Raw genomic sequence first — 131,216 nt, forward strand, 5'->3', positions numbered from 1 at the left:
GAAGCTTATTGTCGAGTGGTGCTGGCTTTTGTACTCATGTCCACCTGTTATAATGTAATATAGACTGCTAAATGCCTATGTAAAGGTGACCTTTATATATTACTTTTGCTGTAATAGTTACAAGGAAGTTATGTTAGTGAATGGAAGGAGAAAAGGCTCATTTAATTACAAGTGAATAGATTCATGTAATGACAGAGCTTTGAAAATCCTTTTTAGACCCTGTGTGGCTACTCATTGATTTTATTTACATTGGAAATAACTGTGTACATACCCAACTCTCTGTCTATGCAGGACCTTGTATAGATTTACTGTTATGCTCTTTGACTGGTCAAGTGGTGTTGATCTTCAACACCAAGCATGACCCTCACCAGCAGAACAATGGCACAAATCACACCGACCCTTCAGTTCATCTCACTTGGGCTAAAGTCATTAACAAAAATTACTGACATTCTGCTGACAGTATCAAGGTGCATGGATTCACTTCTATTTTTTAACCATCCAGATCTTTCTGTGATCTGTAGAAGAGTGTTTACTAGGAAGGCTGCAAACAGTGCCACTTGCAGTGTCCTCTTGTATGACACAGCAAGTAATCAAAGTACAAATTCAAAACCTAGTTGAGCATTTTTTCCTTCCGTAGTTATAAAAAGTAAGAACAGAATGAGGTGCTGGAGGAAAGCCCCAGGAAAGAAGAGTACTTCACATCAGAAACATGGATTTATTTATTTATTTATTTATTTATTTATTTATTTATATATTTATATATTTATTGATTTATTTTGGCTAGCGTGCTTGTGGATGGTTCAAAGATGGCTTGACTACAAAGACTGAGACCAAACTGCAACATGGAAAACACTTTGAGATCATTTGTTTTATTTCTGTTTTTCTCTGTCAGGTAGTCACCTTTGAGACCAAGACCTGGAAAGTTTCAGGTAGGGAAATGGTGCCAATTCCACATCTGGAATCTCATTTCTGCTGCACACACTGTTCCCCCTGTTCGGAGTTTAGGGGCTTGCTTGGGCTTCCCTACAGCTAAATGCTAGCCAGGAAAGTTGGGATCCAGATACCCGTTTGGATTACATTACACCATCACTATACAGCATGCAGGGATGCTGAGATTCCCCACTTGCATGGTGCGTGGTGGAAGCCATGCTGTCCTTGTCAGGACCTTTGTGCCGAGGTGTGTAAGGATTCCCTGTGGACACTAAATGCTTCGCTGGGAACTGAAGCTGGTCAAAATCATTGAATCTTCCTCTCTCCTTCTCTTTCAAACATTTAAAGTATTTATTAGCTTTGCTTACTAACCAAATTTCTTTATTCTATACCATTTATTTGGAAATTATTCCATGTAGAAGATCAGATGGACATTTGTCTGCTATGTAGAACACCTCAGAGGAAGTAAATTATACAACTATTTTAGAGTCCCTGGTGGTAGGAGACAATCAGCCTCTTCCCCCTGCCCCAGTCTCCAGCTATTCCTGCAATCACTTCATTGCAAGAAAATGAATCAGTTAGATCCATATGAAGCAATTCTCAAACCACACTCGGCTGAAAGATACGTTTTAGCCTTTTGAAAATATTTTCAACTTTCAAGATAACTATTCCTTTGAGGGGCTCAAACGATAAATCCCAAAGTGCCCGCAAGCAGTTGGGTAGCAGCCAAAAATGCCAAGTCAGAGGAAAATAATTGTTTTCAAATGGTGACAAACGTGCAAGGTCGGCAGAGAACAGAGGACCTGTGTTGCTGAATGAAGATAGCCATGTAACTCAGGGCTATGAGTTCTGTACACTAAACAGAGCCTAACATCTCCACAGGGTGTTCAGAGGCTGCAAAAGCAGAAGGGAACTGGTCGGCACTGGTCTAACTCACAGGGAAGAAATGATATTGAAAGAGAACCTGAAGACATTGGGTTTAGACAGAGTGCACGCTGCCGGTGCTTTGGGTCGCTCTGTGTTTGTTCCTCGGAGGTGAGGAAATGATACGTTTTTGTGTTTTTAAAGTCATTGCAAGGAAAATAATTTGACAGCTTGGTCTGGAGATTTCTGTGCCATTATGAAATGTTGCTTGAAATTGTCCAAGGCAATACAGTAATTACAGAGTTAACCATGTCTAAGGATGAGGGATACTTCAAGTGGAGGCTGGGAGTTTGCCACAGGTGCTGCTCTGGACTCCTTTGTACCGCAGGCAGATGCCTACCCAGAGGGAATGTGCTGCGCGGGGTGCCGAAGCTTCGGGAACAGCACTGCGTCAAAACTGCAGTTGCAAGTCATGTGGAATCAGCTTGAGGGAGCCTGGTGATTACTTTCTAAGGCTATCTACAAATAAAAGTCTGCCTGGTGGTATAAATCAGCACAGTTCTGCTGACTGCTGTGTAGCTGCATCCATCTACTCCAGCTGAGGATCTGGACGAAAGCATTTAGGTAAAACAGAGGGCTGAAAACTACCAGAACACCTTTAAAGCTAATGTGCCAGCAAGCAAGAGAGGCATTCGGTTATGTGGAGTAGACTTCTTTCATCTGTGGTATTTAAAGCAGAAAAGTGAACTTTAGATTCTCACCATTTTACTGCATCTGTTAAAGCAGTATTGGCTTTCAACAATGAAATGAGTATTCAGGCCAAGTGTCTCTGCAGAATTTCGGGCACTCCACGAACGGATAAAATTTCAATTGCAGAAACAAGAGAAAGTACCAGACACAAATGCACCACATATTACATTTAAGGAAAGACGGTGAAGTGGGCAGGTTATACCGTGGGAATAGGCAGCAGCTGGTGGCTGACCCCAGTGTTACGGCAAAGTCACTGACGAGGCCACAAAAAATTAAGAAAATTAGTAAGTAAAGTCTTTAAGAAACCCAGCCTTGAAGAAATCCATCAGGGCTGCTCTGTGGGCTAGCAGCAGGGAACCGCTAAGCTCTGGGCTCGGGCTCCAGGCCGGGTCCCTTGTTCCCAGGCAGACAGAGTTGGCAACAGCCCGTATTGCTCTCTGGTGGCCCCTCGGGCCAGAAAGAGGAGGTATATTGGCAGCCCAGCAGGGGAGCGGCAGCCAGCTCCCCTTGCCAGAAGTCAGGTTGCTACATCGGCGCTGAGAAAAAGGCTAAAGCAGGGCCCCTTCGATGCGGCAGGCAGCAGGCCCGCGAGGAGAAGCACGGAACAGACCTGCGGCTGTGCCACCGGGGTGGAGAAGCCCGGGCCAGGCGGGACTCACCGGTCGGAGGCTGCCCGTCCTGCGGCGAGCGGTCAGGGGCCGTCGTTGCGGGGCCGTCGTTGCGGGTTGGCGTGTGGCTGGGTGCTGGCACAGCCCCACGGCCTCACCCCGCAGCCACACGTGGATGTAGCTCACGCTCTCACCTGGCCGCAGCTCTTTGGGGCGCCCCGTGGAGGGTTCCTGAAGACGTCTGCGCCTCGGCAGCTCCGGGGTCTGGAGCAGGCTGCAGCTCTGGTTTCGCCACGCACCGGGCTCCCTGCATTTGACTTTTCTCTTTCCACTGCTGTTCTGGACAGGCCTCCCGTTCATCCTTTCGCTTCATTAAAAGGGCTTCAGCCCCTCCTCCGGCATCTTAAAAGACAGTGCTGGGAAAGGCAGCAATGACGGGAGTGACAGACAGACCTGGAGAAACCACTGCACCCTTTTTCTTAAAGCCCCTGCAATTACCTTCTTTCTAGTTGGGAATCTCTCTCAGTGATTATCTGGCTCTTCTGATTTTCATCAGCTGGAGAGCTGCATCTCTGGGATTATCCTCTCAGCATCCTTGCCTGCCCCTTAATGTCACAGGCTTTGGCCAGTTAGTCCAGTTATAGCTTCTCTCAATTCCAGCCTCATCCTCCTGCAAGAGTAACTCACAAATAAAGCAGAGTGGGAGTTTCCATGTTAGTGTGCTTTTCTCGAGCCCTCGGGAAAGGTCCTGAACATGATTTCTTCCGCTTGGATGGAAAGAGGTATTCCTGTTAGAGCCTCCATGAAATCACAGTCTTTTTTTTTTTTTTTTATGAAATGTAAAACAAAGTAAATATTACCTTAGAGTCTCTTATTCGTGTTGCAATAAAACGAGAGACTTCCTTGGAAATAAGTTTTAAGACACAAGTCTTGTAATGTTCACATTTATTGGAGTGGAGTTCACAGCTGACCCGAGGTCTGGAAGGTTTGGAAGCAATAGCCTGTGTGAACTTCCAATTCTTCCTCCTCCGGCACAAGGTGCAAAACTGGACAGTTATTCAGAGACTTCCCCACCCTCTGTAAGCTTGTGTGCTCATATATCTCTCATGGTACATAAAGAATGACATATTGCAGTGAATCTGCTGAGAATAGCTTGTAAAATACATCATTATATGAATCAGCCTCATTAGAAGTCTCCCTTTCTCATGATTTAAAACAGACGCAGTACTTGCAGGAGTGGAAACCAGTGCTTTTTTTTTTCTTCTTTTTTTTTTTTTCTTTTTCTTTTTTCTCTGTTGCTGGCGTGTTGTGTTCAACCAAATGTTGAAACAGAAAAAAATAGTTCTCTGAACTTAGGGCCAGAATTAGAAAGCAAATAGCGCATTACCCTGATGCCTCTCTGGCATAATTAAGGTCTCGGGTGTTTCCCTGGGTATATGACTTTCCAGCTTTGTTAATAAAATATTATTTTGCTCCTCTAAACAGCACAAAGCTGCATTCTTTGCATACTCCAAATCCCCCTGACTCTGGACCCTCTAACACCTCACATTCAGCATCCTCAGCCATTCCAGGCTTCTCTCCCCCAGCTGCTGCTGTGTTTATGAAGGGGATTATCCGACATGGTGCCTGTGATAGCAGGAGACAAGGCTCGGTGACCCAGGGGGCCTCTCTCAGTCCGATTTTATATAAGGACTGGCGTACCAGGTGCCTCCCAACCGCATGACTCAGACCCTGTTCAGACTGCCCGTATGCTGGTGCAAGCACTTGGAAATGAGCTCAGTGGTGTCAGTGTTTTACCTTAGACAAGGCTACAGCAGATGCACGCCAAGTGACGCGCCACAAATCGCAGCAGCCCTGGGCTGGTGGCCATATCATGCAGGACTCATGGCAGAAAAGGGATGTGTCTTTGCTCCAAGGCAATGAAACAGCCTCCTCCAGTCCCCTTTGCCCTCTGCGCTTAGTAGAGCACGCTGAAAAACTGCAGGTACAGCAACTTTTTACTGTTTCTCTCTTGTCACTTCAACATCAGGGAATGTATTGCTATTATTTCTTTCAAGCCCCAGCAATACACACTCTCTACAGCATGTTTTGCCTTATAAACCTCTGGCTGCACTCTTCTGAATAAAATGGATTTTTAATCAAGTGCGATAAGTGCAATTACTCAGCTATCCTCAGTTCTGGCCTCCTGGTGCTCCCAACCCTGTAGTTCACGATCCCTGCTGGGATGTTCTGCCTTGTGGGCTTGTCACCAAAGAGCCTCATGTGCTGAACACCGTGGTACATTTTTGTCTCCCACCCAAGATATTGGGCCATGAACACCACCAAGGGTCTTGTCACGCTCAAGGCTAGGACATCACAACTTTGCAGGCAAGTTGTATTTATCTTGAGCATACTTTTTTCCCAGACTCTGCTCTGATTTTTGCAAAAGTAGGTCCGGACTTGCAGCCTGGAGGAGTTTTACTCGCAGAGGTGATAAGCAGCTTCTCCTGCTCTACCCACGTAAGCTTCCATGGAAAGCACCACTTGCTCTGCTCTGCTGGTACCCACAGGCTTTAGACATTGACTTTTATCCTGCAGGACCCTCAGACTGCTCTTGAACCTGGAGTGCCTTCAGGGTTGAGAGCACAACCACGTCAGGCCCCATGGGGGTGTCTGAAGGCTGGCCATCAGTATCCAAGTTAGGACATAAAGGACCTGCTGGGATGGTCAGAAGCTGAACTACCAGGGAGTGAGACAGGGCTGGGAGCCCGACAGCTGGGAGGAAAGGAAGGACATCCATCTCCTGTGCTCTGAACATCTGCTTGCTTCTTTTTTTTTTTAATTTATTTCCAGTAGAAAATAAATCCCTGATTTTCCTAGGACCTTAGTTTGGCTGTACTAGCTAACAACCAATGGCTGGTGCTAAGGATTCAGCATAGTCCAAAGATAAAGAAGTCTGTGCAAAACCCCACGTATCCTGTTCTACCCCAGCTCAGTCAGGTGGTGGCATTTCAGGGCACAGAACAAACGCATTTCCACTCTATTTCTAGCCTCGATCTTCTGTTCCCAAACATTTTCCTTATTTGTCCTGACTTGAAGGATTTCTTTTTAATAGCAATTCACATAACCTTCGTGTCACCGCTGGTTCTGCCCTGACAGAAGCGGGTTTACTTCTCCTTATCACTCACTTCGTCTACCAAATGCCCTTTGCGTAAGACCTGTTGTGCTTTAGCTGTGGTTTTTGCCTTGAGGACTAGGCAGCCCTTTCAATGCCAGTCTTGCCTCCTTCCTCTTGGATTTGCTGGGGAGGATCTGGTTGCCAAAGCTGGGATTTCACAGCTGTGGTCTGACGGGCTTCCTATCAGTGCATACAAAAGAAGGGAGCGCACAGCAACAGCTCAATGCCCCCTTCAAGGCTTCTCAGCTGGAACAACTGCTGCGGTTTGAAGTTGTTTTGTTAACTTCTTTGGCTAATTGATAACATCTGCATCTCACCACCCTTTCTTGCGTCTCAGGCTACTTCCAAACAGATCAGATAGATAATGCTGCGGCAGATCTCGGTTTCTGTATTAGTGATATATTGTTACACTTTCCGAAAATGGTATTAAAACCTGGGGGATGTCTTCAGATAATGCTTCCTTTATAAAGGTTTCTTTCACACAGTCACAGAAACAAGCCCAGAGACACTAATAAAACTTCAGGTTATTCATTTGGCATCTCCCCTGTGATCATGGTCAGATAAAAAAAAACTTTTGAAATATTTCACACTATTTTCCTCTCTTTTTCCCTACTATACTACCTAAGTTTAACAATTACATTTAGGCTTTAAAATATTCGAATTAGCTTTTATTTTTCATTATTTTTCATTATCCTCGTATTACAATAGAAGAATCAGGAACTGCTACGTGTGATATTTTAGTAAATAAAGTCTTTGTATTCAAGATCGCTCTTGAAGTCTGGTAATACACAGTGACACCATATAGGTCCCAAGGAGACATTATGGTTGTAATGGAAATATCGTATATCTCATATCTCAGGTCTGATATATCAGCTCGGCCATAAAAAGAAACAGGATATTTGCAACTATATTTTAACAGGGATTTTGCTGTTACCATGAGAACATGGATTACTTAGAAATTTTGGTGAGAAAACTCTTAAATGGTTTCATCAGTGTCTAGTCCCAGGAGTGTTCAGTTCTTTCGCTGATATCGAAATAGCCATTAATGCAGTGAAAATCAGAAACTTATGAGTGTTTCATGGGTGTCTGACTGTACATCTCAGACTTAAGTCTCAGTACAGGTCAGATGGTCCCTTCTATCATATTTCAGGATTCCCAAGATCAAATCTGGGCTGTGCCTAGAGACAAATGTCCGCTATGAGTTCTCTATAGCTCAACGTTTTTCCATTTCTGGCTGGGCAGAGGTTCCCTCCTCCATCTCTCTGTTTCTAGCGGTGTTGCTGAGCAGGGCCCGGAGATGTCTGCAGGCCCTGTGATGTGCAAAGAGCTGATGTAAGCCAAGGCTCAAAGACTCGAAGTTGCTCAGCCAGCCAGAAGAGCCTCATGAAATTTCTTGTAAAAGGAATTTCTCAGGATTCAGAGAGACTAGTGTTACATAATCCTTCAGAAACAACATTTGACACAGGATAGGGCTATCCCCTTTATGAAGTCCCCAGAAGAACCTGAAAGATGCCATGAGAACTGTTATTACTGCAATTCTTTTATTTTGTGCCATTTCAGCATCGGTAACATCTACAAAAGAAACATAGATAAAATCCCAAACACAAATCTCTCATGACTTCACCTAATGCAAGCTCAACACATTTGGTCTTAATCTGAGTATCTGGGCTGGGATGAGTTCTGCAGAGCTGTAATAAAATAAATATTTTCCTGCACTGAGAATGGCTCAGCAAAAGGTTCAAAGTCAGGTCAGTGCAGAGTTCTTTACCCATGTTTTGCTAGACATAGAAATTTATCCTCACCTAAGGAGCTGTGAAAGCTCCACACTGGCTGGTGGAAGGGAAGGGACTTAAATCAAGTATCTCTTGCTCATTTTAAACATCAGATTCCATCAGAATTTGAGGAAGGCAACAGGTACAGCCCCAGATTCTGGAAACAAAAACATTTCCACTGGAAAAGTTAAAAATAAATGAATGGGGGAATTTCCATAGAGCTCCCTTTCCTGCTCTGCCCTATTCAAATTGGATTGCTTACAGAAACAAAGGGAACAAGCAGCCTCGTTACAGCAGACTTGTCCCAGGTGAGTAAGTGTGAGCTACTCAACAATTAGCAATACAGTGAGAGCTCTTTTAATTGTGTTTTTCAAACAAACAGGAACCACCTGTTCTGCCATTTTCATGCAGGAACAAAAGGAAGCATGATTCACAGGTACATCATAAAAAGGAAGGCAGAGAGGGTTGGAAGGATGTTTGTCATTTTGCTGCAGCACATGGTAGAGCTTGAAAACTTAATGACCAAGTATTTTATGTCATCGTGTGATTGAGGCACAAATAATATGAACAAATGAAGAATTCACTAAGGTTAGTGGTTTTCTGTTTTCTTGCAATTGCAACGTCTGTTAGCATGCTATAGATGAGAAGAAGTGCCCATCTTTTTGTGAGGTCATTCCAAAGCTGTCCCTGAAGAGAATATCATAGTACAAAAGCTATCATTAGCTAGGTGACTCTTGTCACCTTCTGTACAGCCAGGTGCTGCTGCAACTATATTGACATAATTCCCTTTTAAAATAGTGGGAATTGATTGTGAATTCCCAATATAAAATTCCACTTTTAAGTGGTGGTTCCTTGAAAGAATGTGAGCTAACGTGTAACTTTTCTAAAGGTTGATGTTTTCCTAGCATGAGAAGTGATCTATCCTCTACCTAACTGTACATTTGGTTACTGTTGGCTCTGTTTTGCTGGATAGAAATTCTGTGTTTCTTGTTTCCAGGCCCATACTAGTCTATAAAAAGAACTCAAGAGTTTGACCAAACTTCTGAAGAGGACTGTAGGCTGAGCTAGACATGGATGCAGGAGTTCTAGTTCCAGGTCTTACATCTCTGACTAATTATTAATTGTTGTGAATCAGCCCTTGGAAAGGTCAGCCATAAGCACCCCAGATTATCTCAGCTCAAAGCAACGATATCAGGTGCACCCTTGCAGGCCCAGGTTAGCAAGAAAACCACCATGTGCTCATAGTGGAAGTGGATGACACTCTACACCTTGACCCAGAAACTTTACCACCCATTTAAATTCATCAAGTACAGTGAAAGTAATCTTATCCCTCTAGGTAGGCTCCAGCTCTCCTTGTCCCATGGCATGATAGTTTACTGAGTTACTGCAGAGGCTGCTCCAGGAGGAGATGTCTCTCTTGGTTGAACTTACCACAAACATCATCAGCTGTGATGTCTTTTCAGAAGAGGACTTTTAAGGAAAGATTGAGGCAAGTATGTATTGTTTGTTCCCTGGCTGCCAGTAGAGAGGCTGATGTGTCCTGTCCTTGCAGAAGCAGTGGCTGGTTAAGTGAAAGTATTTCTTTATGGCCATTGCCATTTATCCTTTCATTTTGAAGCAGCACTAATCTCTCTCCTTTTAGGGTGTGTCGGTACATTTACAGACTATGATAAGTTGCCCTGAATTGAAGGGTTTACAACCATATGTATATTTTTTGATTTTGGGACACATATAGATCATGTTAAAAACCAGAAGTCCATTGTTCAATCAATCAAGTTAATCCTGGTGCTCCTTGATAACTATAGCTATCGCATTTCAGAGTGATTTTACTGGATATTACTGGGATTACTTGTAGTAGCCACTCAGTCTAGACAGGGGTTTCTATTACAGTGAACACAGACAAAAGGGTAAGAAATATTAATGCCCAACATCCATTAACCATGCACAAACTGCATATCAGAGAGTGGATCCTGTTCACTTGGCTGTGGTTTCCCCTCCCTTTTGTGTATCTCTCAGGAGGGCACTGGCTTTTTTAATTAAAAAAACAGGTTGTCCCTTTAATTTTAAAGGAAAAGAGCTGCTTGGAAATCTTGCCATTTAGAGATAAGGGGAGTTAGAGATCTCTTGTTGGACTGTACTGATATGGAAAGGTCCATGTATTTTGGCTTGAGAGTTGTCTTCAGGATGGCCTGTCTCTTATGGCCTCTCCTCCAAGTTGCGAGTAGAGTCATGGTCATTCTGCTGATATGGACAGCTTAGAAACTCGGAGGACCTCTGAGAAACATATCATTGTGAGAGTATGGTGAAATCCATCCCAAGACTGTCATCAGGGCCAGATAAAATTATACTACCCGTTGTTTCTGAAACAAAGCCACTTAGAATGAGAAGCACTCCAGGAATGCTGGTCCTTGAATAAATGTAATGTGGCAGTGACATGTAGTTCCCACCATCCCTAGAAGATAATTCAGCTGCAACTAAATTAAGACAGTTGGCTGATTAAAATTAGACCTAGTTAACAGGGCACTGAGTGAGGTAATAAAGTTAAACTTTAAAGCATTTCAAACTCTCATTATGTTATTCCACATGTTCGGGCTCATAACGTATGGGCAAACATTGTATTTGCTGCTTAGACTGCTTGTTGTGTCCCAGATGTTATTTTGGGTATGCCATATTTCAAATTGTTGTCAAGTTGCCTGTGATAGCTGAACTTCCAGCAGGTCTTCCCAAGTACATTACGAGTTAGAGTAACAGTAGAAACACTTAAACACTTCACTTACATGTTACCTGCTGTACTGTACTCACTTGCCCAAAGATGATGATATTTTCTTTTTTTGGTGTCCTTTTAAGACTTTGGGAATTAAAAGCTAACTACCTTGCTGTTTGAAGGGTCTACAGTTCCTGTGGAATCAAAATTTTCTAAATCTTTTTCTCTTTCAAACAGCACAAATCAGTATTTCCAGTTATATAGGAAGCTTGCAATTATTGCAAGATTACCTTAATCCCTGGGTGATGAGGTCAATTTGGTGCTATTTGGGTACATAAATCAAGATTTTCCTGCAAAACTTTGGGTATGGGCCTAGGGAACATGCCCTGCATGGCCACTGCTCTGAAACCACTTCTGTATCTGAGAGCTGACTTCAAAATGTTTGACTGCGGTGGGCACCGGGCACAGCCTGCACTGCTGTACCTGTCAGTGTCTTTCACTGTTCACCTCAAATCTTCCACAGTAAATATGCCCATGACATGAAGCCTTGTCTGCTGCTTGGCGAAGCTCAGCAGTGCCTTTGGTGGCTCCCAGGTCTTCTGTCCAGTCAGAGGAAATAAGTAGTGGAAGTGTCTTGATTAGTTAGTCCCTGTTGCTGTAACTCATTCTAATCTGATGCTTTACAATCCTAAACATTTTTTATACTGTGAGACGAGGGTTGTGTTTATATCCATGTCTTACAACACGGAAAAGGTGCCACCAAGAAGTTAAAGGTCCAGGTTTGTGTAAGTACCCAGTTCTCCGGGTCACTTTCCTCAGCAGTCGGTCTCTTAATACAGTTATGGACACGTTGTGTTGGAGCAGGGCGATGCAGCTGGGCTCTCCTAAATTTTAGGCTTACAAATGAACATATTTGTCTTGTTGTGTACATGTCTATTGGGATCCAGCAGCTGAAGGCCTGCTTGCCTTGCTACACCTCCTCGCTTGAACTTTCATTTCATTTTTGGCTAATTCCTGCTGACGTTCACACCTGGTTGGTGGACAGGGTCGCTGTTTTCAGACTTGCTGAGGAAGTTGGAAATGCAGGAGGCTTCTTATGCATGGTCCTCTGTGATCCCTTCTCTCTTGCCTGCTGCTCGCTCCAGGAAGCTTGGCTCTGTGGGGTCAGAGGATGACCAGAACCACTGGGAACCACTTGTGGTGGTGTGGGATGAACTGTTGGGCAGGATGATGAAAGTCCTGAGATTCTCTGTGCGTTTCCTGACCAATATATGCTTCTTGATAAATCCATTGCTTGTCTGTACTGTTGCCTCCTTCAGTCCCTGCTTCCTGGCTGCACAGCTCAGCACTGGATTCAAGAAGCAAAATCTTTCTCAGACCTAGAGACAGTCCAGGGATGCATTGATTTACATGGCCTAAGATAATGGCCTCAGACTGTCCTTTGAGGTTTTCTGTATTTCTTTCATTGCTTCCCAAATGCCACTCAGATTCCTGCAACCTGAGCAATCAGCGGTACCGTACTGGGGTTGTTAACTTCAGATTAAACCTCTGTTAAACTTTGGTGGTGGTGTGGACATCTTGGAAGTTACAAAGTATGAAGGAGATAATCTGTGGGAAAGGCTGATGGCATTTCATTAGCCATCTGGCTGGGAGATCCTGATCAACTTTACTTCAACAGCGTTTCGCAAACTGTAGAAGTTTAAATGATAATTAATAACAACATTCATCTCAGCTATTCTCTTGGTGAAGCTCTTGCTCTAACGTTGGCTTTCAATGAAGATATGCCATTGTAAGCTTTCATTTTATACAGAGAAAAATGCTTTTAAAGTTCCAGATTTAGAAGCTTTTACAGAGCTTAATAAAAATTCCCTTTTTGGGCAAAGTGCAGTTGACAGCTGTACTGGTACTGATGGTTTCTATTTAAAAACATGTTCCTTTCATTTGCTGCATCTTGCAGCTGCTGAGAATCTTCTGTTTTGCTTCCTCTAAGTTCCTCTCTCTTACCATCTCGCAGGCATTGGAGTGAGGGGCCAAGTGCCTGGAACAACAGCAGTGGAGAGAAGCTGCTTTTAATTTCTCCCTCCCTTGACTCAGCTCTCTGTATTGATGTGGGAAAGATCTGGACAAGTACCAGGTATTTGCATTATAGACTTGTTGGGACAGAGGCTACTCATCATCTTGAAGTTGTGCATTTCCTTGAACAGCAAGGCCCTATACCATCAATACCATCAGTAACAGTGGTGCTATGGGACTCTGCTAAAGGGGTGTGCATGTGACCATCCAAAGAGAGCTTGTTTTCTAACATCCACCACAAAGTCTTCATGTTCTGTATGTAGCAACTATAAATGCTGTTAATTTAGACTGGCCTTGAAAAGACTGATAGGCAACTATAACCAGAGTTAAGATGTACTAGTCTGGCAAAAAGCCACATGAATTTACTGGGTAAAACCTCTGTCTGGGGAGTCCAGGACCTGGCTCATCCTCCTGTTGGTTTTCTGGATGCCCCTTGCTTCTAGGAGGCAGTTAGCAATGTGAAGAAAAGGCAATCATGTTAATCTCCTGCCTAACTAGTAGCTGGATCTCTTTACCAGCTTAGCACTTCTGGGCCATATATCCATGTAGGAACCCCAGTTGTACTTCTTTTTATGTGTATTGACTTAGTGGAGTGCAAACATGTTAAAAAGTTCACTTTCTCCTTTATACGAGTCTATAAAAAAGCTCTTAAAATGGAGTCATAGGGTTTCAATGAGACAAATGAATGATCAGCCGAGAGCTAGCAGTCCTTTCCGATGGATTAGGTGCTTTACTGTGAGGAATGGCAAGATGCTAATCAGCCTGGAGAGTTTTCATGCCTCCAGCACTATGTAATGACACGAAATATTACGATGCCTCCAAGTTATAATGGAATAGGCTGGTAGGATGCAGTAATAGGTATCACTCATGATATTTGATTCCAGTTAAAACTACGTTTTCGAGTCTCTAGGCAGCAGAGATTTCTTATGCATTTATGGGAATTTGAGTAAAACTAAACATACACACACTAGCTTGGAAATTTTTCTAACAGTTATTTGGGCACAGTGACGTGCAGAAATAATTGTAAACACATGCACAAGTAGATCAGTGTGTGTTTTCAGTGACTACTTTTAGGAGAAATAACACATTAACATATTTTCTGAATTTTGCAAATGCACTGCAAGATTGCAGCTCAATAAACCTAACTTTATATGTTCTTTTAAACTGATGACACGGTATTATATCAAGATGTTTTCCAGTTGGGATTTGGGAAGCCGTAAGACATGACAGAAGTGTTCGTAATCAGACATTTCAGCACAATTTTTGACTCACACGGAGCTGATCAAAAATCAGCTCTCCGGCAAGGAACGGATCTGTTTACAAGACTTACTGTGGAAGGGATCGGTCCCACTGCCAGGGCAGTAAAACACATCCACTGCAATCGCACAGGAGCAGGTCACAGCTTACCAGAAGGAATCACTTACTGTACAGAACTGTTACACTTCAGTTCTGCACACTGAGAAATCTTGGGTTATGTCCTGGAACTTATATTTGCAGGGACGTTTATGTTCCGTGTTGGTCACTGAGATCACAAACGTGGTCAATCAGTGAGAAAAGAAAGAAAATGGAATATTTCACCTGCTTCCCCCCAAACACCCAGGAGCGGTGGTGTTATTCTGGGGAGAGCGAGAAACACGGAAGTGTTTGGATACAGTCCCCAGATAGCTCTATTTCTAGAGGCTTTCTACAAACAAACATGGTGAAAACAGGAAAATTTCACTACAAGCACCACAAAGATGCTTTTTTTCCCCTCTGCTGGGAGCTCCTGGAGGTTTTCACTTTGAGTACTGCCTGCTGAGCTCTGAAAGGATGCACTGAGCTAGTGCTGAGGTTTGCTAATGATGAGGCTGGAAATGGTTAACTAATGCTGCTCATGGGGCTAGAAGATCAACATTCATCCCTGGCACAACTCTTTAGGAATTGTGCCAGGAACCAGTAGCTGAACTTCTCCCTAAGAGCAGAGGACAGCACTACTAAATGCCTGGAGTCTTAAATGGTTGCTCGTTTGTCAAGGTGACACTTGTGGTCTTGCTGAAGCACGAGCTGAGAGACATCTCTGTTACCCAAAGAAATGTGTAACCAATGGAGCTTGAGCACTTACGTTGTTGTTACAATAGCAAACGTTATCTACATAATTACAAAGTTATGTTCTGATAGGGATTCTTATTTAAGCCTGTTACATGCTCCAGCAAAGCAGAAAATCCCTTACTGAGTACCGTTAATAATGGAGCATTAAGAATACACTGTTTTCTTTCCTTGCTTTATATACACCTATTTATTTTTCAAATGACTGTATTTTGGTACTTTCTAGGATTTCTCTCCTGGGTGCTGGAAAGGTCTTTCCCCTGGACCTGACGACAAGAGGCAATGTCACTGCGAATGTTTCTGGTAAGGTTCCCTTTGCCTTTCGGGGACTGGCTCTCTCCCTCCCACCAGGCTCTGTGAGGGTCTGGGATTGGGATTTAGCTGGGAGACGAAGTGTGGGGAGTTTGTCAACCCTGGAGGACGTGCGTGGCCTAGAAGAGCCCGATAAATTTCAGAGAGGTTTTTCTGTAAGGATTAAACTGAGCTTTCTTGTGCAGAAATTCGTGTTATGGTGCCAGAAGACTAAGACGCCCCTGACTTGTGTAAAGTTTTAATTCTTAGGTAGTGCTGTGTGGAGCCAGGAGCTGGAATCGGTGATCTTTGTGGGTCCCTTCCAACCCGATACACTGTGATTCTGTTCTGTGATTCCTCTAGCGATCGAATTAGTAGAGTCCAGTGAGGTTAGCAGAGTCATGGATGTCCCAAGCATGGACCCCACCCAGGCAGCGCTCCGGTGGTGGTGGTGGGGATCTCCTGGGAGTCGTCCTCGGGCTGAGCGGCTTTGTCAGGCAGGCAGATGAGCGGGGTCCTTGCAGCTGCTGGTGAGCCTCCCCCAGCAGCATCTGGCCTCCTGAGCATGGGCAGCCAGCCTGGCCCTCCCCAAACAGGCAGAGTAAAGGTGCAGCATCCTAGCGTGCTGGCCTGTGATCAGCTTGGGAAATATGAAATATGCTGCTCATGGGCAGCAGAGGCATTGGCAGAACATACAGCCAATAATAAAAATAAGCCTTAATCAGGCTTTGCGTGCTGAGCCAGTGGGAGTTTGTACCCAGCAAGGCTGAGGAACTGCTCCTCCACATAGAGCTGTGTGTAGCTGTGGGCAGGTGTGTTGGAGGAAGCCACCCGAGGGACCCACTTTCCTCCAGGGATCCCCATGCTGCAGAGCCCTGTACTTGAGGATGGTTCAGCAGGCTGTGCTGTACCTACCCTGCCTCAGGTAAGTTCCTGCTAGGATGCATCTTACCTGTGCTGTGGGAAACGAGCTTGTCTCGCCAGTTTTAAGGCACAGCAGTAACTTAAGCAATGGAAAAAGGACCCAGAGTCAACCCCTTTCCTGGGCTGGGCACTCGCGGAGCTGGTAAGTGTAACACTAACATTACGTGGCTTTATTATGAACATGTGCAAGCTCGGATTTAAAGGCCAGTGGCTAGACAGAGGAAGCATTTAGTGTGAGTGGGAGGAGGGAAGCATCTATTGTGCCAATACAAAGGATGAGTAATTACTCCAGGAACAGCTGCGGTGCCCCTGAAACTGCAGAAGACCAGCTGATTCCTGCCATGCCTCCCCAGCCAAGAGGCAGCACCTGAGGCCTGCCAGGTAAAAGCTGGGCTCTGTGCTTTGTCCAAGTCCTTACAACCCCACTTGGAGGGAAGTGAGCAGGGAACAGGCTTTGCTTCACTGCTTAAAGAGTTACTCAAAAAGAGGGGGGGGGGGGGGGGGGAATACCTGGGAGAAATAGTTCAGTCCAAAGTAATATTTACTTGGGTGCTTAAAACTTTGTAAAATGCCCCGGAGGTCACGAGCCATTCATCCTGCTGTGTATTTCCCTTTAAGAAGGTGCTTGTAAGTAGTACTGGAACACATGTGTGATGAGGGGTTGCCATGGCAAACAGGTTTTGGCACTGTTTAAGACAGAGTTTTATTACACAGCAGAATAAATAAGCATGTTAAAGCCGCATACAGTAACTTGTTGGCACATACATTAATGCTCCCAAGGGTTGCAATAACTTAAGCACCCTCCCTTTAAACATTTTTCAGTGTTTTTTCTTTTTTTATTGACTACATGCATTTAGTATTAGGGCTAGGAATGTCCCATTTCCACCCCCTTTTGAAGTGAGTAATTGAGGCAAAAAAGGAGGACTGTCTAATAAATCATAAAGGCCCATTGTACCCAGACAAGAGGGACGATTTTTCCTTTCCTAACCTGCGTGAGGATAAGCCAGCAGGAGACCAGACTGCGTGCGAAATCCCAACCTGCTCCCTCTAGACGTAGGAGTAGATTGTGTTTATACTTCTGATAGAGCCGAAATGATCAGAAATAGTTTCACGCCGATTTCTGCAGTTTCTTCCTTGCTGGTTTGTGCCAAGCCAGCCTCCCACCACATCACAGCAGCGAGGTAGTTACTTCAGCTTCGGCACTTCTTGAGCTACACGTTTGGTTCCATTTGGCTCCCAGTTTACACCAGTGAGTCCCCAGCAGGTCTGGAAATCCTCCCAGCTCCAGGGAAGTGCTACAGGGAGGCGAAAGGCAAATCTGGGCCTGTAAGAAGGCTCAGGCTTGTGGTGCTCTTAAAGGTGAACATAAATTACTCTTTATAATGAAAGCTCTGGTTTAAGAAGAGTTATTAGTGTATTAGGCTGGGCTTTATTAGCTCAGAGCTTTCAGAGCCATGTGGGAGGTGTGACACTGGCTCCCTCTTCTGTGGGAAGCAGTAACCTTTCTGCGTGGAGAACTTTAAAGCTGCCAGAAGCAGGCAAAGCCCACAGAATCTCCCCCATCTCCTCCCACCTCGGTTACACTGGCATAAAAGCACATTAGTGCAGACGTGATCAGATAATGCCTGGTTGTAAGGCCAGTGGCACAGCCCTGCCTCCTCTCCTGGGGAGTGAAGGATGGCAGAAGCCTTCAGCAGAGCTGGTGGTAACCGTTTCCTTTGTGGGGAATTGGCAAGAGCGATGGGCCCAATTCTTTGTTTTATTGGTGAGCTGGGCAGTTTCTGGTGAAGGGTGACAAAGTAGAGATGCTCACCTGAAAAAGAGATTGCGGTCAGTACTGGCTGCTTTTATACACAAGTCAAATGCTTTGCATGCTCCCTGTGTTTTTAGGATGAGGACTGTAATGTGTCTTACTCTTAGGGCCCTCTTTGCCTCTCACCATCTTACCAAAATGAGCCCGCAGCCATCAACGTGACCATCAGAGCCGCTCAGCTCTCCTAAACTTTTTCAGTACGCTCAGCCATTGCTGAACCACTCCCGAGCTTCACAAAACGGGAGGGGGAAAAGAAAAGTTGATTATTTTAAATGAAACATACACATCTGTAACACTGCAGGCTGATAGGCTCATTATGAGAAATAATAAGAGAAACCATAAGGGAGGGATATTGTGTGGAGAAAAAAAAAAAAGGGAGGTGATTTTTTTTAGGAGGTTTTTAGGCCTAGAAAGGTGTCTCCTGGGCATAAGCGGAGTTGAAGAGCTACTGCTTCCTTCTGGTTGTTTGGATTTGCTTGCAATTAAAGCCTAGTGGAGCTGTCAGGGGCTGTTGACAAATATATTATAGCCAACTTAGGTTAAGTGAGAATTACTTAAAATTAATCCATCTCTGCACAATATTCCTGTTTCACTTCAGAAGAATGCGCCAGGAGGAGTAAGTACAATCCTGACAATATTCGGGGAACCTCCTCAAGGTGGAAATTTGCAAATAGGGCTACTGTAGTATGTAATGAGAAGCTGCAGGGCTTTCAATTATCCCACATAGTCTGTCTCTTTGCAACTTGACTGACAGCTAATTATGCTGGTGCCATTTTTTTGGCAGTGGAATTTAATCTCCCAGATGGAAAGCAAATCAATCTGCCCATCGCTGCAGCTGAGGCATACTTTGGCTCAACTTTAATTTATTCTCCTAAGCCTAAGAAGGCTAGTCATTTCAAGGTGCAGAAATATCAAATTTCTTCTGTTAGCCAGGCTGGTGAGAAAGCGGGGAAGAGCTGGGATTTCGTAGGCTACGCTGTGAAGCGTTGTCGCTCCTTGCTTTGTATTAGGGAACGGCGGTATCATCTCCCCTTGATTCCTGTCCGTGGTGTCTGACAAGGAGGAAGCGTTTATGAGCTGGCTGCTAGTGATAATGGTTAAACATGAGTTGTGGAGGCATTAAGTAGGATTCGATGGAGGAATGAACTAAATCTCTGAAGAACTCAATACAGAAAGGAATTGGTGGCAATTTTCAAGCGCTTTAGCCAGTGTGCAATAGCCTGGTTCCCATTGGGTTTCACGCCGGGGATATAAATACAATCCTTCTACTTACCTGCACTCTTCAGGCCTATCAATTATGCTGCTCCCTCTGGGTTGCCACTGCAGCTTTAGGTATTACTGTCCTCCGTAAAACCACCACGGAGCACAGTATGTCACTAGTTACCACGGGCTACAGACCTGATCTTCGAGTGCCCGGGCACCTGCAGCTCCTGTCAATGCTGTTATTCAGGCTAGAAAACCCAATTTTAGCTAGGATCAAGGGGAAGAGAGCTCACAAAAACTTGGTGTTAACACAGGGAAATTGGAGCCTTGTTTTTCTGCAAACTTCTGCTTGTTTGGCTAACAAGGAGTCTTCTCGCTGTTTCAGCCTGTGCACCCCTGTTCCGTGCTTTATCTTACCTTTTGGTGTACTCTCTCTGAATTCTTAGCTTCTCAGATTCATCAGATGTCTGGAGAGAAACAAAGTTCCTGCCTCCTTTTTATTGAGGAAAAGTATTTCTCAAAGTGCTCTGCTCAGGCCTGGTGCATCGGATTCCAGCCTTCCTCGCGCTTGCACAAATACTTCGCCGACTTCACCATGGTATGTCTGAATGCTGAAGGATCAGAAGCTCTCCCTTCTAGCTATTAATATCTTCACATTTTCATATAGTGCTTATAATCATGCTGATGCTGCTCCTAATGAGTCATAGAATGACGTTTTGTAATTATGATAAGCTTGTACATAAGCAGCATTTGTTCTCGGCAAAAAAGCCCCAATACATTTCTGTGCTTCCCATCGCCCACCTTTATTGGGATCAGCCTTTGCTTGGCCACCTTGCTTTTACTGATGCCCTCTCTCTGTTGCGGGGCAGGATGAGCTGAAGCAGCCTGGGTCATACCCAATGTCCAGGGCATGTCTAAGAGCAGTGGGGAGATCTCAGTCGGGGTTGTGGGCTGGATGCGAGTGCTAGGAGCCTGCTTGTACCTCTGACTCTGCCAAAATGCTACATCCAAATTCTGAAAAGTTGAGAGAGGAGCTGAAGCAAATGCAGCAAGTTTTGTTAATGAATCTTAAACTAATCATGAAGTAGGGAGGGCTGATTCGAGTGGAATGTAACATGAGACCCAAAGTCTAACCTGTCCGTCACTGCACTAATCATCCAGAAGACACATCTGTGCTGCTGTTCCTAAATAATCTGCCCTCCTCAAACTCTTTTAGAAAACTAGAGGTTACACAAATGTTGTTCATTGCTTCCATTTTGGGGTGGGGTGGGACGTGGGGGCTGGACTTCAGGAAGCAAGGACCCAAAGAGGCAGAAGAGCTGCAGCATGAATGCGGGCTGTTCCTCTGCAGAGGGGGGGCAGGGGAAAGACTCCAGATTTACATTTTTGCTTACTTCCTCTCTAGGGCAAAGTAACACTTCTGTCAGCAGCTAATTGCTTCTAAAACCCAGCCTGGCAACCTGACTGTGAATGTGGTAGGGTAATTATACCTGCTTAACTAATCACACAGGCTGTCAGCTTAGGATGAGAAAAGCTTTGGGAGGATGATAGCCTGCAAAATCAGAGCAAACTGCTGAAGTTACATGACTTTTGATGCACTCAAAATTCATTTTAATACCGTTCTTTCTCTTCCACAGTGGAAAAAGTCTGGACTAAAAGCAGAATAGTAGTGGAGAGCAAGATTTGAAGCAGTTGATTGAAATTGCTACTGGTGACAAAAAGCTTTTAACCTTTTAAAGTACCTGAATTGCTAAAGAGAGGACAGTGATTTTAACTGTTCTTTTCAGATAAGATCCCTAAAGGTCTTACCAAGAGAAGAACAAGCTGTAAAGGTACTTTGAGACTTTCTGTATGTGGCTCTCCTGAAGTGTGATTATTTTTTGCATGGAGCTTGCACACTTAACTATAACAAAATGCTAGGAAGATTCCCAAAGTGGTATCGTCTTGGTCGCAGTACATGTTAGCAGGAATTTCCTCTGTTTTCCTTGTTATGCATGTAACCAGATATGTTGCTTTTTAGGTTCTTGACCATATGCCATAATCTACTCGGGCTGCACCATGTGGCTGAGTTCAAGCTTGCTTCAGGATCTTTGGCTTCTGCTTTCCTGACAAAGCCTGCTGGATTTCAGGACCTCAGAGCAGCATTCTTCAGGCTGTGGGAAACATGGGTGAGTGCTGACTGGGAAGGCAAGGCTGTGTCAGAGACCACCAACTCCTCCTCTAGGCAAACTTCCCCTGCTCCAAGTGCAGTAGGGACCAGCTGGGCAGCAGTTCAAGGTCACTTTCAGAGCAGGCTGGGTCAAAGCAATGGAATCACAGTATTTACTGCAAACACCAAGGCTTTATGAGCTTTTAAGTGAATGCTAGGAAGGAGGAGGAAGCTCTGGTATTTGCACAAAAGGAGAATACAGCGATGCTGCCTATGAAACTACCTTCAAAATTGCCAGCAATTTTAAACAGGAGCAAAAGATGTTTCAGTTATGAGTTATAATGAGAACAGACTTCCTGAAAGCTCTCAGGCTGGGGCCCTGCCCACTGTGAGCATGGCATTGTCCTTCTTATTCAAGGCACTGTAAGAAGCACTGATAAGTGTTTCTGTTCACTGTGGGATGTGATGCTGAGAGCTCAGATCCTCACCAGGTGGGAGCTGCTCATGGGTCTTTATTGGCAAAAGGACCTGGATTCAAACAAGGCAAATTGCGTGTCACAAGCAATCTAATGGAGCAGTGGAGCTATTCGTGGTGCCAGTGGCTGAATAAGCAGAGAAGATTTGAAGCCAGGAGAAACAAGTCCATGTAATCTGAATTGCATTACAGTTTGCTTCAGGATTTTCATACTTGAAAGACAGAAGTTGCCATCCCTTCATTTTGTGTAACAGTGTAAAAGTCAGATTTAAATACCATGGGGTGTTGTACTTTTAACTACTTTGAAAATACACCTGATCAAACACTTTTCATGTTACTGACATCTAAATTTTGGGACTTAAAAAGACTTTACACATTACAGTAAATTCTACAGTGCAAAGAGGCCAAGAAGCTGTAATTTGTTGGGTACACAGTTGGTTTGATGTGTACACTCCTCCTGTATTAAAAATGCCCTTCTGAGCTTAACTCAGGGCCCTTTTCATATTATGTTTCCTTGTGACCCTCATCCATGCTTCTGTCTACTCTTCAATCCTTTTAGTGACACCTAGTGAAATTTGTGGAAAGTGCAGTGTGCCTTTCACAAATTCTAAAGTACTGCATCTTATTTATTGCCACTTAACCTGTTGCCATTAAAGACTGACACTTTGGCCATTTAAAAATTAAGTTTGCATTCTTAGTATGGTCAAACACCTTACATGTTTGATGCACAGAGTTAACTTACTCTCTGCTCCTCTTAACTTTGTGTACATGTTTAGAGCAGCACTGTTATCTTAAATTGTCTTCTAGTATTGTCACTGTTGTTCCTCTGGAGCACTCCACTTGAAACTGCAAGTATTCCAAATTCTGTGCAAAAAAACAAACTCTTGCAGGAGCTTAAACTATGTGTTTTTAATATTTGATATCCAGGATACATATACTGAGTCCTGAGCTTACTTTTAACAGTCAGTCAAATTTTGTCCACTCAGTGCTCTGGATCAACCCAGGATGGATGGGAAGCACTCTTTCATCAGCAAATGAAATTTTCTGTAGAAATCGAAAACGTATGCCTACTATATAGAAAGTAGGCTGAAGACTTCAAAGGAAGAGCTTCCTTTTCAGAGAGAGCATTCATATGCAATAGCTTTTGAACATGTAACCTCTTCTTTCTCAGAGTACAAAAACAAGTGGCTTCCGTAAGGTTTATGTTGGTATGGATTTCAGCTGTGCAAACTATATGGCAACCAGTACAAACTGGGCTCATAAAGATTTGGAAAAAAAAATAGAAAAAGGCTTCAAACAAGCCAATATTCAATGATTGGAACTAGTTCAAAAAAAAAACCCTAGGCCTTACTTGATATAAAAGGCTTGGACCTCTCAAAATAAACAGCCAATTAAGTCAGATTCTGAACAGGAGGATCTGAAGCACCAACAGGAAAGTCTGAGTGCTCACTGCAGAAAGTTCAGTTGTGTCACCGAGCATGTAGTCATCCAGCCAGTACATGTAAGATGCCTACCATCTCCAAACAAGCTTCCAGGCTGCTAGCTCAGATCTGGTGTTTCATCATCCTTCTCCCATCTACCTTTTCAGAATTCATAAAATAAAGACTTAAGAGAAAAATTAATTAAAGTACACTGACAGCAACAGTTCAAACATTTTACTAAATCAATTCACACAATTTCAAAATTGTAAATATAATTAAGAACAACAGGGTTTCTGTATCTTTTCTTCCAGATTTATCATTAAGACAATAAACAAACACAAATTAGGTTTATAGCATCTGTTCTTTTAAAAAATGAAAGGAACGCCACTCAATGTATTGATAAAGCACCACAACACAGTTACAAAATAGGGTCGGCCTGTTTCTTTCACAAGTAAAAGACTACATATTCCTAACAGCTTTCTGCTTCAACCATACTTCATTAAAATAAAACTATAAAATCTCCTAGATTACACTAAGTTCAGACGATGCCTGGTATACAGTGCATTAACAGCAGTAATGCCAACTATCAGTGCCAACATAAAACATTTTAGAAAGTAAAAAAAAAACTAAAACAAATCCAAAAAAAACACCTTTATTTCCCTAGATGAGCAAAATTTAAAATAAGGGATGTTCTGCTTCACAATGAGTTAAGGATTTGGGGGAAGAAGATGGGTAGAAGGGAGCTGGTACTGTGTAGGTTCCTATGCTTAGTTGGCATCTAGTTTGGCCATTTCCTGCACGTATATCCCTATACTCTCACTGTCAAAGAGCACGAAGTACACCGTCTTGATTGAAGAGGACATTGTTGACACAAAATAGCTGGAGATGGCTTTCAGGATCAGCTGGGCAGCCGTTTGCTTTGGGAAACCATTTCTAGTAAAAGAAACAGAAAAAAAAAGAAAGGAGATCAAGACCTGCTGAACAAGCTTTTGATGGCATAACCTTGCAGGGAAGGCTCAGCCTTTTCTCTAATGCAGCACAGTAAATAAAGCTACAAAGCTAGTGTTTACAGTCTGAATTAGAAGCTACAAAGTTGTTTGTTTAAGCAAGACTTAAAATGTTCAAACAGAAGAAAGCATTCCCAATACACGAACACAGTCCACACACATTAATGTGTTGAACCTTTCACCATCCAAAGGCTCAATTATTCTCATTTAACAGACGAGGAATCCAATGGCCAGCCAGCCTGAAGTGTTCAGGAAAACTGCATATACCTTAGAGTTGCAGAGTCAAACCCATCGTGAAAGTAAACCAACCCCTGAAGAAAAATAAAAAGGGACCTGGAACTTGGCATAACAGCAGCATGAGAGGCGAAAACAAAAACCTTGCTGCTTTCTCAGATGACTAAACTGTGCGTGGCCAAATTTCAAAGCTGAGTACGTAGCCTAGGAACTCTGCTTACAGTTTTCTTTCCTCATTTATCTCTTGTAGCTCTTGTCTGAAAGTTTCATCTAATGTTAGAACAGGCCAAGCACAAGTAGAGCAGTCTGAACAAAGCCACGACCTCAACTGTGAAAAAAGTTTTACAGGTCATGGCAAAAGCCCCAAATTACACCTGGTACTGGAATGTGGTCTAAGCTTTGCTGCCGTATTACTCAGGAAGTGCTTCTGCCCACCAGTGGGTGGTTTTGCCCTCGTCAAAGTCTGAGCAATCCCCAAGCCGCAGTAAAGTACACGGAAATAATCAGTCTGAAGGTGATGGGATGTCACCCTTCTGTTAAGAGCAGGACCCAACAGAATTTGAAGAGGCTGTTGAACGTCATTTGGTTGACTGACATGCACTTACAGATGCACGACAGTCAACACTCCAAGTAATAACGTGTGCATTTATGCAAATCTTTCTTAGACACAGGGTGATAAGGAGATACTAAAACCACTTTCATGTGTATTTTCAATACAGAGTGGCAGAGATGGATAGTGACTTAACAGTTCTAAGTTTGACAAGTTTCCATCTTTTTTTATCCAAAAAGATTGGTAACGTTTAATATATTCTTCCATTTAAGCCAACAGAAGTGTGTTACACTGTCCTATAATATTGGGAAATATTATTAATAATTTAAAAATTACACAGGTGAGTTTCTGAGTTTCCTCAGCAATTCGAAGAAGCTGGACTAAATTCACCTCTGGTGTTAACAGGTGCACCATGACAGCATTTGCTCAGTGAAGCACCAACCTCTGCTAATAAAACACTGTTGTACTCTCCCTCTCATTACACGCTGCAAGACACAAAATGAGAAAGGCAATTGCCTGTGTCACGGACCGCTTACTGCACATTACCTGACCATAAAATATACTGTGAGAGCAATTCGGGGGTAGTGCTGCCTGTAACGGGGTATTACACCCGCTGCCTGAGGACAGTGCTTGTGATATTTCAGAAGTGATGACATGGAATAGCACATCATGCTGTTTCTTTCTTTTCTGAAAATGCCTATTTTGTTCTCTCACTGAAGGAGAGAAAAAAAGGAAAAAGCACTGTGAAAACACTTGTTCTCTTCCAAAGACAACTGAGCTGCTCAGGCAGAACCAGCTGCGTGATAAGGTAATCGACTGACAGCACAGTTCTGACACCGGAGCTAATTCCTGCTGTTGGCTTACGCAGAGAAAGGGGCCTGGAGTCAGTGCGCCTCCGCATCTGATCCCTTGCCGGTTACGTAGCAATGCTGCGTCCTGGCACATAGCGAGCAGATATCTGAGGAACTTTGCTCCTGAACAGGCCAGCATCAAAATCAGGGTACACGCTGTTTCTGCAGTGCTGACAAGGACTCTGAAGCCATGCAAACTCCACTTCAGCTGCATCCCTGCAAAGTGGTCGTGGCAGGGCTAACGAAAGAAGAGCAGCCTGATCAAAGGGAGGCACGCACACAGGGAAGCTGATGAAAATGAGCTGTTTAGGACCACTCTCTAAAGAAGGAAAAGAGACAAAGTGGAAAAATCGGAAGTAGGATGCTGACCAATGGCCGTGTGTGCGCTGCAAGAAGAAACAGGAGCCTCTTGCATCGATCTACTGGTCTGAGTTAAATTCTCGTGAAATGTGGCTTGAGGCTTTAGCCAAGCTAGTGTCAATTCAGATCAAAGTTGGAGCCTCAGAACGAAATCCCTACTTTGAGGATGATTTTATTTTCAATCCCAAACTCTTCTTTCCCTGTTCTCCTGCTGGCCCTACCAGAGTGAACTCCAGGCTACCTTTGTACAGCACCCAATTTGTGCTTTCCACAAGTTGGCTGTAGCTGAGCATCTGGCCCACCGAACACTACAAGTATGCTATTTTATTTTCCCCCATGATTTATTTGAACTGCCCTCATGTAATCCCATTCCTCAACTATAAAAGAGAATGAAATTGTTTATGTGGGTTTATTGGGTGATGTCTGCTTGACAGATGTCTGTACTAGAACAGCTGCATACATGTGGTGTCTTTGGCATTTGCTTTCTTTAAAAGCTTTACTTCTTTTAGCACTTCTGACTTTATAAAAACAAGTAAAGAGTATTGTCAGAATATATTCTGTTTTCTCCAAAATTCATTTATGCTTGAACTACTCTAATTAAAGAGGAGAGGGAAAATATACAACCTCATACATTTCTCAATGCCTGTTGATTCCTCTCCATCTTTTCAAAGCACCACTTCAACTGGCTTGAGTAAGAGCAACATGCATATGCCAAGCTGAGAACATAGCCACAGATCTTGCCTGTCAGTAACCAGATTTCATAACAGAACGTGGATCTCATGATTATTCAGGGTTTCATCATCTTCCAACACCACTCAACTACTTTGCAGCAACGGTTTGGAAAGGTTCTTCACTGGGAGCTCTCCAGAAAAAAAAAGGGCTCCATGGAAAGTATTTTTTGTAGCCTTGCTTTATCCGACAGCTAATTCACCAGGTCAGTATAAATCTTCCACTATATTGCTCTACCATTCCGTAAAGTTTGCTCAAGTTACCTCCTTAAAATGCCACCCATACAAAACCACCTTATTTGGAGCTGCGTCTGACACAAGTCACTTAAATTTATTATCCTAATAAAATTTCTATTTCTTCACTGTCATTCACCCAAAAGCTCAAATAGTGCTTTCTGCCCTACAAAGAATATGCAATATTAACCTAATGTTGCAACATGGCACAATGGGAAGAAGATTCTTGGTGAAGATCAGCCAAATTCTTTCATTGCAATTTCAAAAGTGGCAGCTGTTCAGAGTTAAATACACCACTGTGTGATTCAGCATAGATTTGGTCTTCGTTCTGAGCCACCAAGGGCCAAGTGCTCCAAACCTCCCTATCCTTTCCAAACACAAGAGCCTTAAATTAAAATGCTAGTCCATATTTAGATTCTTAAAAACATTATCCAGCATTCAAAGGCACTGAGAATCCTGTACAAATCTAGAGGACCTTAACTTTATACTCTGGCTTTCAAAAATCTTGACAAAGACTTTTTAAAACTTTTTTTTTTTTCTGGGAGAGTCCCACGATATAAAACTGCGTGGAGTTCAGCTTATGGAGTTTGGGTGAAAGCTTGCAGTGATTTTGGAAATCCAGAGAATCAAGGCACTTCAGGTCTACTGCTTAAACAAATACTGAGACATGTAAAGGACTCTTTATCAGGGAGTGTAGTGATAGGACAAGGAGTAAGGGCTTTAAACTAAAAGAGGGTAGATTTAGATTAGATATAAGTAACAAATTCTTTACTATTAGGGTGGTGAGGCACTGGAACAGGTTGCCCGGAGAAGCTGTGGTTGCTCCATCCCTGGAGGTGTTCAAGGCCAGGCTGGACGGGGCTTGGAGCAACCTGGGCTGGTGGGAGGTGTCCCTGACCTGGGCAGGGGGTTGGAACTGGATGATATCTAAGGTCCCTGCCAACCCAAACCTTTCTATGATTCTACGTCTTCTGGCCATTCTACGACATGCAGTAAAACTAGGTAAAAGAGACCACTTTTCTTTGTGCTCTCCTCCATATCCCCAGTTTATATGAACAAATAATAGTCTGAAAAAATACTTTTAATATACTCTTAAAAAGTTATTTTTATGCTCTTCAATCTATTTGTATGCTTCAAAGGCCTGCAGGGATCACTGCTAGACACGCTGAAGTTTAACTGCTCCTCAGAACACTACAGGCTCCATGTGCAGCTTGAAGGAACCCAGAAGAAACATTGCATTCAGGGAACTGATCCAAACGAGCAAGAATGAAGTTAGCATTGTAGGAATGAGTTTTGTACCTGAGAAGGGACAGGTACATATGAGATGGCACTTAGGAAACGTAGCCTGTATCAACTATCATGTTTATGTAACAGCCTTACCTGCCACTGCCAATTGAAGGAAACGCAATTGATTTCAGCTTCTTTTCATCAGCCAGAGCCAAGCAGTTCTTCACTGTCTTTTCCAGCAGCTCCTCGCATTTGTCTGAGCCCCAGCCTGGGCTATTACAGTGGATCACAAATTTTGCAGGCAATCCGTGGCCAGCACTGACAACAGCTAGTAAGAAATGAAAGTGAAACATAATTGCTTTCCTCTCATTAGGATTAAAAGAATGCATATGTGATTAAAATAGCAAACAATTGACAGACATTCCTTTAGCCCCTGTGAATGTTTTAGATTACAAATCACACAGCCTTAAAATATAACAACATGATTACAGAGACTTTTCCACTTCCAGCTGTACTTTGCTGTGGTAATTTATAAATCACAGTTATAATAGAGCTTATTTTAGAGAGAGCAAGAATTCATGACTGACATCAAAGGCAACACATTCCTACTGGGGACTGTGCAAACTCGTGTAATGTCGGAGGAGAAAGGCAGTAATATGCTAGGACATAAACCTGTTCAAGAGATGATCACGCTTCGGTTCGGAGTTTATTGCAGAGCTACGGTAAATCCCAGGACGCTGCACTGTCGGTGTTACGACTTGTGTGACCTTCAGCTACTCCTGCTAAACACACAGCTTGTTTAGCCAACTTCTGATCACACCGAACCACAAATTGGGTTATTTCAGAGCTGTTAGTGTTCTGCAAACTGATAAGGAAGGCTGGAAAAGAGTTGAATTCAAGTATCTGCTTTATTTCCATCTTTGTCTCTGAGTAACTATAAAGAATATTTTTTGTGATTTCAAAACGTTGGGCCTAGTTTTATTCAAGCTTTTATGTGCATGGGTCATCCAAGACTTCTTAAACAATGCCTCTCTTAGTTAACGTTTGTCACATTTTTGACAAACCGTTGGCCAGGTTGCATTTATAGATTTACAAAGTTCGATTCACGCTGTTTATATGCCAACAGGTGAGGCCTTGGATGTATGAAGAAATGGAGAAATTTTACCATACTAATCATATTATCACCAGGATACTATCAGGGACACGTGGGGATCACCAAGACACAAGAGGGCCTGCCTACAGACTGCGTACACCCAGTCTCCAGAGCAGTCCCTGTCTCGGTAACAGAACGCATCCTGGGTTCACCGCTTCCCATCGCAGGGCAGCAAACCGCGCTCTGCCTGCCGGAAAGCTGGGCGAGAGATCCCTGCCATTTCTGACCTCACAGCTCTGTGGCTGCAGATAAGAACTTGTAAATTTTGGTTGTTTAAAAATAGAGATGAAACTAGAACATCTTATTCACAAGCTCATGGAAGGAATAAATCTAGTCGGTCTCACAAGGACACGCACCAAACCTTCACAAAGAATCAGCCCGATAACAGGCTTTGGGACATAATCATACAAGGCCACAGAAGCACAGGAATAAAATGGGAGTTTATTCTAAAAAAAAAAAACCAACAATAAGAAAAATACCTTTTTTGTTTGTTTGTTTAAATTTTAAAAAATCAGTTTTGCAAAGGTGCTTAGAGGCTCTACTCCACTCTGGAATGTTTACGAGGCATTTTGTAATTTAAATATAGTAGAAATAACTCTTGGAGCACTATCATCACATATGGATACTATCCTGCAGCTGCTGAAGAAGACAGAAAATAGTCTTTGTCATGTGGCATTCTGACAGGAGGTTAATCAGGAGAGTACACTTTAAAGGACAATGGAAGCACAAGGATTTATGTCTTTATAGGTTTGTAAATTCTCAACATGTTGAATAACCTCAGTGTTAGGCAACTTTAAATTTGTCCTTATATGCAACTAAAATGTTGGCAGATCCAGACTACATCGTAAATCCAAGAAAAATCTAATAAAAGCAGCTGACATATCTCTAGTCAGATGTGAAATGCTGATAATATCTTCACACTGAACGAATAAAATACTGTATCGATACGCATCACCAACTATAATGCTTCTCAGACAGAGAGTGTATTCTAGGGCAGCCGTTAATTGACTCATAAGGATTTTGTTGAAGACAGCCGTTAATTACCCAAAGTGGCCATCCCTTACTTCAAATGCAAATGCTCTGAAAGGGGAAGTTTTACTTTTGGTATAGAAACGAACAGAAAGAATCATGGCCACATTCTGTGCTATTTACAGTTATATTTCAGGTAAAGATTGTGGTTATTATATTAAGAGGGATACCCATGCAGTTGGGAAATGTGAAAACTGGATATCCATATAACTGAGAAATTGATTTATGTCAATTCTTCTCCAGCAGTCCAGTTTCTGCTGGGGTAGCAGAGAGCTCCCTACAGGGTCAGGCTGCCAAGCAGCACTCAGATCTGAGGGACGCATTGATGTTTGAGAAGAAAATTTCTCTCTCCAAATTGCCATCTATTTGTTAGCACAGTTTGATCAACTCGTTAATAGGTTGATAAGGAATGGCGTACATAAGCAACTGAAAAAAATAAGAGTAATTGATTCTACATATTTTAGTAGAACAATTCCAAGAAAAACTTATTAAAAATTTTAAAAAGCAAGGGAAAAATTTGTATTAAGCACCAGAAGTAAACAGTCATATTTTTTCCTGCCATAGCTCAAGTTTTACATCTCCCCCTCAGCTTTAGTCAAAATGCGTTTACAAAACTGCATGCACTCTATTTATTTTTATAGCATAAACACAGATGGCAGAACCAGCATTCTATATGAACAACATGTATCAGCAATATCACAGATGGTGTCAAATTGTCATTACCAAACGTTAGTACTCCTATAGTAGATTTTTCTCAGATATTACATAAATTTTGATAACTAGGCATCAAAAAATCATAACCTTCTACAGTGATGATTTTGGCACTGTTTAGACCAATTACCCAACAGCTGCTTAACTTTAGGCACGTGCTTAAATTCAGTGAAAGTCAGTGGCTTTTTAGCAAAGCAGATGTTTAACAGAGTTGGACTCAACTGTTCTGAAAAATAAGCATCCAATTAATGGCTTTTATGACCTGTGCCCTTAATAATCAAAATTCTTTGTGTATGTGTGTATCCTTGAACAGCCTGTTTTTACTTGTAATGTTACATCACCACACCATTTGCTGCTTGCTTTGGTAATGGTTACTTAAGATGCACTGTGTGTATTTTAACTCTGGAGAGTACAAGTACCGTGTAACCCAGCAGAGTTGCCTGCGGACACCATGAACCCAAGAGGTGTGCTAGAATGAGCTTGGCCAGCTGACTGCGACGAGGACCGCCGCAGACGTTGAATCTCGTGACCCCAATGTTTTTTTTCCCTGCAGGTTTCCGAAGCGCAGAGCCTCACCTCCAGCTATGTCCAAGGGCCCGTTCTTTTTCCGAAGCTCAATGACAGCTTCCACAAACTCCTTGCCGCCTTTCTTTTCCAAAGTGCTCCCTGAACAGAGAATTGTTATTTTACTCCTCTGATCCCAGGTTTCCACGGCAGACACATGACTCATCATTATTTGCAATTACATCAGTCTAGATTTTTCTGCCCAAACGTTTTTTGGGGACTGCAAAGTAAGATCTAAACCTTTTGGGACTTCAGAATTAGCTACTCATTAAAAACAACAACAACAACAACAAAAATGAAAAACCAAAAAAGACAACCCTAAGAACCCAAAAACCTCACGTCTGAATCCCTTGCTAACATTCTCAGACCGTGATTTTCATGTCAAAACATCTGACATGACGTCCCTATCTCCTTCCTTATCAGAAGCATCTGTCAGTGTGAAACGTTGCAAAAGAACGTGCTAGCTCAAGAGTGGTGAAGGTTCATAATTCCTGCCGTCAAGGTTCATTTCCCCTCTCTCTTATAAATGGTTTTAAAGAGCCATTTGCCACAATAAGAATTTGAGACTCACCTGATCTTGGTCCCTGACCCCAACAGGTGGCACCAGGAATGAAACAGTCTCGTGAGTGCAGCGGGCTGCTTTACTTGGTAACTGCCCAGCTTGTTGAGCCACCTTTAACCAAGAGGAAGAGCCTCAGAAATAAGGAGAATCTCTAAGGAACATATTCCTCCAATGAACTTCTCTAACTACAGCTAAGGAGCTGGACAAAGTCATTTTGGGAGGAGAAGAGCTGTGCAGCATTATCAGGGCAACCAAACGGTATGCCATTTACAAAGGCAGTCCATCACTAAATGGTTTAGATCTTATTTTGCAGCTCTAGTTTTAGGTATTAATATAATAAAAACAGCCCAAGAAAGCATTTTCCTAACTACATAAGCATCCCAAATAATTTTGTACTGTATACTGCATATTAAATATACAGGTAAATAAGTAAAAAGCAGTGGTATCATAAAGGCTCTTATTTGAGACATTACTTTGAAAACTGATTTCCAAAAATTCAGAAAAGGATCTCTAAAGATCTAGACATTCATTTGGTGAAACCCCTTACTTTCACTGATGAAGAAAGAAAAAACCGCATTTTCTGATGGAAGTGCACATATTGTATGCTCAAGGAAGCAGAGCCCCTCCTCCAAGATTCAGTTTAACGTACAGAGCTATGGCTCTAACAACTAAGAGGACTGCCAGAAGCTTTTGTTTTGACACCGTTGCTGAATTTCTTCCAACGTGAATATTAGAAGTTTCTTGTTTCTTGAAAACAAGGCATTTGTTCGTTCAAAAACTGACCGTGTGACCCTACCTCTATTTTGCGATTGGCGGTTTATTGCTTTTGGGGTACAAAAGCTGAGGATAATGAAAAAACATATCTCATATTCTGCTTTCTTCATAACCAATTCACAATTGGTGTTTGCCAGAAGTCGGACTGCAAGGTCAGACTGCGTATATCAGAGTACACCTTGCTCCATGTACTCGTTTAAGCTTATTTGTGTAAATACTTTAGTCTAAGGTTATTTAGACAAATTCCTCACTGAGATTTTTTTCTGAAACTGAGAGCTACCTGTACAACAGAGGGGGAGGCACCGCCCAGCAAATCTCTTAGGCAAGACAGTAATGGCTTTATCGATAGCAGCAAGGTGGCCTAAGAGAGCGTGCTCTGAACAGAGATCCCCCCGGGACGGAGGGGCTTCGAAGGGCACTGCCTTTCGCAGACAGCAGCACGACACACAGGGCCCTTTGCTCAACTTATTTACCTGGTGTGGCTGACACCAGGGACTTGTGAAATCACTCTGTCAGGGAGGGAAAGAAGCACTTCTCCATCCTAGTTATATTCTTGTTTGTGTATTTCCATATCATCCCTGTTCACTCGTGTATATAATTCCAGTTATATTCCCCGTGAATCCATGAACTCAATCAGTTCTAAACCCCATGACGCTCATAATCCTTAATTTCTCTTGTTTCAAGGCAAAACGTAATTAAGCCTTGTATAGAACTTTGGAACAGAAAAGATCTATTAACTAGGTCATCTCTTTGCCATTGCAAAGCTGTTGTACGTTTAATGGAATTGAGCCTAGTTTTGTTTAATTCAATCCAGGAAGACCACTTTTTCCCTTCTACTGGGAATTAATTTATAATTAACAGCAATGAACAACCTTGTCAGTTTATTTCATGGAGCACTCTTCTCACAGATATGGTGCAAAGAAGAGCAAGAGTAGTATGGGGTATGAATCAGTGATGGTTTCTGCATTCTCTCCTAAATACGTCCTTCTTCTGCTTAATAGTAATGGTCTATATTGAAATTATATTTCAGAACTATGTCATAAATTAGCTCATCTTGGAAAGGACATACTGTATTTAATCATTTTCCACTACATTAGCAAGTTTCTTGATGGAAGTCTTGCTTCACAGCTTCAAGGTTAGCAGCTTATTTGCTCACAGGCATAAATATGTGCCACTCCCATGAGAATAAGGTCATTATCTCATGCTTTCCAAGCAGGCATTGGTATCAGTGTCGAAAACAGCGTTAGCAGAAATTTAGGCTCTAAAATTCTCAGGATAAGCCCCCAGTACATTTACATTGTTAGGGAAAAAAACAACAAAAAATTAAAAAAAATTTAGATGGGTAAAAGTTAATCACTGGAAGCTAGGCATTTGTGCACTTCTATTCTTTCTTACAGCAGTCAGAGGCAACAGGAACCTACGCTAAGGTATGAGCAGTGCGGCTTTGAGAGACAATTTTCTTTGTAGGGTAGCTTCTTAAGCAGTTCTTTGTCAAAGGACAGGAGACGAGCACATTAGCTAAATGAGTCTGACAGACTTTAGAAGCACATTCTTTAGATACAGGGTATTATGACACTTTTATTTTAATGTCTCTGCGTAATGTTTAGCCAGCCAAGTCACAGCTGTTCCCGCTCCGACAGGCTACACAGAACTACATTTTTCTGCACATTACTCAGAAAGTAGCTCCTTCAGAAACAGCAGCTGTGTAAGGCTTGCCCGCCTCGTAGCAGGACAAGTGCCCTTCAAGCCAGCACTGAAGCAGGGCCTCCGGCACAAAGGGTAACTAACCCTTTGCACGGTGGTGATGAGTTAAGATGAGATGTAAAACAGAGGCTGGGATAATGTGACTTTTTTTTTTTCTTTAAAAAAGCACGGTGTGTCATCACCCTTATCAGCAACTTCCATATTCAGCCCAAATTCTGATTTGCCTTCTCACATTACTACAGCAGTTCAGTTAAAGTGTTGCTGCCTGTTTATGAAATCCTTCAAAATACTGTACTTAGAGAAGGGCATTACCAAGATAGGAGTTACCCTGAGCAAACCAGAGATATAATTTAAGACGTCTGTCATGCTGTATTACGATGCCTTCTCTCATCAGTGCAGCTTAGATGACCGACCATATGAAAAACGTGTGTTGCATCTCTAGCCATGTGCTTGTAAGGACCATTGAGCAGGGCTACAAAGGCAATTGGTCTAAAAGTTAAAGCATGAAAAAAGCTAATCAATCTTAAAAGAGTTCAGAAAATACACGTGGGCTAGATCCAGCATGTCAGATGTGAACATCTGAAACTTGGCATGGAGAGAACGTACTGGAAGTGGCCAGAAATCTAAAGATCGAGACTCAAACTGTATTGAAAACAGGCATTTAACATGCCAAACAAGCAATGTGGTAATTCATTTTCCTTGCTCACATGCCTGCATTGCACATATACTGTTCTTGCACTTCAGATTTTGATAGTGCGTTCTATCGTTACTTCTGAAAATCTGATTTGGTGATACAAATCAGAAATGCCTACTGAGTTTGCAATAATTAATTTCTTTTTACTATCCGTCAGGACTGCTGGAAGTGAGAAATAAATGCAAATCTGCATAGCTACAACAAGCTTGTGGCTGCTGATTGACCATGCACACACATACAAACTCCGCAGCACTGAACTTTCCATTACCTACTTCACCACCGGTGTAGAAGTCAGAGTTTGTCGGGTGAACGACAGCATCACTGTCGATCGTGGCAATGTCAGCCTGTACAACTTGCAACTACAACAGGTAAACAGATGTATATCAACCACGTTGGACAGAGACCCAGCACAGGCTCTACATTTACACATGTACCAACGTCCATATTTCCTACCTTTACATCTCCAAACCTTGCGCCAAAGGAGTATGCTGAGTTGTGTGTGCAGGTGTGTGTAGAGAAAGGGGTGTAGGGAACAGGAGGAGGAATATTGAGTACGACATGATCAAATCAATGTTAAAATGACAAGTCAGAGCAATCAAATGAGATCATTTTCAAAGCTTTAAGATCAGCTTATTCCCCATTTCACTTTGCAGAAACCTAGAACAACTAGTTCCCCACAAAGCATGACACTAAAATACGGAATCTGTTTAAAAAAAGAAATTCAGGATCATCAAGCCAAACAAAATAACTAGTTTCTCCATTTTGTCAGCATCAATAAGCTGACAAGCGCTAATCTTCATATGAATAGCAAGTTATCATTTTGTTTCTAAAAATGGCAGTCTCCTTCATATGGAAGAAACCACGTATTTGCAGGGTTTTACTGAATATGATTTAAAACATGTAAGTGATTGACCTTATATTTTAAAGGCAAGGCATATTCTCTAATTATGTGTTGTAAAGGCCGAGACACGTAAAAATATACATATCTCAGAGAAAGACTGACTTAAAAATTAGCTTTCTTAGGTCTTTTTCTTATTAAATCACATAAGAACATTCCCATAGGAAATGCAGTAGTAGGAGAATTATGGGTTGCATTCCATTAAGGAAGTTTAAAAAAAAGACAGCAGCAGCTCTAATCAAGTAACAGGGGAAGGCAGTACATAATGCAGGGGAGTTAATTTTTCTTTGACATTTGCTGAAGAAGAGACAGTTGAAGCAGGATTTGGTTTTCAATTTGTAACAAGATAGATGTTTAAAAGTGATACCCCATCGATGATAATATCTGCAAGTTCAGTGTTGGTGTAATATCAGCTTCTGTTTTCAGCTGAATGAGAATGTGACAGGGAGTAATTTAAACACAATGGAAACATAATTTGACTGAATCAAACATGAAATCAAGACAGAAAAAAAATGAGGATAGTTAATTATTTAATCATTCCTTTTTAAATAATGTTATGCCTACTCTGATTATAAAAAAAACCACAAAACCAAAAAACACAGAGATTGCAGTTAGAATGGAGAAACTGCTTATTTTGAAAACAACCTGACAAAAAAAAAGTATTTTAGTCCTCAAAGAAGCCACATAAGAAACCCCCCAAAATAGCTAACAGTCACATATGATCATTATGGAAAAGAATTTAATTTGTTTAAACTGAATTCAGCTTGAAGATTAGCAATAGCCGCAAGTTTTCAGATTTGGTAAAAATGTCTTGTGTATATAGTTCTTCAACAAAAGAGAACTTGGAAGATTTGAATTTGGCTCTTATTCAACGTATGAAGTCCTACAGAGTAAATTCTGGGTTCCATAATTTCCATGTGACCATTAGTTGTGTCAACCCATGCCCCATTTACCTAGGTCATCTTTAAGGTCAATGTCAGCATTGGTAGGATTGATAATGGCCTCCACCTCGAAGCCGGCTAAATTACTGATTTCACTGTGAATAAGGTTCAGCTGAAAAGAAAAGCATGAGGTGGGAAATAACAGGACAGCTGGGAAATCACAGAGAAGCTGCAGAAAAGTGAGCTTTGCAACACAGATGGAGATAGCATCACTGCAAACAAATACGCAAAATAAAAGGCAGGTCATAAGGAAGGTTGTTATCCAAAAAAAATAATATTCAAACACAAGACTCAAACATTGTTCACACCAGGAGGAAGTAAATGTACCTACTAACAAGGCTCTGTCTCAGCTTTAGGCTGTCTTCTATCTGGAATTCTTATTTTAGCATTATAAAGGGCTATTTGTTTTTCCTGAAAGGATAGATGAAAGACACCCTAATAATTTCACATGCATTAATTGCATTAGTCACATGCATGTGCTGTGACTGTTCAGCACTGAAGCTGGAAGAAAGATACCGCTTTTCCTTATTTAAGCTAGCAAACTGGAGCATGTCTTCAGGAAAGCAGGCTCTTGGCTCCAGAGCTCACTCCACCCTAGCAAGGGGCCACACTTCTTTTACTTTGCAAAACCTTTACATTTCACATGCCCAGTTCTGCTGGCTTTGTGACCAGTAACATACTGCAAACAGGCACACTCATGTGCTTCCCACTTCTAGTTATTATTTTATTTGCCTTACTTCCTCATGTTATTTATGAAAATAGAAATTTTAACCCCAGCCATTAATGCCCATTAACTCCAAGTAACACCCCTGCATTTTAAACACGCCTCTCAATTGCTATTTGTTACGACATCAGAAGGATTTCTTACTGGCTTACGGTGAGGAAGTTAGCATAGATATCTACAGAGTAAGCTCACATCCACACCACGTGTTCTCAGAAGAATTAATGAAATGTGAGAGATTTCAACTTCTACCATCACTTCCTGAGCAAGATTTACAAACAGGTAAGAAGCCAATGGAATACACAGACCATAAGCGGTAACTGACTGGTGCTGAGGTGTAAAGCAATGGCACGATTTCCTTGCTGCTGACGGTTCGAGTGTCTCCTGTGACCCACGTCACAGCAACAACTCCATAATTTGAGACAATTTGATGTCCAAAGCCCACTGGATTCAACATATGAAGCTTAACATATACATTCAGGCATGGCAATTAATCTCATTAATAACTGAATTTCATCTCGTGGATTGTAATCCACATTCTGTAAACTTAACTTTTTATATCTTCTCCATGTGTGAGTTTATTAGTGGCAATACAAACCAATTCATGAAACCAATACAAATGAATAGTCATTTAAGGAGGCCAATATACATTTATTTAAGTTTTATGGATAAAACTATTTCCGTTTCATTCATCTGATTACATGAATTGACCTTGCTTTTCTGCAATATCATATATTTTGCATATGTTACGTGAAAAAACGATGTTCCTTTAATATAGGGTGATTTTGGCTAAAAACGAGTGTAATTCAGCCCTGTTTTAAGTATAAGTCTGTACGGGAGTCTGTAACAAATCTAAGAAAGCTTACTTTCCAAATAGCTTAGAATCCTTTAATACTTCACACTTGGTGAGTTATTCATACTTGAGTTTGAGTCTTGAGTTTGACTACAAGCAACTGCTGTTTAAAAAAAAAAGTCAAATCAAGTCAAACCAAAATGTTAAAGAAACTATGAATTTTGAAATAAAAAAAACAATCAACAAAATACATGCACACACCAAAAGACTGTTTTGTGGAAATTTTAGTATGTTCCTAAGCACATTTCATTCATTTTATAAGTGACTTTCTGATCCCTAATGCCCTATATTCTAAAAGTTTTTGCCCCAGATTTATTGGCTGACTACCATCTTGCTTTCAGACTTTTAAACTCTCTCTGCACCTACTCATATACGGGATTTGCAAAGCAACCAGTTGGCAATTAAAGCTTCAACTCAACAGGAATAAGAAAATGCTTAAAAAGCTGCTCATAACTGATGATGTGTTGGCAGCTAAGCATTATTTTGCTGAGTTTTGCATTTACTGTTCAATGTACTGTTAGCCGATTGTCAAGTAGTACAGTAAAACCCAAAAGTTTTCCTATAGGTTTAAATACTCCATTGAGTAATTGCTCAATTTTACTACTCAATAGTATGAAGCATTTATTTTAGACAGAAGAAATGAATCCCTAAAGGGCCACTCTAAAAAAAACACAACATACAACAACTTGCTCATCCATGTGCAATAAAGAATGGACATATCTTTAGGTAACATTTACATTAAATGCTAGATAAAATGCAGATGGCACTTGGCACATACATGGGTACTTTCTACTGAGCTAAGCCTTGCATTTCTTAGTTCAGACAGAATTACCTTTAAATTCTTGGAACTTTTTCCGATTTGAGCTTCATACAGAAAACCAGAAGTGCCTTTTGCAGACCAACAAGCTGAGATCTTTCTGAATGTCCAAACCCTGATGCTTAGGCTTGAGGTCTTACAAGTCTGCCTCTGCTCCATAACTGTCTCAGGAAAATTAAACTAGCTAACGCGCAGAATATCACATTTCCACTGGGATGTCATTTGTAGGATGTGCAATCATTTAAATATTAACTGGATTTTAATATTGTATAGTGTAGAACTAACACATTTCTGCAAGTATAACTGAAGGGTTCTTAGCCATTTCCTGATCTCCAGGAACTTCTAGCTGAATGTCAGCTGTTGTCTTAAGATTTAAAGCAATAACAGTAAAAAACTGAACAATACTCAGGTTAGCAATATTTTCCATTGTGTTTTTCATTAATTAAATCTGGGGATATTAGACGTATGAAGAGCCATTCTTGTGAGTAAAACCTTTCCTTTCCCCTTCTGCAAATGTGAGGACAAGAAAAAAGATATTTGCTTTAAGCTCTGAATTATGTGCTGCTAAGACCAAGATTATTTTCTTCCTTCTCCACATCTAGCAAATTATTTGCTGTTCTAGCAGACAGCGGTTCTGCAGACCAAAGAGACATGCTGTAAAGGTGTTCAAGGATATCAAGTTCAAAAGACACTTTTTTTTTTTTTTGGTTTTAGGTGTCTGTGTTTGCACTGTAGTTTACATTTCTATTAGAGAATGCAGAACATTAAAGTACACTGAAAATCTGTATGTACAAATTCAAGACAAATTAAATAGCCGTGATCAATACGATCATTTTTGCGTTCCAGCTGAACAGCTCAAAACGTTTTAACGTATTAAGCTTTCCTGCCATCCATGTGAAGAGTGTAGCTGTGTCTCCATTTCACAAATGAGGAAGACAACAGAGAAAGATGAGGTGATTCACAGCATCTCAGAATCAGCCAGCTCCAGAAGCCAGGAGTCGTATTTCCAGGCCTCCATGTGAACCACCTGAATGTGCTTTTCTCCCTGCCCAACAGACTAGAAGGTTTTCCTTCCTTCAAAATGCTCTTTAAAAGTGAAGCTATCTTAAATGGAAGAAAGGTCCTCCTCCAAACAGGCAATCAATCACCTTTTGTCTTCATGTCCTTTGAAAATACACGGCATGCACAAGCCTAAGGAATTGAACCACAACGCTTGTCTAGGACAGCTGTTGAAGAAAATTCTTTTATCATCGTGTTTATGAAAATCATGTGGCACTAATTTAAGACAGGTACAACTAAACAGATTTTTTTCTGTTAAGCATCAGAATTAACAGATTTGATAAACGTTTTAAATATCACTATTATCCTTTTAAACAGCAATTGCATGTAGCTAAGTAGAAGCACTTAGTTGATTCAAAGTCACTACAGTTTTTAAAGATGTTGTTACGTTTCATTGGTAAATTTCCAAAATAGAAACCCAATTACCTGAGATTACCATGTGTCACAAATAATTATCGACCACCACCAGTGAGCTCCCAGTCTGCTAACCCTGCACTCAGCAGCAGACTCCCTGGCTCAGCCAGAAACCTCCTGGCCCATCAGAAGTGTAGGAGACAGGCAGCACTGAGGTCCCACTGGATCCATGACTGAAAGTTTTAATTCTGCCTTTTTTAACAGAAGAAAATCAATATTTTGATTTGGAAAATGCACGTTTGGAAAATAATTTCTGTAGAATACTTTAAAAACATTTCTAGGAATGAGCCAGCATAACAGGGGTGCCTTTTTGTTTTTATGCTACATGAAATGTTTTTGATCACTGCAGTGTGAAGTTTTTTTTGCATTGTAGGATTTCCCATTTTCAGTCTTAACATGGATGCTTGAAAGAATTCAGGTTGGTCTAAACATGCTGTTTTGGGAGTAAGTCAACACAAACAAGAATTTCATTTTAAACTCCCACATAACAAGATACAGAAAATTTGTATATTTGTTAGACATAGCCTACTTTTTATGTAGATGTTTATACTAATCATTTACTGCTTCTAAAGAGGGTTTCTCTCATGGAGTCAAAAGCAAAATATAATCTGTGCTTGAAATATCTCAACAACATCTGTACATTTTCCACCCCTGAGAAAATCATCCATTTCATTTGGACTATTCCCTCACAGGAGCCAAACTGGTTTTCATTTTTCTCTTATTTACATGTACTGTGTTAGAAATACAGCCTAACACCTGGCTCTCTCACGTCAGTGGAAAAAATGCAGGGCTAACAGACAAAGAACCAGTATGAGGATGGGCACATAGCACCCCATGTCCTTACAGGGGGCTGCACTCCAAGGGAACGAGAAAGCCAGAAAGTCCATTTCCCAGTACAAGGTACTCACTGGAAAGCTCTCCGACAGACACTGGCTGTGCTCACCACTGCTTAAAGCAGTCCTGGAGTTCACGATTTTCTTCCTCTGAGCCCAACAGCAAAGCCCCATTGATTTGTAGGCCAGCCTCGTTAGAACACATTAGTTCTGATTACAGGTTTCCTATGGTAACTAACTACAAGGAGCTCAAAGTCAGGTATAAAACTCTTTCTTACCTGCCTTCTTGAACCAGTAACTTGGTTTATAAGTTTTGGGTTCCAATTTAGTCATCAAAATGTTTTTAAAAATATGTTCTAAGCCACCCCCCGTAGAAGTACTCAAACAGCAAAAAGCCTACCAAAACATAAAAACCTACCAAACCAACAATCTGGCTCTAGTTGCAAATTTAACTGGGGAAAACGAAGTCTTGCAAGACATAATGTTACTTTCATGCATCTTAAACTTAGTAAGCAAGTTGTGGAAAGGTAAATGGAGAACAACCTCAACATGAAATAAAAACGAGTCAGAGGATACATTCCACAATGGACAAAAATGGTTCATCTTTTATGGCTTACAACACAATGATCTGATTACCGAATGATAGAAGAAAGATGCAGTTTTACTTAATAAAATTTTGTATGGCAAACTACAGGCAGATTTCAAGATAAAAGACCAAATTAATTTATTGAATTGTCTCTTTAAATGAGTTGTCTCTTTAAACACAAGTATTTGTATTAAACCACCCCATGTCCCAAAGCATATTCACAGGGAAAAAAGGATCATTGACTTATAGCTTTTCATAAAAGCATCATTCATTATTACACAGCATTAACTTTTGTAAAAAAAAAAAAAAAAAACCAAAGAACAAAACACAAAACTACTATAATCAAATGTCTAAAGTAGGTTTTGATTAAAAAATGTAAATCCTTCACAACAGGAATGAAGAGGGATGCCCTTCAGAAGAGCCATTTCGTTCTTAAAATAATTTCACCTTTGGCAAAAGATTAGCAGTTCCAATTATGCCGTCTGTGAATAAGGTGAGATAGATTACAAGCACACAGGCTTTCCTTCTATTTGAATATTTAATTACGTAGGCACATAAAGACTCATTCATGTATTTTTAAAGTGTTCTAGAAGTTGTTTCAGAGAATTTCTTTCTTCAAAAACTAATATCACACACCCCCACGTGTGCTCAACAGGGAAATACCAATTGTGCCTAGACATTTTTGGGGAAAAGGGGGTGGTGGGAGGGGCTATTCCCTAAGCAGCACTGAAAATAGGTATTCATTTATAAAAATGTATAAGCATACCTTCTGGCCAAGAAACAGACTTTTTGTGGACAGGACTGTGAAACCATCTGCAGGAGTTCCCTCTGTTGTACTGTCAGCACTGGCTGATTTGCTCACTTCTCCCTGCTTCTTCTTCCAAAAATATAGTTAATTAGTTAACTCAAGACTAAGAGAAAAACACTGTTTAATAACACTAAGATATATGACATGCCATAAATGCTTACCAGGCAATAAAATGCCAGTACAGAAACTGGCATTTGGATTTTATCCTTAAGTCTAAAGTAACTGCTAACAGCTGAAGGAATCAATAACAAAACTGACCTCAAAGTCTGCATATCTATATATGTGCTTTTCTTGCCTATGATAGTACACTATTTATGGGACAGTTGTCTTAAGTGTTGAAGGAAAAATATCAACAACCACAAATTTTTAACAGCTTTCTAATGACTTTTGTGCAAAAAAAACCAACCAAACAAAACCCCCTACATATCTATGTGTGGGCAGACGCTCATTCTAAGGTTAAAACTGGCTTGTCAGAGTGCAAATTTTGTCCCTCTGTGAAGGGAGGCGATTACAGGTTTCCCAAACATTTTTAGAAATACGGTTTTGAAATCTGTCTGACCTTAGAGCCAGTGTCAGAAGAATACTTCTACTTTCTACCTGCCTAACAATAAGAAAGAGTGAACAATTTTGTCTCGTTTAACCTGATCACTTTCCTTTATAGCCAGTAAAACTGTAGAGGGGGAGTCCCCTCAATCATCATTATTATTTTATTTATTTTCTAACTGAAGTAAAATGATAGGCTTCAGGAATGCATTGATTTACTGAATAAAAATAAAAACATTTTGAAAAAGATGCATCATGAAGATAGTGAATTGACTGTTGCAGTTATCAACTCAAGTGATGCCAAAAATAATTTTTGATAAAACTGCTACTTGTGATTTCATACAAATATTTGTTACCTCACCGATATCTATGCTGAAGCTAAAAGCACACCTGAATCACTAAGCAAGCCAATGTTATCCTACTGGTTCCTTTCCAAAGTATATAAACTAAATCTGTGGCAGACCAGCTAAGATGACTGATGCAAAGGTATGTTGGTGCTTTTAAGAGCTGAAGCCATGCTTTACTCTACATAATTGTTTTCAAAATTAGATTTTCAGGGGTCCTATTTCAGTTCCCCTGGAATTTACTGTTAGCTGAATACCAATATATTAAGCAGACAATACAGTTTATTGTATTGTATGGAAGAAAAACAGAACCCCACAACAGACTTCCTGCTTTTGTAATCAAGCAGGAAAAAAAATAATAATCCAGATTTAGGAAAATTATTAGTGCTTGGTTATTAGAAACACTGAACTTGAGATGTCAGCTACTAGGTGTTCTAAAAGGGAAAATTAAATTCAACAGTTCAAAAAACCAAGTGAAACAATCAGAAGTCTCCAAGTAAACAATAACAGAGACATACAGGATGAATATAGAAGTTTTGTTTGAAGGCAACATTTTCAAATGCACCGTCAATTTCAGGTAAAATATATGTACTTTTCTTCCTACTTTCATAACCTATTGCTTTACAATAGTTTTGCAGAAGGAATTATCCTTCACTACACATGCACAAATTAGAAAGATTCTCTACTCCTACAAACTGAAACTAAAAATGGAAAAAAGGCAGTTACATGTTCTTCCTAGCTTTCTAGCATAAGAAAAATCACATTTTGGTCCTCTTGTTCTCTCACCTCCACACTTCCTTTTGAATTAGTTTAATTTCTTCCGCAGAGTTAAAAACACCAAGTCTAAACACTGAGGAGTCTTGCCTGGCTTGCCTGCCTGTCCTGGAGACCTGTGCTACTTCTTCCACCTACCCTAGGGACTGGGCAGCACTCCTCCTTCGGCATTTGCTTTTGCTGCTACTGAAATCCCTGAACTACCCCACATGATGCTCTCTACAGCTACTATAACCAAGTTTGTGTTTCAAATAAACTGATTACTCTACCTTTGATTTCCTTGCCCCTTTCTTGCCGCCTGTTTTCTTTGATACAGTTTTTTTCTGTGACGGAGACTTTGCCTTCTTTGCTGGAGGTGGAGTGATGATGGCTTCCAGTTTTCCTTTTGACCCCCGCTTCTTTGCCAACAGCTCTGGGTGAATATTGGGTAACACTCCACCACTGGCTATGGTGACCCCTTTCAATAGCTAATAAAAAATAAAAGTTGTAGATGACAAATTCCAGCATTTACTCACCAATAAACAGAAAACGGCATTTACTGCAAATTTTGTAGATTGCCTTGAGTTTTAATCAATTATTGTACGTTTCTCAACGTACGTCTTTGAAGAGAGACATGAAACATGAAATATCAATAAAAGTTGATAATAAGGTAAGGTAATGTAATAAGGTGTAACTGTAAAGGGAATATATATTCCTCTTGCACATATGCTTCTTACTGTGAATGTCACTTGGGCTCACACAAGAGCTGTTTCTTCATTAAGCTGTGAAGCCATGCAATGAAGGCTTACCCAGCTACTAGAAAACAGGCTGCCCTGCATTGCCCTCATGTCTGTGGCTGGGGCTGCCCTGTTTTTTGAGTGACGGGGCCCCGAAGTCCATGGTACAGGACTGCAATATGTACCATGCTGTGGGCAACACAGTATTACGTCTCTGTTGCTGAATTTTCTTGAGTGGGCACTTTTTTAAAACAGAAATTAGTTCTTAGAAAAAGAAACTTCAAATGGAGGGTAACATTTATACAAATCTCTATACCTGTAAGTCTTTCTTCAAAAAAATCTTTATGTAGTTGAAGAAAAGCAGATCAATACTCAAAAGTGTGCAGTTCATTCAAGCCTTTAAAAGCAGAGGTGAAATAAATCATGTTCTGCATTTAAAACCACTTTAATCCATTTTTTTAAACATCTAATTGGGACTAATTCAGTATTAGGAAGGATACAAACGGTGATATCAAAGTCCCTCAGGTATTCCCACCTTCCGATTCACGTTTACTGCTCCCTGCTCCCCAACCACAACCCACTGAGGCTCTGAGCTTACAAGAGAACGATGAATGGAAAGTATTAGCAATTTTCAGACAGAAGGAGGATGGTTTGGGGATTTTTTTTTCCTGCTCCATCATGATGCACAGGGTTGGAAAAAGTGTCTTTTTAGGTGTATTTTTCCAGCACCTCACACAAAGAGACATTAAACCTGGCCAGTGCCTCTGGCTGCCACCACAACACTGTAATAATAATGCCTGAATTATTTTTTGGCTAACTTAGACATCTTGAAATTTGTAAAGGACACAGTCTTGCAAGAGTTCCAGAGCTTTTAATTCTGTGGTTGTCATGACAGACTTCAGTAGGAATGGGATAGGTCCCACTGAGTCCTAAACTGGTTAAGGAGCAGACAAAAACCAACCAAAGAAGTATGCACAAGATTTCCACCACTTCTCTACAGAGCTTATAACAAAGTTCCAGTCTTTAACAGAAGTGGCTGTAATTGTGCAAGCAAATGTCACACTAGAGCTCTCTTGCATTTTCACACATCTTAAGTGTCCTGAAATACATAATTAAACTGACTGCTCTAGTTAGCTACATAGCGAGTGTGCTAGTGAGTGAATGAGCTGTTTCCTGGTGGGCTGTTCAATAAGCAGAGGTCTTGAATTACAATTCAGCTATATGGAAAGACAATTTTAAAAGCCCTGAAGGAAATCCTGGCCCTCACACAGTGGGGTTTTTTCTTACCTGATTTAATTCTTCATCGTTTGCTACAGCCAACAGGATGTGTCTAGGAGTGACTCGACCCTTCTTGTTGTCCCTTGCTGCATTTCCAGCCAATTCCAGAATTTCCGCTGTGAAAAAAAAAAAAAGAGTAAGCCCCTTTTAATTACATTGTGATCATTAAGAAAAATCAGTATGTGTTATTTAGCATCCAAGCAAAAAAGTTATCTGAATCGTATGTTACTCTTGACTGCCACAAAATACCCTCAATGAGGCATCTAACCCTAAAATTTTCATTTGCTTTTCTATGTATAATTGCTGAAGGCAGAATGGACACCTGAAGACCTATGGTCTAAACTATATATAACGTTTATATAATATATATATTTGTCCTTTTAAAGCCTTTCCTCTAGATTCTTGACTTCTCAGTGTTCTCAAGGTTACTGCGTGTTTATTTCCTGCAATCCCCCTTCTACAAGGGGAAAGAGTACTAGATGTACAAAAGCTACAGTTTTTTCCTCAAACCTGTCACAAATGTGACTTCTGGCTTGCATTGCTTCTACTTTTTTGTTACTGGAGAAGCTCCTGTTCTCAGTTCCTTCTTTGTAACATTATAGAAGCAACGTCCAAGTTAGGGTACTAAAAATACAAACTCCGTTGCTACACTGACTTAATGATTTTCTGTCTCTGAGAAGATGTTTTTGTCCAGAAAAGGTAATTGATAAGTCATGCTTGTTTGCTCCTAGTAAATCATCCTTTTAGAAAAAAATTCCACTCCTGACAAATTATGTTTAACAGGTGTGCATATGATGACTGTTATTGAATTAGAAAAGATTAACTTGCTCTCCTGTAAGGATCCGTGAAGTGCAAGGCTGGAGCTTTACCTGCTAACTTATCTGTCTTCAATTCAACAAGCCTTAGGCAAAGACCAAAATTAATTACAAGAAAGTCTGGGGAACAATAAAAAAGATGGCATATGTTTATCTGACTTTGCAATTACATGCTATTGGTGTCTCCATTATACAAAACCTTTTCATCCTCTGCACAAGCCTGTGTTTCACTATTGCTTCTGGTATACTACCTTCTGTAAACCTGTAAACTTTTGGAGAAAAAGAGAAAAAAAGAAATGAAAATGTCCCCTTTTATATATATATATAGGACATGAAAATGTTAAAATTTAACATCAGAACTAGTGTATGAAATTGTTTTCACATTTAACAACTGACTACACCATGAAAGCCCTACCACAAGCTTGCTTTAGAGGCAAATAGAGTAAATTAAGACAGTAATCTTGAAATGAAAGCCTAGAACCAAAGGCCACATTGCCACGTGCCTTTACTGCAACACACAGTAAATCTTCAGCTGTACTAGCACAGACTACGGCTTCTCGTTAGACTGAATTTAACATGATTCACCAATTATTTTTCACTGTAAGTCCTACAATAAGCTAGTTATGACACCTACTGTAAAACTTCCAGCTGCTTCCGGATACTCTGCAGTTGAGTTTCATGGTAGGCCTTCAATATTTTTTGTTTTTAAAGCGCACTATTTACTGTATTACAAGGCAAGGCAGAATACAAAACTAAGCCCCCAGAAGTAACTCTTATAACGTTTCATGCTGACAAGAATTACTTTAATTTATTTTTCAAGCGGGATTAACAGGGTAAGGTCAACCTGACTACGCTTTCCACACCTCCAAAGAACAGAATTAAGCTGGCATAATCCTTTCCACGTACTTCTTAGAAGCCGCAGCTCAGACATTTGAGGTCTAGCTTGCATTTGGCCGAGCACACAGCTGCCTGTAGTGACAGAAGACATTCGGAAGACCTGTGCCACATTCAGAAGGACAAGCTGTGCTCTGGGGTACACCCCGCACATCCCCACTGACCTCAGGAAGCTTCTGTGTCACCGCAATAACATCTCCACCTCTCCAGCGCAGGACTTGCTCTGTTTGCATCTCAGACTTTATTGCTGGCCGCGAAGCAGGGGAAGGCTTTGCCACAAACAGCAGCCCACTTTGCAGTTTGCCCCTGCTTCCCCCACCTCCGCTTCTTTACTGCGTCAGGCAGGGCTGAACAGTCGGGCCGTGTTATTCTCTGCAACCGATCAGCATAACTATGCAGACAGGTCATTTCGTAACTAAAGGGCCTAAGAAAGTGTTACGCCTGTAAAGCACAGAGGAATGTTTTATTTGTTCCTCATAAAACTAAAATGTCTGCCCTGTACAGTGGAGAACTGTTCTTCTAAGTGCTAAGCCCTCTTCCTTGGACAGGAAACTCATTTTGAAATTACAGTTTTCTAATGGTCCTTTAGGGAAGTTGAGGTACCCCACTTCCTCTGCAGGAACAGAACGCTTTGCACTGGTGTCGAGGACCACAAAAGAGGAGCTTTGGGAGAGGAGGAGGGCACGGAGGGGGGAATTTTTCCTCTGGCCTTCTCCTCACAGCTCTCCAACAATAACCGAGCACTGCTGGGGCGTGCAGAGAGCAGCAAAACTACGCCAGGTGAACAAATCTGGCCAAAGGGGGACCCTCAAAGGGGCTGACACCAATACAGGCAGCAACGTTTTGATTTATCACTGACAGAGACAAAACTGACCCAAACCCAGCAGATCGGAGCTCTTATAAATGTTGGAAATGAAGACTTTCTGGATCCGGATGGGATCCGAACTACTCGGCTGGAGAGGACGTGCGGCCAACTTTCCTTTCACATCTGTTTTACGCTACTTCAGCTCGAAGGGTTTAAATGGTGTTTCAGCCATGTCTGAAACCAATCTTAAATTAGATGAAAATCTAGCTTGCTCTGTAAGGGAGAATCAACTTTTCAGAATAATCTCTCTGGATTTAGGCGTGTAGCTGAAAGAGGAGAAGGTGGAAAAAGGTATTTAAAATTGAGTTTGGACCTGAATTCTCTGGTCAGACCCTTCTTTGGGGCAGCTTTGGAAGTTCCCTTCTACCAGGTTCAAAGCTTTGAGTCAAGAAAGAGTTGTTTCCTTAAAGGTCATCTTCCAACACTGGGACAAAGTGTGCAGCATCCCTGGACAGAGAGCATCGTTAGACTGGGACACAGGCAGTCAAATGGAGGGCCTAATGCATTGATTTTTTTTCCCCTCTCTCTCTATATATATTTAATACTGTAGCAAGTTTAATAATTTAATTACATCTAAGTTTGCGATTTATAAACACAAACCAATTTAAGTCTGTCTGAATATGTAAACAAGAAAATATCAATTTAAGAGAATTCACAACAAATTGATATTCAAAACTCAACTCATGCAACTGAACAAAGTTGAGATAGAAAGCTTTGCTTTTGTCAAAGTAAAAAAGTCTTAAGAGCTTCCATGATGTGAGGATTCACTTGGCACGTACGCATCCAGCCAGAAGACCAAAACAATATAATTTTTAAAAAATGAGGGCTCACAAAAAGGATGCAAGTAAGTTGTATAATGTCTATTCCACTCCTTCCATATATTTACTCCACACTAGGGAATAATTATACCACCACCACTCAAGCAAGAGGCAGCTATGAGACACTTTACAGAAGATTCTTTTTAACGTGTTTTTTATATTTGAAGAAAATAAAAACATATTTCAATATTATAAGCTTTTGTAAGTACATTTCTTTGGTTTTTACTTATTGAAATCTCAGGTTAACTAGAAGAGATACTCTTCATGTTTGACTTATAAATGACTTCTTCTGTGCTATTAAGTATATTTCAAAAAGCAGAACAATACGTATTGCTTTAACTGCAACTATAAGAAAAAGTTGAGTAAAAAGCTGTGGAAAGCATATAATTAGGAAAGAAATAAGTAGGAATGTAATGTCAGCATGTGATAGATTCACATATGAATTACTTCTACGTTGCAAGTATAAACACACTAGTTTGATTCAAAATACACAATTATAGTTAATGTTTTTCTTTTCCATCTTTAAAAGAAATGGTTAAAGTGGGAAGAAAATCTTATGTTAGGAAATTGTCTCTTAAAAATTAATGTATACAAAATTGTCATTTATATCAAATGAAAAAATCCTTTGCAACATTTGGAACTAGGCAAATGGATATTGGTAACCAAAACTGGTCTAAGCCTGTTCTCAGCACTTGAACAAAAGCATTTTTTTTTTCTCCTGAGCTGTTTAAAATTCAGTTAAACATTTTAAAAGGAGAAAAGAAAACAGGTTGTGTATCTCTGTAATGAAGCCTGAGATAAGACCACAGGAAAAGCTCTTCAAGGCATTCCTACTCAAACACAAGCAAGAAGTGTTAGAAGTCTCCATAGTTACCTCATCCTAAAGCAAATTTCCAGAACAGGTTCCTCATCCTTTACTTGGAGACTTCTCTCCTCTGATCATCTCTTGGACATCCCACAAAGTTCCCAGTTCCACTATCTGTATTTGCCTATTTCACAGTGGTACTGCTGTGCCTTGAGTACCATTACTTTGGTGTTTCACAACACTTGCAGATTTTGGGACAAGAACTCAACAATGAGGTTAAAATAAAGCAAATTACTATTAGACATAAATAAAGCAGGCACAGTACGAACTGCAGACCTATATGGAAACAAAAGTAAATGCATTCTTCTCCCACTCATACAGAATACACCAGTTCGTTCATCCTAATTTTCAAAGTATTACTGGTCATTACTGACTAAAAAGCTTAAATGACAAAGCCTTCAGCTTAGCATGCATTCTAGGCTGTAGTACTTCCTAAATGTAAATGCTCAATTCAATCTGGTCTGAGTTCATCCCAAAATTATTATTTTTTTTTTTTTTTGGTTTACGTCTCGAGCTAAAACACCGCTGTTTGCATCGAATCCCTTTGTCCACCTTTTCTTCTGGGAGATGAAATCATAGCTTTGAAAATTAAGCTCTTAACAACTAACAGGTGACGTGTTGACACAAAGCCAATTTCTAAACACAAAAGTTCCAACAAGGAACAAGTCCGGGGTTTCTAAAAAATTTTGAAGCCTCTCCTCAAAATAAAATTGAGAACAATATCCAGAAATGAAAACAAAATGAATGTTGATACAATTCCATTGAGAAAACGTGCATTTACTACAAAGCCAGCTACATGACAAGGAGTCTGTTTATTGTACTTTAAATTAATCATCCTTCCATCAGCGTTTTATTGACTTCAGAATCATTTTACATGATTCCGGAAGGTTTTAACCCAATCAACCCCAATCAACCAAGATTGTTAAGAGTTTCCTGCATTCTTCTTTCTGTGTATTCCACCCAATCCCCCTGGAATCTGCAGTCCTAACAGTGAAGGCAGAATCATTTAATAACACTTTCCCTCGTATGCATTCCAATAAAACAGTTCTCAGCCTCGGTTCAAAGTCATGGAAATTTGATGCAGTGAAAATCAATTCAAGAAATTTTACTGCTTTGAACAAGCCTTGATGAAACCTCAACTCTCAACAGAGCAATCATTCTCTTAGGATGCGATAAAAAAAATCACTTCAGTTTTTAGTCTCTGAGCTGTATCAAAACTAGGCCCCTCGAAGGAGAAACTGTTAACTTTGCCAAGTTATTGTAAGTTTTGCTTTTCTGTGAGGCAGATGACAGACTGCTGTTTACATAAAATCCAAGTTCAGGCCACAAAAGCCACTTCCACTTAGAGCCTTCTGATCTGACTCACACTTCTTTTGAGCTCTTTTCTCATTTCCACACTTTAATACAATCCGTTACTTTTTTTTTTTTTTTGGTAGGAGATCTAAAGCTATTTAACTTCCTAATTTTTTTAAAAAAAATTCTTGGTTAAATATTGATCTGTAAAATGTATGAGTTCACTTTTTGATGAAACCTGAAAATGAACCTAAATCTCAAATGAACTTAAATCTCAAATGTTATTTATTATAACAGTCACACTGAGTACTAATTTAAAAAGTGACAGCCTATTTCTTCTCCACTGACTTAAAGAATCCTATCCAACTCAAATTAACCCTTTTGTTTCTGTGGAGTTTCCTCTACCCAGCATTTTACACTTTGCTGTTACTCCTAAGAGTTTACATATGTTTTAGAAATACACTCAAACATGATTAATTTAACTGCTGCCAGACGTCACTTGATCAAATGCAGCATGTATGCTCTGGTCTGGCTGTTACAGAGTGCAGGAGACTACTGATGTCTTCAGACTCAGTCCTCGCTTAGTCTCTGACCTTTGCAGGCACATGTTAGGAATCTGCATATCCGAACATTAAAGAAGTGGCAGCTGACAATCATCTACTGACACTCGGTGAACATTAATAAGGTTATTCAGCAAAGAAAAGGAGGAGAGGACTTCATATTGAAATTTTGGATTTTACTCGAGTGACTCCAAACCCTGGGCAGAGGAGAGGAATGGTTCCGTATAGCAAGGGTGTGTGCAGCCATGCCCACGTAAAGAGGAGAAAAGCATCCAAGTCACTGTCAAGGGCTCTACAAAACAACGACCTGACGTAATCCATATATGCTGTGCTCTCGTTTTTGCAGTGTAGTCATTTCAACAAGATCTGGCAGATGGTGATAATGGTTGTATTAGACGCCGCCTCTGACAGCAGAGGAAGTAGGTTTCCAAATTTATTATCGAAAATACTACGCCTCATTAAATCGTTGTCACTAAGTCCTTCCGCCACTCCAAGTCTTTGTTTTTTGTACCAAGATGGCAATGGAAGTCACAATAAATACATGTATCTGCACACAAATACAACTGTTATTATTTAGAAGAAAAATAGTTACAAATATTTTTGTAGAGGAGAGACTATACAGAATATTCAACTTTTTTTTTTTTTTAAATCTATGCCTGGAGAATATATCATGTAAAATGTTCTATTACTTTGAGTGTTCAAGGGTAGTCTAATCTAGCTATAATTTCATCAGAGCAAAAAAATGCACAAACCTGATAACCTGTCCCCTGCCAGTGCCCAACTGCAGATTCTCCAGAGGATTAAAGGAAAAGGCAAACTTAAAATGCTGTTTTTCAAGAACACTGCCAGACATCTGCAGCTTAGGGGCTTCTGAAGCTAGAAATGCTATCTTCATGTGTATCCCCCAATGGGATTTATTTCGATGGATGTGTCTAATTGTTTTCTGCAACCATTCAAATTTCTGGAATCCATAACATCTTGCAATAACGAGCCTCACTACATCACAGACATTTTTGTAATTTGGAGGAAAAGTACCTCCTGTTTATTTAAAAAATACTCTCTTTCACTGCAGAACCCCTAAATGTATTTCTTCCCCGAGGAAGTTTATGTCAAGGACAGAGCATTTCGTCTGACTGCACCTAACAATCTATATGGAATTTCATCCCTGAAAGAAAATTAGAGATAAATACAGTGTGGAAAAGAAGACTGAAGACCCAAGGCAAACACATAATGTGACCAGAGTTCAGGCACTCTTATATAATCCCTACAGAAAAAAATATTTAAAAAAAAAAAGCATTCTTACAATACTTGATGAAAGAACCTCTAAACTTTGAAAAAAGCTGAGGAAAAAAACTAGCTCTTACCTGTGATGTCACAAAACAAACCAGCTCTGACATATTCAAGTGAAAATTAATATTACTCTTTTAAACTCTCCATCAAAGTTTATAAAAGTCTGCCGCTATACATTGCTGAAAACCTGTTTCACAGCCCTGAGCCAGGATCCCTTCAAATTGTGCGCTCCCATATAAATTCCAACCCTGCAGATTAGCTGCTTGCAACTGAACCGCTGTTATATGCCACGGACATTCAAGAACACAAAATAATAGCACTCGTTCTGAGGACAGAATAAAAAAACATATCATGAACTAATGAAAGCATTTACATGCATGGCTGTAATGTCTAAAAGGTTAGAAACACCATGTGTATTTTATTTCAGTCTGCTATTACTGCTAATTTCTCGCAGCAATATCCTGTATTACTTCATGTGTTCTACAAGGTGGGGTTAACAAGGATTTCATGTCAGAGAAGGAAGGCCTGAAGGAATGACCAACGATGCTATCAGCTCTCTTGTCTAACGGGACAGTGGCAGTTAACTCCAGTTCTTTCCACTGAAATTGTAATACACATTTCTTAGAAGACAAATCCAACATGCATTTTAAAATTGCCTGCAACAGAAGGAATTTATCAATGGTAAAGCACAGCTTTTAAATTACTTATTTCATTTCTTATCTAGTATGAGGCCCATTTCAACCCTCACACGGAATTTCTGTTGGGGTGTTCTTCAGCCTAGCAGGAATTTTCTGCAACACCCTTTCCCCTTATACATTTTTGAATGATGACTGCACCACTATTAAATTGAACAGTAACTTATAGTTGTAACTTAGGCAAATAAAGAGATGTAATATTACTAGAGTAAAGAGAAAACATATAACTCTATATCTTAGAATATTAAAATATAACTTGAATTTAACAGTTATCAATGGGATAAAGTTATTCATGATCAAGATGTAAAAACAAAAAAGCCCCAACAACCCTAACCTACCACTGTGTACATTATCTCAATATGACACATCAAAATGCAAATTTTGATATTTACCCTTCTGAAATAAATATCTATACTGGCTAATCAGTATGCATTGTGAGGACTTTTGTTATGTGAAAATGCTTTCAGTTATCGTTTTTCATCAAACCTGATCTGTGTGGCTTGGAGAATACAGTGGGACCCTGACCCGGCAAGTCATTTTGTGTAAACTCAGCTTCTGTAACTAGAAGAGCCAGTGAAATTTATGAGACTACAAGTTAAGACAGGCACATGCTTAAGTGTTTACAGGGCTGGAGCCAAGGGAAGTCTTATCAGTGAAAGAAAACTCCTCATTTACATACATCTGAAGCAGACTAACTCATGCCTTTATTAGTTCAGAAAGAAAGTTAGCCACTCAAATGATAACAGTGCAAAGTTTTAAATCTAAAGTGGCATTTCTTAAAAGCATAGCTGTGAATCCCACCTCTGTTAAGAAAATGACTCAAGCCTTACGTAAAAGAGGAATTTTACAAAGGAGCTTTCTATAAAGGTATTTTTCAAAGGTCTCTGCGACCTTGCTGTATTTTAGGCCCAGTATTAATCCATGTTAAAAACACCCTGCATCTGAAGAGGTAGTTTCATGCTTGCTTAAATAGAGCATGGGTCCTACAAGCCCCTTAATTTATTTTAAACCTCTTCTGGGACACAGTTTGTGGCACAACACTGTAATAGGGATTAGCGTTTCTAAAGCTGCCTGTTTAAATAGAAGAAATGTATCCTGGTAGTGAATACGTTTCAACTGTATCAAATAGATACTGTCAATTAATTCCCTTCTTAAATTTCATTACTCCCTAAAGACCGCTATTATGTTGTCTCAAAATGCCTGGAACTTCAATCTGCTTTTAACCTAATGTCTTGTTTTTTAGTGTGGCCCTCTGAGCTACCCCTCTGCCTGAAAGCAGTTCAGCTTTACTTCTGCTTTGACAAACAGGGCAAATCATTGTTTTCCTCTGTGACCCTGTAAAAATGTTCAGCAGCGAGCAGAACACGAGAGGTGAACAGCAGTTCAAGCTGATTAGCTTGCATGTTGGAAAGTGAGCATCTGAAGCGAGCAGTTAAACTTACTGCATTCGGGAAGGACTTTCATTTTGCAGCCAATCAGCAGCTGGCCTAAGAAAGTTTTCCACATCGAAAATTAATCAAGATGAAAATGCAACGAACTGAGCTCCAGCACATGAACCTCCATTAAGGGATTCTGGTGACATCAGAAAGCCTGAAAACAAAAACTCGGGTAAGCACCAGAATGCCTCAGACGCAATTCTAACCCTGGGACCGAAAAGGTGCTTAGTTTACATTTTGACAAAATACATGATCAACAATACACAATGGGCAATAAAATCCCACTGGAAAAAAAGTCTAATGGAGAAAACAGACATTTTTCTCCTACCTTACTTCAGTAAGTACAGAACAAGTATAAATCAAAGTCTTATTTCTTCTGTATTTCTGTTCTCCTGCTGTTTTATAAACTTCTCCTTCTCCTTATTTGCTATGACATTTTGGCAAATGAAAATTATTTACAGCACAGAGAAAGCGACTGGGGGCAGGGGGAGCAGAAATCGCTTGCAGGCCCGGTTCTTGCTACCTCTAAATATACTCAAGAGAATTTTTTTTTTTTCCAAGGGCAAACAAGTGTCTTTTAGTGAGTAAGAGAGTTTGGACTATGCTGTAACCTCTGCAAGCTATAGGTCTGAAGGAAAGATAACTGTTTACTTGTAGGGCTGGATCAGTTCTGCCAAATAAAAACCATACGTCATCAGAGCGGCTGCAATGCCCCAAACGAAGTCTGACCTCTTGACTGACTCAGTATTTTATTTGATATTAACTGATATGCACTACTTTGCAGAGAAAATAAGGAGTGGATGTAGTTTTCCAAACTACACCTATGGGGAGATATACAAGCAATGAACAATTGTAAGGGAAATACCACAATTAGGAAAGACAACAGAAGGAACTAGTAACATTGAACTTCTTGCCAGTTTAAACTAGTTAATAATGCTTGACTAGTTCTATAGCATAAGCAGAAACTAGTCAGTTATTCTATGTCATCTCTCTACAAGATAGGCAGCACTGTATGAACTGTTACTGCCAAGAAGAAATAAGAACCATACATTTTAGTTCATCACGAACACTATTCCTCTGGAGCAAAGAAAGGAAGTACGTCCACTTGCTTCAATGCTGGTACAACACAAATATGCGTGGCACAGCAAACATGAAAAGTTTTTAGTTCACAGCAACTGAAACAGCCAAAGTAATTTGCGTGCTAAAACAGTACACATTCCTTCTCTTGGAGGTATACAGTACACAAACGTGCTAACAAAAGCACAAGGAGAACACAAATGTAGTTTGAAAAGCACTTTGTTGAGCAGAGGCTGAAGAAGGGCTTAAAGTCCAAACAGACACATACACTACAAGAAGTTACCGAGTGTGCATTTTCACTTTTTGATGAATAGCAGTGTATATATGGTAACAAGAAGTTACCTTCAAAGTAAAAAGCAGATAAAGTCATACCCACAGATGGATCCGGAACAGAACTGTAAGTCTGAACAGCTGGAAGCGTTATAAAAGTTCAAATCCCAAGCTGAATCAAAAAAAAATCCCAGATCTGAGCACATTATGGCCTAATTTCAGATTTACATTCAGAGTTAAACTTTTGCACAGGCCAGCAAAATTTAGCACCTCATCTTCTACAGGATTAAAGCCAGTGCCATATTCTGTACACACATGAACTAGTTTTCAAACCTTAGTAGGTTTCTTCCTATTAGGTCACGTTTCTGTCATTTCCCTTCCCAGTCTTTTCTAAAGATCTTCTTTCCTGCAACTGCTTTTGATATTTTATGTTTCTCCTCTCCTTCCTGAATGCACAGGATTGCTTTTTTGATTTAGCCAGTTTATTATAGCACTTTGCATGGTCTCATTTCTATTAGGTCACATTCCTCCTTTTATTTTGAAAAGGTTCAAACGCTTTCATTTAGCCTCAGATCAGGTGCTGACATGAGCATCTTTGAAAACTCTCCCATAAAGAAGTCAAGATTTCTCTGGTTTCCTGAAATAATAATCACCAAGAAGTTAAAAAATAAAATAACACCACACAGAAGAAAAATCTCTAAGCATCCCATTTCCAGGAAGTATTTCTGAATCACACTGAAAATGATGAGTTACTTGAAGTTCAGAAAATATACTCATTATTAAAGGTTAATAGATTATGCTATATAGAGTGTAAAAGACTTAAAGAACGGTGGAAAAAAGTCACCAGACTGAAACAGTCATAAAACAAAACTATTACTAACTTGATAAGGAAAAAGAGTGTTTATGTTTTTGAGATGCATCTATGTATAAGAATGAAAGAAAATCCTAATCCTAATACAGGATCCTAGGACTATCTACCTAACCTTTTTTTTTTTTGGGGGGGGGGGAGGGGGGACAGCAATACGAAACGCTTGAAAGTGTTCTGAAGGAGAAGAAAGGAGGTACTTTCCCCCCATAGCTTTCCTCCCTCTTCCCCCCCACCCCTTTTTCTATTTCCTGACAGTGATGGGTATGAATTTATTTTAAATCTCAACCAGTTTCCAAGGATGCATGGCAGTTAAAGGAACACCTCTATTTCCCCAGCCTATTCTCTGCTGCCTAAACTATCACTGCTTGAGAAAACCTTTAAATCAAAGAGTTAACCAATAACATGTGCTGCTCATTAGCAGTGCCTTGAGCTCACCTGCACTGTTCTGTTTCTTTAAAAGGGCAGCATTCAAAGCCCCATTCACCCTAAGAAGCATTTTATTTGAGTTGTTATTGCTCTAAGCAGGAACCTAGCTGAAGGAAATGTTAATTTTTAAGGCCATCTATGAAGTTTAAAAGCATTCTTTTAAAGAAAAGGCTCAAATAAATAAAACCGTGAGCACGAACAAGTGAAAAAAAAAGTCTGATGGCTTAGAAAATTCAATAATGTAATATAAATACCTTACAGAAATCAAGAACTCTTAATTTTTCTCTGATGTTACCAATCTTCATCTTTAGGGTTGGAAGCTTTATAGAAAACAAGCCTATTTCTGTCCTTCATTGTCAATATATATGATGAGATGTATCTAAAATTGCCTTAAATGTGTATGATCATAGCTGTCAGACTCAGGTCATGTGTTATATATACTACATGCCTTGCTCAAATCAAAGTAAAAAAAAAAAACACAACTGATTACAGCTTAAAGACCACTATCCCCTGAAACACTTGGATCTGTTGCAACCAGAACACTGAAATAAGCACATGCACTGTACACAGAACTTCTTTATGAGACATGAGATCCAATACAAGCTTTTTTTTGTAGTCATGCTGATAGAACCTGTCTCCCAACACTCACCCCTTTAGCACTTGTGCATTTTGCTAAATCCCTAGCTTACAGGTACATGCTTGCAAGTCAGCCTGGCCACGTGAATGCAACCTGAATTGATCCTTCATTCTTGTCCATTTTATTCCGGAAAAAAAATGGTACTGCAAAAAGTCCATATGTTGATGCTATTGCAGTTGGGGTTCATTTTCCTTCAGAAGACTACTTTATATGCTGTTTTGTGGGGTAAATTTGCAATGTCATAAGTCTTGTATGAGCAAAGAATTGCTATGTAATGCTCTTTACTTGCATATCTTGTTGAGGATGTCTTTGGACAAAGCACTTTCTTCCATTGAAGTTTCTTTCTAAACAGAGGACAAAATACTTTCAGCCTCCAAGAGGGCATTGTTAAGATGGGATAAACATTTAAGGTGTTCTCATTCTGTTGTGATGAGAGAAACAGAAAAATGACTACAACCAAAAGCAATTAAGCTATGCTGATCTGTGGCAGAGGAACAGTGTGCATTTACACACATAACCCATCAAACTGCAAAGGGCCTGCATAGTCTCAAAAATAATCTGTAAATTGAGGAAAAATGCTTAAACACCACTGTAAGCAACCTGAGCCCTGTGTAAACACTGAGAAGCTCTCTATTTAAAAGGAACGTATTCCCTTATCAACAATTATAACCCAAACGAAGCCACGAGGCACAAAATCAGAGCAGGAAGGGGACTGCAACACTAAAGGCCTAGTCCATACTTCATGTCAGTAAGAATCCTTCTGACTGCCTATGTGGAAAAGTGTGTTTACAACAGGTCAAAGCAAATCAAATACTGCAATGCACAAAAGCCATCAAAATTCTGACGTAGGGGTAGCTGTACCTTGGTTTTGACTAAGATGCAAGAACAACATGGCACTTAAGTCAGCGGTAACTTTTTATTTAGTCTAAAAATCAAAGGATCCGTTAATGCTTTTCCATTAGCATAGTGTGCAAATTCACTTTATATTATTTCTTTAACTTTTGCTATTTCACATTGTTCTTCAAAACCTACCAGTCAGATATTCCAGTACAGCAGCCATGTACACTGGAGCACCTACACCAATTCTGTACTTCGGGTGGCCTTTCTTAATATAACGCAGCATTCTTCCAACAGGGAATATGACCCCAGCCTTTGCAGAGCGCGAAGTCTTGGTTGACTTCTTCTTCCCACCCCTGCTGGACATTTTGGCTGTATTGGGTCTGGAACAACGCTCTACATATTAAGGAAAAAAAAGATAAAATGTTATCAATAGGGAATACAGTATTTAAATGATTTCAAGCTGTAATCAGAGAAGCAACTTCATATAAATTGGCTTTGGAATTACTTTTCTGAAATTTCTAACGTGTTAAAACTGGCACCATTAGTGGAACGAAGTGTGATAACCACCTAAGATGTAAAATTGAGCTTCAGCATGAAAGCAGAGGATGCTTTCTGCAGGGAGAACTGTCATGAATCTCTGCTCTCCTGGAAAAACCGTTGATTTGGCATTTGAACAACCACGGTAGGACTGTTATACTCATGAATAACTATGATCCCAACTAGGAAACCATATCCACACTAAGGCTCTTGTACATTTAATTTATGTTCCCTAGAAGCACGGATTTTCAAGACTGTGCGGATTTACAGAACACAGACATGGTAAACTACATCTCCTGTACACTAAATGGGTTTTTTAGAAAGACCTGAAATGAACCCCTTGAGCTTTGAACCTACCAGCATCCAGCTACCTCCACACTGAAGTTAATCAGATTCCTAGATGGCATGTTGCTGCGGTACAACCTTCTGTCTGCTATCTTTCCCTAATATAACAGTAGTCTAAACACCCAGCAGCTATCTGACAACTGCATCTCAGTTTATCTCTGTGAAGAAACCTGCTGCTGATACAGCTGTCAAATATTTTTTTCTCTCTTTGATTTCTGCTCAGGCTGTAAAATAGAAGCTGGCAAACCCAAAGAGGTGGAGAGTTTGCAGATTCTCAAAGTGTCTTTGAAGGTTTAGGCAATGCACTGGGGTTTGAAATTAACTCAGTGGGAAGGAGACTGTTCTCCCCCTCCCCCCCTCCCTCCAGCATGTCTGAACTCTAGGAAAACCAGTGGTATACATCAGTGATACATCCCGGCTCTTTCCTGGATGCCCAAATTTTACCTGATATGAATGCAAAGTTGTTGCTGTGTTTATGTACTCAGCAGAAACTCTCCAAGCCTGCTTTCCCATCACAGCAGTTAGTTCTTTGCTTCCCTTTCTATTTTTTTCCTCATGTTTACGCTGAATTCTCTCCTTCTCCATATGAACTTAACTGTATTTGCCAACCATCTGAATCCATGATTGCGTGAACTCAGAATTAGGCAAAACAGGTTCACCAACTCTAATTTTGCAACTACTGATCTGTACTGACATGTCCTGGAGTCTTTTAAACCTCAGTGAGTCACTGAGATACAGACTACGTAAGTATCAAATCAAGACCACTCAGGATAAAAGAAATTTACGACTTAAACATTTATTTTCCTTTCCACCTCCACACTTTACTCATCAAGGACTCTGTAACTGCATAGCACATTAAGTAAAATAAATGCAACAAGTTTATGGCTTGTTAAAGGTAAACAGAACAATCCCACCTTTTTAGCTCAGACAAAAGTCAGGCTACGTTTATGAAAGTGATGTCAAAATCCAGACAGGAAACTGGAAGTAGGAAGCCATCAAAAGCCCTGCTTCCCCTTTCCTTCGCTGCAAACTCAGCTCTGTAACAGCTCACGCTCTGTGAAGAGGACATTTTCTTCCCTAGAGAAACCTCCTAAACTGGAGCCCACAGCTGGTTTACAAACCTTTCAATTTAGCTGCATTTTGTCATCTTGTTAGCTCTGCCATTGTTCCGAGAATGGCTGGGTGGGGCTTTCACTTGGCTACGGGCTTTCTGCCTGCAAATTCTTATGGTCCATACTCCATTTTCATCAGCGCTACAGATGTTTAATCTCACAAATGTTAAGAAGTTCACTGAATTTAAGCAAGAGAGAAAATGGGCATGAGAAACAGCTGTGCTTCTAGCTTCACCTGTAATTCCTTTGTTTTGTAACTGATAGGCGAATGACAAAAATCAGATTTTTTCCAAGGAAAACCTGCAAGCTTTAAATGGTAAATTTATATTAACCATTTGTAATTGAATTTTAGCTGTCACAATAAAGTACATTTTGTAACACATAACACTTCTAAAAACAGGTCATTAATTCCTTGTGAAAATCCATTTGATTTCCACAGCTATAGCAAGGATCCTGATGTGCAGAACAGGTTAGCTTGGGGAAGGAAAAGCTGAAACTGAACGCCCTGTGTTCATTACAGATCTGACCTCCTAACTGGTATGAGTCTGAGAATTGGGATGGGAACAATTGAATAATCTACTCGCACTTCTACTGAGGGGAAAATAAAGGAAGAAACAATTCAATTCAGCAGAGATGTTGAAAAAGGAACATATTTGTTCTGGACTGCCTATTTTCCCAAAAATCAGGATACAGAACTTGCACAGTCCATGTAGAAGGAAGATGGGAAAGGAGTAGAAAAAGGAAGCAAATAATGGAGAAGTTCTGGGGCTTCTTGTCTCCCCTGAGCTGAGCATTTGGATCAGGTCTTTGAGAGTGACACAGATGTGAGCTCTCACAAAGCCTCTCCTCAGACGGCTGTGGTCTTGATCTATGGAATCCAGCTCACTGAGTTTACGGGATGGTCAGACTAGCTGGAAGACAATATGGAAGTCCTTATTTCCTGATGTCATTTTTTTTTTGTTTTTCCCTTGGGAGAATGTCATCCACCCGTGAGCTGCTACAACATTTGGATCAAAGCATGAGTAAAATACGGGGTGATATAGACTTATTGCCAAAGTAGCTTTGAAGGAGCTGCAGTAAATACAGCTCACCCAACCTAAAAATCCAAATGGAAGACATACATGGATGGCCACGCTGTAACTGGCAACAGAAGGAGATGAAAGAGCACTGCCCTTTCATTTTCAGTTCCAAGACAATGATTATTCATAAAGTAAGGGAAGCAGTTCCTTCATATGTAGAAACACAGTTACTGTGAATCACTGTCCCTGGATAAATATCATCTACTCAAAGTGATGCTAAGTTTGTTGTTAACATACTGCCAATTGTCTTTGGTCGTGCTCAACCAGTCTCCCTTATCGGGCTGGAGCAATACACTTTGCTTTTAGTTTCCATCATATTTGGAGATCAGGAAGTGTTCTCCCCTTTAATGTACTATTTTCTACTTAATACCTTCAAGTTTCCTAGCACCTGCAACTATCTAACGCCTATCCATATATAAAAGCGTATTTTTTTTCTTGCATAAAAAGATTATTTTACCTCTTCCGCAAAATCTAGAGGTTCATTTCCCCTTTTATTTTGTACTGCTGGTCACATTTCTCTCAATACTTAGGATGACCCTGGAAATATCCTGACAACCCGATCCTCTCATACTGTATGTTAAAGAGCTATCTACTTGTAAGCGCATTTACAAAGAAAAACTCTGCCCAAACCAGAAAGCTGTGGGCTTGCCTACTGAACAAAGCAAGCACTTTTGAAACTTTTAATATTAAATGTAAAATGTGATAAAGTGAGTTTCAGAGCCTCCTGTCTCAAGGATCCCATCCTTACCAGACGTAATGAATTACTGTCTTTACATACTGGGAGTGAAGGGAGGGAAATTCCAGTTCAGTTCTAAGCACCACGTTTCATTTTGCCAACCACTTGATTTGGAAGGGGAAAAGAGAGCGTGGAATGGAAGAGCTTTTTTGGGGCTTAATCATGGATTTGGGATCATTACAGAACTTGCTTGTCCTGCCTTTGAGCAGAGCGTTGGGTGGCCCAGTGAGCTCTCAGAGACTTTTCTCCAGTTCTGGTTTTCTATGGCAAAAGAGAAGGGAAAGAAAAGAGATTTCACTTGCAACAGCCACAAAGAAATTTATTGAAGTTAAACGTAAAGAGCAGGGCAACAGATCAAAAACCAAAGAAAACTATGTGCCTTACATGTTTTCGAATGGTTTATCTTTGTAGCACCAGAAACTCTGGATCACAGCCAACATTAATGAACCAGAGCTGCTTGCTGAGTCACTGCTAGCCAGCAGATGAGGGAGGCAGTGCTTGCCAAAGGGAACTTTATCACATGTACCATAGCTCAGACAAGATTTGGGCAGGTGGAAAGAAAAAAAAAAAATCACAGTCACTGGACCAGTCTTTTCCTTTCTTACTCTTCTCTTGCCTTTGCAATGTAATTACTGAGAAATTTTGTCAAATGCTTAGCGTCTTCAAAGGCTTGACAATAAAATGATATAGTTTCAAGGCGACAGTTCACAGAATTATCACTGTGATAATCATGGGATATCACTGAGGGGTCAACTTCGATAAGCTCACCTTTGACTCTGACTAAAATTTAATGCTGTGTTCTCCAGTGGCTCTGCTGTGCTTGGACACAGATTGCCCCAGCTGCAGAATGCAGCACCTGACTCACAGCCTTCTGAAAGCCTCTTAAAGACTGTAGCAAGATTCATGCCACTTTCTAATGTTTCAAAATTTACAGAAACAGGAATGTGAGGGTATTATATTAGCTCACAGCAAAGATCCAAACAACAAGGCTCTGCTGACAAGTCTTTGCAAGCCAGAAATAAATATCCTAAGAAACAAAATAAAATTCGGGTTTAGCAAAGAAATTGGCATAATTAATATTTTTCTGCTTGAAGCTGGCTGTTGGCCATAGCTTTCTGTACGAAGGCTGATACTCCACTATAACACACTTTTAAATGCCATCTACATTAAATGTCCACAGGCATGCGTTTTTCTGAAAGTTTAACATCAGATAGTTCTGGAGGCACAGACTGCACGTCCCAGCCAAGTGATGCCTGATTTCTGATAGCTCAGATACCACTACTTCATTAACTCAGTCACTCTGACCCTTTCATCCACCAGCAGCAATAAAAGACCACTCACTATTAATAGTTTTCAGGTACTGCTTTTTAATGACTTCAAAAATTACTGTGAGTTCCACTGCTGTCAGACAGGGATTGTTCTCATCGTGGGCTTACCTTGGTGTATTAACTGCACTCAGCAACCAGATGATTATATTTAGAGCTACAGGATCACATCTGTAAGTATAGGGGAATGCAGGAGACCATTACTACAACAGGACAAATACTAGGATTTAGTAATTATTTTTCTCCTCTTTCCCATACAAAGACTAAGCTGAAAAGTCCACTTTTGTATCGCAAGGGCTTAACTGCAATGCTATTTTCTTTCCATTATTTCAAAAGATTAACAAGTAAGTGCTGCCACTCCATCTTAAATCTATTTATGTACTATAATAGATGCTCACTGAACTCGTTCTGAAAAGGTACACTTGAATTTGCTTTGACAACTAATTTGCTGTGTTCTTGGCTAATCAGAAGCTAGTCTGACATATTTATAAAATGCACTGCTTACAGAGTCGGTAAAAAAAATGGTCTCTAATAATGCTTGCCTAGCACAACAGTGTCTCAGGCTGTGACCGTGGTTTCTAGGTACTACAGTCATAAAAGAAGAGCTAATAACTCAGTAACTGTTTGGTCTGACGTGATTTCAAATTTCAGCTTAAGTGCTTTATCAAAGAAGCAATTCTTTGTGGTCTGGAAGAGAGGAGTGAAACTGGTTGCACAACAGCTGTTCCAGCACTACAGTAATTTCTTATCTGCAAAGGTAGCAGTATACATTTATTTTCACATGAAAACCTGAAAGAATATTCCTCATCTACCAGTGCCCTATGGATGTACTCTTTTTTTTTTTGCTGAAGGTTAGTAAGACTCAAACTCCCATCATGAGAATGTAGAGCAGGACTAAAAGAGAAATAACATTTTCACCAAATCTGCGTGCAAAACAGAATACTATTGCACAATTTTATTCAACTGGCAGAAGTCCCTTCCTTCCACAATGGGTCTGAAACCTTGAAACAAATATCCTCTTAATGTGCAAATGCCCACTCTGAACAGTGCTGGGAGTGTGACATGAGTTTTAGCTGGGCATCCTGCCACCAATAGTCAGGAAAATGTAAATACAATTGTATTCGCTGACTGCTGTTGGGAGTGCTAGCAGGAAAACAAGTCCAGTTGTGTGTTGTAGCTATTTGTATAGTAGGTAGGAAGTGTCAAATTTGGTACAGGACCTTAAATCACTGGACTGTTTATGAATTCAGTGTTCAGGAAAAACTGTTTCAAAGAACATTTTGAAAACTTGTTTGCCACTTGACATTTTGGACACCAGTGAAAACACAGTAAAGAATTCACATGGATGCTTCCAAGGGAAAATCCAAAAATTTAATGAAGATGTTGTACTGCTGAGGGGAGGGAGTGCAAGAACTCAGCCCACAGATGAGGCCGTGAGTGATGTGCTTCTAGCATCACCGTTTTTGGAGCAAGGGCCACAAGCTGAATCCTGTCCATCTGTTCTTCAGGGTGGGTCTGGGTAAGGCACTACAACCTCTCTGTGCACAGAGAGGCTCTTGTTTATATCCCTCCCTGACAAGTGAGCAAGCACTGCACCTAGAACACTTCTTTTCCAAATCCACCTCTCAGAAGCACCGCGCTGACAAAGCCTAATGCTCACTGACCTGCCCCTGGATCAATACTCTTCCTCCCAAGGGAGGCTCTCTCTGGAGGCTCTTTTTTCCTCTTGTGGCATCAGTTAACGCTTCCTGCTCTGTTATCCCTTCTTTGCAAGTTTGCAGTAGCAGGTTTTTCTTTCTGCTAATGCTGATCTATAAAATAAGCAATGCTTAAGTACTCTTCCTATATCACCATCATTAGGCCAAATTATAGCCTTAACTATGAATTCTTAGATCAGTTACGGCTTAATTTGCACTATCAACATTTAGTTTTACTGGCAAACAGTACTCTCTGCCTCATACATAACAAAACAAAGTTACTCTTTAGAAACCCAAGGGGCCTAAAACATTTCAGTGTGCAAGGTTACAATATATAATACAGCAAAGTAACCTGCAACCACTACCTGGAAAACACAACCGCCACCACAATGTAGCAACGCAGCAAAATAACCTGGGAAAAAAAAGCAACGTAACTCCTTTCTTTCAGACCACTTTTAGAAATACACTCAGGAGTTGGCTAGGGACTGCTTGATACAAAATATATCATGTTCAATTGCTAAAATGTGTTTGTCGAAGCAACTGTAATTGTCTCGTTCATGCCTGAACCTTTCAACTCAGTGATGTGCCCAAGAACCCAGGTTCGGTTTCCAGTAGCTGCTCACTTGCTGCTTAGCTCATTTACTTCGACCGACTCTCAGGAACGGGGGAGGCAGCGGATCTGCAAAGTTCCCCACAGACCTGTTGCTAAGTGACAGCCTCACATAGTCCTGGGGAAAAAACGGTCCTCCACTTCCACGGTCGAGAGAGAAATAACAAGCCTCATCCAAACCCCATCGCAACAGCCGTTTTCTTTCCATCAGCACAAACGAAGCAACCTGGCTTACACCACTGGGCTTCCAAACACGCTGGCTCCAAACGCCCGCTCCAGATGCGAGCGCCCCGGCCTTCTGCAACTTACTTTGAGAGATTAGATGGAAACCAAAGGATTACAGGAGATGCGAGTTACGGAAGCAGTCGTTCCCCTCGCCGCCTGCTACGTGCGCGAACACGTCGGTCCCCTGCCTAGGTCTGGGTGCTCTGTAAGATGCCCCGTGCCCTAAGCCCCCGCACCCACCTTTCCTCGCAGCCCCTACCAGGGACAGCCCGTGCGGCTGCCGGGCTCCCGCAGGCAGACATATTGCAGCCTACACGGGAGGTGACAGCTCAGAAATCACAAGGGGCCCCATTTCCAGCCGAACGCTGATTTTCTCCCCTCCTGGATGCCTGTGACGGGTCTACGAAAGCCATTCGGCTCGGTTTTTTTTTTTGTTTTTTTTTTTACCGAAGCCGTTCGCGTTGGGCAGGTAACTTTTACGCCGCGGGTTCTCCACCCGAGGCGGAGCAGGCTGAGGACACCTCCTGCTGCTCGTCGCCTGCAGCTGGCGGCGGGCGCTGCGGGTCCCCGGCACCGGGCTAGGGCCGGGCCGGGCCGGGAGGGCTGAGGCGAGGCCGGGTCCCGGCGGGCCCGGCGCCCCCCGGTGCAGCCCCCACCCCGCAGCCCGCCCGCCGACCCCCCAAACCTCGCTGCCACCACCACGCCGGCTCCCCCGGCCTGAGCAGACACAGGCCTCCACAACCCAGGCGAGACAAACAAAAAAAAAACCACACCCAAATTCACCCCAAAACCCAACACCCCCCCCCCCCACCTCCCCCTTAGCGAGGGGGCTGCCCCCGGGACCCCTCCCCAGCGCCACCGCCTCCAGCGGCCCCTCAGCGGCGCCGGCAGCGGCCCCGGCCCGCCGGTAAGGGCGGGCGCGGCTCCCCCGTCCCCACACGCGGCCACAGCCCCACGGCGGCGACTTACGGCGCGGTCCCGGCCGCAAGATGTCTGCCGGCGGCCGCCCCGCTCCCGCTGCCTGCGCTGCGCCCGCGGGGCCAACGGGAACGGCTGGGCGGGCTCCCACAGTGCCCCGCGCCGCGTCCCTCCCCTCCCCTCAGCCCCTTCCCTCAGCCCCTCCCCGCCTCCTCCGCCCCTCACGGGGACGCCCCCGGTCCCCTCAGTTCCCCCCCGGTCCCCTCACGGTCCCTTCACGGTCTCCTCACCGTCCACGGTCCCCTCGGCGCCGCCACCTCCGTCCCCTCCGCCGCCCACCCTTGTCTGAGCGGTGCCCGCCGGGCTGTGGAGGCGGCTCTCCCCGGTTCCCCTCAGTTCGCCTCAGTTCCCCTCAGTTCGCCTCAGTTCCCCTCAGTTCTCCTCAGTTCTCCTCAATTCTCCTCAGTTCCCCTCCGTTCCCTGACGCCCGGCCCCTGTGTGGACATAAGGCCTCGGCCATTGTGTACAAAATTTGCCCGCTCCTAAAGGAGGGAAGGCAGGGGAGGAGACGGGTGGGGAGGACAGAGCGCGGGCTCGGTGCCGCATCCTTCCCCGAGCGAAGTTCCTTGTTCGGGGAGAGAGGAGGCACTGAGTCGTTGCGAGAAATGCTTTCTTCTACTGTACAAAAGTGGCTGGCTGCCATTTTGCGAAGGCCCCAGATGGAGCTTTTGGAGGAATTCCTGCTGTGGTGGCACAGATGTCCTTGAGCGCACCTTGCCGCATCGGGAGAGCCAGCTCCCTGCCGCCCGCGGCCCCTGCCCGCACCGGCTGAGGGTCACGGGGCAGGGACTGGTGTCCCCTCAGCACGTTCCCTGCTCCTGCTGTCCCCCAGCTGCTCCCAGGCCCTTCTGCTGCTCCCTCTCGTCAGTGCCCAGTGCAAGACACAGCCTGTGGCCTCTTCCCTCTGTCCCTTGGTGTTGCTGGAGCTGTGACAGGTGACAGTGGCAGTGGCACAGCATCGTTGCCATTAACCCTTAGGGGCGAGGGGTGAGAAGGGCAGAGGAACAGCAGGTAGAGGCAAGGAGTTTCTCTTCACCACCCCATGCTCCAGCTCTCCTTGTTTTGCTCAGCATCAGCACGTATTCACAGAAGCTTTGTCATATGATAAAGAAAGCAGAAAGGAAGGGAGTGGTATAAAGGAAGAACGAAAACTAGAGAACTGGGGGAGGATTATATAAAAGAAATGAGGGTTAATATCGCCCCTGGCCTGAGACACATCACCCAAAAAAGTTTCTGAAATAGATGGAGAGAAGGCACAGTACAGGCAGGGCTGTGTGCAGTGAATGTGGCCCCCAATAGCAATACCATGCAATTCCGCTAACCAAGCTCAGTAATTATAATTTTGCTGTTCTCATCCATAAAAATGGCCAGGATCGGTCTGGTTTTTAGTGCGGCTAAACTCCTGCTCTCCCAAGACATCCCTCATTTCATTGCAGTGCAGCGCACAGTCAAATGCAACCACAGTCTGGCTGTGCTCCCTGAGCACTAATTGCAAACCCAACGCTATTCACACACGCAGTTTTGCCTAACAAAGACTCCCCGCTAAGTAAAGCACCGCATAGTCCCTGACTGCCCTTAACCTAAGGATATGGATACAGTACTTATTAGGCCATCTGCCATGGCTCATCTTACACAGCTGAGGACATGCTCTGCTTTCCAGGTTCCCATCCACACACGCCGTCTCCCTCCCACCTCCTCCTCCGCGTTCACACCGCAGTAAGCACCGCTCCTCTTCTCTTCCCTTGCCCACACAGGAGCCCTTCCATGGGCTGTTGCAGTGCGTGGAGCAGAACCGCTCCTCCAGTGCTCGGCTCTCCCCACCCCGTTTTGCTGTCACCCACACGAATGTTATTTAAAAACAAACAAACCAACCCAAACATCTCTGTTGACGTGAAAAGCTGGGAAGGTCTATATGAATTTAAAGAACCTGCAGTATTGTTTGTCTAATGGGACTGATACCCAGCGACCAGGTGAAGACAGTTATCTGCAAACCAGCATAGGTTGCTGTCTATACCCTTCTACTGTCATCGTTCATGTTCTCTGTTTTTAAGAGGAATCTCGATCTTGTGCCTTTGAAGAAAGCTTTCCAAACACAACTGGAGAGAATTTCTGAAGTTCGCCTGAGCTCTGCCTGAGTTTGCAGAGAGCCTGAACAATTTGTCCATGGAATAGGATGCTGGCGCAGAGACTGATGTTGATCATTGTAATGTTAACACTGACTGCCTCACCTCCCACTAAAGCACGGATTTATCATCCTGAATGTCTGCTGGGTCTGCAAAGAGGGCTCATTTTGGCTGGCTTTGAAAGGACAGAGTGGCACAAATGATTGTATAAAAGGGAGCATTGCTTACAAAACTCTGTAAAACTACACTCCATAAACTACCTCACTAAAACAAACTTTGGCTTAGGTTTTATTCCCTTTGCCAGATTAGTGATGTATTTATTTAGATATAGGATGATAAAAAGCACCTTTCCGAGAGCTCTGCTGCTTTTATGATTAATACAAACAGTTTGTGTTCTTACATTTTTGTGTTGTTTTTTTTTTTTTTCATTTTGACATCCTGACTCTATAATCAATTTGAGCAACCTCAAGGGACTATTTGCAGAAGATAGTTTTAAGTGATTGAGAATCTAAACACCTAACTTGTTTATGCAGCGTATGTGGCAGAGAAGGAAATACTGCTTGGGAGGGGAAGGAGCAACGCAGGGAGGGTTGCAGCTGATGTAATCCCCTTAAACTTAGGTAAGCATTTTCACTTTGGGATAGCTATCTTAATTCTGAATGTGTCACCTCATTTGTCAGTGGTGCTTTTGTGTGTTTATTATATTGGATATTTAGAATACATGGCCTAGGTTACTTCAGTTTGCTGAAATATCTTCTCTGGATTTAGTGTGCAAAGCCAGCAGATCCCTGCTGGTTTCCTTCCACCTTCACGTGGTCAAGAGAAAGTTCAAATTCCTCAGGAGTGACCTACTTCTCTGGAGGGACTATCTGAACCTCCTTCAGCTGCTTAGTCTGCTCTCTTCCTTTCTGCAGACTATACCACTAATCTGTGCTTCGGTTAACTCCTTAAAATCAGGTCACAATCACCTATATATACCCATAATTTGTGTAATGCTATTGACACCCTTGCGTTCTGCGTCAGACGGGCACAGTGACCTCCTACCAAATCCAGTCAATGCTCATCACGCTTTAATGCAACGCACAGAGCCAGCATCCGTCCCCACTGAGCGCAGAGAGCATTAACTGTGATTTCCAGAGGGCTGACACTGGCCTCGATACAGGTTGTTATAACCCACCATGGTCGTTACTGTTATGAGAAATTCTGCACTACGGAAGTCAGATGTGTGGAGCAGATCTTTTCTTTCCCTTCGCTCTGGTTTCCTGCCACGATAAAGATATGCAGATTCCCCGTTATTCAAAATTAACCCATCAAGATCAGGAGCTTATGCAAGAGAGATTGACCACAAATGCCTGGAACTGTTGCTGGAACCATAGCATGAGTTTTGATACCTGTTTTGTGCAGGGTCAGAACCAGTGATCATAATGATCCCTTTTTACCTTCATTATATAGACAGAGAACTGCAGTTTGGTTTCCAGCATCCTTCAAAAACCAACAGCTGACTTTGTCAAAGCGAGCTGCTGTTTTACACCCAGCCATCCTCTACCATAGGTGAAAGGAATGGATCCCATTTTCAGATAGCCACTCCTTGCTTTGACATTCAGGTCCCAACAATTGTGAGTGTACTCCTCCTCTGCTGAATGTAGAAAACAATTATTTTTTCCTGCCTCAATGTTCTCAAGGCACTGTCAACTCTATATTATTGCCAGACATGTTATTCTGTAGCAGAAGCGCCAACTGGTGCTAATATGTTATGGTTAGATTAATACTTTCAGAGCAGAAGTGGGTGTCTGGGATTCATTTTCCAGGCTGGTAAACAGAGAGGAGTTAGTACAGATAATTGATGTCTTTTGTTCAAAAACCATTTTTTTTTTTTGGTGGCAGGCAACCTTTTGTGTTTTTCCAAAAATGAAATTTGTAACAACCAAATTTTTGAATGTCTATGCTGTTGCTGTAATTGTTTTCTTCTAGAAAAGTATCATCTATGCAACTTTTTATCAATGTCCCCTATCATACACACACACAAAAACCTTTAATTGCTTTGAAAATTTTTTAAATGCCACTTTTTAAAAAGGAAGACAACCTTTTTCCATTTTAAATCTGGAAGATGAAAACCATGATGATACTTGCACTTTTTAACCCAGATTGTGAAGTCATTTATACAGCTAATGGATGCTGTGATTCAAAGACATGCCAAAAATCTGTAAAGTCGTAATTAATCTGAAGAGTTGGGAAAACATTAACCTCCAATATAATGCATTTCAAAACCTGCTTCTTCAAAATAAAAGCGACCTAATGCATTTCAAAACATACTTCATCAAAATAAAAGCAAAATGCCGTTTTGAGTTACCAAGTTGTTAGCAAAACTGCAGGATGACGCAGTGACATCAGGAAGCATGAATGCTTGTCTCCCAGCAGTACGGAAGAAGCATGCTCTAAAATAAGACTGAAGCACGCTGGAGCACACAGAGAGCAGGCACACTTGTCTGCCTCTTATGTGTAGTGTCAGCCTTCTGCTCGGAGCGTAACCTGGTTCAGGTTGTGCATTAAGCAACGCAGCTCATTTTCTTCTGCTATTCAAAGCAGCCTCTTGCATGACTGCATTTTGAATGTCAAGTGGCTGGGGAAAGTTCTGTGTTATTGTGCAAATGAAGTATTAAATCTAAGAGCTATGATTTATATCATTAAGCCAGAGGATTCAAAATTATGTCCCATGATGGTCTGCTCAGTGGTTCCTGGTAGCTGGTGGAAAGCTTGGTGGATAGTCAGGCAGTAATAACTCACATCTCTTATTTTTAGTTATTAAATCCCATAGCTTCCCCAACATTAATTTTCCATGTAAGCAATAGCTATAGTTGCCAGAGGGATTTTATGTAATTGCAGATGGTAGGAGACAGAGTTGGTAATTGCAGAAATGCAGGGGGAGATGTCCAGGAGATGATCGTCTATTAAGATGTGGCTGTTGCTATGGCATACTTTACTAACTGCTCTTCTGCATGAGAGCTCGCTGATGCATCACTTCAAATAACAGGTTATTTTTAAAATGGACCCATTTCTTTGCCTCCAAGAGAAAAATCAGATCGCCTCTCTAAGGAATATTAATTAAAAAAGCTCCTGTGCTGGACAACAGATATTATATAGAATATAGTTCATGAAGGAGTCAAGAGATTTGGCGTCCGCCATAGTACCAGGCAGCTCTGAAATCAGCGGCTTCCATATTCATCTCATGAGACAAACCCTCCTCTTTAAATTCAACAAAATGCACAGATATGAAGATCACTGTCACAGCAAACGGAAGATTGCTAGGGGCTAACATCCTCAGTTTAAAATGCCCTTTGTGAATCCGTTCAAATCAGAGACCGTTGCACCTCCTATTTATTTTGAAGCGGGTTCTCTGTGCAGAGAGAAAACAAAGCAAGAAATGATGGTGCTGGATGCTTGTGTGGGATTGTTCCTGCATGTTTGTGCCCAAGCAGAGCTGTGCGGTGCCGTCACAGGGGGCTTTGGGGAAGGACCTGCAGCGCTGGGGGGTGCTGCTGCAGGGCACCCCTTGCTGCCCCCAGGCTGGGAGACGTAGCTGGGGTGGGCTAAGGAAACAGGCATGGCTGAGGAAACAGGCACGAACCATAAATGTGGTAACGCTGGCTCAGCAAGATCTGCCGTGTCGGTTTGTAACAGTCCACCTCCAGCTGCTGGTGGAGCAGAAATCGGAAGAAAAGCTGTGTGTGGGGACAACACACACGTTTAATTCAGGAATACACATCGGCAACAAGTTCCAGTGTATGCTCTGCTCGTCTTAAAAACCTGCATGCTGCGAAGAGTCAGTGCAATGACTGGAACACACGAAGGTTTTCCCATAGCATGGCTGGAAAACAGCAGGAAGGAACAAAGCAACATCCCCCTCTGCGGGAGTCACCTGCACTGCACCGCGGGGCCAGCCAGGCCAGCAGCTGCCCCGGGCATGGACCGTGACCAACTGGGCCTAACTGGAGTCCTGGTTTCCTGACAACTGTTCAGAACTTGTGCTTTTAAAGAGCTTACACATGTTTATGAGAAACATGTGATTATTGCTGGATTTATTATTATTGTTATTATTATTATTATTATTATTTCTCATGGTCTTTGTGATACGATTGTGCTCATACGTACTGCTTTTGATGGGGTAACCAGCATCCAACTATGTACCAACAAGCAAACAGGTCCATCCTTCTACATAGCCCTTTGGAAGAAGGAACTTATTATTTTACCCATTACAAAGGCAGGAAAACATCAATGCCCAGAAACCAAGCACAAGCCTAGAGATGTGAGACAGACTTTTATTTTGTCGTTTCCACGCTATGTCATTAGGCACAGTAAGAATAAACTGGTGTCTTTAACGTATAAACAGAAAAGCATTTTTTTCTTTTCCCTTTTTTTTTTTTTTTGACAGAAAAATATTCCTCGTTACTGTATTTACATAAAGCCCTACAACTTATTTTGGGATATGGTATTCCCTTCTACTTGCTTCTTGCTCATTCATCGGATGACATTTTTGTTCATAAAAAAGTGGCTTATGGAAAACATTGGGGTGAATATCATTGAGGAAAATGTCAGGATATTTGTTTGGAGGTGCCTAGAGGGTCATTGCGGGGCTTGTGGATCAACCAGGCAAGCAGAATTAGGCTCACGTGTCGGTTGACCTGTCCCACAACTCAAACCATGGAAATCAAAGCATTCTCCAGGTGGTACTTGTGGTGAATACTTCCCGAACAATTCGTAGACTAGAAATACAGTCACATAAACAGTTTATTGGATAATAAATGAATATGAAATATGAATATGTAACAAAATGAAAATCTAAATCTAAGTACTATTTTGAAAAGGAAATAGTATTTGGTGACTTGCTGAGTGTGCTGATTGTTGTGGACAACCCCCGCCGCTTGGGAATATGCCTCCTAAATTAATTTTTTATTTCCCTACATGCTATGCATTGAATTCTCAGAGGTTTCTGTCTCATTAATATCATAACATTTTTTCTAAGGTCTGGCCAGCTTTTAGAAAATAAGAGATGTGCAGTTTTATGCTAAATTACCCTTATCACAGATGGAAACATTTAGTAGGGCACAGCACTTCTCTTGAATGCACCTCATATCCTTAAACGGCTCTCTATATTGCTTTTCCACTGAAGTTGCTTTTTTTTTTGGTACTAAAATAAAGAAAAGAAAGCAAAATCCTAATTTTCTTTCCATGCGTGGCTTTGTTAAAAGATAGGCATGCAGGAATCCTCAGTGAATGTCCACTTTCTGCACCAATCTCGTTGCCCGTTATCATGATATACTTTGAGTTCTGCATCTGTTTACACAATTAAGTCCACTGCTATATAATTATTTGAAAGATATCTCTGGCAACTGGATTTGGCAAACGAAGCTACATCTGGTTACTCAAACCGCTATCTCAAGCCTTCTTCATAAAATACATTTATTTATTTTTTAAACTGAGGGGACTTTTTTCTTGTTTCTCCTTAGACTCATTTGCATTTCATTATTCCGGTGTAGTTCTGCCCAACATTTTCAATAGTGATCAGTGATTTTGCAAATCAGATCTTTTAGATATCTGTCCATTAAACAGAGCTACGAAAATCATCAATCACTTTAGAAAGCCCCGCCTTGTGTTTTTCTCAGTCGGATTTAGAGTGATATTTTTCTTTAGCCCCTAAGCACTGAAAGGGGACGCCGAGCTGATGCCGTTAAGGAGCTCAGCCAGCAGGTGGAGTTTAAATTGCATTTAAACAGCAGAACTTCTGACTCGGGTTTAGGCTGAGCTGGAATTGTGCTGCTGGAAATGCCTCTTACAGACCCTGCTGGAAGAGCTTTGGGTCCTTAAAGCCTCCATCAGCTGCCAGGCCACTCATTTGTAGGCCACATCACATCAGAGACGGTGCAGGTAGCTGATGAATGCTCTCACGTTGACTTTGGAGTAGCTGTGGAGGAGCGCCAAATAATTGTTATTATGTGTGAATTAATAAAAAAGTCAGCTGTCAATTTTATACGTACCTGAACCGACTGGAAGGGAGAAGGAGCACTCAGATGACCTGAATTCCTTATGGAAGCATTTTTATTTTTTGCTTTCATTCTCAAGAGGAAAAAGATCAGATAGGATTTGATGGCAATACTTTGCTGGAAGCATTATTAAGCACTGAAAGAAACGAGAGGGTCAAGCAAGAGCTGACAAAAATCATACCGTTCCTTGGGTAGCAATGGGAGGCAGATGAGAGAAGGGTTTATTGCATCTGTCACTGAGCTGTATTCTGAATCCAGCGCTGAACAACAGCCAAAGCACGAGAAGCCAGTGCTGGCCGAGCCCTGCGAGCAGGATGCGTCTAGGGCTGGCATCTGCCCGGGAATGAAGCCAGGCTCCGAGGCTTATACCTCCGTCTTCGAGATGAACTGTGTGGTCTGGCACCACTTTATCTTACGCTGAGAGCTCTGGCTTAAGGTTAAAGGCAAGACCTGATTTATGAAGGCTGCTCCGATAAGCTCGTCTGTTCTGGAGGCAGCTTCTGCTGCTATCCAGAAGTCAGGGAGGGAAGCGTGCAAGGCTGCGAAGAAAAATGATCACGGGCTGTGCTCCGGCTAATGGAGATGTAAGCACTGCTGGCACATAGAGAGGTCCTTATGTCACAGGCTGCAGCCAAAAAAAAAAAAAAAAGAAAAAAAAAAAAGAAAAAAAGAAATGAAAATTTAAAAAATGATTGTACTGTGCTGTGGTGATTTGAAGGCTGAAATTTTGCTGAAATTTTGCAATTTCCTGACACGACTGGCTTGCAGAACCTCACAGAGATGCAGCCTCCAAAACCCGGAGTAATGCTGGCCACGAAAACAGGCAGGAGCATGCAGAAAGGGAAGGGAAAGCCAACAAGCCAAGCAGATCGGGGCCTGCCAGGTTAGCCTGACTTCCTCCGAGCTATGCGAAAGAAGAAAGGAAATTGGCAGCCATTAAAAGCAGCTGATGACACAGCTCTATTGCTGCTGAGACAATGCGGATTACAGGCAGAGCACTGAACAAAAATGTACAGGCTGAGATTTCAGCTTGCAGAGGCCACAGAGAAGCTACCGCTCTAATCCAAACCAGATCCATTCCTGCGCTGGGGGCACTAAACCTGGGACAAAGGGCTCAGAGGAGAGATCCGACGCAAAACAAAAAGTGTGTTCAAAGACATTGACACGGGCTGCCAAAAAACTGCTGAAAAATGCCTGGGTTTTGGAGGAATTGAAATGTCTTTCAGGCCCTGGTGTCTGCATCCAAGCTCATATACTGCGATCAGCAAGGCACCTGCTCAGCAGAATGCCTGAGAAAGGAGGAGGAAATAATGGGAGCCATAAAACTGAGGGCTGAAATGCTGCTGACGTCTCAGCACCCATAAGGGACGCAGCAGCTAGTGAGCAGATGGGCAAACAGCGCTGGGTCCAAGCAACGTTAAACAGAGCTCTAGAAAGAATTTACTACCGAGTAACCTCAGCTCAGCCAACGCCTTTCACCTGGCAAAAAGCAAAAATTTCTCCAACCTGAGTGCCAAAAAATGAAAGTTGGCAAATGTGCAGGGAGAGGCAAGCAGCTGTGGCCGCAGAGCTGGTTCCCCCCCCAGACAGCGCTCCCCGCTCTGCTCCTGCAGCGGTTTGCTTTCCTCCTTAGGAGACTCCACGGTCTGAAGGCCCGTGTGATTGTTTTCTGCCACAAAAATGGGCTTTGCTGCTTGGGGGGATCCGTCCCGGTCCCGTGTCTGGCATTTTGGTTTGACACCGTCACGCGGCACAGCTCGCCAGGAGGAGACGCGCGGTTGGCACCTTGTGCCATGGAGGCTTCTTAAAGACAGCTACAAAAAGCAAAGAAAATGTATGGTGAACCGCAACGCCTTCCCTGTCTCCCTGTGCAGTGCTTCATGCCCAATGTCAGCATGCCGTGTACTTCAGTGCCTACCGACCCAACAGCCTCATGCCTGCCCGTATGGAAAGGAAAGAAAATGCGTGGAGGGTGAAGGCTGCAGCTGCTGGCGAGCTCTAAACCTCCCTAAACCAGAAGTAGGATGTTTGGCCAAGATCAGGCTGTTTCTCTAATTCAGCCTTTTCTCATGTTATTTTCTTCAGACTCTAAGCAAAATCTAGCAGCCGATGTGTGGAGCACGAGGTCTTTGCACCTGCAATCAGATGGGAGCCCAACAGGAACGCGACGGTTGGGTTCCCACACACTAACTGCGATCTTTCCAGCACGCCGAGTTTTATTTCAGACATCAAAAGAAGTGAGCAGGCATTAAAAGAGAGAAGAGGGAAAGGATTCCAAGTTGCTATATAAGATAAAAGGAGGGCTGGGGAGGCGACATATGATTTTACCTTTGGAATTGCATCTGAACCTGAGTCGATCAATGCTCAATGAACTCGGGTTCGACTCGGGCTTGCTGCATACTCTGTGTGACCTCGGCCCTCCCTGGGGAGGTGGAGACAACTTCCTCGGAGAGCATTGCACAACTGGCTCTGCTGTAATGCTTCTGAGCTGGGCTGAAGTAACTTGGGGCATTTCACAGTTTCCGCGGATGAGGAGTGTTTGGGCAGCCACCAGGGAGGGCTGGGGCACCGCAATCCGCCCGTGCGCCTTTATGCCCGGAGGTGTCTGGAAGAGGCTGGTGGCATTGCAGGGATGTGCCAGAGCAAGGGAAAACCACTCTCAGGCTGGGTAGAGCAAGGCTTCACTTCATTATTCAGTAAATTACAACAGATGGTTTTAAAATTACATCATCTGCAGTAACTTTTTGTTTTCTGCAGAGATCCATGCCATCACCTCAGCCTGAAGACAAAGCAGACAGTGGATGTTTTATTACCGCCACATCTTTTCCCGTTTCTACCAGTCAGAGGGTGTGAGGAGGGAGAAATGTAGGATGAGGAAGCGCCATGGGAGGGAGTTATAGGAGATCATCACCTTTGTTTTCTAGGAAATTCATATTTTTTTACTGAGAGCCCCCTGTTACCATGCTTGATCCTGTAGTGCATAGCTTTAAGATTTCAGGAGACCTATGGTAGGTTGTCGCCCAGGGCTATTGCTTTTTTTAGTTTATTTTTTTTCTCCACAACGGATGCTTGTGAAATTGTCGTCTCCTGCTGCAGAGAGAGCCGTTTGTTGCTGGGGCTGCTGCGTGCATGCGTGCTGCTCCCTCGCAGATGGCTGCGCTGTAGTTGCTGTGATACAACCGCAGCTCTGATCTGCACCGCTCCCTTCTTTAAATCCGGGAGATAACTCCGCAGGCCACGGAGAGCAGTTGTGCAAAAGGCAAGTGGAACCCCCTCATTTTTGCTATCTGACTGGATTAGCTACTGAAGTTAAAATAAGGAGGTTGTGATCAGTTAGCGTTGTATAAGAATTGCCAGTGACTGTTTATACGAGGGGATTATAGTGTGAGAAGCAAACAGATTTAATGTTGCAGCTGGAATGAGCAGATACGAGCTGTGGTGGCTGCAAGAGGATTCATTTGAAGAGAATTTGCTGATTTTATCTAATAAAGACCTCTGTCAGATACACATCTTGAAGATGGGTATTTTCTCATTAGGCGGTACTCGCAGTGTATTTCATAAGGTAGCTAATGTTTTGTTTAAACTGTTATTTGTCAGGGCTCTGGGTTGTGTAAAACATGCCTGAGTGCAGTGTTCTCCCCGGCTGCTGGGCTCCCATTCCCCAGGCAGCTTTACCTGCCCTACATCTGTTCCTCCAGAAGCCATGCAGGAGAGCTGGCTCCCTATTAAAGCACTGAAAAGCACAACCCCAATGACCGTATTTTGGTTATCAGACAAACTAGCACTTATAAAAGCAGATTTAGTGTAATTAAATAAAAAATAGTTTTAAAGTAATAGAGAAACACACAGGGAATATATCAGAATGTGAAGACAGCTCCTGTACGGGGAGGTGAGGGAGGTGATGGATCAAACCGAAGACTTAGTCTGGACTTTCAAGAAAGGAATAAATCCTGAGTGTTGCTGCAGGGCTGCCAGGGAAATGGGAAAGGAGAGATGTTGGAACACTTCCTCAGGGCTTGGCAATAAATAGTCTGAGGGTTAGAGAAATTATGAATAAGTCCAATATTTTAGTGGAAGTGTCCCTGGTTTGCTCAAGAGCCTAAAAGAGTTCGGTCCCTCTCAGCAATTTTGCTCTTTTTCTTCCCGAGCACCAAATCCAGGCAGACCTCGCTGCGGAAGGTTTCGGCTTTCATCCATTTCAGAGCCCGTCTGATGCCCACATATGAAAATTGTCAGGAACATGAGCTGGTGCTGTCCGCATCCAGCTGGTGAGCAACAGAGGAGGGATTTTCATTCCTGGGAAGTATCGCCCTTCCCTTGAGAGCCAACTCAGTTCCAGCCTGTGCATCTCATGTTTTCATCAAAGAGGTTCCGATGTGAGAGAGAGCTAGCGCATTTGGCATCCCAGAGATGCTCGTTATGGTTTTAGGCAGCTCATAGCAGGATAATCCATGTGCAGCCAAGATTTTCATGTAGGTATCAGGAAAATACTGGGTCAAACTGATTTGTTAAAGAAGCAGACTTAATCTAAGTCTTCTCTTCCCAAGCCTCTCAGCAACGGTGCCAATCAGAATGATCATTTAAAGCAAGATTTTTTTTTTTATTTTTATTTTTTCTGTTGCCAGGAGGGAAACCTACCTGCATTTTCCTAATGAGGGAGTCATCTCCTTTGCAAATGTGTGAGAACATGTTGCAGCTCCACCCTTCAGGAAGCAATGGTTGCAAGACACAGCCTTTTTCAATGGGGGTTGACAGGCTTGCCCCACATTATTGTGTTTTTCCAGTTTGGACTCGGGAAGACAAAAGGAAACCAAAATAAAACTGGAGAACAAGGACATTGTTTTTCCCTTTTTTTTTTTAGCTCATTCCTTCCTAGAGGCATTTATCATGTTCTTTAGAAAAAGCAAGTCGTAGCAGACAGCTAGTGTTGTTCCAACTTAAGGAGCTCCAATTAAAGGCCTTTCTGTGGCAAGCCTTTACTGCTGTGCTGAGCACTCCTACACAGCAGCTAGCTGCCTGTGATGGCATCAGAGCATTACAGGAAGAGTTACTTTCTGATATATTTCTTCAGATCAAATTTGACCCCCCCAAGGGACTATTAAAAAACTTAAACCCCAAACATGCTGAGGTTTAAGACAAAGAAAGGAAACAACTGAAAAACAAAGCAGAACAACAGGAAGGTTTCCTGTACTGCTCTGTAGATGATGCTCCAGAACCCAAACGACTGACCAGATGTGCTGTCCAAGAGGCTGATCTCTGCTGTTCGACTCCAGATTTTGAGCACATCAAAATCTAAAGCTGTTGTGCGAATGGCAATAAAGATAACTGACTTTGTTTGGGGTAGTCTCACTTTCAGGCTGACAGCAAAGACAATAAACAGTGAGGAGCAAAGGACAACTTTTAAACTGCCTTTGCTTAATCTAAACTGGCCTCATAAATGTAAGCAAGCAACTATGCTAACTGGAAATACATGGCACCAAGTTGTCAGTCGGAGGAAACCGGCACAGCTCCACTGAAACAACGCTGCAGCACCATTTGACACCAGAAGACGATGTGCTCGTGGCATTTTACCCCGGTGGCACTTTGAAGATTGCAAGCCAGCCACGTTAAGGAGATGCTCATGGCTTAATACGGAGCAGATGGCATCTACCCCTACCTTCACTTCCCATCTGTGACCTACAAACCCTGCAGATTCGGCCCCTGCTCGGCCAGGTTTACGATTCCATGGCTGCGGTGTGGAGGCACCGGCAGTGTGGTACATTAGCCAGTAGGCATCGGTTCTGGGAGAAGAAAATTACAGCTGTGATTTTTATTATCGCTTTACCACAACCTCTTTTCCTATGATTCATATTGCCTTAAGAGATTAGTTTTCTTTAGCATTTAACCTCTCTCAATATTGCTGCCTGAACCAAATTTATGTCTAGGATAAAGCTATGTCCTCTTTTTATTGAATCCAGGTACTTTTCATAATGAAACTAAGGTCATGTGATCTTTGATTGTGGTACTTTGAATTCTTTATTGAAAATGTATATTATATATTTTTATGACATTAATTAAATGTCTCAAAATAAATGACAACATAAAAAATAATTAATGTCCCTGTTTGGCTCATTATCTCTTTGGATTTGATTTGTGTTCAGAGAGCTGGAAACTCATCTGACCCATACAGATTTAGGTATTTAGGAGCACTGCCTCATGGCAAAATTTAGGACTGAAGAGAGAGGGCTTGCTTCATGAGTATGGTACTGTATATATATATTTTTATTTGCTTGCAAGCTCCTTGGGTAAATTGCATTCTCATCTATACAGGATGTTATTCCACCTTCATCACCAGAGAGTATCTGAGTGCCTTCCAGCTAAGCATTATGTGATCCAGCTAACATCTGCCATGTTCGTTCTCTCTTTCATCCTTACCCAAGCGTGTGCATGTTTTGTTGTTGGTTTTAGATCTACATGCTGCCATGTGTCAGTGTTACAGAAAGTCATATGTGCATCAAACAGTCTTCTAAATAGCTTGCATATTGATCCTGCAATACTCCTCTTGTTTATGGCCTGAGATTCAGAAAGCTGAAATAGGGTTTTGAAGCTATTGTAATCTTGCAGGACAGAAATAATTATAAAAAACATCAGGGTTTCATTACCTTTATGTATATTTTTATATTATTCCAGAATCTTGGAGGTCTTTAACCACGAATTAGGCCATTTGTACTAGGAGCTGTACAATCTGTACTTTCAAATCATTTACAATGTAATTATAATACAACAGATCTTGTCTTTTGATACATTAAACCACCTTATCGTAGAAAAAGGATGCAATTTCCTATTAAATCTCATAGAGGAGTCCTAAATGTCAGCGGAACTCAATTTCTGTTAAGTCTTACAAGTAATTTCTATATAGGTATTATTATTAGCATTGTTTTTATTATTCGTCGTAATAATGATGTGCTGTATAAAGCCAGAGAGCTATGCCCAAAAGGTGCTTTAAAACTCTCCCTGGTGCATGGCAGGCAGGCAGGTGCAGTTCGGAACGAAGCTCGAGCTCTGCTCAGGGCTTCCCGAGAGAAACATCTGACGAGGTACTGCAGGGGAACATGGAAGCGCTTGAAAGTCAAGTCCAGTGTTAGAGGACGATTGACATTTATTGACTTCCTGCACCATCTAGTGGGGATTAAAATTAATTGCTCATTTTATGAAGTCTCTGAGCTGTTCAGGTGCCCGTGCTTTCCTCTTGTGGGCACTGGAAGGGGCCCTGGAGGAGTCCTCCTTTGCACAACAGGACCAGGCCTCCATGGGATCATCAGTGCCACCCGAGATGGTGTGTAACTGCTACTGGAGCACGTTGCATCCAGAGACAGGGATCAATCCAGCCGAGGTGAGCTCCAGGGAGGGCAGGCCTCGAGGAGGAGCCTCTATTTCTGGTGGCTCACGGAGCTGAGGGCACGCACAGGACCTCGGACCCAGGCAGGCCTCCAGGCCATGGGAAGCCGAGAGGGTTGTGGAGACCCAGAGAAAACGTCTGCACGCAGTTCGGGTAGGCTCTTTGTGGGGATGGGGCGTTGGGATGGATTTCAAGAGGTCTGAGTGTGATTCTTCCCTTTCTTATGTGACCTCGTCTGGGTGACGGCTCCAGGGCTCTCCTGCGTTACGAGGACTTAGCAGTAACACTTCTCCTAAAACACGAAGCTTTTCTGGCTGCCCAGAAGAGGAGCCAAGATCCGATCCTGCAGGTGGAAGCAAAAATCACTGCTGCAACCTTAATATGAGGCATTTCCTTCAACATAATTTGTCTAATTATCAGTGAATGGGATGACATGAGGTGATTACGCTCACGATTTTCTGCTCAGGAAGCAGCAGCCAGCTTTCTTCTGTTGCTGAGCAACAGCCATGCTTTGAAATGTGCTTAAAGTGGGGAGTGATAAACATTTTTTAATAGACACGATATCACTACAGAGGCAACCCTAATTGCGATAAACAGCCAGGAGATTGGAAAATCCCACCTACAGAAAAAAGTTTATGAATTAAAAAATTGCCCGGGGTAAACGAGAGGGAGGAATATACAGAAAACCTTGAGGAAGGAGAAACGAATCTCCTCCCCTGAGGAAGAAGAGCTCTAACTATTTTCAGATTAAATGTTTTAAATGTTGTCCTTGTGGTTTGGCAGCTCGTCCTCTGTCTTCTCCTGAATGAGGTCCGTAGGAGAAAGTTGACCACTGGGGAGCTGGGCCCTACAGAGGCGTCAGACCGAGACCCTCCCTCTCCTGCAGAAGGTCTCAGCAATGCGTATGGTGAGATTTCATGGCTTTGGCCAGTTTTGTAGCATAACAGAAATGAGAACAGATAAAAACCCGAATGTTCCCTCTGCTTGGTTTTCTCCTTGAGAGCATAGGATTCCTGTTTTCCAACATGAATTCCACTCTGGCAAGCACATCCCTCAGTTGTTGCCATAACACCCTATTCTGTTTCCTAAATTACAGCGGCAGAATCTCCTATGCCTTTGCCTCAGGTTTTTTTCCACCTTACTAATTGTGGGTTGTCGCTGCCTGTCTCTGCAGGCACAGACACCTGCTTCACGCTTTGTCTCAGGGTTTGCGAAGGTCTCAGTTGCCTTGCACTGATCTCGATGCGAGAGAGGCAAGTGGTGTGTGCAGGTTGTTACTGTGGGGCTGTCTGAAAATAGATGTGCCAGCAGCCTCGCTGCTGCTGCTGCTGCTCAAACACCACCAACACGACTGTTCTAAAATAGACTTGTCTTAAAAAGGCCCACACTGCAATGTGTTAGAGCCAAGTCGTTCCTTAAAGATGCTTCTGACTCACATTGATAACGAATATTTTCAGCTCGAAGTAATTATGAAGCTGATCAAGAGGAAAGTTGTATCTCTCTCCTCACCCATACAGCAAAAGGCTTTCCAGCACAGAATTGTGTGGCTGAATTTCCCAGTATTTGGGGTGCTGAAGCTGCAATATGAGCTGTTGGATCGAATGCCTCCTGGGACCTGCCGATGAAGCTGGCAGCAGCTGTGCTAGGGGGTTTTACTGGTTGATACTGACTGCTGTCTGTTAGTACAACTCGTAAGGCTGTTGTCCCCTGCCCAGAGAGGACAGCAAGCTTCCTGGTTTTAGGTCTTCAAGTGTGTTAGGAAGCTGCCTAGTGAAGCTTCTTCTTAGCATAAAGAATCTAGTTTTCATTGGCATTTCTGAACATTCATATTTATATTTACTGAGAAGAAAAAATGAGTGTCAGCAATTTTTGGTGAATATTTTATGGCATTCACTTTTTTTTTTTTTAACTCTGCAGCTTTTTTTTTTTGCTTTTTTTTTTTCTTTTTGCCAAAACATCCTTTAGTTTTGTCTGTTGCTTTGGCAGGTCTGGCAGAACTGCAAACAGAAATGCCTGCAGATGCCATGCTGAGCATGTAAAAATAGAAACTCCATGAATATTCCTCTTAAAAACCTGGCTTTAAGGATGTGTTTTAATTTGGGGAAATTTCTTGGCATTTCTGTTGCTCATTGCTTTCCACAGTACTGCTGTCTGTTTAGCCTTAATGTATCTGTCCAGCTAACACCTACAGACCTTGCCTTCTTTGGTTCGAATTTTGATTCTGATCACAAGTACAGCAAAAGCCGTCCTGGAACTTGGATGGGTGTTAATAACTAATGGGACCCCAACAAATCGTCTGAAATACAAAGGTGGGTCAGATGAATGGTTCGTATAAAAGTAACTCCCGGTGAACCATCAGGTGGGAATTAAAATTTAATTTAGAATGTACTATCACTGCTGCGGTGGTGGTGGTGGTGATTTACTTGATTGACTGCTGGTTTCTTTCACCTTTGCGAGCCTTAGGTTTTTACTATCTGAGGAAATTAAGGCTGAATTGCAGCAGGAAATTCCTTGTACCCAGGTGTTTCTGGTTATCCGACAAATAACTCGGCTAGTGGGGAGGCAAGGATTAGGATGGGCTGGTTTGGAATCTAAATGATTCTCAGTGCTCGGTACCACACATTGACATTCTGGCTGCTGCTGTGTTTGTTCTCCGTGAAGGATGGGAAAATCCTACCGAGCTAAGTAACAGTCCAGCTAGCAGCGGTAATTTCATTGTTCTATTTCAATAGTTAGGGTGAAAAGCTACTTTTATAGAGTTGTCCTGATTTAATGGACTGCTTTTAAAAAAAACACTATTGAGTTCTGTTGGGTTGTGATTTGAGTTGCCTGAATAATACAGCTACGTCTTGTTTTGCTCCTGTTCTCCATGTGACTCGTGCTAATTTCCCTCTCCAGATGCAAGCACTGCCTGGGGGATGGAGCAGGCCCTAGTCAGCTGGAAGGCCTCCGAGTGGCCAAGCTGCTCTTTTGTGAGTGAACACAATCAAAATCTGCCCTAATTCAGGGACTGAGGACCCTGTGCTGGACCTAGGGGGTGATGATAGACTTCATAAATTAGCTAAGGAGACGAACAAAGAGACAAATAGCTCTGGATGAAAGCAATGCTTTCTGACCCCAATATTCATGATAGAGTGGACAAAACTTGCAGCATGGTTAGCATGCAAAACACACGCTGACTCCAGTGAGGGTGGCCGTGAAAGAGCAACACACAGCCGTACCTGCAAGGCGCTGGGACAGCAGCTTGTCCCGTGGCGTGGTGATGGAGCTGATGGACCCGGAGCAGGCACCAGGAGATGGTCCTTGTTCAGCCTCAGCTGGGCGCTGCACGAGCCTGGTGCACGCAATGCTGGTGTGGAGTTTTACAAGAAACCAGAGGTGCTAAGTGGAGTCACCCCAGGTTAAGCAAACAGGCCAACGCTCTTCATTAGGGTGGAATTGAGCAGCTGGCTTGCGAGTGACCCTCATGGATATGAAGGCAAACGGTTTGGTAATGGCAGATGAGGACTGCAGGGCTGGTGCAGCATCAGGCCAAAGCTCGGGGCTCTGCTTGCCCTCGTGCATAGCCTGTGCGGAGAGGTTTGCCCACGGGGTGAGGTTCACCAGGGGTGCACAAAGGTTACCCAAACGCAGGCTTATCCTGCTGCCCCAGGCTCCGGGGCTCTCCGAGCTTTGAGGCCCTGGTTCAGAGATCGCTCGGCACGGTGGCAGTCGGGAAGGTGCCTCCCAGGTCCGCGGTGCACTTCACAAACCTTGAATTTACCACAAATAAAGCTAAACAATCGGACCCGCGGGGCTGCTGTGGATGTGCAGGCTAGCAGCCTGGCTCATAAAAGAGGCAGAGAGCAAGCAAGCGAGGGAATTATTTCCCCGAGCCTGCAAAGTTCTCATTCCTACAGACCCCCGGGCTTGGCTGCATTGGCAGACCCAAGTAGATGGTAAAGGGATGATTTCCCTTAAGCAGTCATTAAGGAAAATGACTTTGGGTTGTTCTGGGTTCCAGGCCGTGCTGCAGCAGCCTAATGCAGCGATAACCAGTCACATCCTGCTGCTCCGTGCCAGTGGACACAGCTCTGGGTTTGTAAAACACCACCAGCTCCGCCGTTCCCCAGGCGTATCAGCTCTCCTCCCCAGTGCCACAAACTGCAAACGAAACAGCCCCAGAACAGAGCAGAATGATGCTGTGCAAACCACCTTGGGTGCCAAATGGAAATGTAATTTGCAGGCATATGTCAGCAGAGAAAGTCCTTTCCTACAGGAGAAGAAATCCAAGCAGCCACATGGAAATACTTTAATTTCAGCATTAGCCATCAGAGGAGATGGCTGTTGCAGAGCATAGGAGCCAGGTAATTTGGTTCCGAGCTTTAAATATGTGCAACACCAAGAAATATTAGGGGATGTGGAATGTTTAATGCAGCACTGCAGAGTCAGGAAGGGACCTGGAGCAAAGCTTTTGCTGAGCTGATTGATCCGTTCGTCGGAGCCGCAGCACAAGATTCAGCCCGAGAGCTGGCTTCAGAAAACCTCTTTATCTCTTGGTCATGAGACATAAAACAAGCCTTGGGGCTGTCACCTTCTCCGTGGTGTGATTCGGTCAGGCGGCAGCCTGCGTCTGAGAGGGGTGAGGGATGCAGCTGATGCTTGTACCTGTGCCCCCTCCCAGCCTTCAGCCCTCCCTCCCTCCCTGCCCCCAGACCCGTGAATCCAAATAGCTCCAGGGTAGGCGGATTTTTCCACCCTGTTCCAGGTCTAATTTCTCTTTCAAACTAGTACCGTATATCTTTCCCCACCTCCCACTTGTCACTTTATGGCTTGCTGGATCTGTTTCCTTTAATGCTTGAAAATATACAGTTAAAATCACCTTAAAATTTACTAATATGCCTTTTTATTTGAAAGGCTTATTTCCCTGAAAGGCTTTCCCAGTCTTATATGAGGGCATGCTCTCTAATATTAAACATTTTTTTTTTAAAAAATGGGTGCACATCTGTTTGATATTTAACTCAAAACAAATGGTGAGAGTGGAGAACACGAGCAAAATTACGCTTTAGATAGCTATAAAAGGTCATTTTTGCTTTAAACTACAAAGGATGAATAGGGGCATATGACACACGTAATAAAGACGGAGATAGGTTTAAAATGCCCTCAGGCTGTGCTGAGGTCAGCTGCTAGCTTACAAGAAAAGACACATTTTGCCCTTCATTTTTTTTGCCACCCAAAAGAAGCAAGCTGGGATCTGTGTGTGAGGAAGGTCGCTCAATCTCTGCTTCAAAACACATCACATTTTTCTCCACCTTTTTCCTGCTGGACACCAAACACTTGAACCTGATACCTGAACAATTAGCCCCAGATTACCCTCTTTTTTCCCAGCTGGAAATTGGAGAAAGGTTTCACTTGTCTTGGTCAAGGAGCCATTGCTTGTGCCTTGCCATACACTGAGAAATTTGATTTTCACTACGATTTGCCAAAAAGCAAGCAGAGAGCAGTGACCCCCAAGTGGTGCCGGTGCAGCACCGATGGGCTGAAGACCTGGCGTTTGCTTCCAGCTGCAGATTCAGCCCATGCTGGGCTTTTTGGACAGGGCTTTATTCAAAGCTGTCAGGCTTCCCTGAGCACTCTCTGTGAATTTTGAGGGGGAAATGAAGCAAGAAATGGGCCATTTCTCATTTAGAGCTGGCGCGGGACCAAACCAATGGGAGCAGATGAGATTTCCAATAAAACCCTCCCGAAAGGCAAAGGAGCGGGGAGACAAGGCGCTGGTTGCGATCTGCCTCCAGCCATCTGCTCCAGAAGCGCTGGAAATGCAGGGCAGGGCACGACTAGCACCTTGTGGTAAACGTGGGATGGAAACGGCAGCTAGAATTTGGTCATCGAGTGCCTTTTGCATCTGCCAGAACATCGTTTCTGCTATTAGAGAAAGAGATTAGCGAAGAAATATGGAACGAGATGGTCAAGGCCTTACATGGAGCTCCATCCTTCTCAATCTGCAGCCAGGCTTGTTTGAAGCCTCGCGCTCGTTTCTGTACCAAAGGGGTAAATTTGGAGTCTTGCTGTTTCTTCGTAAAATACTGCTGCTTTTGAGCTGGGTGCCTCAACACACACGCAGGTCATTTATCCCGGAGGGAGTTGTTCAAGCCCTGTCTGGGGACCGATCAGCAAATAATGAGATATTTCTACATTTTAGACATGACATATGTGTGCACATTTAAAGCATTTGGAGCAGAAACTCGGTGCATTTTCTGAGTATTGCTGAGCTTTGTTCTCCAATCTGCAATCGCTAGGAAGCAAATCGTCCGTAGCTTCGTGCCGTAACACGTAGGGTATTAATGGGAACCAGGTACCCTCCTTCAAAGGAACGGGAACATCAAGAATCCTTTCTGTTTCTCATGTTCTAGAAAACATTTCACAGTTTTAATGAACATCCAAAGGGAAAAGAAAGCAGGACGATAAATTCAGGAGCTAGCTCAGTTACGGAGAGGTACGTACAAACACATCCTCTGGCCGAAATGCCTTCGAGGAGAGGCTGATGTGCTGGGCTTTATCACACCAGGCACACGAGCGTCCAGCTGCCAGCACGAGGGCACGCTGGCAAGCAGCCGCCCCAGCTGCCTGGGCTCCGGTGCCATTGTAAACTTCAGTTTTGTGTGCTCAGCGTGTACCGAGAGCGATCCCTTTGTTCCATATGGCTTCCATATAGTGACACTGCATCCTGTGTAGGAGAGGTCAAGGAGTGGATTATCAGCAAGTGTTTCAAGTCAAGAATGAAGGGAGCTGGCAGGGCAGATCTGCACAAAGCCTGCTCTGTGCTTCTCATCGGCGCAGTGACCTCGGGGTTTCGGTGCCTGTGTTTGTCCCCCCCCCTCCTTCTCCCTTCATGTGCCGAGCACAGCACTGGCTAACGTGTTAGCACAGCATTTCCCTGGCAGGTTTTTAGAGGCAGAAAGGAAACAAAAGCAGCCCACAAAGCCTGGCTGAAATGTTTCGCTGTGAGCAAGGAGTTTTGTGAGCCAGGAGCAGGATCTGTCCCCTTAGGACACTTCTTACCCTCCTGATCTCAGAGCATCCCTGAGCCGTGGGGTAGCTCTCGGAGCATTACACCAGACATCGGTAGGTATGCAAAATTAATAACTGCATTTTAATAACTCATGACCTGCAAGACCTGAGCAATTACAAACCTCGTAGGGTTATTACCGACCGAGTAAAAAATATATTCCATTTAAACATTCCTCATATAATATCCCCACTGCAGTCAGCTTTTCAAGAAAAACAGTGTTACAAGTGCTGGTTCTCTGGTACCTAATGAGTTAGCTTTGGCCGTGGATCAGGAGCTTGTAGGGTGTAGGTTACATTGACCACTCAAAGGCTTTAGATATTCTGGACCCTACCTTGATGTTTAATGATACAAAGTCAAACCGGGGCCGGGGGGAGCGCAGTCAGCTGGTTGCAGCAATGTGAAGAAATCCTGTGCTCAGTCCTCCTCTGCAGGAGCAGCACAGGGGGCTGGGGAGGGACAGGAGCAGGGCTGGGGACAGGGCTGTGTCCCCTGGCAGGGACGGGGGGACATCATCCCCGTCCCCTCCCGTGGCAGCCGGGGGGGACGGGAGGTCTGGGGCTGTTGCAGAGCTCCTGGTTTAGCAGCTACGCCCAGAGGTGGGGGCTGCTGGAAGGCTTTCGCTCAGGGGAAGGTCTGGAGAAGAGCGATGCAGAGAGCCAGAAATACGTGACTGCTGCCAGAAGAGGAGAGGCTAAGCAGAAGGATTTCAGCTCGGGAAGGAGGTGGTGGAGTAGGAATAGGGCATGGATCTGTGAAGCTGTGTGTAGGTAGAGAAATCGAGCACGGGACAATCAGTTCTTTTTGCTGTAAGGCAAAAGGAGGGAGCAGTCAGTGAAATTACCAGGCAGTACCTTTTGTACAAGCAGAGGTCTGACTAAATCCTAGTCCTGCAGCTCAGCCGGTCGGTGTGAAACACGGTGGCTTGGGCTTGAATGTCAGGCTAGGAGCCCCTGAAAGCCAGCTTGCGGCAGCAGGGAGAGGAGGCAGGGGAAGCAGCACGCTGCATCCGTCCTCTGCCTCCTCCTTTTGCAAGCCTGAGCACCAGCCCCTGTCTGCTGGTTCATCTGCGGTGCGGCCCGTTATGCACATTTTGTGTGCTTCTGATTTTATTTCCATTTTACCATTAGGTCTTTGTTCGCCCGTGAAAGCAGAGTATCATTCTCTGTAATGTTACGTGTTGGAAGGAACAGATGTCAGCAGAGAAAACAAGTCCAGAAAGTTCTTCCCTTATGCTCCATTTACACTGGGTCATCTTCTGATTTGCTTTCAGCATCAATATTTTTCCATCTTACCCTTGCACCATGCAAAAAGTGGAGAGACTAAAAAGGGGTGGCACGATTACGTTCCTGTAAATAATTTTGTGTTGATGCTGCTGTACAGTGTGAATAATTTATTTGGGTTAAAAAGAAATAGTATTGATCTTTTCTGCCTGGTGAGAGACTGAAGCTCGTTTAGAATAATAAAACCCAATTTTCAGCTGAATATCCTGGAGTGTTTAACATTTCTGTCTTAATGATGTGGCAGATGAATCTCAGCAACCGTGGGTACTGGGTGCCCAGGTGCTAGAGAAAACCCTGCTAGCAGGCTGCGTGTTTCAAAGTTCTCAGATGCCCAGGTGGCTTCCACAAGCATTCGGCTTGGCAGGGGAATTAGGAGTAGAGGGAAAAAATTCTTTTCCTATTTCCTGAGCCTTCTTCGTTGGTTTATTTTTAAGGAATTATGGAAAAATCCTTAGCAGGTGGCATTTCACTCTGCTGCTAAAATATAAGAAGTTCTTTGACCCTGATGGCGTTGGCTCCTTTCCTGTGGACACCAGCTCCAGCATCTGAGCAGGCTGAGGTCTCCCCAGTGTGAGAGCGAGCAGAAGCACCTCGTGGTGGTACACTGAAAGGAAAGGCTGAGAACCTTACACTGCACGGGGGATTAGTGCCTCGCCACGGTGCAAATGCAAAAAAGTGCACACGGGAGTGGAACTGCCCCAGCTGGCAAGGCACTTCAGCCCTGCACGGAGTATTTGATTTGCTTAATTTGAGCAAAGGCGCCAGATATTTGATTTAGACTTCCTGGGTGAAACCCTTCATGTTTTTTCTTGCTCAGAGATTTGTGGCATTGGAAGCTGGAGGAACATTAGATTAGGTACAGAGCCGGTACACCTCATCTATCACGGGCCGATAAACGCTGCCCAGCTGATTTCTGCCTGGAACCTCGTAACTCCTGCTTTGCCAAAGCGCGTCTTCCGGGAAGAAACGCATCCTGCCTTGCTCTGAAGACCTCAAGAGAGAGAAAATCCAATTCTCCCCTTCGTAACGTGTTAATCAGCTTCGTCGCTCGGAGCGCGCGCTTTGTTCCCGGTGCAGTTCGGCGGACGTGCCGCCAGCCGCGAGGGCCTGTGAGCGCATCACAGCCAACGGGACTTTGCTCTGGGCTCGGGGGGACCGGCCCTCTGTTGTTGCCTTCTCACTTTCCTGAAACTGTTTCCAGTATTTCAGCATCCCGAGTATGTGCTTCTCTTCTGTGCGACCCCAAAGTGTTTGCAGACTTGGTGACAATCCGATGGCTTCTCTGGGAGCGCATTATCTGCTTGTCAGTTAGTTTTGTTCAGACGTACAACTTGGTTCTTGGTCCCGGTGTAAATGGATCTCTAAAATTTCCATTATTATTATTTTTTTTTCTGTCTCATGTCAGCATGTTAAAGTCTGCAAGACCTGGAGCACTTCTTTATCGTTATTTATGGTTGCTTATTATTTAACCTAAAACCGCCATCTGGATGCTGATAATGCTCTCGCTTGTTGATTCCAAAGCAACTTGATGCTTATTTGCTATCTCAACCTGAGATTGTGAAACATAAGAATAAAATGGGAGCAATTTATTTTCCAGATCAAATTTTCTCTCAGCAGGATTAAAACTGCCACAGCAGTAAAGAGTTTACAAACTCACTAAAGAACTGTAATAACTTCCCTTCTGACTGCCGGGTCAAGGAAAGGTAATACATGTTTCCAATCAGCTTTGAATTGAACTCAAATTGTAGGTTTTATTTCACTTTAATCCATATGTGAGTTCACGTTAAAGGTAAGAGAAATCACAGGACTGCAAACATGGAGTAGAGTTAATTAAATTCTGCAGCTCCTTCTGGAGGAAGCCCTGCCTCTGCGTGTGCAGGAAGGTTTCAGGGCGTTCCCGAGGGCAATGGGAACCGTGAGATCGCCCGTCAGGGCAACAGCACGTGGAGTTACAGTGCCCGAGTGAAGTACATTGAGAGAAACCTTGCAACATTGGGGAAATATTCCTATTTTTTTTTGCTGAGCTATCCACAAAAAAGCTTCCTCCTCTCCCCTTCTCCCCCCCTGCTCCAGAAAAAAAAAGTAACACCCCCCTGCTGCCAGCACTGGAGGTGGCCCTGGGGCGACACGGCACATCCTTGGCTCAGACCCACAGACGATTTTTCTCTGAGACAGCAAACACTCCTTCGAGAAGCGATGAACGTTTATTATTATTAGACCTCCTTCTCAGTTTCCCACTTATTGTGGGATTTTTTTTTTTTTTTTCCTCCTGGTTTTCTGTCCAATCTTTTTAAATGTGCTGGGGAAAAAAGCTTCTCCTAAGTGGGAGATACTCTTCCCGTGCTAAACACTAAGTCTGCGTTTCGCTGCCTTGCAGAAGGGGGACCTGAGCTCTGGCCCCTTCACAGAATCAGGAGCAGTAAGCCCTTCCTTATCCTCTGGCAGGTCTCGTCACTGCAGCCCCTGCCTGCCTGCCTGCCCCTGAGAGGAGATTCTTCTTGAAACAATAAATGTTTATTTTATTTTACTTATTTATTTATTTATTTATTTATTCATTCATTCATTTTTCCCACAGCTAAGACAGTCTTGGAGCATCTCCAGTACTGAAAGCAGCATTCGATGCAACTCAAAATGAAGGCTGCAGCTCACCCAAGACCTGCACATCACCGGAGCCCCGGCTGGGGGCCACGATCAGCGTCCCGGTGGGTGACACCGAGTGCTGGCAGATGTGTTCTGGGACCAGAGCTGGCTGCTTACAGCAGGGAGGGCGACACACCTCGACTTCTGCATGTGGGCATCCAGGGAAACAACCTTTTTCTTCCCACACGGAGCTGGCGGTGAAAGGGGCTCCTGTCTAAAAATGAGTAGCGTTACAGAATGAATTACATGCAGAGTGTGAGATTCTGAAAAAAAAGAAGCCTTCCTCACTAAAAGGTGACATTTCAAAAATCCAGATTTTGAAGTAATGCACGGTACATTCATTTTGGCTCCTGCAATAAAATAAAAGCCTCCCTCAAACACATCTCTTGCTCCCAGGCTTCCCATGGAATACCTGTGAGATTCTGAGGCACTCAAGCATCGCGTGCCAGATTCAGCGTCTCCTGAAATGTTTCTTGGTGGCTTTACCAGGCCTTGGATGGGGCTCGGAAAGATCACGTCCTGGTCTGCCTTTGGCCCCTGGCCCTTCAGTGTGGGCCTGGAGCTTCTCCTGCAAAACCTGAGCTGCTCTACAGAGGAGTGTTCAGACCGAGAAGAGCTGAGCTCATGCCAATGAGTCAGAACCACGTTAATAGCAAATTCTCCTTCCCCTCAATTCCCCTGCACTCATGCTTGCAAGAGTGCTTGAAAGTTATTTGTCCTCAAGGCCACGGATACGCGAAGAGGCTTTTTTTCGAAGATATGCCTAGCAGCCTTTCCCCGTTTCTCATCTTGTCCACTTAATTTTCCCTCTGCATTGAAATGTCCTTGGCTGTTCCGAGGTTCTGTTCCCTCAAGTTCTTCTTCCCTGGCAAACTCGGATGCTCGAGTGCTCTGCCCTCAGCGTTTAGAGGTGATTTCCAAGTGGTTCGCCACAATTCTCCTTTTTATATAAACACTTCAAAATTACTTCGGCGAACTGAAATACTCGCACATCAGCAAAACAGGCGCTGATGATGATCTTGTGCTCCGTGCATCCGAGTGCTTGGACTCGGAGGGTGTACTTTTATATTACTTCTATATACTTTTATGTAACAAGCTTTTCTCTCTCAATAATTTTCTGCCTGTAAACTCAAGCGTTTCTTTTAGCACACTCTTCAGATGTGAACACAGTCCTCTGTTTTCTCTGTTAACACTCAAGTTTGTTAAAGCAACAGCCCTGTTCTTCGCCTGGAATTAGTCTGGTGAGGTTTTATGTTGGTTTGTTCTGCAGAATTTTCCACTTATTGAAACAAAGCTAATTAACTCTTGCTAGCCCGGCTGGTAGCCACTCACGTGGGTTGTTTTCTGTTTGAACCTTTGTACGCTTTTTTGTTTGTTTTTATATCATTCACCTGTGTCTGAGCTGCACTCATCCGTCAGTCCATTCCAGGTTTGAGGCAAGAAGATTTCTTTAGAAAACACCCATGCCTGCATCTGCCATGCTCGGGGCCTTCCGCCTGATTGCAATCACAGCTTCTTCTCGTACATCGATGGCTTTCCCCGGTCCCATTCCTGAGGTCAGACTCCAGGAGAAGGTTAATTTCACAAGATTCAGGGCGGGTAGGCTGACTCCATCCCTCCAGCCTGAATCTGCGGGTGCTCTCGCCACGAACAGATCATTAACTTCGCAACGAGCAACGTCTTGAAATACTTCAGCTCCCCGGCCAGGGTGATAGCAGCTCGTTACAGCAGCGTCTGAGCCCTCTGCATGTTCAGAGGGGCTTTGGGGATCACGGCCATTTCTTCTTTATGCTCCGTCAGGATGAGGAAGGAAATGGAGCCTGGCTGATGTTTTATGGCCCTGTGCAGAACGTGGGGTGACTGCACCTGCGAAGACACCCCCGTCTGTGGCCGAGTGAGCCACATCGCGTTACCCAAACCTCAGGGCAGCCTGAGCTAACCTGCAAAGAGATTTCCTTCCTGGGAGCTGCAATGGGGAGATAAGCCCAGCGCATACCTATAAGAGCTATCTGACACTCTCCAACAAACTGAGATTTAAATTAAAAGTAGCAAAATCCATCCTTTTATTTCCTTCTTCCCCACCATTTGTGCAGCCCCCCTGCAGCTCAGGGCAGGGGGATGGGGTGGCACCCGAGCCACTGCTCCTGAACTCATCACATCAGTCTCCCCATCCAGGAAAACTGCCTAAACAGCTGACAAAAGTCCTCTTTATGAGCTGATTATAAGTATTCATCGTTACCCTGGGCTGAATATGTCCATATTTTTGGCACATGTTTGGTCCAGATTGGACCTGAGTTTTATAGCTGCGCGCGAGGTGCCGATGCCTGTGGTGCTTTCTCCCAGGCTGCTGTTGGAAGGAGGATGCTTTCTCCCATCACTCGTTCCCACGTCTGTGCACGCAGGGGCTTATCCCTATTACCGGTTATGAGCAGCAGGCAGATAGTGGCATTACAGGAGATTTGCTGGGGTTCCTGCAGGAAATATCTAAGAGGGAGAGCCATGAAGGAATACGGCAGGTATGGCTTCATCGCTCCCCAAGGCGCCCTGTGAACGATTAGGGGCGGATTGTGTAAATGTCCAACGAGTAAAGGAAAGCCAGCGGCTGTGTTTCCTCTGGGGTGCCTGAGGAGATAAACTCAGCCTTCGTTCCTTCTCTGAGACAGCACATGTAGGATGACATTATCTACCTCCTGTCCGCAGAGCATGATTTATCTGGGACGGGGCAGGGACGTGTTGGACACAGCTCCCAGCTGCCACGCTTGGGGAGGTGACAGTGGTCTTTGTCCCCAGGGGCAGGCGTTGGTTTCCTCGGGCTCCTCCGGCCGAATTTCACACCAGCAGCCCGTTAGCAGAGCTCTGGGACCAGCCCTGGCTGCCAGCGTGTTCCTGGGGGGAATTCCAGATCTGGACGGAGCTGGTGAAGCCTTAACGATTTTGTGAGCTTGGGGGGGTAGAGAGAGGGAAGGGGAGAGGCCGAGGGAGCTCCTCCTCCTCCCAGCGAGGGGCTCGAGCATCAGCTGAAATTCGCAATGACCGGGGGAGTATCTGGTGGGGGCTCCTCGCCGCAGCCCCCTCGTTCTGAAACCTGCTTCCTCTCATTTGGCCCACCAGACACCAGATTTATTAAACTCGCAGGCGAGCTGCAGGAACCATCTGTTTTCCAGGGACTTCAGGGATGAGTGGAGCAGGGAGGAGAAGGTGGCTTAAGGGCTAATTGAAGGTCTTGCAAGTACGTCTGGTTTTCTTTGAGGGAAGAGTGGTTTAGGCAGGCTCTTTGTCTACAGCTAGCGATTATAAGCGATGTGGTATATTTTAATGCATTGCTGGGTGGTCGGATGACATGGTGGGGCCTGACAAGGCTTATTTCACAGCTGACATAAAGATGTAGTGCTGCTCCTGCAGCGCGGCTCTGTCAGGAACAAGGGGGAGACGAACGGCCAGGAGGAGCCGAGCACAAGGCTTGGCTGGGCACCAGGGAGCTCGCCTCGAGTTGGACTTTTGCCGTGAGCGGGACTTCTTCCAGCTTCGGCTCTCCTCCCCTCCCCGATCCCAGGCTGACACGTGGTTGGAAGGTAGGAGGGCAAAAGCGACCCAGAAGCAAAAAGTGAGACACCAAGCTGAATTGGAAAGGCTGTAACAGGCAGAGGGAACCTAAGATGCAAAAAAGGATGACTTCAGAGGGTTAAAACCCTTTGTCTTCTCTCTGGTCTGCAGCCCCCGAAGGCGGCAGAGGAGCAGAATAAGAGAGCTGTGCTTTGCTGTTTGACGAGATTATTGCCTTATGGAAGGCTGGAAACATAAATTGTATTAATTTTCATTTCATTGTGTCTGAAATGACTTGAAATATGTTTTTGTAGCCAAGCAAGCTCATTCTGAACTCTCCCTCTACACATTCAGGAAGAATTTATAGTCAGCGGTAGAAGTATTCATAACCTTGCCTATTGTTCGTGCTGCAGCCTCTCTCTTGAAAAGACTCGCGCTTCCTAACGCTCATCCTCAACGCTGTAAATCAGGAAAGGGGGTGAGTGCACACTCACCCGCTCCTGCGCTGGCCATAATGTTCTGGGAATGTTTCTTTTTATGAACAAGAGCTACTTCTCTTATCTTGATCCCTCCGTCATCTGGGGAGGGATCTCTTGCCCCTCTGCTTTGATCCCCTGCGGTGTCCTGCACGTGCTGAAGGCTGCCTTGGAGACGTGCCCATGGCTTGGTGCTGCGTGGTGCTGAGCCCGAGGGGCAGTGCTGCCCCACGGCTGCACCTCTGGATGGGGATCCAGGGGTGTCGGAGCTGCTCAGCCCGGGCTGGGAGCTTGGCTGGCTCTTACGGGACTCAGAGTGCCTGCTGGCAGTGCTGGTAGGGATCCAGGAGGCTGGTATTTGACTGAGAGCAGGTTTACGTAGGCGAGAGGCCCATGGATGAAGGAGAGGACCTGCTTCTGCTGATTTGGCCCCAGGGTGGAAGGACCTCGCATGGACAGAGCCACGCAGATGCTGGGGATGCTTCTAGAGCATTCCTAGGCAGAAGTGGCCATCCCAAATCTTATCCCAAGCTCCCATCTAGGGACGTGAAACATAGCAGATAAGCTAATCAAAGGAGATCACAGGTCATGAAGGAAAACTTAGGACAAGCGAGAAGAGGAAGGGGTCCAGCCAGGGAGGGGGATGCCAAAGCTGCATTTCTCATCGTTTTCATCTGTTTGCTCTGGGCAGAGGAAGGGCGACGTTGCTCCTAGGGAAACTGGAGCAGCTCCACTGGAGTCTGCTCCTTCCAGATTTACCTTGATGAATTTGAGAGCAGAAACTGGCCTGAAGTATGCATAAAAATTTATTAAGGCTCTGGGACAGATTGTGCTTTGAGTGAGTATGCGGTGGGGGAGGGAGCAGGAATTTCCCTCTTCCTTCCCACAGGAAAGTGCTATAGTCTCTGGCATTAAAAAATGCAGGACTTAGTGCATATATTTGCCCAAAATGACATCATTGAATGGCTCGGGGAAGGTCAATTTGAGAGGGCTGGAAAAGGGAGGGGGCAATGTTCAGCCTCCCTTCCCCAGTCACGTCTTCTGCATGCCCTGGCAGCTCTGGCATCCTGCGGAGCAGCTCCCCGAAAGGTGCAGAGCCTCCGCCTCCACCCATGGGGGTGTCAAGTCTCTTCCAGGTAAATGGCAAAACCACAGGTTTTCCTATTTTACCACATTTCAGTTCTTCTAGGATGTGATCCTGCCTCAGCCACCAGCACGTTTCTTCCAACTTGTCAGGCCCTTGGTCTCCTCTTGCCAGGAGGACAATAAAAGCTCACGGTCCTCTGGCCCTACCCAGCAGGGCTAAGTGGGAGAATGCTGCTTTCCCAAAGACGTAGGAAAAATGCTAAGTGTGGTACTGAAATAATACATAAAGACAAGAAAATGACAGAGGCGATGAGCAATTCCCCTGCCATCACAGAGTTCTGCTTTTTGGCTGATCCTGACTTGCGCCAAGGTCCCCAGCACTGAACGCAGCGGCTCTGCTGGTGCTCCTCACTCCTGGGGACGCTGCTGGTTTCCCCGAGCCTGTCCCTGGCAGAGGAGATGAGTCCCGAGGAGGAGGCAGAGCACGAAGCGTTTCACGCAGTGATGCAGGGATGACTGCTGAGTGACTACGGCTCCGCTCCGCTCCTCCCTGCAATGGGTTTGAAAGCCCTGAGCTGTAAGTTTGCAAGAAAACATCATCTGTCCATAGAGGAAAGCCACCTGATTTCACCCAGAGGGGCCTGCGCACACTGCCTGCTGCTGGGGCGCGCTGCCTGGTTCAAGACAGCGACAGCGTTAGCTTTACTTCGAGATTTAACATCTTCTGTACGGTGTTGATTTACTTCCCGAGGAGTAAGTAACATAACACATGCTATTCTCCTATTTCATGGTAATCCTCGCTCTTTGTTGTCAGAATACAAGGCAAAGGTGCACATTTTTCAATGAATTGTTTGAATTACTTTCCTCATCCTGATTACTTTTCTTCACTTTTTCCTTCATCAACCATCCTTGGGGTATTAACCTTGTATTTATGCTCACATTAACCAGGGTCAGCATCAGAAAGTGTTCTTGCGCTTGCTGTTGCTCAGCCACCTGGAGAAACAGAGAAAGGAGACAGTACCAGACATACACTAATTTCTAACATGTGTTTCCTGCCAGTCCTGGCCTCAGCAGCTCAACCACATAAGTCACTGCGGGAATAATTGCCATTTAAATGCAGCCTTTGGATGTGCAGGAGGCTGAGAAAGCTCTGCCGTGTAGTCGGTGTCCTGGTGAACATCAGCAGGCTGAGAGCGAGAAAGAAATGAGCCTTGGTGCACACACACCAGACGTGGATGATGCTCAAAAGATTCATTGTTTGGCTTCCTCTGCAATATTTCCATTAAGATTGTGGAATAATAAATGGAAACAGCTGTAAATTGTGACAAATATTTACATTTATTATAAAAGCACCTTCTGAATATTAGAAGAGAAGCCCGTGAGGTGGGGCTTCCTGCTGGCCATGCTATTTCCAAAATCATCCAGCATCAGAAGTGCTTTGGGCTGCACTCAGGGTTTCCTCTGCGTGGAAGGGACACGTGGGGTAGGCTGTGGCGTGTCCATGCCCATGGCTTTTGGGGCCAAAAGACTTGTTCAGCCCAAGGGATGAAGGCATCTGACCCACAGTAGCAGATATACAGAGCCCAGAAATTTGGTGGCCTGAAAGAGATGCTGTCAAACCATGAGATAAATCTGCAGCTATTTATTTAGCCTTTGTCTGCAAGTGGATAAATGGTATCTCATCTAAGCAATCTGTAATTTTCATCGCCATACGTAATCATCTAAATGCCTCAATGGAGTGGGATTTTTCCAAAGTGTTTTGCTCTGGCCCAGCTTTTGCCCTCGCTGGAGCAGAAGGGAGTTTTAGTGTTGACCTCAGTGTGAACAGGGCTTGGGTTTGGAGAACCCAGCAGCCTCCCGTGACAATTAGGTCACGGCGGGTGGTGGAGGCTCTTTGCTGCGTGCTGAGGGCAGTGTTTGAGGATGTGCCCAGTTCTCAACTCACTGGAAGTCCTGATGACCTCAGAGCTGAACCAGGCCAGAAACACCGCTCACAGAGGACCGATACTCCTCATAATTGGGGAAAGGATAATACTGCAGACGCTTCCATGCTATTCGGAAATGAAGGCAGCCTGGGTCGAGCAGCCCTGAGCCTGAATTACGAAGTGAGCTTCCCTGCGCTCATGTCTCTGCCTGTGCCTGCCCCCTCCAACCTCTCCTGCCCGCCTGCAGCTTCTGAACCTAATCATCAATTTATCCAAATTGGGCACACAGCAAGAGAGAGCTCAGAATTAAATTCTTAAAAATGTAAGAAAATAGAAGCGATGTACGTTTGTCCTGGTTGAGAACTGTTACAGACCGGCTTATGCAGAAGATGCTCTGGAGCCCCCAGGTGTGACAGCTGCTCTGAATAGCCCAGCCCTGGAAAAGAGCACTCTTGCTTGACCTTTAAAATCAAAACCAAGGAAAAGTATGGAGAGACCCAGGCTTTATTAATTTTGCTGTTCACAGCATAAATAGCTGTGTTAAAACTCACAAGGAAGTTAATATTCTCATTTCTACTTTTTTTTTTTCTTTTTTTTTTCTTTTTTTTTTTTTTCTCTTTGTTGGGCCAGCTTTTTAGCAGTGGGAACCTGGTTTCTTTTAAAAGTCTCTGCCAGGGCAAGGGGCTGCGGTGCCAGGAAACTTTCCTGCTGCCTTTCCGTGGGGCGCGCCCCGCGCAGGAGCGAGCTGGGCTGCAGCCCTTGGAAACTCGCTGCACGCACCAGGAAAAGCCAGCACAGGGACCCAGCCTGGCCAGGTTTCCATTACGCTATTTGTTACATCTTCTCTTATTTCAGCGCATTGGAAACCTTTTTTTCCAGAGGTAAAAGGATCCTGTTGGAAATGCGGTGTTGGAGGGAAGTCCTTCCCCACGCAGTCCCTCTCCCCAGCCTTTTGAGCAGCGGGAACCATGAATCAGTTCTGACTCCATTTCTTCCATGCGGTAATTCCTACAGAAGTGACCCTGCTGTAAGCTGCCTCTCTCGCTTTTGGCTTTTCACTCCTCCTTGCCTCACTGCAGGGATGATGAGGCCATTTTATGGCTTTTCGTTTGCCTGATGTGAGCTCTGGCTGGTGCTGCTCGAGCAGCTTTCCCCAGGCAGCGGAGGGCTGCCTGAGCTGTGCCGTGCAGCTGCCACAGCACTTGGCCCTCCCTTCTTCAGGGGATGCATGTTCAGATGATGGCAGGAACAAGGGACAAAGACTGGGAGGGGACCCCACACCCGCCAGGTTCACTCATTAGTTCCATTCCCTTGCTGTGCTTGCCCAGCCAAATTTTCTTCCCTTGTTACAAGAACTGGGAGCCACAGCCATGGGAGGGTCCTTCCCCGTTCCTGTTTTAAAACCCTCCTGGGGCTGCAGGCTTGGGTGAGCACTGGCCATGAGGACTTTCCAGCTGTGTCCCCAGACCTGCTGGTCCCCACTTTGCCCGTTGCCGTCAGTTGCCCCTGTCCGTGTGTCTGTATGTCCAGGGAAGGAGCCCGTCTCGCTCGGCGGCCTCTCCATTAACCTGGTGACCGGGGCTTGCTGCACACCGAGATCCTCGGCCATTTGTTAACAACTGTCAGAGTTATTCTTTATGGGCCACCGAGCAGGCTTTCCCATGTTGGGTGAGTTCTTAATTAGCACGGTTTAATACAACCTGGTTTTGTCAGCCTGAAACCAGCTTTGCTTTCATCAGCAACAAACATGCAGCTCTGGCCGCTGCCGCGATAGCTGCAAACGGGGCTGAACTGGCCAAGGATGGTATGGGGACAGCACGGGGGTGGCTGGGCAAAACCAGCATCATTAAAAGTGCTCCATATCTTTCCCTTTTCACCTGCAGGGCCATTAACGAACAGCCTGAGCCACGGCCCTGCTGCTGGGGACTGGGTGCCACTGCCCAACAGCTGCACATTGCTGTCATGGGTTTGGGCATCGCTGGTCAGGATTTTAAAGCCTTTTCAAGATGTGTTTGAACCTACAGTTACCCTTTTATATCCCAACATCTGCCTGCGATATGGAAACATCATTTATTATATATATATATACATATATATTTCTCAATGTTTACCCAGCAGCAAGCAGTTTTCCGCTTCTGCAAATCCAGCAAACAGATTCCCACTGTAGCCCTTCAGCTCAGGTCACAGAGGAGGTGGGAGAGGAATGCTTCTTTCTCTAAAAATAAATGCTCGGGGAGGCTGGCTATCAAGAGCCTTTCGCCTTTCACTGCCAGCCCGAAAGGCTGTGCCATCGGTTGTGGGACGCTGCATTCCCAGGAGGATCCCTGCATCTCCTGCCCTCTGTGGTCCCCAGTGCTATGGAGGGGCTCAGCAGGTCACATTTTTGGGATGAAAAGAGGCACGAGACTGTACCCATGTGTTTTTCTGCTGCAGTTTGGTGCACGTTTGAGAGATCAGGAGTGCCGAAGTGATGACACAAAGCTGGCAGCTACAACGTGCTCGCTCCCGAGGACCCCGGACCTCGGCGCAAGCTGTCTGTGCAGCGGGGGGATTTTCCTTTCATTTTTACTGTAACTACATTCTATGCTCCATAAACTATATTGTTTTCATTTAATTCTGGGAACATAATGAATTTCTGTGGGCTTGTTTCCTGTTCAGTGTAATATCTTTGCTAGATGTGAGGTTTATTTCACAAGCTAGTTATAAATTTACTCAAACTTCCAATTGTTTCATCTTGGGAGCAATCAATAAAAAGAAACATGAGGGAGATTTTAGACCCTTCACATCCACTGAAATGCAAAGATATAAATCCATCGTCTGACTTTTTTTAATTTTTTTTCCTGAGTGCTGAGTAATGCTGGAAAAATGTTAAACCTCACGCTAGTACCTCGGTGTGCCTATGCAATGGCTGAAACGTGAAATTCTCGCTTTTTTTACCCCCAAAAGAATGTTCTGCACAAAAAAAAATCATGTCGAGTGTTCTGAAGAGGCAATGGGAAAGTGCCAGAACTGGCGGGGGCCTTGGCACCAGGGTGCCCGTGGTGGCAGCAGGGGGGCAGCGGCGCTGGGAGCTGCGGTCAGGGGCAGCATGCTGCTGGAGAAAGAGATGCCGTGAGGGTGAAGCATGACAGAGAGAAATCAGTAGGAATGGCCAGATTGCTTGAAAATGTGATATTTTGTGCAAATACCTCACCCGAGCACATCAGCAGATTGGGAGGCAGCCAATTTTCAGGGTGGCAACAGCTCTGCCTTCTCTTTGCATTCTGCCTGGTGCTTTTTAGAAAATATCTGCATCATCCGAAAGGATCTGCGGTTCCCCATGCAGCTCTCCTCCATTTCGTGCCCTTGCCTCAGCCCAACCTAGTTTGCGTTATCACGGCATCAAACGGGTAATATTTTTTCCTCAGTTTCCTGAGGACTTGATGAAGGCCACAGGATAAAAGCGAACCTCCCTGTACCTGATCTGTAGCCGGCCCTTCTGTGCCTCCTAGCTGAAATACTCAGATTAAAGCTAACATCTGGCTATCAGCAAATAGATTTAGAGCAGCAGATATACGTTTCATTTTCTAGATTTATCCCCTTTATTTTTTTGCCAATAGCGAGAACCCTGGGAGCTGCCGAGTGCTCTTTTGAAAAGCCAGCCAAAAAAATGCCGATTTCTCTTCTCACTCGTGCAGGCCCATCGGGGGGCTCTAGCGGTGTCAGCCCGGCAGAAGAGGAAGGGAAGCCGGGCTCCCCAGGTCCCCTGGGACGCTCGCAGACCCCGGCCAGCCTCACGCCCAGCCTGGGCCTGCTGCGGGACCACCAGCTTCTGCTCGAGGGGGTGCGAAAATGCCGTAACCCAGCCCCGCGCTCCTCTCCCGGCCACGTTTCCTTTGTCATCTCCTGGGTATTACCCTTCTAAAGAAGTTCTCAGCCCTTTTATAAACACAAGTGTGTGTGTGTGTGTGCATGTGTGAGCGAGGCCGAGGCGCGTGCCCTGCGGATAAAGGCAGGCATTGAGGGCAGGAGCGCAGGCCGGGTGTCGGCACAGCCCCACGAAGCCACCTGCAGGCCTCATACAGGCCGCACATAGGCCCCTGTTGTGCTCTGAGCCAGCTGATCCCCACTTTTTTTCCATTTCCATGCCACTTTTCCCACTGCATTGCACAGAGCCGCTAATAAACAAGAATTACATTGTGCCTGGGATGGAGTTTTTTTTTTTCTTGAAGGCAGACCCCAGCAAGCTTGTGCCTTTTTTTTTTTTTTTTTTTTTTTTGCCAGAGGATATTTTGCTCTGTTCATTGTTGATTTTGAGAGCTTGTCTTCTCTTTCCCTTTATCCCTACGTGCTAAACACAGAATCACGGGGCCTGCTCATGAGGCAAGAGATAATACTGGCTCATGAAGCAGCAACAAAATCTAGCGAGGTCCCTGCTCCCACTCTCTCAAGAGGCTGTGAGGAGTGTACAAGCACTCTTCATCCGTTCCTGTGCAGAGTGAGCTAAATTCACATGAGCTGTTATCAGAGCAGGGAACTCTGTGGTCGAGGAATTAATTTCCAGGAGCTAATTCTGCATCCAGGTGTGTTGCCAGCCGTGTGATGCTTTCATAATAAACCAGCTCTTGCCACTGGATTCAGGCATAATGTAGGATATGTTGTTATTAATTAAAAGTAGGTTTTTGTTATATCCCTACACAGCAAATGAGCCAATTTGTACTGATTTCATACATTTCTGCTGCTCGCTGATCAGCTCCGTTAAACCCCTCAGCCTGGACGTGTAGGGATGGGGCAGCAATCTGGGGCAGGATCTGCAGGAGCTGGATCAGACGTGGCTGTTTGTGGGCTGGGCTCTCTAAAATTTCCCAATGCGGTTACATCAACACCCTCAGGTGGCTTGGCAGAAATACAGAAACAAAAGGCAGGGATCTTACGACCCTGCAATTAGCAGTGGCTGTTGACATCTTCAAACCACATATCCTACGTACTGCCTGGAAAGGGATGAGTGGCATAAGTACTAAGCGAAAAAGGGCATCAGCACTAAGAGATAAGGGACATCAGCTCGGAGGGACGAGGGACATCAGCACAAAGGGACAAGTGCTGCTCCTGTGTGAAAAGCACGGCATGAGGAATTACACATCTTGTCCAGACAGCTGGGGAGCAGCTCGGCCTTTGAAATGTGGATTTGAAATAACTGCTGAGGGAGTCTAGGTGTGAACGCAGATGTGGAAGTATTTATTTTACTTTATTTTATTTTATTTTATTTTATTTTATTTTATTTTATTTTATTTTATTTTATTTATTTTATTTTATTTTATTTTATTTTATTTTATTTATTTATTTTATTTTATTTTATTTTATTTTATTTTGTTTTATTTTATTTTATTTTATTTTATTTTATTTATTTTTCATCTTTGGAAACATTTGTTATATCAGGAGGGAAAAGCAAACAAACGAAACCCAACAGCAGGCTCTCTCCTTATTCTGTCTGTGTTTAGAAGATGTCCCAGCACGCAGCTGTCATGGAAACGCAGAGCAGCACGAAGTTGGCCGCGAGGCTGCTGGCGGGGGGCTGCAGCTCCAGAAATCACCAAGCACACGAACAAGTTCCTGATGGTGAATCCTGGTAAACCAAACCCTCGAAGAAGGTTGGAGAAAGATCCAAACCCATCCTTTGTGCTCAGCTCTGACCGTGCCGTCTCGCTCTGCCAAACCAGCCCAGCAATGCAGCACAGTTCCCAGGGCTTTGTTCCTCCCAGCGATGGGGAAGAACCACGAGGAAGCTTTCTGCCAGGTGGTATTTCTGTGCTTCCATTTCCAGGTCTGCTCAAGACACGCAGGAGGGAAGATAGAAGGCAAAACCCCTGTGGGAACAGACTTGGGGCTGGATCAGCTGGTTGGATGGTTCATGGAAATTTGGGCCTGAACACGTTTCCTTATGAGCTTGTCTTCTGGATGAGTGTCCTTCAGGATTTGTGGAGGTTTACATATATCTCTCTATATATTGCCTTCTTAGGGGGGATTCTTGGTAATCTGAATTTCAAATCCCAGCCCACTGCTCTGTGGAGATGCTGGCACTCCGTGCTCCAGAGGAACTGCTGCTCTGCATCACGTCTTCCACCCACGGGAGGCTCCTCCGTGAGCATTGAGAAGGAATTTGCTCATGGAGAAAGTTCTCCTACAACTGTAAGAATTACAGGCCAGTTAACGCCCACAAGCACACCGATGGACACAGTCCTTTTCCACATGGGGGCCACATCCTCACCCGACTGGCATCAGTGCCAAAATTCTCATTCCCTGGGTAGTTTCATCGCCACTTTCATCTCTTGTTATTCCTCACCCAACGCATTAATTTCCCTTTCTTCCTTAGCCCAAGCGGCTTTCTCTTCTGACTCCCCACGTTCGTTTTGCATGTGTGTGCCCGGTCGGGTTGTGCAAACACCTCTTCTGCTCGCGGTGGGCCAGCCGTAAATCAAGCCTCGGGCAGCCAGCAGGGCAGCTCCGTGCGGCCGCAGCCAGCCCCGCTCCCCTCGCCCCCCTGCCTCCGCCTCGGCCCGATCCGCAAAGCCGTGATCTTGCCTCGCAAAAATCTGCGGTGACTCATTGCCTCTCCCTGACCTCCTGCCAATAACACGGTTAGCTATAACCAGTTAATTAACTGGAAAGTCTAATTACTTAAAATTCAGCCTTTTCCTGGGATTTTGCTGTTGCAGGAGAATGCCAAATAATAACTGTGCTTTTCAATATACCCTCATTTTATTTTTCTTGGGAAACATACAAGAGTTATGTGTAAATATTTCTTTCTCCAGTGAGCACACTTTATTATCCCTTTTCCTTTAGCTTTCATTAAAAACTACTCCCACCCCTTCTTTAACTCCAACATATAAATAAATAATGCCTGATTCAAACAACCTCAGCCATAAAAACCTGCTTGAAAAGAATCTCAGGCAACTACCACATCTGGAATAATAGTCAACATATTTTAGAAAGAGACTTCATTTTTCTCACACAGGATACTAAATCATGATGGCTCCATGTGCCAAAAATAACACAGTGGGATATGACTATGGGAGGACGTGAACCTATAATGAGGTTCAATAAAGTACTAATCTTATTGGGTAATGCAATCTGGTTTGCTTTTGCTTAAAGAAAAAAAATGTGTGTGTGTGAGTGAGCGTGTGTGCAGGCATACACGCTGGTGTGCTTTTAAACAGGATTCTGGTATCTTCTTTCAGTCCCTCTTTGCTGTTTTGCAATGCAAATAAATATTTCAAATCTCATTAGTTTTGTCCCAGATTAGCCTCATTCCAGGAAGGACAACAGATTCCACCTGCCCCACCGTTTCAACAGAAGAAAATGTAACGAGACCATCTACTCCGAAAGAGGACAAGTTTTAGCACTTACGGAACGTCTCCAGGGATTATCAGTGGTGCAACACAATTTCTTCATGTTTGACATGATCCCTTTCACTCCAGCTCATCCCTGGTTAGAAAAGGAACCACTAATTATAGGGCGATGTATTAAAGTCACTCATGAACTTGGGGAAAAAAAAGACGAGTCCCTTTTGCTGCGTACATCACGGTGGAGTTGAAAGGCGACAACAGGAATGACAAATATGGGACAAAAGTAAGCAAAGGGTAACTCCAAGTTACAGAAAACTCTATTGCATGCTGAAATCCCATAGTCTGGGCAAGTGCTGCTACAGGGAAAGGGCAGCAACCTTATTCTTTTGGCTGTTCTTCCCTCTGAAGTGGAGATGGCTGTTGTGTGCCCACCAAGGGCTACCAGACCTTGCCCCCATTTCTCCTGGCAGCCCATCTCCCTGGTGCTGTCCTCTGCCAGCCTGTCTGGATCCTGCAGGGTCCGTGACTGGGGAAGGCAACACCGAAGTGGCTGTGCAGCAGCCTGGGATGAAGGATCCCACCTTCCTCCTCCTCCCCTTCAGCCACAACTCTGATGGAGGGGGGCGCTCTGCTCCAGCTGATGTGAAAACAGCTTGTCCAGGTCACCCCCCTGGCCAGGGGCAGAAATGGGAATAAAATCCAAGTCTCTGGAGCTCTGTCTAATGCATCACATTTTTAGCCTGCAACATTCTTCCTTCCCTTCTCCGATGTTACCCCTGGGAGGCCGATGCAAATGTTATTCAGCACAGGGTTTGTTGTGAAACAAGAAGATGCAACAACGGGCGCTGGGGCTGTCCCAGGTGGCTTTTGTCAAACCCAGCTCGACGTTTCCCCAGACATCTTGATCGCCAGTACAGTGCCAGCCCTTCTGAGCAGCCAATTTACTATGCTGTAAATAAATCTAGCTTCAACCGATATATTTTTTGCCATGTAATCAGTCTGGTTTCATAAAAATTCACCTCTATTGGCATTCATTCACATATGCCTTACAAATGTGCATGCTGTATTGAATCAGATGTGTGGGAAATATATATTTTTTCCATATGGATCTCAATATACTATAAAAGGCTTTCCCCTGCCCCCTCTCCCCTCCTCGCAGTCTCTCGAGGGCATATATCATAACAATTGAAATCTGATGAGAAAATGAAAAAATGCTTGGTGTTCATATCTTCCAAGTAGTTTTCCAGAGTCCTGCTGCTGAAAGGGGCATAAATCATTTGCAGCACTCAGATGACGTTGTTACCTGAATCTACAAAACAAAACATGCTGATTTTCTTGCTACTGGGAAGGGGAAAGCGCTGCAGCCACACAAATTTCTTGACATTGTTTATCGTTGGGGTTACATTTAACTGGAGAAGCCGTGTGTGCTGGAGGAGCTGGCAGCAAAAAAAAAAAAGGGGATGCAGCTTACGGGAGGCATCGAGCTGGCAGGAGGACCCGGGAGGGAACATTGCAACTTTGGGGTGTTTTTCCACCCATAGACCCCGCTGACCAGGCTGGCTTCATCCTGTGGGATAAAACAGGGGCAAGATCCCCCCACCCGGCATGTGCCAAGGGCACCAGTCCCCACCTGCTCGCCTGCTGCCATCGGGCTTTTCCTCGCAGCCCTGGCAGGCTGGGGAAGAGGAAGGGGAGCAGAACAGACAGCGAGAGCTGTCTGCAGAGCCTTCAAGGTGGGGGCACGGACACTTTCCTGCAGGCATCCTCCTCACACACAGCCTGGTCCAACCCATCCTCAACAAAATAGAGCAAACGAAACCAAAAGAAGTACAAAAACACAATAAACGGACTTTCACAAATATCCAGCGGAGCTTTTCCGGTGGATTTTGCCTATTAAGTTTAGCCTGTGCTTGAGTTGCAATGGTAAAGGGGTTGAATCAAATGAATTTTAATCAGTTTTAAGTTTTTAATCCTGCTATCTAAGAATTTAAGTGGTTCATTCCTTTATGGCAAATGATATTAGGAAATTTATTTCCTTAATCATAGCTGAACACCAGGACTTATTGTATCTCAATAAGCGGAGTTTCTTGGATAATCTCATCTTTTTTTTTTTTTTTTTTCCTCCTTTTAGTTTTGTAAGTGAAACATCAGAAAATTAAAAACTTGAAGACCCCTGCAGACAGGAAAAAATGGTGGGTGATGGCTGTTACAAAAGTATTGCCAGAATCATTCATTTTGTGAGTGATTATGAAGTTCTGTTGTTGTTGTTGTTGTTATTATTATTATTATTATTATTATTATTATTATTATTATTATTATTATTATTATTATTATTGAAAAGAAGTGCCTTGTAAACACCCATCAGGTTGCCCCGTCCGCGGCTGGTGTGACCCAGGAGGAGGAGGAAGAGGAGGAGGAGGAGGAGGAGGAGGAGGAGGAGGAGGAGGAGGAGGAGGAGGAGGAGGAGGAGGAGGAGGAGGAGGCGGTGGCTTTCCCACGCTGCTCCAACTACTCCCGGCTTTCGAGCTCCATCTTCTGGAAGTGAGACAAAGCACACATCTGTCAGCTCCCGGCCCTCTGTAAGGAGCTTGTAACGAAGCCTGCTGCTTCCGTGGGCCCTGCGAAATATCTGGCAGCAAAAAAAATCCCTGCCATGAACTTGTCATTAATCTCTATAAAACGCTCTGAGGTAAAGAAACCCCACGGCAGGGGGCTGGAACCAGGGGATCTTTAAGGTCTCTTCCAACCCAAGCCATTCGGTGATGCTGTGACAGCAGGAACAGAGGGCAGGGCAGCAGCTGAATGAAACCCAGGCTAAGGTAACGAGCAGGTTAAGCGTTTCAGGGCTAGACCATACAGGGTGGCCGTGCTTTATTATTATTTTCATTATTTCTATTTGTTATTTTTTGAAAGATCAAGTGACACGACCAAGATGGAAACCGTATTTTCCCTCTCCTTTTTAAGTTGTCCCCCATTCCGTGGGGGGGAGCAGGTGGACCTGACCCATAAAAGCCCCCTGGCCACTGAGAGGCCTTTTGGTTAGGAAAATGAAGAACAGAAGTAGCTGAGAAAAGCTTTTAGAGCCCGGCTGAGCAGGTTGTGGTGCTGGGACCCAGTGCCAGCGATGCTGAGATGGGACCTGCCCATAAGAACCTCTCCGAAGGTGCAAAGCCATCAGGCACCTCTCCAAAGGCGAAAGCCCAGCTTTCCTATGGCTTTCTGGCTTCTCAGCCACTGCACTGAAGGATGGGGCCTCCCAGGTGCCCAGGCCACCAGCCCAGGCCTTTTGGAGCCATTTCCCTGACACAGCTGGGATGCGGGGGGAGCAGCGACCCCTGCTGCAAAGCAGCCTCCCACCCCTGCAAAGCAGACTCCCGCTCCTCCGCTCGGTTTTGGGTTTATGGCACTGAATTTCGGTACCCGTGCACTGGCTCCCCTTGACCATGGGGGCTGCTGCTCCAACGCGACACCAAAGGTAGCAAAGCTCAGGTCCCAGGAGCAAGGTTTAAAAGGTTCAGGTCACTCTCTTATTCTGGGGTGCATCTTCCTTGCAACATCTAAGCCATACAGATCCTTTTAGATCTACTAATTAGTTGTATATGGCCACTGTGACTCCTCTAGAACATCTTTCCCCCTTTCAGGCCACAGTGCTAGGCACAACACACCTGCCCTGCTCTCACTGTGCTCAGGGTGCTTTGCAAAGGAAAGTTTTATTCCTCTTTATAGAGAAAAATCCTTCCCGTTTTCCCCTCCAGTTTAGCTTTGTGCCAGAGGGTGGTGCTCGATGCACGTCTGCTGAACTTGCTGCAGCCGCTGCTGCTTTTTTGGGCTCATACGGGGAGCAGGAGGCTTGTAGGGCAGCCGAGCCCCGCTGCAGGAGCACCAACAGCATTCGGGGGACATCAGCTGCTTCTGGAGAACTTGATTTTGAAGCTCATCTTCCAGCCCACGTCAATCAAAACTGAGTAGCAATCAAAATCAGCAGCACTTTAGAGGCTCCAAGGGCAACCCCATCACTCTTAGGCAGGGAGGCAGATGCTGCCACCCAGTCAGGCTTCCTTTTTATAGCCACTGCAGTAGTTAAGCAGATTATTAACAATTACATTATTTAAAAAGTAACTCAAGTCGCGCAGTCACTGCCATGCTATTGCTACATTACCTATATTTTGATCTCCAGGAAGAGCCACGCAGGGGAAACGAAGCACATGAACACCGACACTCAGCAGAAAAGCTGCAGAAAGACTTGTGAAATTCCCAGGGATATCCCAAAGATGTGCATGTTGAAGTCCCAGCTCTTTTAAATGTCTGTGGAAATCTAATCCCGCAGACATTTGGGGAGTCTCGCCTCCTTTTTCCCCATCCTTTCCTCTCCACGTATAAATCTCTGTCTCCGTGTTCCTGCTGTGTGACCTGCGATTTTTCAGTGCTTGTTTTGGCACCGCGCGGCGTTGGGATGTTTCAGCTCTGCCTGGAAGCCGGAGCAGGACTCTCTCCTTGGAGATGGGTCTAAATGTGAGGGACTTGGCCAAGAACTTCCCCGTAGAAATCGTTATTCTCCAAAGTAGGACTCTCAAGGAACAAGCCAGAGGAGGCCAATTTGGACATCTGTATGGCTTTTGGCTGAGATCATTGTAAACCATGGGATAGTGACCTGAGCAAACAGCAACGCAAAGCACAGCTGATCTGATTAGTTTCTTTGGCTCTGCCATGAACATTTTATCTGTACGTTCAACACAGGCTGAAAGACCATTCTTCAAAGCTCTGGGAGTCTTTGGGGAAATCTCCTGTTATTAGTACCCATGGTGATGTCAGTCAAGCCCTAGCTCCCGGGCAAGGAAACCCATACCCCAGCCTCTTCCATAAGCATGGTGAGCAACTTTCTGCAGGACACTTGCAGCAGATACGAATGTATTGCTGGGAAAACACCCAGCTGCAGCTGGGAGGCACCTCGAAAGCTTCTCCCTATCTCCTTTGTTAGGGGTACGAGGACTTGCTTCTTCCTCTTTCCGTGGCATTCTTGGGCAGGGCTGGGAGGCTTGCAGAGTTGGAGGGAGATGGGTTTTGTTGGTATTAAAGTGCAAGTGTATTTAAACATTAATTCTGGCCATCATGAATAATAAAGTGAGGTAGGGAAGTATGAATATTGTATTTCTTTTCAATGAAAAGAGGTCAGAGTTTGAGTGCAGCAAGCAGTTTTTAACATCTCTTAGCAGTGAAGGCGTAACACAACCCAGAGTGACATGGAGGGACTACAGCAAAGTTTGGGCTTACGTGGGTATGGACATCGATGGTTAGGCTCTTCAGGCTCATTATGGGATAGTGGTGATTCCATTTAGCATTTCTGGAACTGAAATAGCTTTCCAAATTCCCAGTGGTCCTCTGGCCGTGTAATATTTAACATTGGCAACATTTGCAACATTTAAATGTTTTCAGCACTCAGGATCTAGAAATGACTTGGGGTTATTTTGCTCCCTTGAAAGGGAGGACAACAGAAGAGGGACAAGGCTGGGCTTCGGGGGCTGATGCTCACAGGTTGCCCAGTCCTCTCTGGCATGGGCAGGGCCTTCCCTTGTTTTCTTTCTCTTGAAGGGACTTTTGCTCTTTGTCAGCACCAGCTTCACTTTTCCCTATCTAGTTTGTCTTCAGTAGCAGTTATTACTAAATATTCGGGCTGGTGCATTTAACAGCTCGCTGCAAACGTTGTTTGAAATGGGATTTGACCTTAAAATTACTTTTTTTTTTTTTTTTTCCCCGTCTAACTCATTCCCACTGCCAGGATGTGGCAGCAAATGCTGGTGGCAGCAGTTGTTTTCATGGCAATTCCCAGCTCCGCTCTCAGTCCTGGTGACAGGCTAGGAAAAAGTAGAGCGAGCAATAAATATATAGACTCAAATTTCAGGGCCTTGAGAAGTCATTTGGTTCAAACGCAGCTCCAAAACCATGGACCCATCCCCTTTGTGCGCGAGGCAGGTTTGAGTTTGGTGCGGCCCCAGGAAGATCCCATTCTGACGGGTGCCATGACAATAAGCACGTTAATTAAATTAATTAATTTAAAGGGGCAAAGGTTCAGTGGGCGGGTGGTGCTTTTGTATTTCCGAACCAGTTAACTCAGCTCAAATTCAAACCTGACCAAGACAGATCTTCTTTGACTGGCAAAGCCCAGCGCAGTGCAGAGATTTAGTAATGCTCTTTGTATGGCCCAGCCCCAGACGAGCCTCCGCGGCCGGGACGAGGCACGTCCCTAGGTTAACAGAAACCCAATAAGATATCAAATTAGTCGGGGCTCTCTTTTCTTTCTGAAATCATTGGGAGAATTGTGATGCACCAGGGCGCAGGGTGCTATTCTTCCTATCTCTTAGCTCCATTGTGCGGGGGTGAACAAAGCCAAGAGGTGTAATTTAAAGGTGCTGTGACCTCCCATGAGCAGCTCTCCCCATTGTGCTGCCGGTTTTGTTTTCTGTATGTGTTTTTTTTTTTTTTTCCTTCCTCCGCTGAGATCTACTGATCATAAATATGCATGAATAAAAGAGCCAGGGGAGAGGAGGGCAGGGGGAGGGGGCTCAGAACCAGCTTGGGTAAAGTCCTATTCTGAATTTTCCACTCGCAGCTTCCTGACGTCGCATGAAATAAGGGACCACACGGCCGGATTAGCCCAGCCGGAGTTCCTATTTCCAATTGTGCGAGCAGAACCCTGGCATCATAACAATCCTTATAATTATCGCTTGCAGAGGGGGCTTATCATATAACAGCTTCTTTCTATACGGGAGGGAGGGCGGCCGAAAGGGGGCTGGGGGAGATAATTCCAACCGCAGGGGTTTGCGTCTTCATTCATCACTTTCCGAACAAGCCAGTGGAAAATTGAGGTCCCCGAGCAATTTACAGATTACGGCTCTCTCCTGGTACAGGGACACGTGCACACACACACACACACACGCACACGTAAAACAGGTACATGTTGGGTGACGGGCGGAAAGAAGAAACCAGAAGTTCCCCCCTAGCCTCCTTTTTCTGCTCAAAACCCCGGGCAGAAACGGACGTAACCTTCCCTTTTAAGCCTAGCAACTCCAGCCCGGCCGCGCAGCTCCTCCTGGATTAATCTTTCTTTTTTTTGGCTCAGTGAATTGTGGTCAAGGCCATTGTAACGTGAGTGCTGCCGGGGCGCGGATTGGCTGGAGGAGGCTCAGAGAGGCCCCTTTTCACAGGGGACTAATTGCTTTAGACCACCAGTATTTGGGAGCTACAGATGTCTTCCTTAATTTGCCTAGAGAGCACAATCGGCCCCATCTGTTGCATTTTTTTCCCCCCTCTGTCTCTCAAGTCGCCTTCTTCCCCCTGTCTGCAAAGGCCTAAATTGAAAACTCATCAAAAAGTAATACAAGAGCAGTTTGGCTGGGAAGCTGCTGCCGTGGGGCTTTGCCTTTCATAAAGGCCCCCCTGCTACTTTTACACATGGGCTGGAGAGCGGAGAAAGGAGGAGGAGGAAAGCAGAAACAACCTAGAGGGGGCAAAAAAAGAAAAAAAGCTAAAAACTAACAGCCAGATGGGATATTTGGAGGCAGGATAATTTGATGTGTCATGGCTGGAGGAGAACAAGGGGCAGCCCCTTGTTTTCTGTGTGTACACACAACAAAATAGATGACTTCTGTGGAGGGGAAGGGAGAGGAGATGGGGGCCACCGGGGGCCGATTTCTTGGTGCCGCTGGCAGGGGGGTGGTTGCTGAGGGTTTCTCCTGTGTGCACCTCCGGGCGCGGGGGTGATGGAGAGGGGACAGAAGAAGAGGTAAGGGAGAGGAGATCAGCTTGCAGGGCTGGGATGTTGCCTTGGTAGAGGATGGTACGTAGGACCAGGGCCGGAGATGCTGCTCGGCACCTGCTGGTACCCAAGAAATCAGAAAAGGGTGTTGTGCCTCCGTGCTGGAGCAATTCTTTGACTCCAGAGCATCACCACAGCGCCCTCCTTGTGCCGGGTCCAGGTGAGCAGCACAGCTTCACATCTAGCTTAGCTCTACAGCTTCAGGCTTTGCTTTAGCATGAGCCCCGAAAAATCAATTAAAGTATTAATTGGGCAGTTTGTAGGGGAAAAAGGTACCTTATCTTTGTTCAAAAGCCCCATCACCGCCCAGCCTCAGCACATATGGGGTGATAAAAAAACCCGCATGGTTTCGTGAACATAGAAGTGGCATTTCCTTGTGGCAACTGTGGCTACGGTGGGCATGGTGCCGGGGACACATGCGAAGGCACCAGCTTGGCACCTGTGCTCGATCTGCACAAACTGCAGTGAGTGTATGCTCCCTGCCCCTCTGGGAGGGGGGAGACGTCCCCCGCCAGCCCCAGGGCACAGCCCCAGGGGCTTCTTCCAACAGCTGGGGCTGAAGGACCAGCCTGCGAGGACTCATCCGGGGTGTATTTAACACTGAGGGCCTGCAGGGATGGGTGCTGGCACTGCCAGGGAACATCTTGGTTGTGTGCTACAGGGGAAGAAAAGGAGAGCACAAATGAGACCACTTCGTTAGTGGGCTCTGCCCCGAAACCTGAGCCCGGGTGCCAGCGCCGGGCCGACAGCGCGTGATGGATCAGCCCCATTTCCTGGCTGTCCATCAGGCGGCTCTCCCTGAGCTGCTGGAGGGGTTTTGTTTCGATGTTCACTTGCGGAGAAAAAAGTCCATTCATCTTGAAGGGCCCTCTCCAAACAATGCGGGAGGACTCGCCGCAGTGGCTCGGTGCTGCTCCACGGTGAGGGCCGGCCCGTGACGGGGGAGCTGCGGGGCTACAAGTGCTCTGTGGGACAGCTTCCAACCGTTTCCACAACCGGTCCCTGGGTTACTCCAGCAGCAGCTTCTTTTTAGCAGTTGTTCCCTAAGTTAGGGATGCTGGGCTTGCAGCTCTGCTGGTTCAGGTGGAGGCACTGGATGAGATCCTTTCACCGCTGGACAGTTCGGTGCTCTGCCGCCCTCCTGGTGAGAGGGGAAACTCTCCCTCTTGGGGAGCCCTGAACAGTTACCGACCTCCGAGGTGCTAAACGAGGTCCTGAGCCACTTCTGCTGCTGGGGTATTTCCGAAGAAACACCCACCCTAAAAAGCTCTATCGCTGCCCTCACTCATTTGCTTATGACTTTTTTCTTTGCTTATTGTTTTCTACTTTTCCTCTAGTATCTCTGGTTAAAAGCCATGCAACTACTGATTCTGAAATAGAAAAAAAAAAAAAAGAAAAAGAAAAAAAGTCAGAGTATCAAACTCCCTGGTGACCTGCTCAGACAGAAACCCCACAAGCCCCTCTCTGTGCCGGTGGCTTCCCAGGGCAGCCTCTCCTTGGGGACAAGGTGTCAATGGCTTCCTTCAATAAGTCACTGGATAGCCCTCGCCGGGCGCAGGCTTCCTGCAGGCCTCCGTCTCGCTACTCAAAAACTGGATACTCTGTTGTGACATTTATTTTTCCTCTGGTGGACTTCAGAAAAGAAAACGTCAGCGTGCCGGCAGCACAGGGCGGCAGGTGAGAGGAGGCAGAGCCGGCGCGGTGGGTGCCCACCTCCTCCGTGGGTTTTCTGTGGGGTTTAAAGTAAGGATCAACATCTGGGAACTTGTGGAAGAATATGGCAAAAAGGCAGCTGTAGTTCTTGCTGTTGAGGCAGCCCCAAAACTGTTGAAGGGCCACTGGAAAAGCCACTGAGCTTTTGTTTAACAACTCTGGTGATAATAATTAGCTCAGCAAAGGCAGATTTTAAAGGGCTTTAAGAATCTTGTTCGGTGGCTTGAAAGAAAAAAAAAAAAAGCAACCAGAGGCTCCTCTCATCCGAACATCAATGTGAGTCCCGCAAAATCCCATTATTCCCCCTTTAGATCAGCTGTTTGACCAGCTCAGCCTTTTCCCTACCCAGGGCAACAACTTTCCCCCTTTGTGCGTTTTCCCTCCCCGAGAGCCTCGCGGTGCCACGGAGCCTGGGCCCTTCCCCCTGAGCCCTCGCAGGTGCCAGCGAGGGTGGCCGAGGGACAGCAAATGGGGGGAGAGGAGGAGAGGTAGAGAAGTAGAAAGCTGTTTTTCTGAACTTAAAAAGAAAGGGTTTTCTGTACTTCAAAGCCTGCTGAGGCTCTCAGGCTTTGCTTTCAAGGTGCTGGTGAAGTTTCAGTGCCTGAATGTTGGAGGCAGAGCCCAACGTGACGCTCACGCCTTTGTCGAGCAGGAGGTCAGGGCAAAACCCTCATAAAGGTGGTGTTTGCACTGAGCCAGCCACACAGGAGCGGAGGAATCGATGCTGACACCGGCTCGGATCTGTCGATCAGAGCCCCTGCTGGGCCGTGCTTCTGCCGGAGACCTTCCGCACGTCCCCTCTGCAGGCTCGGTGGCACCTCGAGCAGCTGGCCGGCAGCTCCGTTGTGCTCACCGGTTTAAACAGGGAGCTCCGGCCACGAGAAGCCAGCCTGTGGGGATGCGGAGCTACTGGGAGCATCCCATCTGGGTGCACTTACAGACAGGGGCTTGGAGGGAGCTGCTGCTCTTTTTGCACTGGTCCCAGGGGACACCAGGGAACCTTTCTCAGGAAAACTCCGTAAGTTTACAAAGATCCACAGCCACCCAAAGTCCCTTCAGCACAGCCACAGTCTAAGGAGTATTTCAGCAAGATTGGACGTAAACAAAAATTTGGGTGAGAATAATAGAGGCAAAGCAGGTGGTGAGGCTTGACAATGCGGTGTTTGATGGTCTTACCCCAAGGTCTGCGGTGCTGGGAGAGCCTTCCCAGGCTGCGAGCTGGAGCCCCGGGTCCCCCCGGCTCTGCACAGCCCCACCAAGCCATGGTCCTGCCCGGCCAGGAGCTTTCCTGGTTTAACAGCACCGTGGGGAGCAGCAGTTTGGGGTGGGGAAATGAGCCCCTCCACGAGGGAACAGGGGGCTTCTGGCTGCAACGCCACACGAAGCAGCGAGCTTAGATGCAAACAAACCCCATTTTCTCTCCTGAGGGGAGTGACATCGCATGGAAAGCAAGTTGTACGAATAAAATATACTAATAAACTGTTTCGGAGTCTAATAAACTTTTTCTTTTCCTTTTTTTTTCTTTTTTTTCTTTTTTTTTCTTTTTTTTTCTTTTTTTTTCTTTTTTTTTTAATGCAAATAATAAAGGAGTATAATAAAATGTGCTTTCTTCTTCTTCTTCTTCTTCTTCTTTTTCTTTTTCTTTTTTTTTTTTTAATGGCAATTTTTAAGCGGCTGGAGCAGAGATCAGGAGTTCAGCCTCTTTCCTTGTTCTGTTTGTGGTATATTTATCTTCATGAAGAGAATGGGAGCAGGGGGATTTATTTTTCTGAATGAATGTCTCTAAGCCCCCCGTACCTCCAGGGCTTAGAGCAGGGTTGGATCCAATGACAGGAGAGTCAACATTATAAGCCCTTAGAGAGGGCTGAGTGCCTTGTAGATAGTCTCAAGTGGATGCGCTTTCAGCGCGCCGCTACCCGGCTTACATTAGCCGCAGAAGAGACTTTGTCTGTCCCCGATGCCCTCGGGTGACCCGCGACCCCTGCGACTTCGCTCCGCCGAGATCTGACGCCCGCGCCAGCCCCGGCCGAGGAAATGGAGAGGCGCATTGTGCCGCGGAGAAAGAGCAACACAAACACGGGGTGTGCTCAAAGGAAACAAAACCCGGTGGAAAAAGCCCTCCCCAAACTGGCAGCGACGGGGCGAAGCGCAGGCACACGAGGTGCCGGGCAGAGCAGCACCGGGGAAGGGGTTGCCTGGGGGGGGCTCTGCTGGCTTCAGGGGGGCTGAGCAAGCTGGGGGGTGATGGAAAGTGGGGGTCTGCTTTCCTACATGTAAAAATGGGTTTGCTTTGCTTTTGGAGAGTGTTTAATGAATGCAACGGCTGAGATACAGCGTGGAGATTGTGCATCTGCACGCGCAAAGCCAACAACACGGAGCTAAACGCTACTGGTGTTTCGGGCAGAAAATGCTGAAATTTCACTCGGTGTCTCAAATGTCAAAAAGGGACTGGGGCAGCTGAGGCTGTGCACCATGGAGACTGCTGAGACCCGACCTGACCCACTGCAGGGGTGCCACCACCGATGAGCTGGCCAGGCTGGCACTGTCCCTTGGGGGTGGCAGTGTCCCTGGGGGTCGCAGTGTCCCTGGGGTGGCATCACGGTGGGGAAGGCAGTGAGTACAGCCCCACAAGCAGGCCAGGCAGCGGTCTGTAAGCGAGCTGGGTCGCTACCGCTGTTGTTATGCACCGGCAGTGCCTTGCTTTGAGCAGGTCTCAGTGCCCAAAAGAGCTGGGGTGGCTGCTCGCTCCCACAACCGTGTCCCTGCTGGGGAGCTCTGGGCTCATTTCAGATGTTGAGGGTCACCAACCTGCCTGGCTTTGGAGCTCAAAGCCGTGCCCAGCTCCTGCTCTCACCCTAACCATCTTCGTACAGCCTCCGGCCACTGTGCAGGGAGCTGCGGAGTGTGAGATCTGCCATAAATCACAAGCCAGCAGCAACAGCAGCATGTTCCCACCTTCCCTCTTGAAACCAAGGTTTCCCCACCTGTGAGCTTCCCCCCGCCTTGGCTCCAGGCCCTGCTGCTCCGGCTCAGGCTCGGATCCTTCGCAGCACACCACGAGGGCACGCGACCTTTTCTTCCTCTTTAACTGGGTGCTGCAGCGGGGAGGGTGCAGCCATGGCACCCTCGAGCAGGCAGGGTGGGGAGGAGGTGGCAGCGAGCATCTTCCCTGTCCCCTCGGAGGGGTGGGACATGCCCCGTGCTGCTGGAGGCGGGATGGGGCACTTCTCTGCCCCCCCCCCCCCCAGCCCACCCAGAGCTGCCAGGCCTGCTCCGCGCATGGGAGCATTTTCCAGATGCCAGTGTGTGTTTAAAGGTTAAAAAGATGAGCGGAAAAGCACATGTCATGGGTGCCTGAGCGAGCAGGAGAATTTCTCTCCGGCATGGCGGGGTGCATTGTCTCCGGAGCAGCAGAATGGATTTGCATGCTTAATTCGTGCCAGGCATTTTGGGGGAGCGATCTGCTCCAACCTTCAACCTCCTGATAGCATCACCTCCGCTGGGAGTGCCACACAAAATACCTGTGGGACTTCCAGCCCCAAAATGCATGGAAAGGAGCAGGCCAGAGGCCGGGCAGAGCTGCGGGCATGGTGCTGAGCCCGGGCCCATGCCGGGAGCTTGTGTCTGGGTGGGAAAGAGCAGCAGCGGAGGACAGACGGACAGAGGAGCGCTCTCCAGCAGAAGAAGACTTTTATCCTATTGTTTTTCCCTGTGATTAATCCATCTAAAGTGCTCCTCTGAGCGTAGCCAAGGGCAATGGAAGAAAGAAGCGGTTTGAGCTTTGTGGGGCTTTTTTTCTCTTTTTTTTCTCCCCCCTTCCCAAGCGTGCTTTACAAACATCCTCTCCGCTCGCCCTCTGTATTTGCAAAACCGTCTCCTTCTGCCCACGGCTCCTGATGAAGTCCTCGCAGAGCTCCTTGTCCACCTCCAGTCTTTTCAGCACGTATTCAAATTAACCCTTTTGTCCCATTCACACCCCCTTTCTTTGGCGGATATTGTGGCTCTGCCAGCAGCGGTCCTGCAGCGGCTATTCTAATGTAATTGCATTCTGGCAATGCCTTGAGAACCTGATCAAGATCATCCGCGAGTTTAATCCCCCCAAATTACAAAATGTTTACTATCAATCACCTTTGCGCAGCTTTCTTTCCCCGGGCTTTCTGCAAGGAGCGAGCGGGACGTGGGCGCTGCCAGCGATGCCCCTTCCCGTCTCCAGCTGATCACCTCAATGGGCCCGGAGTCAAATGGTCAAGGCCATATGCGTATGAAAGCCCGGGCTGTGCTGCCCGCTATTCTCTCCCGCTCCGCACGGATTTCACACTTTCTATCCTGTTAGGGTGCCTCCCGTTTTACTTTAGCCTCGTTTTTTTTTTTTTTTTTTTCCTTTTTTTTGGGGATTTTTTTTCTCTCTCTTTTTTTTTTTTTTTTTTAAATGGTTTTGTTTCTGCGTCCCGTGTCATCTGGATTTAATCTAGTTAGCAGCTAGCTTTTTATGCCTCCAAATTGCATTGTTAAGGGGCAATTGTTTAAATGGGGGGGGGGGGTTGGGGGAACCCCCCAGGGCCCGGCGGGAGCCGTGTCCCCCTCCCGGCCGCCCCGCGCTCCCCTGCGCTGCCGCGGCCCCGGGCGGCTGCGAGGGGCTCGGAGGTGGCTTTGCTTTTTTTTTTTTTTTTTTTTTTTCTTGAAAGCATCCATTGCTATTTTCCGAAGCACAAACAGATGCAAATGTCTCTGCAAACATTGCACAATGAGATGCAGGGAGAGGACAGCCTTTCAAACCCGCTGAATAGCCCTTCAAAGCAAGTCTAATTAGGGTAAGTGGAGGTAATAGGCCCACTTGCGTTTTTCCGCACGCATTTTTTCCCCCCTCAAAGCCTCTGCGAGGCTTGGGGGGGGGGGGGACGGGGTTGGGGGGGACCCTCGCCCGTTTGTTTGCGCTGACAAATGCGGGCCTGGAAAGTAAGGGGGAGAGGTGCGGGGTGGGGGGAGCGAAATCAATCATTCGAAAAGTCCCCTCTGTTAGGTTTTTTATTTTTTTTTAATTTTTTATTTTATTTTATTTTATTTTATTTTATTTTATTTTATTTTATTTTATTTTATTTTATTTTATTTTATTTTGTGCGGCTTTTCCTGGCGAGCAGGATTGCGCCGGGGACGGCAGCATCCCCGTTTGGGGCCGGGGTGCGGGGCCGGCAGCAGCGCGGAGGCTGCAGCTCGTGTCACGGGGAACTTCAGTAAGTGCAAAAGAAAAGCAGAAGGTACGGGCTGAATACTTGGGTAAATCAGTAATAGAGCTAAAGGGCATATGCCTGTAGGGAATATGTTGGCATAAAAGAGCTTTAAGAGGGGCCATTCATACTGACAAAGGGAGATTTGAATTGCTGCCTTCACAATAGCATGAAAGGATGGGCTTGGGGTGTTCTGAAACAAAGTGGAAATCATACTGCCCTGAACGGCTCTAATAAGCTTTTAACTATTTTACATTATGGCATTACCTCTTTTTTTTTTTTTTTTTTTTCTTCTTCTTCTTCTTGTGAGCCGAGTGCCAGGCCCACTTAAAAGTGTGATTTATACTTTTTTTTTTTTGCTTCATGGTAACTTTGGAGGAAAATAGATGGGGCCTGAAAGGCAGTAATTCAGCCTTTTCCCAACGAGGAGGGGGAAATGCCATCATTTCTGCACGCCCCGTGCGCGGGGAGCTGGGCCCAAGCCTTGCCAAAGGATGCCGGCTCTTTGCCCCTACCTCCAACCCAACGGTGCCCACTTAATTGTGCTCATTAGCAGCCGGGCAATCAGGCGGATATCGCCCCTCGGTGCCCCTTGGCTTGTTTCAGGGCCCAACTCAGGTGGGCTTCAGAGGGCACCGAAACCCCGCAGAAACCCTTTGGCAGACCCCAGCTTTCGGGGCGGGCACTCCCAGCAGAAGTTCAGGGTCTCAGGCGGTGCCCGGGGGGCTCGGGGGGCTGCCAGGAGGGAGGCAGAGGCCTGGCCTGGGCCGGCTTTGTGTGCGCGTGGGGCTCGCTCCCCGGCTCCCCCCAGATGGTGCGATCGCACGACTGCACTGTTAAAATAGGGCTCGGATAGACAATTAGCCAATTACTCACTCTGTCATTGCACTTTCTTCTGGTAACTGAGATGCAAACTGGACTATGTCTTCTTTGGTAGCTTCATTCACGGGCAGCATTATTTAATGACACTTTTGTCAGCTTTGGGTCTGCCCAAAGATTTCTGAACGTAGCTTTATGAACCCAGAAAAGGCGCCCCGCCGAGCGAAAGCAGACTTTGAACCTAGAGACTGTGCTAAAGACAATGAATTTCCCAAAGTCAGGGAAAGAAACCCAGAGTGTGGCTACCACAGGGCATGCGGCTCAGCCCCGCATTGTCAGCAGCCGTGGCTACGGGCGGAATAGCCCAGTAGCCAAGAAGCATGAAGCATGTGCCTGCACGGGACACTTTCTCTGCTTAAACACTTCAGAAAGGCAACGGTATCACAAACTCTGCTGGCTCTCTTTGCACTAGGAAGGCTGCACGGCTGGAACAGCTGTCCTGGGCCAGAATCTCAACCAGGGTCCTCTGTGGGGGCGGCCAAAATTCAGTCCCCTCTGCTTCGGTGGGTGCTTGTCTCAGCCACAGCTCAGCACCAGGGCGGCTGTGCGGAGCCGTGGCCAGATGCCGGCAGGACTCACAATATCAGGGAGAGTTCGGTTTTGCTGCCGGCAGTTTTCAGGGAAGCATAAAATCTCGCCTCCTGCCTAATGAAGGAAACTCCATCCTTCTACATATGTTTCTTTTAAGAGGGCAAATGCTCTGATTATCCTTAATTTTGACACCAAGCATCATTAGCATCTCTTATTCACCTCTGAAGTTTAGCCCCGTACAGGTGCAAAGATGTTTCCCAGCTTATTTTTAACACCCCTAAAAAAAAAAAAAAAAGAAAGAAAAAAAAAACAACCACAGGTCCCATCTGTTTCCTTCAGGAGGGTAGAGTTTCTGTGCTTACTGCAGGATGCATCTCGTGGCTCCTCGGAGCCCTGCAGGCAGCCAGAGGCACGCAGCCCTGTCCCCGTGCCCCAACTGACCCAGGGAGCGTCCCCATCGCACCCAGGACCCCGCTGGTGGGGCCAGGAGCGGGTGCAGGTGGTGGCCGCAGCCAGGTAGCCCCACTCCTCCGTCCCCAGCACCAGGCGGACCTCATTAGCTGCCACTTGATTTACCAAGAGGGCATTACGGCTTTGGGAGCTGACATCTTTTTGGATTGCAAATAGGAGAGGAGGAAACTGTACCCTGTGAAAAGATTGATTAAATCCTAATTAACCTCTTTTCTCAGATAATGAAAGCACTTCAGTGAGCTGGATAAACACGATGCGCATCAGTTGCTCTCCTGGTGAAGCAAGGGGTAATTGAGAGAGCAATATCCATTACTGCTGTTGTGACAGGGAAGGTTTTCCTTTCAGCTCAAAGACGTGGCGCAGGGTGGACGGCACTCGAACAGGAAGGAAAAAAATGCCATATTCTTTTACCTCAGGAGTCACGCTCCTTGGATACTCATACCAATGAATGAGAGAAACAACTCGAGCATTTCTACCTAGGGACAGCTAAGTAAAGAAATATAGAAATGTAAATTGAGTTACGTAGGCTTTGGAGGGAGGGATTGACCCAGCTGCGTACAGTTGTTGGTTTTGACTGCTAAGGCTTGCAGCTTTTCTGGGTTCTGGGAAAAATAATCTATAAGTAATGCCTTTTTGCCACAAGTCCAAGAGACCAAACTGGAATACCACAGGGGAAGAGTATATGCTTTTTCTGGTCCATTTCAGGATTTACAGTGTGCCCTAAAATCCTAAGGCCAGGTGCCAGTCTTTTACAAGGAGATTGGCCTTGCCGAAGGAGAGACCTGCTTTTTCAAAGCTAATTATTTTAAAGGAGAAATTCGGCTGAGAAGGGCTGTTTAGTGGGGGCAGCTAAGCTTTTACTTGCCATTAGTGATTTCCAGTCTCTCTGATCCTGCCTGTGAGATGCTTTTTTTTTGTATGCTATCCTGAAGGCCAACAAGGGGAATTCAACATGAATATGACCATGCTTGGCATTTCATCTGCCTCCCTTTGTTTTTTAGCACTTGTGCTTTCTGTTTGGCCTTCTTTATCTAAACTGAAGTGCTAAATTTTGGACAGGGACAAACTATGGGACCCAGGGTGTCCAATTCCCTGGGGTTACCTCTCCCCTCTCCTGCCACTTTCAGAAGTGGACTAACACCATTTTTGGTACGGGATTTTGTGTTGGCACCTTTTGTATTTGCAGATGCTGTGTTTCTTTTGGTTTCCTGGGCCAATGGCAACGTGCAGGTTGGAGAACCACGACGTCTGCAAGGTTTGTACTGGGCTACAGAGGCCGAATGTTGCTGCAGGCAGCCCTGCTGCAGGTACTCGTGGGCATGATTTTATAAAGATTGCTGACATCTGCCATGCAGAGAGAGGCAGAGCACGCTGTTTGTTTGTAGGAATAAGTCCAATTAAGTCCTACAGATGGAACTTAATCCAGTATTTGTGCAACAAACCATTATAGTCCATAATCGCCTTGGACTGCCATTAGACAGCTTTAAATGCCTTCCTAGAAGGCAATGTTGTGAAATCTTCAAGTTAAGAAAGAAAAAAAAAAGATTACCTCGGAATGTGCAGAATGTAATAATCCAAGAAAGAGATAGTGAAGTCCTCAGGAGCTGCCAAATCCCTGTTTGGGAAATAGAGGCATCAGTAGCCTCAGATGCTTGAGCTCCTCAGTAAGCACATCTCACGGGCATGAAACAGGAGTGGAAAGGAGGCTGTGTAATGACACAGGCTGCCTTCTCCCAAAGCACAATGCAGCTCCTGGGTGGAAAGTAAGGGAGCAGGACACCGAACAGTGCAGCTAAAGGAGCGAGCTCAGAGCAGGTCATTAGTGAAGCTGTCCGAGCATTTTTTTCCAGTTAGAAATTAGAAAACCCAGCACTCTCTGACCCCAACAGTGACACTTCCACTAGGACTGTGGATGCAAGACCATGTTGGCTGGTCCTTACTCACTATTACTCAAAGAATAAAGCCAATTTCTCCCCTAAAAGTCTTGTTTCAGCAAGTTTTTACTCTATGTCCAACTATGCTGTTTTACTATGCACGAAGTATACAAAAGTTATGTCTAGAACCAGTAGGCTCAGCCCCAGGGGGACAGACTGCAGGCAGGGACTGACTTTTAGATTTTGGGAAAAGAGAAGGGGGAACTAGTGAAGGACCATGGCTGGTGGGAACAGGAGATCCTCATCCCATCCTGCACATCATGCCATGCACCCCTTCCTGCCAAACCTTGCCAAAATCTTACCAACAGCCAGCAAGTCAAAGGAATGGGGTAGGAACTGAGCAAGATCCATTTCTTATACCCACAAAGCTGCGTGCATAGCACTGGGAAGGACAGCACTGTCCCAGCCTCTCTAAGGTGACTTTTTGTTTCTCTCTCTTTGAGCCATCAGAGTTTTATAAGATTTTCAAATAGTGAGACAGGAGGTGCTGGCAGGTGCTGCTGCAGACACAACCAGAGGTGAAAGAGGGAGATGTGAATAATAACTAGTGCTGTGCCATCAGCGTCTCCACGCTGATGGAGAAAGGCATTAGCCATTGGGAAGAGGCTATTCACTCGTGTCTAGTGGATCTTAAACAATAATGATAATGATAATGATTAATAATAATAATAATAATAATAATAATAATAATAATAATAATAATAATAATAAGCATTGCCCAGCACACAGAGCCTTGATCTCTTCTGAGAAGGCAGTAACCCCAGCAGAGAGGCAGTGGGGAGGAAAACCCTATTGCAGAGGGCGCAGCGATTTCCCCTCTCAGCTTGGCCCTACACTCCTCGCTGCCCTGGTGGTTAGTGATGGGGTTGGGCCCCACAGGCCTTTCAGAACAGGGCAGGGAAACTCTAAACTAACCTTCAAAGTCTGGACCTAACATACTGTTCAGCATCCAAATTCTCCACAGTCTCCATCAGTGACGCTTCCTCTTTTTGGCACTTTCTCACCTTCCCTGGATATCTGTCTTCTGACGGAGCATAAAATGCAAATCTGTAAAACAGAGTTAAAAAGGGTTTGTATTTTTAAAAGGATTTGCTGCTTCACCATGGCTCTATGACATCTGTCTTCGGTATTTTTTAATATTGATCCTTCAGCCTTTTGGTTGAGGAGGGAGAGAGAAAAAGGATTGGTTGATCACGGGCAGAGTTACTGGAATACTGAGCATAAACTGCTTTTAGCAAGTCAGTTTGTTAATCAAGATTAATAAATGATTCAGTAATGTCATTTGCAGATTGCAGAAGTAAATGTTCATTAAGGTATCAGAAGTTGGGACTATTTAATGCAGTATTTTGGCATCTCCATTCTGCAGTGCTCACGTACCTGACGGTCAGTAAATCTGCCCCATCCTTAGCAACTTTGCTCCTCCAGATGATTTCTTTCAATGGCATATGCCACCAATGGAAAAGCTCCTGAAAATTAGTTCTCACCTGCCTCTGCTCTGATAATCTGTGCCTACTATACAAATCACCCTTAATGGAGCATTTGAGCCCCAGAGGTCTATAATTATAGTATAAAATTTCATGTGCTCACAGGTAGCAGTGCAGACTGTATTTTCCAGATCATGTACAGAGTAAAATCAGAATCTACAGCAGACTGACACCCAGTAATGAAAATCCTTCTGAAGATGTTCTTGTTAATAACTAACCCCAGGCATTGTCTGAGACCAGCCCCAGCAGTGCACCACATGGCAGCGAAATCACAGAAAATACTTGTTGTCTAAAACCTGTGCAGAGATTTGGACTCACAGCTGTTTGTTCCCTCTTGGAGCATACTTTGAGCATACTTCGAGCATAGGTCATTCGCAGAGATTCTCTGCAGCCTCATATCGGGCAGAAAAGGTAGGTACAGAGGCTGCTACGGCCCCTGTGGCATAGCACAGGAGCACCCAGCAATTGGTATCGGGCTGTTTGCCCACAGTATATCTCAGCAGAGACAAAGTGGGGAAATCTCCGCTGTGTTTTGAGCCTGCACTCGCAGCAGGTTTCCCAGCTAGCAGAGATACCCTATCTCTGGGGCCATCTCACACTTTCTTGCCAAGGGGAAATGTATGAGGCCCAAGGACTTGCAGGACCTCCTGGCTGAGCGTCCCTAACCCAGGCATGCCCTGGAGGTGATCGTTTTGATCCAGCAAGGTTAAGGGATTACCAATGCCCATCAGCAGACATCTGAAAAAAAATGCATATTCATATATGCAGTGTGGTGCCAAAATTCAAATTCAAGCTATTTCACTGCCTCTGGGTGCCTGAGCCTGC

At 44.4% G+C, this 131,216-nt stretch overlaps 2 protein-coding genes across 20 annotated transcripts; one reads left to right on the forward strand and one right to left on the reverse strand.

The window, feature by feature from the left end:
• Positions 1-8,474: 8,474 nt before the first annotated feature.
• LOC310881203 (uncharacterized protein) lies at positions 8,475-23,098 on the forward strand. Of its 9 annotated transcripts, none has more exons than XR_014572198.1 (8): positions 8,501-8,669; positions 9,418-9,570; positions 12,800-12,919; positions 15,170-15,246; positions 16,089-16,159; positions 16,451-16,539; positions 19,621-19,772; positions 21,195-22,482. XR_014572198.1 is itself a non-coding variant. In XM_083798202.1 (8 exons), exons 2-8 carry the CDS (start codon positions 9,533-9,535, stop codon positions 22,881-22,883), a joined length of 705 nt encoding a protein of 234 aa, XP_083654328.1. In that variant the 5' UTR covers positions 8,503-8,669; positions 9,418-9,532; the 3' UTR covers positions 22,884-23,098. The 9 variants fall into 9 exon arrangements, 6 of the variants coding, with proteins under 6 accessions (XP_083654333.1, XP_083654329.1, XP_083654332.1 ...); XM_083798202.1 differs by lacking the exon at positions 16,451-16,539 and adding an exon at positions 22,785-23,098 and having other exon boundaries at positions 8,503-8,669; positions 21,195-21,342; XM_083798203.1 differs by lacking the exons at positions 16,451-16,539; positions 21,195-22,482 and adding an exon at positions 20,812-21,178 and having other exon boundaries at positions 8,494-8,669.
• Positions 23,099-23,438: 340 nt separating this feature from the next.
• MACROH2A1 (macroH2A.1 histone) lies at positions 23,439-69,616 on the reverse strand. 11 transcript variants are annotated; one of them, XM_083798195.1, is made up of 12 exons: positions 69,471-69,593; positions 66,081-66,140; positions 64,844-64,905; positions 62,839-63,007; positions 61,028-61,228; positions 47,196-47,302; positions 45,462-45,659; positions 43,490-43,600; positions 37,453-37,552; positions 31,880-31,969; positions 28,564-28,738; positions 23,439-24,152 (listed from the first exon to the last, which is right to left on the reverse strand). In XM_083798195.1, the coding sequence occupies exons 5-12, from the start codon at positions 61,197-61,199 to the stop codon at positions 23,987-23,989; spliced, it is 1,119 nt and encodes a 372-aa protein (XP_083654321.1). In that variant the 5' UTR covers positions 61,200-61,228; positions 62,839-63,007; positions 64,844-64,905; positions 66,081-66,140; positions 69,471-69,593; the 3' UTR covers positions 23,439-23,986. The 11 variants fall into 11 exon arrangements, with proteins under 11 accessions (XP_083654321.1, XP_083654322.1, XP_083654318.1 ...); XM_083798196.1 differs by lacking the exon at positions 62,839-63,007; XM_083798192.1 differs by lacking the exons at positions 37,453-37,552; positions 62,839-63,007; positions 64,844-64,905 and adding an exon at positions 35,870-35,960 and having other exon boundaries at positions 43,490-43,597; positions 69,471-69,594.
• Positions 69,617-131,216: the final 61,600 nt, after the last annotated feature.

The sequence above is a fragment of the Anser anser genome, assembly GCF_964211835.1.
Source record: "Anser anser genome assembly, chromosome: 14".
Classification (NCBI taxonomy): Eukaryota; Metazoa; Chordata; class Aves; order Anseriformes; family Anatidae; genus Anser; species Anser anser.

Coding starts and splice junctions, on each gene's coding strand:
- MACROH2A1 (XM_083798194.1), bottom strand. CDS start 61,199: ATGTCCAGCAGGGGTGGGAAGAAGAAGTCAACCAAGACTTCGCGCTCT. Junction 43,601..45,461: donor AAGGGGCAAGGAAATCAAAG/GTAGAGTAATCA, acceptor TATTTTTGGAAG/AAGAAGCAGGGAGAAGTGAG. Junction 31,970..37,452: donor TGACCTTAAAGATGACCTAG/GTAAATGGGGCA, acceptor TTCTCTGTTCAG/GGAGCACTTTGGAAAAGAAA.
- LOC310881203 (XM_083798202.1), top strand. CDS start 9,533: ATGTCTTTTCAGAAGAGGACTTTTAAGGAAAGATTGAG. Junction 15,247..16,088: donor TGTCACTGCGAATGTTTCTG/GTAAGGTTCCCT, acceptor ACTTTCCTCCAG/GGATCCCCATGCTGCAGAGC. Junction 19,773..21,194: donor ACTTCGCCGACTTCACCATG/GTATGTCTGAAT, acceptor GTTGCTTTTTAG/GTTCTTGACCATATGCCATA.